We start from the raw sequence: 106,397 nt of genomic DNA, 5'->3' as shown, positions 1-106,397 counted from the left end.
AATTAACAGGTGTGCCTTGGAAAGAAATTCCACAAATGAACTTTTAACTTTTTAATGCGTTTGAGCCAATCAGTTGTATTGTGACAAGGTATGGGTGGTATACAGAAGCTAGCCCTATTTGGTAAAAGACCAAGTCCATATTATGGCAAGAACAGCTCAAATAAGCAAAGTGAAACGACAGTCCATCATTACTTTAAGGGATGAAGGTCAGTCAATCCAGAAAATGTGCAGTCACAAAAACCATCAAGCGCTATGATGAAAAGTGGCTCTCATGAGGACCGCCACAGGACAGGAAGACCCAGAGTTACCTCTGCTGCAGAGGATACGTTCATTACAGTTACCAGCCTCAGAAATTGCAGGCCGAATAAATGCTTCACAGAGTTCAAGTAACAGACACATCTCAACATCCAACTGTTCAGAGGAGACTTCATAGATAAATTGCTGCAAAGAAACCACTACTGAAGGACACCAATAAGAAGAAAATACTTGCTTGGGCCAAGAAACACAAGAAATGGACATTTGACCAGTGAAAATCTGTAATTTGGTCTGATGAGTCCAAATTTGAGATTTTTGGTTTGACCAAGAAGGAAAGTGATGGAGTGCTGCATCACATGACTTGGCCTCCACAATCACCTGACCTCAAACCAATTGAGATGGTTCGGGATGAGTTGGACCGAAGAGTGAAGGAAAAGCAGCCAACGAGTGCTCAGAATATGTGGGAACTCCAAGACTGTTGGACAATTATTCCAGGTGAAGCTGGTTGAGAGAATGCCAAGCGTGTGCAAAGCTGTCATCAAGGCAAAAGGTGGCTACTTTGAAGAATCTAAAATATGTATAACACTTTTGGTTACTACACAATTCCATATGTGTTATTTCATAGTTTTGATGTCTTCAATATTATTCTACAATGTAGAAAATAGTAAAAATAAAGAAACTCTTGAATGTGTAGGTGTGTCCAAACTTTTGTCTGGTACTGTATATTTTGTCTTTTTTCATAGCTCTGGCAAACATCTCATGAGAATAATCATTCTAAGCAATTACATTCATATTATATATGTAATCAATATCATTTTTGATTGAGAAGTAAATTGCACACACGAAAAAGAAGCGCGACCTAGATAACTTCTATAACTGATACTCCTAGACTGAGTCAAACTCAAAGCAGTATTTACCTGCTTATTTTTAGGTTCTAAATAAGGGCATTACCTTGGTTCATTTTTTGTGGCTCTAATGATATCTTAGGCCATACATACAGGTTTTTTAGTTACACATGGCCCCCAGAAAGAACTGTACTGCATCAAAATGTAATTCTAATAAACATCTGAGACAAAAAGTGAGTGCATGCACTCTTGGTCTCATCATCATACATTGTCCTATGAAAAGTAGACTACCTGCATTTCCCTTGGAAGACAAGTTGCCTCCTGGCATCCCTCATTCTCTTCCCTCCCATCCTTCCCTCTTCTCCACGGGGCTATTTTCTGCCAGCTTAGCCTGGGAGATGAGATGCGCTCTGACAAGCCCAGATGGGCAGCACTGGCGTATGGGGGTAAGTGACAGTGGCCTGCCCCCAGAGTGGAGGAGTGGCAGGGGGGAGCCGGGTGGCAGAGCATAGCAGAATGAATGTGCGTCCCAAATTGCACCCCTTTCTCTATAAAGTGAACTACTTTTGACCATAGGGCTCTGCTCAATAGTAGTGCACTATGTAGGAAATAGGGTGCCATTTCGGACTCAGCTTCTGAGTGAATGGCTGTAATGGAGGAAGAATGAGAAGAACTCTCACAGTGGCTATGAAGAACATTCAGCACTAGAAGTTTGGAGTTTGTCACCTTACCAAGTGTAAAAGCAAGCTGGAGAGACATAACATATAGTGTGACTATATGATTTGTGGGATGATGCTCATCATAAAAATTTTAGGACTCTTCTACTCCCTCCCCATGACGCGAAGCAGCAACCGAGCCTGATGTGATGGTAGCCGAAGTGGGGATACACCTTCTGGAAAGCCATTTATCCATGCAGACTTGGTGTCAGTCTAAATATAAAGGTGTCAGCTGCATTGTCTCTAATCAGCTGGTCACAAAGGACTAGCCTGGGTGTAGAAATATATATATTTTTTTGTTTGCTCAAGGTCCCACCAGTGAGCCTCACACAAGTCAAGCCACTCAATGTGCAAAATACGTTATTTAGGGAAGTCAGAAGTTGGCAGGTAGCAGCTACTGAACTGCTCATATAGGCCTGTGTGTCCGACTGCAGAGGGAATGGATGTGTCTTTCTTATTTGTATTCAGACGGGGTTAAACCAGTGGCTCTTTTTCCTCCAAAAGAGAGCAGTAACTCAGCAGTTGTTTTTTTTTATACTTGCAGAAATGCCCCAACGCTGAAACAAGGGGAGAAGGTTAATCTGCCGGCTTTTGAAGTCAGGGTTATGTCTCATTGACTATACACAAAAGGGAAAGCTACTCAAGGCTGCTTTGAACTCAAAATAATGCAGCTTTTCCATCTCTGTGATTTATCTTTGAACTGCTTAGTAAAGGCTTAAGGTGACTTTGGGGATTTAGCACACAACATAATGTAGTGCTGTAGTATACAATAAGTTTCCTCTGTGATATCACAATAATATCCTCATAGTAAACTCAAGGTTATTTTGACAAAATGTGCTGCTAACAAAATTCTATAGCAGAAGAAGAGCAATTAACACTTTGTGGCCTGGTTTGGTTAATGTGCAAACCATGTTCAGGACTTGATATTGAAAGCTTGAGTTGGTTTTCATTTCCACACCAGATATTTTCCCACAGCACACCTGAGAAGTTTCAAAAACATGCACGTTGACATGTTCATTTGCAGAACACCTGAGACCAGCCTGAAGAAGGTGCTGTAAATGATGCTATGGCAATGCACCTTTCATCATTACAGCAACATACCTGAGAGAGGATCCGTAAAGATTCTCTCATTATTATCACAGACAGTCTCCGACGAGTACATTTCCTCACAAAGTATTCATATCCCTTGACTTATTCCACATTTTGTTGTGTCAAAATTGATTAAATAGATTTTTTTTCTCACCCATCTACACACAATTCCCCATAGTGACAAAGTAAAAACATGTTTTAGAAATGTTTGAACATTTATTGGAAATTAAATACAGAAATATCTCATTCACTTAAGTATTCTCAGCACTGAGTCAATACTTATGTTAGAATCACCTTTGGCAGCGATTACAGCTGGGAGTCTTTCTGGGTAAGTCTCTAAGATCTTTACACACCTTTATTGTTCAATAGTTGCACATTATTATTTTAAAATTCTTCAAGCTCTGTCAAGTTGGTTGGTGATCATTGCTAGACAGCCATTTCCAAGTCTTGCCATAGATTTTCAAGACAATTTAAGTCAAAACTGTAACTAGGCCACTCAGGAACATTCAGTGTTGTCTTGGTAAGCAACTAGGTTATTGTCCTGCTAAAAGGTGAATTTGTCTCCCAGTGTCTGGTGGAAAGCAGACTGAACCATGTTTTCCTCTAGGATTTTGCCTGTCCTCAGCTCTATTCCATTTATTTTTATCCTAAAAAAACTTCCTAGTCCTTGCCAATGGCAAGCATACCCGTAACATGATGCAGCCACCACCATGCATGAAAATATAAAGAGTGGTACTCAGTGATTTGTTGTGTTGGATTTGCCCCAAACATGCTTTGTATTCAGGACATTAAGTTAATTTATTTGCCACAAACAGGACGCATGTTTAGGAATATTTTTCATTCTGTACAAGCTTCCTTTTTTTCATTCTGTCATTTAGGTTAGTATTGTGGAGTAACTACAATGTTGTTGATCCATCATCAGTTGTCTCTTATCACAGCCATTAAACTCTGTAACTATTTTAAAGTCACCATTGGTCTCATGGTGAAAACTCTGAGAGGTTTCCTTCTTCTCCGGCAACTGAGTTAGGAATGACGCATGTCTCTTTGTAGTGACTAGGTGTATTGATACACCATCCAAAGTTTAATTAATGACTTCCCCTTGCTCAAAGTGATATTCAATGTCTGCTTTTATATTTTTACCAATAGCTGCCCTTCTATGCGAATCATTTGAAAACCTCCCTGGTCTTTGTGGTTGAATCTGTGTTTGAAATCCACTGCTCGACTGAGGGACCTTACAGATAATTGTATGTGTGGGGTAAAGAGACCATGTTAAACACTATTATTGCTCAGAGTGAGTCCATGCAACTTATTATGTGACTTGTTTAAGCACCTTTTTATTCCTGAATTTATTTAGGCTTGCCATAATAAAAGGGATTGAATACTTACTGACTCAAGACATTTCAGCTTTCATTTGAATGAATTTGCAAACATTTCTAAAAACATTATTCCACTTTAATATTGTGGCCAGTGACACAACATATCAATTTAATCAATGTTGAATTCAGGCTGTAACACAAGAAAATGTGGGAAAAGTCAAGGGCTGTGAACTTTCTGAAGTCACTGTACCTGGAATAATAGAAAGGAATGAGTTTTTTCCTTTCCCTTTTCTTGTTGTCCTTTCCTTTCATTTGCTTTCCCTTTCCATTCCTTTCGTTCCCTCTGTTCCAGCCTGACCTTTTCCTTATCTCTCCATCCTCACCTCCAAGCCGAGGGAACAAGCCCAAAGACGTCATCATCAATACGACGTGGTGGTGTGCCGTTACTAAATACCCCAATGCGAAGAGAGAGAGTGGAGTCTGTAAGTGAGGTACAAAGCAAAGACCATTGGAAAAAACCAAGAGCCCGAAAATAGTATTCCACAAACAGGTAGAACATCACAAATGGATTCCAAGGGCAAAAAGTGATGAGTTTGCCAGTGCTACAAAAATGGGTTTAAAATGTTAATTGTTGGTCACGCTTTACATTGCATTGTTGGTATTACTGTTATTACTGTGTTTTTTTTTTATTTTCTTATTTTACCTTTATTTAACTAGGCAAGTCAGTTAAGAACAAATTCTTATTTTCAATGACGGCCTAGGAACAGTGGGATAACTGCCTGTTCGGGGGTTAGAACGACATATTTGTACCTTGTCAGCTCGGGGACATGAACTTGCAACCTTTCGGTTACTAGTCCAACGCTCTAACCACTAGGATTAGTGTGTACTTATTTACATAAATACAGTGAAAGAAGTATTGTATTCTATTTACTCATTGTTACAGTGTATTCACACAAAGAGGGTGTTAAGGCTTGGGTTGGTGTTAACGGTTAAGGGTTAGGGTTGTGGTTGAGGCCAGTGTTAGGGTTGGGGTTAGGGTTGTGGTTGAGACTAGGGTTAGTGTTGAACTGGGATGTGGACATGAAGCTAGGGTTAGGGTTGTGGTTGAGGATCGGTTTAGGGTTGAACTGGGATGTGGACATGAAGCTAGGGTTAGGGTTGTGGTTGAGGATCGGTTTAGGGTTGAACTGGGATGTGGACATGAAGCTAGGTTTAGGGTTGTGGTTGAGGATCGGTTTAGGGTTGAACTGGGATGTGGACATGAAGCTAAGGTTAGGGTTGTGGTTGAGGATCGGTTTAGGGTTGAACTGGGATGTGGACATGAAGCTAGGGTTAGGGTTGTGGTTGAGGATCGGTTTAGGGTTGAACTGGGATGTGGACATGAAGCTAGGGTTAGGGTTGTGGTTGAGGATCGGTTTAGGGTTGAACTGGGATGTGGACATGAAGCTAAGGTTAGGGTTGTGGTTGAGGATCGGTTTAGGGTTGAACTGGGATGTGGACATGAAGCTAGGGTTGTGGTTGAGCATCGGTTTAGGGTTGAACTGGGATGTGGACATGAAGCTGGGGTTATGGTTGTGGTTGAGGATCGGTTTAGGGTTGAACTGGGATGTGGACATGAAGCTAGGGTCAGGGTTGTGGTTGAGGCTGGGGTTAGTGTTGAACTGGGATGTGGACATGAAGCTAAGGTTAGGGTTGTGGTTGAGGATCGGTTTAGGGTTGAACTGGGATGTGGACATGAAGCTAGGGTTAGGGTTGAACTGGGATGTGGATGTGAAGCTAAGGTTAGGGTTGTGGTTGAGGATCGGTTTAGGGTTGAACTGGGATGTGGACATGAAGCTAGGGTTAGGGTTGTGGTTGAGGATCGGTTTAGGGTTGAACTGGGATGTAGACATGAAGCTAGGGTTAGGGTTGTGGTTGAGGATCGGTTTAGGGTTGAACTGGGATGTGGACATGAAGCTAGGGTTAGGGTTGTGGTTGAGGATCGGTTTAGGGTTGAACTGGGATGTGGACATGAAGCTAGGGTTAGGGTTGTGGTTGAGGATCGGTTTAGGGTTGAACTGGGATGTGGACATGAAGCTGGGGTTAGGGTTGTGGTTGAGGATCGGTTTAGGGTTGGACTGGGATGTGGACATGAAGCCTCAACCCTAACCTTATGTACAGTTTAGCAATACCTATCATGACCTAGGCCTAGATTAAATCCATAGCGCGAAATATCAGAGTAAAGCGTCATTGACATTTAAAGGCAATATTCCTGTGTTTGCGGAGACTGCATTCACGGTAAAAGCTGCATATCTCGGCTCAGTTGGAAATTACCTTTAAATGGCAACCACTACAACATCTAGCGTCTAGCCCTTAGCATTATGAGCTTTTGTTGCAAGGTGCCCCATAATATTATATTGTGCTCAGCTGACATAGTCCCAACACTCTTGGGAGCAGTCAGTGCAATTTAGTAACAGGAAACTAGCTCTGCCAGTGCACTGGTTAATATATCCTCCAAACGCTTCCAAACTGGCAAATCTAACGGAATTCATACTTTCCAGAGGGGAGAGGGAGTGAGCAGAATGAGAGTGTACTAGGTTGTGAAAATAACATTCTGTTCTCCAGTGTGAATTTCTGTCCTGTTGAATATCCTCTTTTTCCAGTTTCATTGGTCCATCAACTATTCATTTCAACCCCTTTCACCATTCCATGATATACTTTTGATCGTTGAGGTTTACAAAGCTGCATATCTTTACACATATTTTGCTTTAAGCCCTTTTCCATGTAGCCTATTAGGAATTGCCTCAAATGGTGATTTCATGTGAATATGGAAGTCTGCTTTTACTTGACAAAGTCCTAGACTGGTGTTTGGTGTGAGGTTATATTAGTTAGGATTCTCAGTTTTATGGCTTTGCTAAGTGTTGCTTTGCCTGGAAGAATTTATCTTGATGGGCCTGCCAGTCAGCAGACGCAATTACAAAGAGAACAAAGCCTTAGCTCTCTGAGAGATGTATAATTACCTCAAAGCATCTCTGTCTCTCGATCTCTCTCTTGATCTCTCTGTCTCTCAATCTCTGTCTCTCGATCTCTCTCTTGATCTCTCTGTCTCTCAATCTCTGTCTCTCAATCTCTCTCTCTCTCTCGATCTCTCTCGTTCTCTCTCTCTCTCTATCTTTCTGTGTAATCACAATATTTGTGTTTATGACAGTTGCTCCCCTAGTTATGATTAATTGAAAGGTTTCCATAAAAATAATTGCACGCTCAGGAAACACGTTGGAGACTTCTGTTGTGAGGACTAAGCTTGACTAAGCTTGAAACCACAGTGCATTCCATTTGGTTGGAGGCTGTGCCTTTATTTCTGTTATGTCTGATGGTGTGGTTTTTCTCCCCTAAAAGACTAAATGTTAGTTTTGGTAAATAGATCCACTAAAATGCAACTTTTGTGGAAAGGCTTATACATACCCATTGGCAAACAGATCATAGAAAAATAAGACATGACGGAGGAGAAAATAATAAAAGAGGACAATAAATAATGATTGCCAGTTGAAGATCAGAGATGAGAAGTGTTCATTGCTTTTTTTAAACCATTAAAATGTTGCTCTTATCTAAGGCCAAATGACAAAGTGGCCCAATGGCAGAGGATGAGTCAGGTTGAAGAGGGAGGGACAGGTGGCTCAGGGATATGTTTATCTGCAACGATTAACTTTAACATTTACATGCAAATTAACTGGTAAGTGGCAAGTCCTCTGAGCATCAACACTGAGTTAGCCCGCTGAGCTGAAGCCTAGGCATTAGCTCACGGGAGCTAATGCGAGTCCTCAAATCTCATGCAAGGTTAGTCATCAGGCAAGCATGGTTCTGGACCACTTCTTACACAAGCACTCTGCTAGGGTTTATTTGTGGTGCATTAACGTCTGTCAAGAAAATTTAAAAGCTGAAGATGACAGCAAATGTGTAAACATCCTTTTATTCATGTCTGGGTAGCAGTAATAAGAGCATGCAGGGAATGGACTACCAATTAAGGGAAGATTTCAGGGGGAACGCAGAGATTATAAAATGAGCTGAGCCTAAAGCTTTGCACTGTTGGAATAATCATGATTTATAGTAGAAGCACTGACAAAAATCCTTTCTGTACATTTACATCAAACTGACAAGAAAATAAGATAACACTCCTCTTATCGTGATTAATTGAAAAAGTGCACAACTTTATTTAACAACAAAAGACAGACTTTAGAGATCTAACGGTTATCATTCAGATTCAGGCGTTTCCTCTCATGGTGGAACGATATGGAATCAACGTGAATGTGATTTCAGGGAGCAACCTCAATCACTATTCCTCAATATCTGTGATCCAATTAAATCTTTCCACATGGATTGGGAGTATCACTGTCTGAAGCTTTGAATATTTTTTGGAGGAAGAGACTACTTAAATCTGTAGATATGAAGTAACTTCATGCACTCACTTCATGCATTTTTTTTTTAGCACATAGCATGCAAGAAAGTTGCCATAAATGTTTTACCAATGATCAGGTTAGCTCTTATAATAAGAGCACAACTGTGACTGACTGCTAAGCTATTGGACTGTAGATGGATACCACCATCCATGGGACGGTCCCGAATGGCACAAGCAAGGTAATTGCTCCAGGGGAACTGTTCAATGGTGACCCTGGCTGTGACCCCAATCCTTGCGGTGTCTCAGGGGGGAGTTGGGACATGCAAGAAACATATTTCCATGACACACCACCCACTGGACACAGACATCAATTCAAAGTCTATTCCACGTTGGTTCAACCTAATTTACTTGAAATGACGTGGAAACATTGATTCAACCAGTGTGTGCCCAGTGGGTTGTGTGTAACAGGACAAATATAAGCACCCTCAAAAATATTATTATTACAGTTTTTTCCAACTGCTTACACAGGTTTTCAAAACGGTCTCCTTTTTTTCAAATCTCTACACACAATTCCCAAAACTGCACACACAAAATGCAAAATGCCTCACATCTCCTTCAAAGTGTAACACTACATTCAAAATGCCATAAACACATGTCAGAATGAAGCATTTGCATCAAATGGCCAACACTGCTTTCATAATAGTACATTTTTGGATATACCATGTAAACACTGTTGTTCTAAATCTAAAACTCTTCGGTCTTTCATAGGCTTATATCTACATTTCAATACAATGTTCTACAGTGAAAGTAATCTGCTGTGAGGGGTAACAAGTACACTGTAAACACCAATGCAATGTAGAAACAGAAAATATTTATTCGGCCAAACATTACTGTTGTATTCAGTAGCATACAACAAAACCATAAACATATGTAAACCAAAAGTATATTCTTTAGAATAAACATCGAGGGAAGTATCTCCTAGCATGGCGTATCCAACCTTGGACAGAGGCAACCTCTATGTCCCCACATGCATCCTCCATTGCCTGGAGAAGCAGCATGCGGGCATAGGGTTGGCGATCATACACTTTCCAGCGCCAGGCTGAGAATAATTATTCTATGGGATTTAGAAAAGGTGAATATGGGGGTAGGTACAAAACTACAAATTGTGGATGGGTGGCAAACCAGTTTGGGACCAGAACAGCCCGGTGAAAACTAACATTGTCCCATAAAACCACAAATCTAGCAGGCTCCTGATCTGGATCAGGGTCAAGCATTGTGTAAATTGCTTCCAGAAAAGTGAGCATATGGCCGGTGTTGTACGGACCCAGTGTGGCATTGTGATGGAGAACCCATTTTGAGTGATGGCAGCACACATGGTTATATTACCCCATGCTGTCCAGGGACATTGGTAATTGCCCTCTGTCCTATTACATTTCTTCTGCGGCGCCTGGTTTTGGTGAGGTTGAAGCCAACCTCATCCACATAAATAAATTCATGGCAAATTACATGGGCATCCAGCTCCAATACTCTCTGTAACAGACAAAAGGATATACAGATGAGTAAATATGGTATGTCTGAAGCACTGGAAGTAGTGTTGCATACATACCTCTACAAAGTCATGTCGCATATTCTTGACTGTCAGAGTTTCTCTCAAATGGCACCTTGTAAAGTTGTTTCATCGTCACTCGGTGCCGTTGGAGGATGTGTTGTATGGTCGACAGGCTTACAGCATTGATGTTAAATATGGTGTCATTATTCAAGATAAGCTCTCTTATCTCGCGAATCCTAATTGCATTGTCGACCAAAACCATATTTATAGTTGCAGTCTCTTGTACATCTGTAAACAAGTGTCCTCGTCCTCCATGATGTCTTTGCCTTTCCACTCTAAAGAATTCAAACACAGTATGTGTTCAGCATAGGAACTGTAAACAATGTACAAAAAATTTTAGTACAGCATGATAACCAACCTCATTCATTCAATGCAGTGCAGTAAATGGATGGATGAGAGTTACAAATGTTTATGCAATACTATGCAGTCATACGTGTTTTACAGTACATTACTGTAATGCTAAAATAGTCATTAGATAGTTGCATACCTGTTCTCATTTCTGAAGGTTTGAATTATGGATGCCACTGTAAATCGACTCAAGTTGGGCTGGACTCTCAGTCCAGCCTCTCTCATGGTCAAACTGTGGTTGATCACATGATCAACAAGTGTTGCCCTAATCTCATCAGAGATGGCTCTCCTTCCTTCTCTTCTTTGCCCTCGTCCTCTTCTTCCTCTTCCTCTCCCTCCTACTCCTCTTTCTCTCTGTCCATTGTTGGCATCCATTGTTCAAAACAGGTATTCTGACCTTTGACCTATTTATAGGCCTATACTACAGTAAAGCAGTGATTGGTTAGTGATCAGTTAAGCTATTAGTGTTTGCACATGTGAGGAGTGTGTGTGTGACCTGGTGAATAAGTGTAGCATTTTGATTGGTTGTGTTTGGAAAAGGAAAGCAAGTCACTTCCTGTTAGATTTTTGTGTTTTAGGTAGAGAATTGTGTGTAGTGTTTTGAAAAAAGTGTTTTATGCAATTGACAAGTGAGTCAAAGGCTGAGAAATAGCTTATGGTTTTGGATATTTGGTGTGTAGTTTAGCACTTTGAGTGAGAGGTTTCAAAAATCGTGTGACATGAAAAGATTTTGTGTGTAAGCAGTTGAAAAAAACTGTAATATTATTATTGTAAATAGTGCCCTTGTTTTGACCAGGGCCCTGATCAAATGTAGTGCACTATGAAGGAAACACTTTAGTTACCCATTCAATTTCATCTCACAGAGAAAAGGCTGTCTTTAATTATCTTAATCAGATTTTTCTACAGCTGAGTTGGTTCAGTGGCTGGCTGTTCTATTGATAGTTTTCTATTTTTAATAGAATGGGTAGCATGGATAAAACGCTGTAATAGCCTCCAAAGTGAGAGAATATAGATTGAACACAATCAAAGAATGCAATTTGTGACTCATCTCTTTTAGAGACATTTTATAATTGTTTTTGTTTGCTCAGCCTCTTTGTACCTTACAAAGTAGTTTTCCATCTTATTGTGAGATTTTCTTCTCTGAAACAACCTGTATTCTGCATTGGCTATGTAACGATGACTATTCCCCTTGCAGTAACAAAGAAATGGATTGGCGATACACTACCACTCCACACACAGATGGTCAGTCTGTCATGATGAATAACATTGTCGCTGGGAGATGATTTTCCCCACGTGTAATGTTGAGTTTTAATAGCATGCTAGCCCTGACCTGTCTCCTGTTACTTCAATTATGCATGGAGAGTACTGTGCTGTGCTCCTCCCTTAAGAATGTGTAATGTGTGTTCAGTGGCGGTTCTAGCTTGTATGGCTCTCTGGGCTAATTTTTATTCAGACATTTGGAACAACACAAATAAATAATCCTAACATTTAAAACTATATAAATATACAAATATATGTACAAATAACACTAATAAATAACAAAAATAAGTAACAAAGACAAATAGAAACACATTTTTGTTGATATGGCACTCGAGCAGCAATACATCACCCAGCCCCCAACACTGTCAACCAAGAGTCAAGACTAAACCAATTCACCTTGGTGGTGTGCAGACTGGTTTTATATTACTCTTAATGATTTCACACAAACCAGAAAAAAATGCAACAATATGTCTGTGAAACTATATATTCACAGTATTATGAATGAATTGTGGTTTATTTGATATCATTTCGTAGTGTGACTGATTTTACTAATTGCATTAGTACTGTACAAAGTTGGTACTCTATTTGATAAATTCCCCCGCTCCCACTACCCCTGGCTTCCAGTGGTAGGGGGACCTCAGGAGACCTGAGGTCAACCTGCCCCTGCCCCTGCCCCCCTCCCCATCTCGTACTTCTGAGTGGGAGGCTCACAAACTAGAATCAGGGCGCCCACTCCGACAAGGTTAATTGACCCACAGTCCCACACCGTGACATGATATCATTGAAGTGACGTGCAAATGAGCGATAGAAAACAGATCGTGAAAATGTCACCATTCCTAATTTTTGGCTGCGGGCGCCCTGTGCCGCCCCCAGCAAGATGCCAACCTGTCGCCTATACCTAAATCCGCCACTGTGCGTGTTTGTCTGACATTGCGGGTTTGACAAGACACCAGACCAGAGAGTCTTTTACTCACAACACATCCACCATGATGAGAACTCACCCAGCTATGCATTAGAATAGTATGACTAAGTCCGTATCCTTAATGGCACCCTATTTCCTATGTAGGGCCTATAGGAAATTGGGTGCTATTTAGGACACAGCCCTGTTTAACATCTGTGTACTGCAGATTCTCAGGGTTAAGGTGCCAACCATTATCTGATCATAGGGAGATGCTGTATGAAGGATCTAATATTTTTTCTTCATCTTTTCTTTCCTGCCCTACCATCTCTACCATCTCTACCATCCCTACCATCTCTACCATCCCTACCATCTCTACCATCCCTACCATCTCTACCATCTCTACCATCCCTACCATCTCTACCATCCCTACCATCTCTACCATCTCTACCATCCCTACCATCTCTACCATCCCTACCATCTCTACCATCCCTACCATCCCTACCATCCCTACCATCTCTACCATCCCTACCATCTCTACCATCTCTACCATCCCTACCATCTCTACCATCCCTACCATCTCTACCATCTCTACCATCCCTACCATCTCTACCATCCCTACCATCTCTACCATCCCTACCATCTCTACCATCTCTACCATCCCTACCATCTCTACCATCCCTACCATCTCTACCATCCCTAACATCCCTACCATCCCTACCATCTCTACCATCCCTACCATCCCTACCACCCCTACCACCTCTACCATCTCTACCATCCCTACCATCTCTACCATCCCTACCATCCCTACCATCTCTACCATCCCTACCATCCCAACAGCATGGGTAAATAAATGAAAAACAAGAAGAAGTCATCTTAACAAATACAACTACAGTGCTAATAATAACCATATTTTAGCTAACATGGTGAGAAAAGATGGAAAGCCACTGAAGGAGCGAAGAAGATGCAGATGAAACACAATAGTTCAATATTTACAAAATGTAGACCGAACACTGTGTTTAAAAGAAAGCCCTAATGATCAAAAATGGCAACTAGGATATTAGTGGAGAAAGTGTGAAAAATAGAACAGTAGTTAAAGTGCTTTGATGTTGTGCCACATGGACTAGCAACACAGTGGATTAGAGTGATTTGAGGTATTAAAGCTGGAGATGAAACATGGCCTGTGTCCCAAATGGCACCTTATTCCCTATATAATGTATTATTTGTTGGTCTAAAGTAGTGCAATATAAAGGAAATAGGGGGTCATTTGGAATGCACAGGGATAAGAAGAACAGTACACTCCGTCCGTACGTCAATAACAGTCAATTGTATTCACTCAGTAGTACAGAATGAAACGTCATGTTCTTGAAATGCAGGAAAGGTTCGTTATTCATATAACATTGATAACATGATCACTTCTCAATCACTGTTGGGTACAGTAACTAAATGTGTGATTGTTGTGTGGCGCAAATATAATTGTTCATTCATAACAGTCAACAATATGAAAATATGAAAACATGTAAATCATACCATCTGTGCTTGACCCAGGGGAGAACGACTGCCCCCTCTCATTGAAGCCATGGAAGTCCAAGGCAGAAAACAGGATCTCCCATTATAGTGAATGGACAAATGTCAATCTTCATGGTCAATCTTTGTGTAAATAAAATAAAAATCTATGACAATTATGGTACTAATAATTGCTTCTATTACACCATATGTATGTCCTTAAACCGATTATTTTAAAATCACACACATAAGAAGTTATAAGGAAAATGTTGTAGCTAATGGCAGCCTGCAGTATCCCGGTCATCCTTCAACTTAAATTACTCAATGAGAGAGGCAGCACTAAACTTGTCTGCAACGTCCCTTCTTGGAGTATCTCAAACTGTGCATGTTATGTCTCCATTAATATCCATCTTAACCGACTTCATTTGGCTTCAGTTTGCCATTGAGTCTTCATAAAGGAATGAATGGCGTCACATGATCGATGGCTTAGTCCATTATATACCGTCATTGGCATAACTCCAAGGAAAAGCTTTATTGCGAAGAGATTTATCAACATATTCATACTTGCAGACACAAGTGAATTCCTGCCCAAACAAACTCGTTTTTTCCCTTCAAATCATATACAGTAAAGTGTACAAAGGATCAATTGTCAAGGAGCACAATTTGGTTTGGTAATTTTGCTTTTCAAAAGAGAGTTACAGGTACAAAAACAAAATAAAAGCATACAAAGATGACCCCGACCGATTCCCACCTCAGTCCCCATCAGATATGCGAGGGAAGCAGAGTTGGAGCTGAGCGTGCCCAATTTGACTGTAGCATGGAGTGAGATTCCCAAAGGCTGGAGCTTTGGCCTTCTCACCCGCTCCAAGTTTGATCCAGTAGCATTCCAGTAGCGCTCACTTCAGGAGCTGAGGGCAAACCCGGCCCAGCATGCATTTGTAGTCTACTTGTATGCTGCTATAGCCCCTTGCCTTAGCTACTGTCATAGAGTTTGCTTAATATTTTCATAAAGAAACAAATAAAACACACAGGTGCTAAATCAAGGTGACTTACAAGATGAGGACCAAGAGCAAAAGGGGGAGTGCGATGATTTAGTTTCCACAACTAAAGAAGAGAGTAGACTAGAGTGCAATTGAGATTCCACAATGATTCTTTAGTTGTGGACACTAAATCATCATTGTGCAATCTCAATCGCACTCCACACTGCCCTTTCCCAACTGGATAAAAGGAACACCTATGTGAGAATGCTGTTCATTGACTACAGCTCACCATTCAACACCATCGTGCCCACAAAGCTCATCACTAACCTAAGGACCCTGGGACTAAACACCCCCCTCTGCAACTGGATCCTGGACTTCCTGCCGCCCCTATGTGATAACGGTAGGCAACAACACATCTGCCATGCTGATCCTCAATATGGGGGCCCCTCAGGAGTGCAAGCTTAGTCCACTCCTGTACTCCCTGTTCACCCATAACTGTGTGGGCAAGCACGACTCCAACACCATCATTTAGTTGGCTGACAACACAACAGTGGTAGGCCGGATTAGCGACAACCACGAGACAGCCTATAGGGAGGTCAGAGACCGGGCAGAGTGGTGCCAGGATAACAAACTCTCCCTCAATGTGAACACGTCCCCGTGCTTCTACACCTGCATTGCTTGCTGTTTGGGGTTTTAGGCTGGGTTTCTGTACAGCACTTTGAGATATCAGCTGATGTAAGAAGGGCTATATAAATCCATTTGATTTGATCTGATTTGATTCACATCAACGGAGCTGACGTGGAGCCGGTCAAGAGTTGCATGTTCCTTGGTGTCCACATTGCCAACAAACTATCATGGTCCAAACACACCAAGCCAGTCATGAAGAGGGCACGACAACACCTTTTCCCCCTCAGGAGACTGAAAAGATCTGGCATGTGTCCCCAGATCCTCAAAATGTTCTACAGGTGCACCATCGAGAGCATTCTGACCTGTTGCATCACCGCCTGGTATGGCAACTGCTCAGCATCCAACTGTAAGGCGCTGCAGAGGGTAGTGAGTACGGCCCAGTACATCACTGGGGCCAAGCTTCCTGCCATCCAGGACCTATATACTAGGCGGTGTCAGAGGAAGGCCCAAAAAATTGCCGAAGACTCCAGTCACCCAAATTGTAGAAAGTGTGTCATTGTAGCAAAGTATTTATAAACTAAAGATCAGATCTCTTAAACATTTTTTTCATTTTCATTCTATTATCTATACAATAGGCCATATTTGATTTTGGCCCAATAGGCCTGGCATATTCCCACGTTCAAGGAGGTTTTGTTTTGATTAGGTTATTTTGCCTAAAAACCTTTAGAAAAATAAATACAAACTCTGCATCTCTGCATAGTCTGGCAAAGGTGGTCAAAAGGGTGATTAGCATCCCCAGTGGCTCTGCAAGTGTGGAGAGGATATTCTCCGATGTGGGCCCGGCTCTCCAGGCACCATCGCATGAGCCTGAAGCCCCAGAGTGGCCAAACTCATGTTTATAAAAATTAATTCTAAAAAATGAACTCAAAGGCACTGCTCCATGAGTGGGATTTCCAAACGCTCAACTCCCCTCACATGCTCTGGTCCCCATCCATCCACCCGCCCTTATCCTCTCTTCCCGGCTGGAAACCATGCTTCCCACCCCAACCCCCACCCAAAGAAAGCATGCTTCCAACCACTTCCCATCCCACCCAGTAAAACACCCCCAAAACTACCAGAGACCCCCCCTGTACCACCCCTTCCCCATGGGCCTGAATGCAAATAAAGTTACATTGGTTTGTATGTGTGGGGCATTAGCTGAGATTGTTCTTTACAGAATCAAGTATATTTGTCCAGGCCTCAATTGTTGCTTGACAATCATCATTCATTCTCGCCGGTGATAATTCTAGTGTTATAACTACTAATACCAGCAGCATACCACCCTGCATACCACTGCTGGCTTGCTTCTGAAGCTAAACAGGGTTGGTCCTGGTCAGTTCCTGGATGGGAGACCAGATGCTGCTGGAAGTGGTGTTGGAGGGCCAGTAGGAGGCACTCTTTCCTCTGGTCTAAAGAAATATCCCAATGCCCCAGGGCAGTGATTGGGGACACTGCCCTGTGTAGGGTGCCGTCTTTCGGATGGGACGTTAAACTGGTGTCCTGACTCTCTGAGGTCATTAAAGATCCCATAGCATGTATCGTAAGAGTAGGGGTATTAACACTGGTGTCCTGGCTAATTCCCAATCTGGCCCTCAAACCCTCACGGTCACCTAATAATCCCCAGTTTACAATTGGCTCATTCATCCCTCTCCCCTGTATCTATTCCCCAGGTCGTTGCTGCAAATGAGAATGTGTTCTCAGTCAACTTACCTGGTAAAATAAAGGAGAAATGAAAAAAAGTAACTGAATCCACTAGTTAAATGTGAAAGAGTGAGGTGGTTGCCATCTTAGAGCCAACTATTTTTCACAGCAGTGCTGCCTGCCAGCAGTAATCTTCTGGGATTGATTGAGAGACTCAAAGGACTATCATCGTTAAGTAACATAATAGATGGAAAGCATTGAATATTGTAACCTTGCCCCAGAAGCATTTAACTGCAGGGAACTCCCACATCACATGAAGGAATGTTCCTACCTAATTTAGGTGACACAGTGAATAGTTGGGAGATGGGGCAAATTGAATTGTAAAATGGTTACTTGGTGTTAAATACAGCCTGTGAACAAATTTAAAATGTATAAATTGATGGTTCGGATTATGGGATGCGAAGGTTATATATTCTGTTCCAGTTAAAGGGTTGTTAAGATTCAATTAGATCTGTGGACTAGACTGTTTTAATGACTAGCTCAGAATATGAGCTTTCCAAAAGTTGTCTATATATTATAAATAGTATTTTTGGGAGATTATTTATTTATAAATCCCATCATTGGCTGTTTCGGTAGTTGGGTTTCCCAAGAGACACCATAGGCCAGCATAGCTGACTGAAATTATAAATATTATAGAAAAAGAAGTTGCTTGGTAATGTGTATGTATCTCTCACATTTTGGAATGTTCTCAAACCACTACATCGATAAGGGTACGGTTTCCACATTTGGACCATTGTGGTAATGCAAAAGGGCATCCTCCAGATCGCAAGGCATTACTGAGGTCTCAACCTTTAAGTCTCTACTGAAGACTCATCTCTTCAGTGGGTCATATGATTGAGTGTAGTCTGGCCCAGGAGTGGGAGGGTGAACGGAAAGGCTCTGGAGCAACGAACTGCCCTTGCTGTCTCTGCCTGGCCGGTTCCCCTCTTTCCACTGGGATTCTCTGCCTCTAACCCTATTCAGGGGCTGAGTCACTGGCTTTACTGGGGCTCTCTCATGCCGTCCCTGGAGGGGGTGCGTCACCTGAGTGGGCTGAGTCACTGATGTGGTCATCCTGTCTGGGTTGGCGCCCCTCCCCCCCCCCCCCCCCTTGGGTTGTGCCGTGGCGGAGGTCTTTGTGGGCTATACTCAGCCTTGTCTCAGGATGGTAAGTTGGTGGTTGAAGATATCCCTCTAGTGTTGTGGGGGCTGTGCTTTGGCAAAGTGGGTGGGGTTATATCCTTCCTGTTAGGCCCTGTCCGGGGGTGTCCTCGGATGGGGCCACAGTGTCTCCTGACCCCTCCTGTCTCAGCCTCCAGTATTTATGCTGCAGTAGTTTATGTGTCGGGGGGCTAGGGTCAGTTTGTTATATCTGGAGTACTTCTCCTGTCCTATTCGGTGTCCTGTGTGAATCTAAGTGTGCGTTCTCAAATTCTCTCCTTCTCTCTTTCTCTCTCTCGGAGGACCTGAGCCCTAGGACCATGCCCCAGGACTACCTGACATGATGACTCCTTGCTGTCCCCAGTCCACCTGGCTGTGCTGCTGCTCCAGTTTCAACTGTTCTGCCTTATTATTATTCGACCATGCTGGTCATTTATGAACATTTGAACATCTTGGCCATGTTCTGTTATAATCTCCACCCGGCACAGCCAGAAGAGGACTGGCCACCCCACATAGCCTGGTTCCTCTCTAGGTTTCTTCCTAGGTTTTGGCCTTTCTAGGGAGTTTTTCCTAGCCACCGTGCTTCTACACCTGCATTGCTTGCTGTTTGGGGTTTTAGGCTGGGTTTATGTACAGCACTTTGAGATATCAGCTGATGTACGAAGGGCTATATAAATAAACTTGATTTGATTTGATTTTGAAGTCTGAGCATGCCATTTTGATTCCCAGTTACATTGGTTTTCAATTTTATGTCAAATAGAAATTGTGTGAACAATAACAGAACCAAAGCTTATTTTAAATTCTTTATTTATCCCTATACTCAGCCAGGGGGCAGAAGAATCATGTCTAAACCAATTAAGGATGGGGCGAAATGCTCAAGCCTGAAAATACAACATTTGACATTTTGAAACAGATAGTTCTCCTACGTCTTCCCTGTTTGTAAATGTATACATTTTATCCGGGATAGTTTACCTTGTCATATATCTTTTAAAGCCACACTATGAATTTTATCCCAATAGGCAGAAGAAGGAGCCATGGGAAGCATTGAACTATATGAATTCAGTTGTGCCAATATATTCATTTTAACAGTAGATCTTCTGCTGGTTAAAGCAACTGGGATATTATTACATCTACTGAGGTCACATTGAATTGATTTGAAGATTCTGTTAAAGTTTCTGGTAATGGTTTAATCTAAAGAAGGAAATATATATAGTCCCAAATATTTTAAATAGGAAATGATTGTGATTCCATAAGTAGAGAGGGAGTCCTCCATCAGGGCCTTGAGAGACAGTTGGGCTGATTTGGTTAGATTCATTTGAATTGGATCGCCTTGTTTGCTGCTTCTAGTGACTCTGAACGAAGCAGAACAGATAGCGCCTGTTATAACTACAGCTGAGGGATTGGCATATATTATTTGAACAATTGGAGCCAATTCCCATATTTTCCAAAACAGACCATAGATATTACAATTCTATTCGATCAAATGCTTTTTCTGTATCAAGAGATAATACAGCCCAAATAGCTGTTGTTTCTGATTAAGCATCTAAGATATGTATTAGTCGACAGAGATAAATAGTCGACAGAGATAAACACTTTTTAACAAACCCACTTTAGTCTGTGTGGATCAATTTGGGTAAATAAGTCTCGAGACGAGACAATAACATTTTGGAAAACAGTTTAATATCTGTGCTCATCAAAGATAGGGGGCGATAATGAGAACACTGGTGGCATCCTTTTTTTAAAAATAAAAGCTACATTTGTGCTGTGTTCACATCTCTCCTAAATGAACTCTTGTGAACACCTGTATTAATAATTTCGAGCAATAGTGGACCTAATTGATTCCAAAATGTTAAATAGACCTCAGGAGGTATATTGTCCCCTCCAGGTGATTTTCCTTTATCATGCTATCCATTGCCCTTTTGAGTTCATTGAGAGAGATTTGGGCTCCCAAATGGCTTCCCCTGTTAAGAGAAGAAGAGTTCTTAATTATTTTAGAAAGGCTCTATTCAATCAGATCCGCTTTAAGCGACATCCACAAAGCGGTTGTTTTTGATGGTGTCGGAGGTGGAACTGCATTGGAGCTGCCACATCCACAAGTGGCTCGTGGAATTATACCTAAAGCAAACCTTCTCATTTTCTGCACAAAGAAATCCCATGCAGACTTGTTTACAAGTTCAAACACTTGTAAAAAAAAAAAATTAAAAAAAGCTGAAATGTAATCCTCACCTCGATTAGGATGATAGAAATCTTCCTTATTTAGCTGAATGATTTTTCAATTTGAACATAATTATTTTTATATAGTCTACAAATTTTGAACTTCTAACTCAAGTGGTGCAGGTGTGCTTCGTGACAAAGATCGCAAGAGCAGCTGCTCATTGATTTATGCAGGTGTCTGCTATCCCCGGTTAAGGCTTGATCTGATTGAATCTAGTCCTTAGTCTGGTTTGGTGTAGATTTACAATCAGAAGTGAACAGTTATTTATAGAAGCAGGATAATCTTTGATTGATTAATTTGGGTTTTGATAGGTATTCCTCTGTTTCAGATTCAATAGTTGCTAAATCAGCTAATTGATCATTACTGCGTAGTTTGTTTGTCAGTAAACAACTAGGACAATTACCATGGAAGTAATGGTTGAGTCTTACTCGATGGATGGCTATTCTGCTCTCTGTCTTATCAATAAATACAATTCTGTCAACTTTGGAAAGAGTAATACCTACCTGGTCTGAAAAGAGTGTTTGTTTAGAACGCTCTAACACAGTTAGCAACATTTCCAATTCTGATATCTTCATTCAACCCAGATGCAAATTCAGTTGCATTATTTTTAATAAAACCTTTGGTGGTATCCCATAGAATCTGGGTGTCATTAACCAAATTTCTATTGATCATTATACATTTGTTTAGCTCTATTTCAAACTGATTACAGAACGTAGGATTGTGTAGTAATTTTGTAAGAATTCTTGTGTTTCTTTAAGGAGATTCTGAAATGTAAATTTATGCGCTTGGTAAGGCAAGCTCATATGTCGAATTTCTAGTTTCTTGATGGAAGAAAATAGAGGTACCTTCAGAAAGTATTCACACCCCTTGACTTCTTCCGCCTTCTGTTTGTGTTACAGCCTGAATTTAAAATGGATTAAATTGAGATTGTGTCACTGGCCTACACACAATACCCCATAATGTCAAAGTGGAATTATGTCTTTAGATTTTTTATTTTTTACAAATTAATTAAAAATGAAAATGAGCACAGTCTTATAAAAGGTTTGGTATTTTCTTATCAACAAGACTCCTGGATCCAGTTCAGAAGCTATTCATTGATCTAAAATCTTTCATTTTAAAATTACAGCTGAATGCTTATCTCATAAAACAGACATTACATCAATCGTTAAATCTGCTATTTTTTATTCGAAAATACAAAACTCACCTCATAAACAGGCAGCGAAGAAGACCGTGCAATTACAATAACATAATTTGCTTGCCTTGAGGGATGTTGACAAGATGTATGGATACAACATGGATGGGAACCACAACCAGCATAGAACAGGCATACTGTATCTGTGGCCCAAAGAGCACCCTATTCCCTATATAGTGCATTACCTTTGACCAGGGCCCGTAGGGTGTTATAGACAATGAAGGGCTGTGGTCATATGTAGTGCACTATATAGGGAATAGGGTGCCATTTGAGACACATCCTGTGTCTTTAGGCTGCCCGGAACCTTGAGGAGGCTTCCACGTCTGTCACAGGCACCCCCTGCCTGGATGAAATGAATGTACTGCTGGGTGCTTTCTGGGCCATTGGATTCACAGATCCCTGTTCAGTCTCAGTCTCTTGTCGTGGATGTGCTGCAGCAGAATCCTCCCTCTCTGCTCAACAGTGTGGATGAGAGGTTTCAGGCCACGTGCCCCCCCTCGGCTCTCCCAGAATTGCTTGTCCATATACAGGGAGCTCAGGAGCATGCTCTCCAAACAGCCAGACTGGAGAACTGATACAGCTCTCTCTGGAAACCTGCCAGGAAAATACAGTAAGACTGTCAAATCCAGACAAATACCAGACAAAGGATATCAAACCCAACTGACTGAGCATATTGTGATGATGTGGCCTATTTTAGTTTCATCTACCAACAGTTATACTTCCTCTCTGAAGAATTCAGAAAGAAATAACAACAATGCATAGCTAGAGTTATGAAGATCCGCCCACTCGCTTCACTGGATTTAGGAAACACACATTAAGGCTGTGTGATGTGGGGTTGATGTAGGGTTCAACTGAGCTTCTGTACACTAAGGTGCTTCCTAAATGGCACCCAATTCCCTATATAGTGCAATACTTTTGCCCGGAGTTCTGGCAGACTAAGCCTATTTCCATGATTCTGTCTGTCTTTGAATAGAGATTGGATTATAGATGTTTGTACTCACTCATCGATGCCCTCTACTAAGCGGAAGTTGAGGTTGTCATGGGGATGATTTGGCCTGCCTGCATTGTCTATAAACACCAGTCTGGTAGGCTCTACCTTCCTCACCTGTAGAAAAAAACATAGACAGACACAGTATAGTTTAGCATAAAGTATCATCAACACTAACTGTATCTCTTTGATAGATATTAATATAGTAATTATGAGATGAGATGAAGGCTCGGGAGACTAACTTTAAGCTAGATATGACTTTTTTACACCTCTCACTATATATCAAACTATAAATCAGTGACCAAAGTTTATTGGTCACATACACAGTTTGGCAGGTATTATACTGCACATCAAGAAGATAGACTAAGAATGATATGCACATCACAAGATACACTATATTACAGTGAGCTCGGTCAAGAATCCAGTATATAGATACAAAGTCAACTCCTAATCCTTTCTACAACAGCTGAAATAATAAAGCGTAATGTGCTTAATATAATTATATGTGTCTTTGTCAAGAGCAAGTACCAAGTATCAGCAATGAGTTCAGCAGGTTCAGTGGAAAGAGGGAGTCATTTTTCCACAGAGCAGTTGTAAAAGAATAGTGATCATCTTTGTCCAACATCGGAATTCTCTTTGTTAAGAAGAAAAGGTCTGGATAGTAGTAATAATATGAATAAATGTAGAGGTCTGTTTACATTGTCCAATTAGATTATTTAGACAAGCCTCCTCATAAACCTCCTTCAGGCTATTATTTTACATTATGTCCAAGTAAGTAAGTAAGCCTTGTCTGAGCCAGAATGGCCCATACATTATGTCCATATGATGTTTTCTTGGGTGTGATATGATAGTTACCAGGATGTGCACCAGCACTAGATCCTTTGAGTTCCTGCATTTGGTATGTAGCAGGTTCTCCACACATGGTTCTGCTGGGTCAGGCTGGAAACCGCAGCAGTACCGGTCCAGACGATCATTGACCTGCACGGGGGGATGGAAGAACATGGATTAGTTGGGATTGATCATCAACAATGACTTTTCCATAGAATTACTGTACATACAGAACTGTGATTTATCGCAGGGGTTCAAAATTGTTTTTGTTTTTACAATTCCTGATTGTATACCGATCTAAAACAACACATACATCTGTGATTCTTTAGGCTAGAAACAAGCGGTATAAAAACTCAAGGAAGATACAGCTCTAATGCACATGGGATTATATTTGATTGGTCTCTATGACATTCAGAAGCTGAGCTACAACCTTCTAAAGTTGAGGAGTGAAAAAAATTGGACTATGTGTTGTTTTAGACTTTGTTTGGGAAGTAATCTTATACAATCTGACTCTGTGGCTGTCAATTGATCTATTCACTTTCTGAAAAATAGAATGTGAATAATTTAATTGAGTGTTCATATAAATTATCATAATAAAACATATTTGATAACGGTTTAGACTTAATTTTCTTTATCCATTATTAGGATTATTATCATTAAAAAAACTAGAATTGCAGGAAATTAGCTTCAAAACAACACCATTTTCCTAGGTCCCGCAAATGAAACAAATTCATGTTTTACATGTGAAAAAGGGGGTCTGGTAAAAAAAGGTTGGGAGCTCCTGATTTATAGGATCTCTTCGGTCCTTTCTTTATAAAGAACTTCAGAACAGCTTTCCAAGAGGAAAATCAAGGGTGACTACAAGAAACAAGTAGAAAATGTATTTACTTTCTGAAATCATCAACCATAGCAAATAACTCTTACCGCTTGTTTGCTATGCAGTCATTGATCATTTTGTTGACAGAAATCCAAATGCATCCAAGTAAGGCCTAAGTGTTGGTAGAGATAGTGACAGTTACAGCTTAAGCCTTTGGCATGAGAGCAGGAGCGAGAGGGAGGTGAGAGCAGGAGCGAGATGGAGGTGAGAGGAGGAGTGGAATGGTGAGAGCAGGAGTGGGGGGGGGGGGGGTGAGAGGAGGAGTGTGGGGGGTGGGGGGGGTGGGGGGGGTAGGAGGTAGTTACTTGTGTGAGACAGACCCCTGCGGGAACTTTGACTACAGTAAAGAGGTGGATCAGTCATTATAGGTCAATCACCTGCAGTGAGGGCAAACCAGAGCAAGCTAGCGAAAGCAGTAAGACTGCTTCTTTTGCCACCTCATTTATTGCATTAAGTCCAATTCTATGAACAAGAATGCTATAGTAAAGCCAAACATTTAAGTGTACTTTAAATGTATATCTATTCTAACTTCAGGCTGACTTCTCTCCACTTCACCAACTTCAATAATCACTGTTTAGAGAAGGAAGCTCTTTTTTCAAAGTTAACACCCATCATTTTGCATTTGTTCATGCATGTACGTATTCACAGCAGTTGTTTTTTTTTGTTGCATATTCACACCAAAAAATCCCTAAATATAATGACACAACATCAATACCTGTGGTACCATTCTCTTCCTCATTATACCGCAGAATAAACCAACTATCAGGGGAGGAAGGGAGCAATGTCATCATTGTTGTTAAACTGAGAAGTGAAGGCATTGCCACACTCCTCTCTCTGAGTGTTACCAAGGTGAGATATGCCCCCAGGGCTGTCTGGGACTCTCTGTGGTAAAACTCACACCACACCATTTCGCTTCACTTCTTTAGCGCCTTCAGGAGTTCTCACATCCCTACTACATTTCACCCATACACTAGAATACACTCATTCGCGTAGGGACAGAGTACAAGAGTCTCCTGGATACAGTTCCAGTGTTGACATACAGTATCACACCATCACCAAGTCTCTGGGAAACAGGACATGCTATTAAGGTCTATATCACACACAATAACATCACAAGTAAAACAACAAGCCTACTCACAACTAATTCATAGCAATATATCAGGAGCCTTGTTAGCCTACAATGGAAATTCAAATCATCCAAGGCAATGACCAACAACAAGGACACTTGGCGCAAGGTCCTCTGTCTCCTCTGTACTCCCCAGGCGAAGTGCGTGTGTGACTGTGTGTCCTTCACACTGTTCCCCTTGCTAATTGGTGTTAGGTTCCACATCAGAGCCATTAGATGTGTTAAATGAGCAAGTGTTACAGGGTCCCAGTCAGCAATTCCACTGAATCAATACAGTCAATACAATGCTATTAACAGTTGGCCATGTTACAAGTATTGACTTCTGCAAAGAGACTACTCATGTATTATTCATACAGTGGCTCGCCGCATCCCAAATGGCACTCTATTCCCTATATAGTGCACTACTTTTGATCAGAGCCGGTCAGATCTAGTGCACTATTTAGGAAATAGGGTTCCATTTTGTATTCAGCCACTATTCTCTCCCCCCACAGTTCAGTTACCCATTCCATTCCATCTCACAGAGAAAAGGCCATCTTTAATTATCTTAATCAGATTTCTCTACAGCTGAGTTGGTTCAGTGGCTGGCTGTTCTATTGAATAGTTTTCTATTTTTAATAGAATGGGTAGCATGGATAAAACGCTGTAATAGCCTCCAAAGTGAGAGAATATAGATTGAACACAATCAAAGAACGCAATTTGTGACTAATCTCTTTTAGAGACATTTTCCAATAGTTTTTGTTTGCTCGGCCTCTTTTCCTTCTCATTGTGAGTTATTATTTTCTGAAACAATATGTATTCTGCCCCCAATCTGTATTGGCTATGTAACGATGACTGTTCACCCTGCAGTAACAAAGTAATGGATAGAAAATGTAAGCACCATGACATTTTTTCTAAATGCTTTGTTTACTATGTGGTGTCCTTCATCCCCATAATTTTTCTGCCAGTCATAGACCACCCTTTTCAAATAGCACCTAATACTAAGTCTCCATGGCCTTGTAGTTTTCACCCATCAGAGCACACCAGCACACTGTTTATTTCTTCTGGGGGGGTTTTCTAAACAAACAAATTGACTTTCTTTTGGCTATAGAGACAGATAGCGAGAGGAGCAGCTGCTATCACTTTCCTCTCAGTCCTTCCTAATGTGGACTTAGGCATCCGTGATTGCCGAGCATCACCATGGCAACCCTGACTTTGACTTCACACTGCCAGGGGCCAGACATTGGGTCTTTAGAGGCCTGATGAAGACCGAGACTGGTGTGTGTGTTTGTGTGTATCAAATATTGTACATTGTACTCTGTCTATACCATACGTACCAACTCTCTCTTACTTGCAAAAACATCATTGGGTTGTTGGCTTCATTGCCACCTCTCATTCCCTAACGGGAGCTTAGAAATTTCCAATGCAGAGTTAGACTGACATACTACTCCATTTAGAGTGGGACTGTGGCAGAGCTGGCTTTATCAATCCCATATTAATTACATCCTCTCAGGATGTCTCAGCTTTACACACACACACACACACACAAAATGATCCTCCATCTGGCTCTAAGGACCATGAGCCATCATTTCTTACACAATAAAGTTCTCCAACTTCATTATAAATCACTGGCAGATCATAAACGAGTTTGAAGCTAAATTAGAGACAAACATTGTGTTGATTTTTTATGGAACTGCGCTGATACATTAATCTACTGTAGTAGGGAGAATGATAATGTTCATTCATCTAGTAGGAAGAATGATAATGACTTATTATTTTGCATGGCTAGTAAGCTGACGGGATGCACTCACCATGAAAAAACATAATTATCTGATAATCAAGTACATTTATCGCTCCAGACAGAGAAAGTCACACTCTTTTCATTGGCAGGCATCTTTTAATCTAAGGCAGTTTAGTGAGTAGAGTTCTTCAGATGATAATCCAGTGCTCAAATAGGCTCATTATCAAGGACTGCCAGCCTACTATTAGACGAGGGTGGTGGATTTCATCCAGTGAGAATGTTCTTTAATATAAATGCAAAACAAGAGCTGAATCCCAAATGGCAAACTATTTCCTTTGTAGTGCACTACTTTTGACCAGGGCCCATAGCACCATGAGTTTTTCCAGTCTGCCTGACCTCATGAGTCCTTATCAACTGGGCCCTCCATAGTGACGTTAAGTGAATCACTAGCTAACTGTCAGTTTATACAGCGTACTGGAATAACAACTTTACAGAACTTACATCTCTCAAGGTGAGGTGAGATTTCAATCAGAACTCCAGTCTATGCATTATTTCCATAGGTTGTCTTCACATGGTGTGATTGAAAGGATATAGAACGCTATCAGTTTGGATGTGTACGTTTGAGTGGCACATCAGGATAAAAATGAGTTAAGGCTATGGATAAGGTTAGGGATACGGTTAGGAATTAAGATCGGGTTAGAATGCCTGACATTAGGAGCCATATAAAATCTAACAGTCACATATTCACTACCTATCAGTTTTTCTGATCTCTTTACTCTAGCCAATGTATCTCTTAAAAGTTCAAATCAATGCTATTAATAAGTTAAATAAAAGGGTTTAACAAGTGTGATTGGAGGATACAGCGTTATCAGTTGTTCTATACAGTGTACCTGTAGGAGGAAGTCAAAGAGTGCCAGGCGCCCCCACTCCGCATGGTGAACCCCCACACAGGGGGTCTCGTTGAGGGCCACACCGCTGCCACTGCCACACCTGGCCCTCAGCAGGCTCTGGTACTGGGGCCAGGTGAGAGGGAACGAGTTCTGGTCATTGTCATCATCAGCCAGGTGCTGGATGCCTGGGTCCCACCACACCACAGGTCTGGCTGCCCCTCTGGTGTATTTATAAGGCAGGATGTCACTGTGGAAGTCCCTGAGCACTGTGGGCAGACTCCTGTTCAAGCCGAGAACACGGTCTAAATGGAAAGCGAAGACTTCAAACCAGTCGTCTGGACGTTTGATCAGGGCACACAGACCCTGTTGGCAGTGCCCACTGTGGTCAGCCAATGGAGCCCCAAGAGAAGGGGGATGATGAGGGGCACCCAGCCCTACATGGAGGACCTGTCCGTGGGCTGGGACCCTGGCCTTACTGACAACCTCACTGCCCGAGAGGAACTCCATCTTGTGAATATCATCCTTGCTGAGCCATGGCACAGAGTCAGTGTCCTCAGTCCTTATTCTCCGCGTGTCAGTGTCTGGAAACTCCCTCTCTCCAGCTGACATCTTACACCAATGGCCACCCCCCTCACTCCCTTTCTCTGCCTCTGCTGCTGTTTCCGCTGTGGGCCGGGTCTCTTTACGCCACGAAGGCTGTCTGTCACGTTTCCTGAGTTGTCTGGGGACCTTTTTCACAGCCTGCTGCTTGGTTAAGTTCTTCCTCCCTGCCTTCCCTGCCTGCCCGGTGTGCCCCTGGTCCTGTCTCTGTTCATCTGGAGTACATTTGTGCTCAGAGTCAGACAGGCCGAGGTCTGCAGTAGAAGGGAGGCTATGGCTACGAGCTACAGTTTGAGGCACGGCTGGGTGGACGTTCTCTTGTCTGGGAAGAGATGGTGGTTGGGTGGAGAGCTCTGAACCACTGCAGTTGGTTAGATGGCTTCCATCATGCCTTATTAGCACAGCATTGACTGTCAATGGCGGGGTATCATGTTGTTTGTCTCTAATAGAACTTGGCGGAATCTCTTTCTTCTCTTTCCTTTTGGAGGCGATGCCCTTAGTTTTACCATTCTTCTTGTAGTTGCTGTGAGTTCTCTCACCTGTCATGCTAGCTGCTCTCCTATCCAGTTTGGGCTGGTCCTTCACCAGGTGATGCTTGGAGGACTCTTTGATTTTGTCACTCTGCTTCCAACCTCCACTGTGACCATTGAGGGGTAGAGGAAGATGGTGGTGGTGGTGAGGGGCCAATGTGGCCCTTTCCCTGGGTCTTGCCCTCGCTCTATACCCCCCAGCTCCAGCAGAGCTCAGGCCTCGTGAGGGCAGCCTGCGTGTCTCAGAGTGGGGGAAGGGGAGGGTGTTGATTACCACCACAGACAGGGTAAAGAGGAGGAGGAAGGCCCACACTGCCCACCTCTTGCAGCAGACCTTGGACCACATTCTTAAGGCCTGCATGCATGGGAAACAGGAAACAAAGAGAAAGTTAGGTCTGTAGTTGGGAGCAAACCACCAAAAAGCCATGATTATAATGGAGCAGAGCTATACATAAAATAGATTTACTCTCTAAATTGTATGGTCGCTGGTCGGCCACTTGAACTGAACAGCTCAGATTACAGTATGTGTTTACAGAAGAGGAAACTTAAATCTCTCAGAGGTTGAGAAATGCAAATATCAGTACACAGACTGAAGGACGAGGGTAAACAAAAAAATTAAACAACCTGTGTTTCAAAAAAATATATAGATTTGGTAAGTTATTCTGTTAAAACACTAAGGTGAGAGAGAAAGAGATTGAGAGTTGATCCACATGTATCTCGTTTACACTCAGACAAGTGTAAATAAAGCCTTTTTCCTCTGCTTATACTGTAGGAAAGTTACAGTTACTGAGCTGAGACAAATATTATGGCACACACATAGATATTGTAGCATTCCCTTCTGCACGCCAGACCATCCAGAATGTGCTGACAGATACTGCGTGCCAAATGGTATATAGTGGACTCCTTTTGACCAAGGCCCATAGGGTGCCATTTGGGACACAAACAGATTCTGGATGGCTTACTTCTACTACAGCCTCTGTGATGATGAATTACTTTTCTGTGGCATAGGCCTAAATACAAACCTGTCCTATTTCATAAAGTCTCCATCGCATATAGAGTATGTATGCCATAGAGATGAATCCATTCAGATGGATCTCTGTGGAATATGTTCTCAATGTTATTCAAACCTATGGTAAATCCAGAGGCAGTTATTTATCTGAATCACCTATCAATGAAAGGATTAGGCTATTGTATAGAGCTATAGAGGCTATGGTATAGAGCTATAGAGGCTATGGTATAGAGCTATAGAGGCTATGGTATAGAGCTATAGAGGCTATGGTACAGAGCTATAGAGGCTATGGTACAAAGCTATAGAGGCTATGGTATAGCGCTATAGAGGCTATGGTATAGCTATAGAGGCTATGGTACAGAGCTATAGAGGCTATGGTACAGAGCTATAGAGGCTATGGTATAGAGCTATAGAGACTATGGTATAGCTATAGAGCCTATGGTATAGCGCTATAGAGGCTATGGTATAGCTATAGAGGCTATGGTGTAGAGCTATAGAGGCTATGGTGTAGAGCTATAGAGCCATGACTACATGGAACTCTCTTCCACCTCAGTTAAACCAAGCAATAAAATCAGAAATAAAATCACCCAAAAAACAACACCTCATGGCACTACGCTGACTTTGAACACACACACACACACAAGCAACAACACATAATATATAATATAATATAGTATTGTAAATTTGTAATGTAATAATGGAGCAAAGTAAATGTATATGATGTTTTGAATGATGTAATGTTTCATTTCTGTTCGGACCCCAGGAAGAGTATCTGCTGCCTTGGCAACAGCTAATGGGGATCCTAATAAAATAATAAAGACTAAATATTATGGTTCCATTCAATCTTCACATACAGTTGAAGTCAGAGGTTTACATACACTTAGGTTGTAGTCATTAAAACTTGTTTTTCAACAACTCCACAAAGTCAATTTTGGTAAATTGGAGGTATACCTGTGGATGTATTTCAGGGCCTACCTTCAAACTGAGTGCCTCTTTGCTTGACATCATGGGAAAATGAAAATAAAAAATTGTAGACCTCCATAAGTCTGGTTCATCCTTGAGAGCAATTTCCAAACACCTGAAGGTACCACGTTCATCTGTACAAACAATAGTACGCAAGTATAAACACCATGGGACCACGCAGCCGCCATACCGCTCAGGAAGGAGACACGTTCTCCTAGAGATGAACATACTTTGGTGCGAAAAGTGCAAATCAATCCCAGAACAACAGCAAAGGACCTTGTGAAGATGCTGGAGGAAACAGGTACAAAAGTATCTATATCCACAGTAAAACGAGTCCTATATCGACACAACCTGAAAGGCCGCTCAGCAAGGAAGAAGCCACTGCTCCAAAACCGCCATTAAAAAATCCAGACTACGGTTTGCAACTGCACATGGGGACAAAAATCGTACTTTTTGGAGAAATGTCCTCTGGTCTGATGAAACAAAAATAGAACTGTTTGGCCATAATGACCATCGTTATGTTTGGAAGAAAAAGGGGGAGGCTTGCAAGCCAAAGAACACCATCCCAACCGTGAAGCCCGAGGGTCGCTGCATGTGCTTTGCTGCAGGAGGGACTGGTGCACTTCACAAAATAGATGGCATCATGAGGAGTATAATTATGTGGATATATTGAAGCAGCATCTCAAGACATCAGTCAGGAAGTTAAAGCTTGGTCGCAAATGGGTCTTCCAAATGTACAATGACCCCAAGCATACTTCCAAATTTGTGGAAGGACAACAAAGTCAAGGTATAGGAGTGGCCATCACAAAGCCCTGACCTCAATCCCATGGAACATTTGCTACCAAATACTAATTGAGTGTATGTAAACTTCTGACCCACTGGGAATGTGATGAAAGAAATAAAAGCTGAATAAATTATTATCTCTACTATTATGACATTTCACATTCTTAAAATAAAGTGGTGATCCTAACTGACCTAAGACAGGGAATTTTTACTAGGATTAAATGTCAGGAATTATTAAAAACTGAGTATAAATGTATTTGGCTAAGGTGTACGTAAACTTTCAACTGTACATACAGTATTATTATGAATATAACTTAGCTTCTTCCATGTTTTTGTTTCTAATCTTTTCTATTTTGTCTGAGTTACATTTAGATGAAAATTTTAATATTCTCCTCTTTAACCAAGCCACTCTCTGAGTGACAGCCAGAAACTGCCATCAAGGATCAGCTTTACTGGCCCACAATGCAACTCTACTGTTTATATAACCAATAGTAGGGGAAAGCAGTCATCTCTCAGAAAGACAACCTACATCAGCTGTCCCTCTGCCTGCCTCTCTCCTGTTCTCGCCTCCTCCCTCTCTCCTCTCTCCTCTCTTTCTCTCTGAGGGGATTCGACGGAAGGAATGTTTCAAACCCATGAGATATTTTCCCAGTCGGTGGCTGACGACAGTTTTACAGCTTTCACATACCCCACCTGTGAATGGATTTCCTTATGCTCTTCTGAAAGAATGTCATGCCAGTAGTTCTGACTGAGTCAGGGGTCCTGGTGGGCTTTTAGATGTCTGTGGAGATCCCTGTCTGAATAAGATCTACTACTTACCCAGCTGACTCATAGGACGCAAAAAAATCAACACCTAACCCCCAGGCATATGTGTAGATCTGAGATAGCTGGATAGGTAGAATATAGTATACCACCAGAATATGGTGGTAGCTCCATCTTGCCCTCTGATAGACCAGGTGAAATTCCCGCCAAATTGCTTGCACCTGTCCAATCCTCTCACATCTAAAGAAGTGTCCATAGGTTGTATCTCTATGGATTCAATTGCATAAGATATGTCCTGCACCTATACTGTACTGTAAATTGTAATAAACTCCTGAGCAGCAGAGATATTCTTTGGCGGTGGGTGGATGAAGCTTCACTATGCCACGGTCCAACACCCTCACTTCAGTGACGCACTGCACCAGCCTCCACCTGGCAAAGCCAGAAGACTCACTCACACTCGCTGATGAAACCTGCTCTCCAAGAACACATTATACATGTTCCAACATCCTGGAATTTTGTGGAAGTGACACAGCTGCACCCTGTCTTGAGCCTTTCCAAACCCTGCACAAAAGTAGTGCACTACATAGGGAATAGGGTGTCATTTGAGATGCACACAGGGTCTATTTTCTTGTGGGTTTTGTGCCACGGGCAGGTGAAGCTCAAAAGGCACCTTATTCCCTATTTAGTGCACTACAGCCCTGGTCAAAAGTATCGCACTATCTAAGGAATAGGTTGCCATTTGGGATGTAAGCCAAGTATCAGATCAGTTTGTTTTCCCAGTGGTTTGACCAACCGGCTCTAATTAGTGGTCAGGCATGTAGCACCTTGTGTGTCTGTGTGACTGTGTGTCTGTGCGACTGTTGTGTCTGTGTGTCTGTGCGACTGTTGTGTCTGTGTGCCTGTGTGTCTGTGCGACTGTTGTGTCTGTGTGCCTGTGTGCCTGTGCGACTGTGCGGCTGTTGTGTCTGTTGTGTCTGTGTGCCTGTGCGACTGTTGTGTCTGTGTGCCTGTGTGTCTGTGCGACTGTTGTGTCTGTGTGCCTGTGCGACTGTGTCAACATGAAGACATCTTGTTGATTTTTTGTGGCTTTAGCACTTCTCTATAGCAGACATGCACTTCAAGGGGGTATGATACACAGGTCAACACCAAACCACAGCACAGAAAAACAAGACAAATGCCTTGGTGTCACGTTTGATAGGAATTTTAATCATCACAAAAACAAAATAGTTTGAATTTGACACAAAGTTATTGTTGTATTGCATGGCTTCAGTTGAATGGTTTTCAACTCACATGCTATATGATCTGTTTCATGGCCACACAACACATCTTAGCACCTATGTAACACAAAGAACACTAGAAGAATACAGAAAGTATACAGTAGCTTAACTTTATTGAGTGGAGTCATCCTCGTCAATTACCTTTCTTGCAGTGATCTTTACCAATATTTGTTCAGCATTTGTCTGTGTTCCATGTCAGTCTAATGCCAGCTATGATAACTGCGAGGCTGGACTCCTATTAGGCTGTAGCCTCCCACTCGTTTCAGCAGGCCAGGTGTCTGATGCCGTTACCTTCTGGTCCATTCTTTTTACATCTCTTCTCCTTTAGTAGACGGAACGCTCGAGGACAGGTTTGCAGGAATGCTGAGACATGCAACAAATGCTTTACAGGATTCAAAGAAGATTAGGAGAAAACCTGCCTCATTATTTTCTGTGTTTAGCGGAGAGGGGGAGGAGGAGAAAGAGGAGAGGAAGGGTCGAAGAAAGAAAGGTGGAGGTAGGGATAGAGAGGGGGAGGAGGTGAAAGAGGAGAGGAAGGGTCGAAGAAAGAAAGGTGGAGGTGGGGATAGAGAGGGGGAGGAGGAGAAAGAGGAGAGGAAGGGTGGAAGAAAGAAAGGTGGAGGTAGGGATAGAGAGGGGGAGGAGGTGAAAGAGGAGAGGAAGGTTGGAAGAAAGAAAGGTGGAGGTAGGGATAGAGAGGGGGAGGAGGTGAAAGAGGAGAGGAAGGGTGGAAGAGAGAAAGGTGGAGGTAGGGATAGAGAGGGGGAGGAGGAGAAAGAGGAGAGGAAGGGTGGAAGAGAGAAAGGTGGAGGTAGGGATAGAGAGTGGGAGGGGAGAGAGAAAAAGAGGGAGAAAGGGCGAGGGTGAATACTGTCGACGAATAGCACTAATATTACACAGAGAATAGCATCTTAAAAGAGCTCCTGAAGTAGTCTTGTTCAGTGGGAGGAGAACAGACTGGCTTGGTGGTCAGGCTTTAGGGACTGTCACAGTCATACTCTGGAAAAGCACTGGGCTGCAGCTCTATTAGCATAACCACGTACACTAGCATGTGGAGGGAGGCTCTCTCTCTTTCCTGCTGATACGTTGCAGTTAATCACCCATTAAGAATGAAACTCCTGCATGACAGAACAAAGGAGTAAATTCTCTCGCCATTCTACCATGGCAGAACGGATACACTGTGACTACACACAGAATATTACTCAGTTAATGGGCATGTATGAATTGTATGTGTGAAATTGTGTAAAACTATATCTATTTGCATGAGTGCACATGTGTGTCTGTCTGTCTGTATGGGCCCAGGAGGTTTAGGGGGTATTGACATTTTCTAACATGAAATTAATTGCGTCTATGTTCATGTAGAGTATTATTGTGTGCATTAAATAGATGTTCTAGTCAGAGGGAAAATTTCTGTCTCACATGACCATTTAGCCCAGCGCTGAGGTAACTTTGAAAGAGAAAAATAAGCGAGAACCTCCCTTTCAATAAACCGCATACAACGAAAAGGTTAACAAAGAATGCAATAAATCCACAGACTGCTTTGTAAAACCACACAGAACATCACAACAAACAATTCTGCTGTAGTGTTGACTGGTGAGTGGTGAGGGAGAACAAAGTCCATCATCGGACAGTAATATGACATGATGGCATAGAAAAGGCAGCATGAGATCTCTCCACTGATATCAGACTGGGGAAGACCTTAATTGAATCAGTCACCACATCTCTGCTGCCTGAGAGATCACACTGACCGGAAGTGTCACGGAGGAAAACACAGCAAAACATTATGCAAGATGGCTATACTGAAAGGAAAGGAATAAACTGTGTGGTTGGTTGAACACAGATTCATGAGGGAGAGTGAGAGAGAGAGGAAGTGGTGTTTTGAAAGTGTACTAGAGTGGAAGTAGAAATACACATTACGCCCTAGGCTGGATTAAAGTAGTCTTACTGGCAACACACACACACACACACACAAACACTCTCTCTCGCTCTCTAGATTTATAGCAATGGTGAGTTCCAAGTGACCTTGACAATACCTGATGATGCATATTTCACTGCAACGACCCCATCCCATGGGAAAAGAAACCTGCTCGTCCCATAGACTCAAATGTAAACTGATGCTCATCATTCTCCTCCCCAGTCAGCATCAGCAATATCCTCCTTTCCACTGGTCTCTTACTATACCACAGAGAGCCATTCTCATAATGGGCTAGTCATAGGTCTATATTCTGCTTTATACCCCGGGACCTGGGAGAAAGAGTGGTGAGATAGGGGCCCAAACCGAACAACAGTGCTTTTATTGTCCTCTTTAACCGAGCCTCTCTCTGAGTGACAGCCAGGCTGATACAGGTGTCCTTCTTCGCTGCACACAGAGAGACCTTCAGTGTAATGACTTGATGATGTTAATCTACAAAGGGAACTCTGCAGGTGTGTGAGAGAAAGAGAGGACAGATAAGAGTGAGAGAGTGAAAGAGAGATGGGGAGATAGAGAGGGGAAGAGAAGTGGGGAAACCATCTGCTGCTTAGCCTGTCCTGTGAGCGCGTGTTTGTGTGTGTATGAGTGTGTGTGTGCCTGTGTGTATGGGTGCCTGTGTGTATACGTGTCTGTGTGCATGTGTGTGTGTGTGTGTGTGTGTGTGTGTGTGTGTGTGTGTGCCTGTGTGTATGCGTGTACATGATCAGCAACACCTCTTTGTTATGGCAGAGGCGTCAGTACTCAGTAAAGGAGTGTGACAACAGCCAATCTGCTGCAGTAAAGGATTCACTCAGTGTGAGACAGAAGAAGTCAGCCCAGTGCTGGTTATATCAAGTAAACACAGACACAAAAGAGACAAATAGAGACCACTACACATATTCTACACACACACACACACACACACACACACACACACACACACACACACACACACCCTCCCGAGCAGTGAGCAGAGCAGGGCCTGCCTGGAGAGATAGGTGGGGAGAGCTCTGAATCACTGTTAAGATCCTGTTATCACAGTAGTCAAGTCACCGAAGGTTTTCTGAATGACAGAGGAAAACATCCTTAAGTGTGACAGGCAAACTGTATGTGCAGTACTGTATGGATGGATGTGTGAGATACAGGAGAGTCATGATCCAAACATTCCCAAAGGCTATACTGCCACTGTGTCAAGAGGAGAATCTACAAGGTAAAGCCTACAAGACAAGAGGATCAGTGTAGCCTACAGTGAGGTCATCAGTCAGTTACTTGTCAAGATATACCCAAAGAACAATGGCAATTTGAGCAGGACACTTTTGTGCATTTATTTGCACTAAATGTAAAATATTTCAGTTATTCAAATGATGTATGAGAGCAGCATGTCCTAGTGTGATTTTGAATTACAAATTGATATCACCCACCTGCAGTATAAACTGCTTAAGGTCAATTGACTGTCCTGTGGCAGTGTGGCTAGCTGCTGATAACATTGTATTCTATGCATGTAAATGAATACTGACAACTGACTTCCCATGGGGCACACCGTTGATGCATTTAGCCGGCTGAATATATTTGTGATTTATTACACACGCACACACTCACACAGACACAGAGACGTTAATCAGGAGCCTTAATAGTAGTCAGTGAGGCGCTGCTCTTTGCAGCGCCCTTTATAGGCCCCGGGCCAGACCCTGCCTGCACGGCGATAAATAATGGGACCGACTTGAAAGCATGTTTGCCCTTTCAATTGTTGCAAGTTGAAATCATAATCTAAACCTTTCACAAAAAAAGCCTAGTCTAAACAATTTGATTTAATTGTCATGCTTCCACCAATCACGCATGTTAGTAAATTAAGGAATGATGCCTAGTGATATATGTTATAAACGCCAGGCCTTAGTTACAGCTATGAAAAACATGAATCCCCTGAGAAAGAATGTTCTAACCATATGGCTGCAGTGTGTGAGCACATTTAAGAAGGTCTGCTTTTAATCTGACACACCATGGCAAGAGAGGAACTTCAGAAGAAGGATGTTAGAAAGAAGGATTACATTTTTGGTGGAACATTGGCCCAGAATAAGCAACATTACATTCTTTCATCATCAGAATGCAAAAACACAAGACAAAAGCTTGATTTACCAAGCAAATTCACCGCTATTTGGTGATAGAAACCTCCTGCCAGACTTCTCCTCCCATCCCATCATCTCCTCTCCCCTCCAGCAAATTTATTTTCTATGTGGATTACTGAGATTATAAGCAATCTACAACCCGTCAGCGTTTTTCCTGGTCCCCAGTTGGACCAACCTGTTTTTTTCATCAATAAATACACTCTGGAAACCTTAGTATCACACACAGTCCTGCAGCCACATCACCGGACTAATCTAACCACCAACCTTTTACCAGGAGCCATTTTTCCCCTAATGCTCTCTGGGACTGGGAGATGTAAAGACGCTCCAAACCCATCAGGCCTCATAAAACAGGAGCTTGTAGTCAGATCTCAGAGCTGTTATGACATGTTCCTTACTTCCTAGTGAATATGCCAGCTCACGAGGTAGAATTCCTGCACAGTGCACACTGAAACCTATGAAAGTGTATATGTGTATAGGTTGCACTGATCACACACACACACACACACACACACACACACACACACACACACACACACACACACACACACACACACACACACACACACACACACACACACACACACACACACACACACACACACACACACAAAAAACAGATGAAAAGTGTGTGAATTACAAAAGTTCAGACGCCAGTGTTTGGATGGTAATTTTGCCTACTTCACGCAGTCCTACTAGAACATATAAAGAGATCCATAGGTAGGCCTACTGTAGAACCTGTTTAGGACTAATATGAAACTGTATTTGACTCCAGTCTTTTCATCACAATTCAATCATTTTAAGTACTTAACCTTATCTTTAGTCTATGGCATAAGGGAAACCTAATGTTAAGTGTTAAGAGGGCGTTGTTTTGCCCCCCTGAACTGCAGTAGTGTGGAGTCCTGTCCTCCTAACAGATTTACTTGGAAGCCAATATTACATGGGTCATTCATAATGCATTGAGACAAGCACTCCATCCTGTCTGAGACAGGAACCATGGGATTATTTGGACAGCTCTGCGTCGAGACCTACTGCCTGGAATATGCTATTTGACAACGGTTGGCCTTCCCTTTAAGTGCACAAAGTTACGGTGCTGCTTTCACTTTCAAAGCAAACCCAGGAACTGAAATCCCAGCTGAGAATACAACCATGGATGGACGGCACTCACACTGCCCTGTGTCTAACCAATATGCTGTGGGGTTTGAGTTTTTTTGTGTGCCTGAGCACAGCAGTGAATTCCAATGGGGCCCCTTGAATGACTTGAGGCAGACTTGAGGTTGAGGGTGTAGTCAGTGCATGCTTGTGTTTGAAGAGAAAAGATGCCTCTCTCTACCTCACTTGAGCTGGCTGAGCACAGAAACATTGCATGCAGATGGAGCTGATCACTATTCAAATACAGTCTAAGGTACCAAACACTTTTTTTGTTGTTGCCAGGAGTGAAGTAGTGCTCCTCAAAATATAAAAAGAACACAATAACTAACAAGTTGCAAAATCCATGACACAATATGCTTCATTTAAGGTCCAATAAATGAGAAGTTGGAGTTATTCTTGGATTCCACGGTGCTGTTCAAACCAGGGTCTCCTTTCTACATGTATGGAATCAATTAAGAAAATATGAGACTGCAGGGACTGGCTGGTGGAACTGTGAGACTTGATTCCTGATCACCCAGTTGAAAGAGTGTTTTGACTAAAACTTTTTCTGTAAATGGGTTTACTATCAACTTGAATATTTGTAAGGCATGAACATATACATTTTCTATCAGATGAATATCATACATTCTCATGCTTTCTCAACATGCAAGATAATCAGAATATTAACGTTTATTACTTCTAGTTCCTCCACTCATTCTACTGATACTTTTACCATAAGTAATGACACTTCACAAACGATCAGGAGTCAGTGCACAACAGACAGAATGGATAGTGGAAGTCAGCTCTTAATGCTAATGTGTCAAAATATGAACAATAACAAATGCTCTGAGCTGACCACTTTCTTGCTTATTTTCCTTCAGGCTAAATTGGATTACAATTCCGTATCACATGAAATAAAGGCACATAATCATTTCGGCGATAGTGTAGCCTACAGACAGAATTGATTTAGCTGTTTTAGCCAAACAGTTTGGAAGTTCGCTATTCTGCAACTTTATCGAGAACAGAATAAACATAATTGCAGCAAGAGTATGCAAATTCAGCACCTTCACGTGAATGCATAGCCAAAACAAAAGTTTGAAATTGTGCTATCGGGCAGCAAAAGGAGAATTCTGATTTAAGGAAACATGAACCACACTTACCATCGTTTTCCCCACCCGGGTGCATTCCACAAGGAACGTTTACAGCCTTTACTATAGTGCAAACACGTCCAGTGACACCATGTAGATATGGTTACACAAACTGTATTGAAGACTGGACAGCATTGGTTCTGAAGATGCAGCGTACATAAAGTCTCCAAGCCCCTCCACAATGCTTTTTCCATATACTATCACTTTTGAGCTATGTTTCATCTCCATCTACAGGCTACATTGCGGTTGTCATTATTGTAGGGTACCTTGGCATTAATAAAGGTAACAATACATCTCGCAAATCACAATACTTAAGCAGTCTCCAGTACGTTTCAGTGGCTTCAAACTTTTGTGGTAGCCTACTTCTCCAGAAGAAATCCCAACCTACAGTTTTGCTTTAGCGCAAAGTGGAGCAAAGGCATATCAAAAGCAGCCCTCACTCCCGAGGGACCCGTGCGTTTTGGAAAGTTTATTTCACAGTAAAAGTCCTCTTTCTGAGACTAGATGGGTATTTGGTAGACTCTAGAAATGCGCTTGAAAGCTGTCGGCCTGCCCGCGCAGCGCTTGCGTGGTCTAGCTGTCCATATATTGGAAACAGGCGCCTTGCAATTGCAGAGCACGTTTTTAAATGAGTCACGAAGCCTAATTTAAATAACAGACACGCACATAGCCTTGATGGATGAGAGCAATAAATGATAAGAACCAGACCCATAAAAACGAATTAATGTTGCTTTGTATCCACTTTGAAGTGTGCTTGAATTGTAAAGTACTAGGCTCACTATCCATCCACTGGCATTGGAGTCACAGGGGACAGATCTAACAGATACCCCTTACCAATTAGGTCTATAATCTTAACTAATAACACATAGAGATATTTTTTGGGACAAATATTAGGCCTAGTCTTGGACTAAAAAACATGCTCAATGGATAGACCTAATCTCCATTGAAAGTGATTTGTAGTCTAGCACTAGGCTTGATCTGTGTCTGGGAAACTGGCCCATATGGTTCTATCCTCTTCAGAGATGAAGAACAAACTGATACATTTCTCTGAAGATGAGGTGCTTTTTCAACCATGAACGGATTAAAACACAACAGACAAAGGATGTCAATTCTTGGCTCGCTAGTAAATCTTTATGGTCAAGGACTGCCCCCTTCTGGTAGCTACTGACCGAGAGCATATTGAATTGCAGTCAAAAAGGAAGAAAAAGGGAAGGGGGAAGTCCTTGGCCATAAAGATTGCAGAAAAAAAGGAAAATGCATCCCAATTCTCCACCGTTCTGAAGGGGAAAGTACAAGTGCATGCAATTGTGGAGAATCAGAACACATACCCAAAGGCTACAGCGGGAAGTAGGCTAGGTAAGGTAAAGAGGGAGGAAACCGATATAACTAGCTGGAGTCTGGAGATGATAACATCATAGGTGATGTTCAGTTTATTGTTAATATGGAACATTCAACCAACAAAAAAATGACTGTATGACAAAGATTTGCTGATATAGTACATCAGACGAGAAACATGCAAAATCTCGGAGGTAGATGATCACATAACCGATAATGCCATGCCATCCAGCAAAATATGTAATAAAGAGATTGTAGTCATTTCAGGTGTTTTCCATGCTACCTTCAACCTTCATTCAACCTCCTGATCTTCAGTACTGTATAGCCGATGACTTAGTGCACACGGCGATCATTTTTGCTCAGCAGTTCATTATGCAATTAATACTTCTCTTTTATTTTACTTTAAAGACCAATTGAGCATTTGAAGTCACTGAATATCTTAGAATTGTCTCATTCGTCTGTTTGGGATGAGCCTAAAGCAGCGAACAAGATCTTATAATGCATTACTGACCCTCAAGTGTATCTTCTCGCTGAAAACACTCAAACAAACACATGGAATAGAGATCCTTTAAACAGCTTAAGATACATTATTATGTTTTGTATAATTTCAGCCAGTGGTTTTGAAAGTACCCCTGCAATGAATATGATATATTACAAATTCCAATTTGTACAATATGTTATGCATTTGTAAGTGCTTAAAGAGGCAGTGCAGTCAAAACGTGATTTCCCGTTTTTCAGTATGAGGTCAAAACAACACTGTTCGGTTGGGAGGGAGTGTTTGGCCCACAGTATGACATCACAATCTCATCTGATTATTTTGATCAATGACCAGTCAACTTTTATTAGCATATGTATCCTCCTACTTTGAAGGTATAAGGTAGGCTCTAGTCTAGAGTCTAGATGATCCTATTTGCCAATCAGGGCTGTGTATGTAAATATATTTACATTTATATCAACACACCCACATGATCAGACTGAGCATTTCAATTGTAAAGGAAGCTCTAAATAAATAATAACAAATATATTTGGAGTTATTTTCATGAAATAAACACACACAGTGATTTATTAAACATATGACTTAAAAATCAAATGAATAAGACTCTATGTGGGCTTTAAGATCCTGTTAAATCTCTTTAACTGATGATGATAATATCTGGTGATAATACCTTGCACCTGTCAGTGTTCTATTGTTGCCTGCTGTAACTGTGTCTGGGAGGGACCAGAAGCACTTTCCTCCATCGGGTTTAACTAGGGCTGCTGTACATATTCTGTAACTTTCCCAAAATTACAAGGTTTTTTAGAAATCCTGGTTGGAGGATTCCATTTCCTCCTGATTCCAGGAATCTTCCAAAACAGATTTCTGGAAAAAACACATTTTGGGAAAGTTACTGTAACTCTAGGTTTAACTGTAATTTGAACACTCTGCCCTCTAGTGGGGGTCAGTAGCAGGCGCGCACAGCCTTGATGATCAGGAACATGACACTGACGATGGTGAGGGCGGTGAAGAGGAAGAGGAGGCCACCGAACACAGAGTTGGCCATGGGCAGACGCACCAGCTCGGCCTCAGCAGGGATCATGTTGGATGTATGTAGCATGTAGCCCAGACTCCAGCCTATATTTGTGTTATGTACCTGGAGGGGACAGAGAGACAGCGTGAGGAGAGGTAAGGTAGCCTTAAAATAGACTACTGACCACGAGCCCGTACACCTGTCGAACAGGGTTTCCCAGACTTTTTCACTCAGGTAATTTTACCCTCGTGCCCCCCTGCCGACCCCTCGGGGGCACACCACACAGTAGAGAATTGACAAAGACAGACAGACAGAATTGTTTGAAGACAGACAGACTCATTTGTAATAAACTGTCATAGCACCAATTTAAAAAGTTAACATTGGCCGTTGATTACATCACTTTTTTTGCATGGTGGGGTGGCAAACATTTTATTGATATCAAAATGGGATCACAGGCCAAAAATGTTTGGGAATCCCTGCTCTGCACCATAGCCCCTACACCAGAGGTGAACAAACGTTTGGGCTTGGTGGGCCAAAATATAATCTGAGTGGTGGGCCGCAGGCCAAACAAATAGACATGATCTATTTTGAAAAATAAAAGGTAAACAATAGTTTTTTAGGGTATTTAAACAATAACTTTTTAGTAAGCGCTCATAAAATCACACTTCAAACATTAATCAAATTGTAGCCATATAACTTGACACCGATCAACACATTCTTATGACCAGTATTAAAGATGAACGAAACAAAGTAACCGTTGTGGCACAGAAACTGCTACAGAGTTTATATGAAGCACCATTTTGGGGGCCCACCCACCTCGTGGGCAAAACATTTTAGTGCCCCCCCTCTCTTGGTAGTATTTTGTTTTTGTTTCTTGCAATGTTAAAGTCAATTCTGTGCAATTCTACTCATGTTTCCATAGGACGGTGAGAAAATGTTGCAGTTTCAAAGGTAATATCCTGAAATTCTACACATTTTGCCATGATTTTGTTTGTTTGTTGTTGTTGCAGTTTTAAAGTGAATTTCCTGCCATTCTACACATTTTGCCATGACTTATGCCATGTTCATATGTTTTCTGAGTGACTAACAAAATCAATGGGGCCCCCTAGAGGTCAGGGCTCGTGGGCACATGCCCTGCGTGCCAGGACTGTAATTTGGCAATGATTAATAGTAGAACTGTAGACTGCTAATGCACTACCAAATTTTGAAATTGCACCTTGAGTATTTTACTTTTCTAACTCTGACTAAGCCCCCCCCAAAAAAATATATATATTTTGGCGGGTCAAACCAAACGTTGGCCCACAGGCCCCAGTTTAGTCTTCCCTGCCCTACACCCTAGGTAATCTCGGGTTAGCCCAAAACTAAATTCTTTGGTCAGCTTCTCGATTAAGTTCTGGGTCCCATACAAAGAGATGAAAAGATGATAAAACAAGGACCAGAACCAGAAAGAGGAGCTCCACTCTCTCTTTTTGCATATTACGGGCAAGTCTATTGGCTGAATGTCCCCTCTGAATGTCCTCTCACCTTTTGAAATTCCAAAGATGCTAACACCTGCGATATCGTGATTTGTCCAAATAACCAGTGACAAAAAACCTGAGCACCTATTGCTGTTCGTTAGCCATCGGTGCCCATGTTTAAACATAGCATTTATGTTTATGTTGTCTGCCTACAAGAGATTACACCATAGGAGATGGACAAGACTGCATGAAGAAAGACAGACTCACTTAAAACAGACAGACTACTGACCCCTAACCCCTACACCAATGATATTCCAACTTTTTCAATCGGACTCCTTTTCTTCCACCTGAATTTCTGGGTGCCCCATTTTTTTTTTCATTAGAAATTATGGCGATCCCACTCTACCCCAAATCTAACGATACAACCTTAAAATCTGTACGTTTTGATTTTCACATCACCAAATAACCTTCAATTCATAAAATGTTCAGCTCTCTTATAAAATACATTTATTCAATAAAATTATAGGTTTCAAGTGATCTTTCTTAAAAAACGTTTGTATATTGTCCCATAAAATAGAATGTACTCTTAATTTTAAATGTGTCAACACCACCTTTGAATACCACTGTCCTCTATAACCTAGGGGACAGACAAAACAGAGTGAAGAGGGGATACCTACCTTGTCCAACTGAATATATTCAACTGAAATGTGTCTTTCGCATTTAACCCAACCCCTCTGAATCAGAGAGGTGTGGGGGCTGCCTTAATCAACATCCAGGTCTTTGGCGCATGGGGAACAATAGGTTAACTGCTTTGTTCAGGGGTACAACAACAGATTTCTACCTTGTCAGCTCAGGGATTCAATCCCAACACTCTAACCACTAGGCTACCTGCCATCCCTATAAAGACAGAGGTCCTTACAAATTAACCCCAGATGGTTCAGCACAACTGATCTGTTCTCCTTAGTTAAATACCTACAGTAGTCCCAGTAGTCATGGAATGCATTGCCTCTGTTTATTTAGTTGAAGAAGCTTAAACCCATCTTTGCAAAATCTCAAACGCTTCACTGCCACACCTATAAAACACTATCTCCTAAAAGATTTATGGGACGAACAGACTTAAAACAGGTCATTGCTCAATTCTAAATGGTCACCTAGCCTCTACATCCTAGGCACTACATTCAATCTGATAGGATTGGATGGATACAGTATAAAAATTATGTCAATATCTTCATATTACCTTCTGATTGGCTAGGTGGAAATATCTCCTTACTGCTTCCACCTATCCAATCCTCTCTGATCTACATGAGTGGCAGGAGAGTAGGCGCGAGTGGTCGATTTGGAGTTCAGAAATCCTGACCCTTTTCCCAATTCTGGCATCCTCTATCATATATTTTTTGCTACAAGCCCTCACAGTCTCACATCAGAATTAGAATCATCCATGTTTCTCAAACGTCAAATTTCGAAGTTATAGATGCTTACGCCCATCTGCCATCCCGTTCACAACACCCTAGCAAAACCTCAACCTAATTGAAAGTAACAGCCTCACTGTTGCCCCTAGTGGCCAGTTTCCACATCATCTCCCGACGTCCTCAGACATGGATGGACGTTGAATATTGACTTTTTTAACATCAATAGTCTATTGGAAAAGGCTGAAAGACAACAATGCATAACGAACATTACAAGTTAGAAGAATGTTTGCCGTTTATAAATAATTGAGGAAAACTATGCCCCCCAGGGGGAAAATGACTCAAAAATCTGTCTTCCCTTCCACTGAAGAAGTCATGTCTTTCAACCCCCTCTGATGATGGGACGAAGGGCATCAATTTCTCCTGACACTCAAAACACAAAGGACAGAGAGACAGTAGCTTGCTTGTTTGTAAGAATGAAAAACAGAGAATCATCATCTTGGGGGACAAATCCTCCATTTTTCATAATGTCAAACAAGCTACTGTAACCAGTCTGTATTGTGATTTGATTTTGAAAGAAATACTTCATATTACACTTCATTGAGTCTAACAGACTGAAAGACTTCAGCTGGAAGTTCCAGTCTGGACTTCCATCACAAGTTCCATTTCCTGGGGGCATAGGAAACGATTCTAACCGCTTCCTTGTCAAGATCTTGGCCTCTGTTAATTATAGTATACCCAACATTTATATTGGTTTCCAATGGAATGAGTCACTCTCTACTTGTTTGTTTCTCTTTTTGCAGTACAGTATATGACCATGAAAACATTCGTAACTACAAACTATGACAATTTTTGCACATTCATTTGGAAGCACGTGTTTGGATCCTCCAAGGTACCTGTACCTCCAAGGCTGTATTCTGCCACACTTACCTGTTTTTGGAAGTCAATGTGTTTCCAAGTATCTTTATTGAACTTGTAGCCATTTACAAGTAATGTCTGGACGTAATGTGCTGAATAGCAGTAGGACTTTCTGTATTTTTCAGCTATCCAGGCCTTTTTTAGCTTGAGCTAAAAAAAAGAAGAAAAACAAACAAACATTCCATTTGTCTATCCATTACATTTTCCATGTGTTGAGGCAATTCTCTAATAATTTCTTCTGATACATTTCTAATAATACATTGCAATAGCCTAGATAATGGTTGGGCAGCACCCCTGTCTTACAAACAATGCATCTGTTGTCTGTGTGTACAGTAGTTCCATTTAAAACACCACCCAGGAAAGGTCCTCATAAATTAACCTCAGATGGCACAGTACAGTTGACCTGTTGTCCACTTTTTTATATACCAACAGATCCCAATAGTCATGGAATGCATGGTCACCTTTTTCTCAGGTGGAGTAAGCTTACACCACATCCTTAAATAGAACATCTATTTACTCATATTTTACTTATATGCTTACCCCTATTTTAGCTAATGTCATGCTCTTCCCTTTCTCTGTCACAGCTATAAATGTGAAAATTGCTATACAGATGTAGGATCTTAATTTGATCACTCTTTCTTGCTGAGAAACTTGCAGTGTATTTTGTAGTGTATTCTAAAGTTTGTCATTTCCACTTTGACATTTCAGACTTAATAATTCACATTTCCTGATGCACACTGGCTCAAATTAAGATTCTACATCAGTAGCTGTCAGTGTAAAATGGCTCACAGTGGGCCAGTCCATGGAGCAGTGACCACTACCACCACCACCAACAACTACAACATGGACTCACGGTGGGCCAGTCCCAGGAGCAGAATTCCCAGGTAGAGGAGTTCCACTGGTCCAGTTGTGAAATGCCTTTCAGCTCGACAGCCTGAGCAGTGTAGAAGAACCCAGCATAGGCCTAAGGGAGGGAACATGGGTTAGGAGCTCAGACAGACACAATATTTATTAGATAACTGCAAAATATGCCACAGACAGACAGACAGACAGACAGACAGACAGACAGACAGACAGACAGACAGACAGACAGACAGACAGACAGGACAGACAGGACTGTCTGTCTGTCTGTCTGTCTGTACCAGAAAGTCCCCGGGTCCCACGGATGGTTGGTAGACTGCGTCAAAGGAACAGTTCTTTGTGCAGGTCAGGTCAAATATGGATTTCACCACGTCCCTACAGGCTCCGTTGTCTGATGACCCCTTCAGGGTGATCATCTGGTTGGGATCGTAGTCGGCAGGCGTCTCTATGCACTCAGTCCCAAAGATGGACTCAGCCGACACAGTCATGTTGTAACCAAGATTGAAGCAGGGGTTGGTCACATGTGTAGCGTTCTCAGAGTTCTGATCAGTGAGACAAAGAGAGGACAGTAAAAGTATTTACAGTATGTCACTTGAACATTCATGAAGAAGGAATCCAAATGATCAATAGCTGAGCTTGAACCTCTTTTCTACTGTAGTAATTACAGCGTTGCTAGGCTACACAGGTACAAGAACAACCATAAGTAAAGTGGGACCACTATTTACATTGTCTCCTCAAAATGGCTGTCTTCAGTTGTGCATGCATTATCTACAATCCTAGCAAAACAGACACTTTTGGACCAAGGTTGCAAAGCAAACAATATAGAAATGGACAGATCAATACGGTTAATACCATAATGCACTTTGCCTCATCTCCGAGAGACAGTAAAGTGTCAAGGTAATGAGGTGTCCTCAGATTTCTTAAGATTTGGCAATTAGATATTAATGGGTGTTATGGACTTAGACAGAAGGATTGCATTAATTACAAAAAAAGGCACTTAGCTAAGTATAAAAGCATCATCATCATCATCATCATCATCATGTTGACAATGCTGCCAGGAACGAATGTGAGGGATGACATGATAACAGATTCTGGGTTCAAATAGTATTTATTTTTCTTTACTGCTGGAATAGTCCCAAAACTCCAAACTCAGCCCATTTAGCACTCCAGGCATAACCAATCAGGTATTTGGAAGAAAACAAATACTATTTGAAGTAAACCCAGATTTCCTATACACAGTACCTTCACTAAAGCAGCGAGGACTCTCTTCTCAGCCTCGTTCTTCCCATAACACAGGAAGCTGTGAGTGTAGATGTTGTATTCGTAGCCATAGAGGGAGACCCGTACAATGTCTGTTCCCTGGGCGTTGGGATCTGGGAGGGTGAACGCTATCTGGGTGGACGCCCCTCCTAGATCCATGGAGCCCACCATCTTCCCTCCGGCAGGACGCACCCACATGTTCCATATGTTTCTCTTCAAACCAGAGGATAGATTGATGTTTGCAAATCAATGATGATCTTTATGAAAAACAATGATGAGAACTGTACTGTATTATGATAAATGCATTCTGATTAAAACCCTACACTGCTAGAATAAATGTTGCCATATTGAAGGGTTCAATGGCTCGCTTCGTACATGGTCCTCAAAAAGGTTCAATATAGAGCCGCAAAACAATCTTATTTTAAGCATTGTAGAAGCTAATGAACTTGTCTGTCGGCCCTGCATTGAAGACTAAAGTTGGTCAAATTATTTTTTATCAATAAAAAATATATACCCGTTCCATTTAAGGACAAAAAAGGACAGCTGCACCATACAGGTTGCAAAGTAGATGGGAAGAGATGTTTGATGTGCTGATTCCATAGCACATGGTTTATTCACTGATTTACAAAACAACGCCGGATTCAAAACTGGATTCAAAGAGCTTTTCAATTTAAATGATAATACAAAATTCTTGCAACCAATAGATTGTATTGGGGATACAACCGTCCCAACTCTGCAGATTTTGCTGTGAAGGGACAGAATCATTAGGTCACTTGTTTTGGTACTGCACATATGTAGCTTTTTTTTGGTCGCAGGTTCAGGAATAGCTGAAAAATCACCACATTTACCTAAAGCTAACTCTGCAGAAAGCACTGCTGGGTGACATGAAAAGCCATAGTCATTCGATCAATAATATAATAGATCTCTTATTAAAAATGCCCATCTTTAATTTACAACTAGAAACTATGAGAATAGAAAGGTTCAGAACGTTTGTGAAACATCACAGCACTGTTAAAGAATATATGGCAAATAGAAATCAAAACTGGATGATTTTCAGAAATAAATGGGAGGGGTTGAAGGTAGCTGAAGGGTAAAAAAATGTAGAAAATAAAAGATCACTGATGTAAACTGTACTGTGTCCATAAAATGTATATAATGTGTATAAGCTGGAAGTAGAAGCCTAAGTATTGTCGTCCATTAGTTATCTCCAATTAGGGGAGGGGTGGTAGGGTTACGGTCAAATAATAAAGAAATAAAATATATTTTAAAAATAAGAAACAAATATGTGGCAGATTGGAAATAATTGTCTGCATCATTTCCAATCCCCCATATATTTGTTTAAATATATTTCCCTTCAAAACCATCCAGTTTTGATGTCTACCTGCCATATAATTATTACACTGATATAACCAACAATCTATCTGCAATATTGATTTTGTGTTAAAATGTCCATTATTTCTTTATGTCTTTATTTTTGATCCCCATTAGCTGTTGCTGAAGCAGCAGTTCCTCTTCCTCGGATCCACATAACACATAAAACATGACATAATACAGAACAATAGACAAGAACAGCTCAAGGACAGAACTACACACAATCAACATAAGAACAATAGAACAAAAAAATTGTTCCTACATACATTTACCCACAATACTGACAGTGACCCACACATCAGTACATATACATACAGTATGCCTAAGAGTTATTTAGGTCATTCTAAAGTTATTGTAAAGGTTTTGAAGTTCATGTAAAATTGTAATGTACCTCCAGGAAGTTTCCCAGCAGGTAGTTGACGGTGATCCATCCGTACAGCCCTTCCTCTTTCCCTGACATGATGGAGGCGTTTTGGAAGTTAAACGGCAGGGATTGGAGGTAGTTCTGCAGGTTCTTTAAGATCTCATTGGATTTGGTTTCATTCTGTGAACTTGTAATCAAGAGAGAGATACATTTTGAGGTTGTAAATTATCTCCAGTCCAGTGGAGAATTTAGAGATCAATAATAGGTCTACAGTAGGTTGATTAAATATGGTGTAAAACCTATTAGTATTCTGTGTGTGGGATCAGTATGTGTGTGCGTGTGTGTGCATGCACACGTCTACTTCTGTATCTACCATGGATCCATTCCCAGAAGTGCAACAACAGAGATAGGTCAGCCAGATAGACTGTAAAGGACTCCATACCTAGAAGATTGGTGAGGTACGCTCACAATGGAGGAAGAGAAACCCACAACTCACTGTAGCAGTCTCATCCCAGCAGTTGCCCCAAGGTAGAGGACGGTTGAATTGTGTTGGTCTGCGGGGACGATTTTTGTGATGTTGTTCATACATTCTCGGATCGACGCCCAGGACTGTTGGTCCTGTGCATTGTCAACTAACATATCCGAGATACCAGGGCCTAGGGAATCAAATCAGACTGAGCTCAGAGTCATACAATACGTATTATCTAAATCACAAGCAAATTGTGCACTAGAAAGCTAGCAAGACTGCATCACTAGACAAAACTGGATTACGTTTATAGTGCTTTCAACCAGGTGCTTTAAGGGCAACTCCACCACTTTTCAACCTCATTTTCATTATCTCCAGCACAATACCAGTTTCAACATTTGTGAAAACGGTACAAGTTTTGTAGAAAAAAATAGAAAGTAAAAAATGTCTACCCGATGGCTTCATTAAAAGTGAAAAACTGTGATTTTCAAACACTATGAGATTTACGGTGACAGGGGGAGCAAGAAACTTAGGTTGCTGCTTCTGAGAATCACAGTTTTTAAAACTTTTAATAATACCCTGTGATGTCACAGAGAAGCATTATTTTAGGACTTTATGATCTTTTTAACCACATATCATAGAAACACGCTTTTTCACATATGTAGACACTGGCTGGTGCTGGAGATGATGAATATGAGGTTTAAAAGTGGCGGAATTGCCCTTAAACATATTATATAACAAGGACTGTGGCACACGGTACTGAAAGGCTGTATGTGGATAAGTGCATTTCACATGCAAGTCCTTTTCCAAAAAGTAATGTATTATGGCATCTTCATAAAAACGATGAGGACAAGGCCATCCCGAGTGGTGCAGTGGTCTAAGGCCTTTGCCTCCCGAGCCCACTGGGGAGTTGCAGCGATGAGACAAGATCGAAATTGGGGAGAAAAAGGGCATAAAGTACAATAAAAAAAAGGACAAGATTGTGACCTGAGTGAGAATGTCGGGTTCATCACATTACGATGCAGACTCACCAGTGACACTGTCTCTCATTATGAACATACAGACTCCGTTTTTAAATGTCAATTATTATACAACATTCTTGTCATCAACAGAATGTTATACAGCATACAGTATATGAGGCATACAACCATCTCAGCTCTGCAGGTTTTAGCTGCGAAGAGACAGAATCATTAGATCGTTTATTCTGGTTTTGCCCCCACGTAGCTTGTTGTGGTCACAGGTTCAGGAGTGGTTGAAAAATCACAACATTCATCTAAAATTAACCCTTTTCACAACATTCATCTAAAATGAACCCTAGTTATAATGGAAAACCCTATCATGTACACCGGATATGTCTCTGTACTATGTATCCACATTTAATGTGTTTATCCCCCAAAGATATGTATGTTTTTGTAATACTGAGCATGTATGTAAAATGTCTATTTCACAAAATAGCTGTGAATATAAAGTTACTTTAGTCCTCTGAAGAGGGTTGGGTCAATAAAAAAGATTTTAAAAACATGCAGACTCACCAGCGACCATGCATCTGAGTGTCTGGCTCACCACTCCAGTGTTATTTTGCTTCTCGGCTGGCCATTGATACAGATGCACAGTAGAGCGGGAGGAGCCTGAGTCAATTACTATGCCATACTGCACACAGAGGAGAGCAGGAAAATCACACTACATATTCAAGATGCTAGTTCATATACAGATGTTTTGTCTTAATTTGATCACTTTGTTGTCGCAGATAAGCCTTATGATTAATTCACCAAAAACCCACAGTTTTCTTTCTCTCACGCTCACTCGAACGCTAAAGCACCAGACAGAATAAATGTCCTACTACTGTAGGTCCTACTGCCTGCAACATTCAAATGTACAGAAATGTATCTGAAATGCAGCCGTACACAACTTTTATTCCATATAGCTTAATAACACAAGATAGACATTGATCTCCACTACGATATACAAGTGTGTCCGAAATGCAACCATAGGCTACACCTAAATTATAGCCTACTCTAGCCTATCAAAACTCATTTCCCGTTAGAAATGATCCTTTTTTATTTTTTGGAATAATCAAATCCTCCTGCTGCAGGATTACTTCACTCATAGAACGAAACAGGTCAAAGTCAATTGATACAGCTATAGTGGATCTGAACCTAAGGAGTGAAAACATACTTTTTACTGCTGTCCAAGAGGAGGAGGATTCTATTAGATGAAGAAATGATGCAGTGGCACACACACATAATCGTTGTATAATGAAAGGCAATAACGTATGTTATGGTAAACAACCACTATCCCCTAAAGTACAGTCCATCAAATACCTCACAATTATTGCACTCCGTTCCTGATTGGTTAGAAGCACAATGATTGCACTCCATTATGGTGTGATTATTACTTCCATAAAGCTGAGAACAGGGACGTAGGTAAATACAGAAGGTAAATACATGAAAAATGCAGCTACTCTGTAAACACAGGAAACACTCACTCAGGCAATGAAGACAAATCCATAGAAATGTTTTGCTCTGACCTCTAGAACTAGATTCTGGGTCAAGCTTGTCCTCACATCAGTCCAAAAGGACTGATTGTGTGTATTTTTTGTGTGTTTGTACTGACATATACTGATAGATGCAAACACATACGCACACTGCATGTTATTGTTTTTAAATGTATGTAAATTGTAAATGTCATGTGTCAGACCCCAGTAAGACTAGCTGTTGCCATTGGTGTTGGCTAATGGGTATTGTTTTAAATGTATGTAAATTGTAAATGTCATGTGTCAGACCCCAGTAAGACTAGCTGTCGCCATTGGTGTTGGCTAATGGGGATCCTAATAAAATAAAAAAAAGGCAGCAATAATGCATATTCCAGACTCAGACCTGAATTCAATAAGGCCAAGTATTTGCTATCTTGGAGTGTTTGGTTGAAAACAGGCCAAGTATTTGCTATCTTTGAGTGTTTGGTTGAAAACAGGCCAAGTATTTGCTATCTTTGAGTGTTTGGTTGAAAACAGGCCAAGTATTTGCTATCTTTGAGTGTTTGGTTGAAAACAGGCCAAGTATTTGCTATCTTTGAGTGTTTGGTTGAAAACAGGCCAAGTATTTGCTATCTTTGAGTGTTTGGTTGAAAACAGGCCAAGTATTTGCTATCTTTGAGTGTTTGGTTGAAAACAGGCCAAGTATTTGCTATCTTTGAGTGTTTGGTTGAAAACAGGCCAAGTATTTGCTATCTTTGAGTGTTTGGTTGAGCCTGTCCTGGAGTGGTAGATGGGCAGGTTTTGCACTTTTGTGGATTACTTCCATTAGTACCATTCCATTGTGTCAAGCAAGATTAAATAAAGCACTGCTACATTTTTTGGAAAGAAAACAAACACTATTTGAACCAACCTCAGAGTCTCAGTTCCTGCGGTGTTGAAGTTAGTTTTCCCTTCTCATATATAGACCTGGTGTGCTGACTAAAGGTGATTGGTTTCCATTTCACAGAGTTATTAAACGTTAGTCATCTTTTGATTAATAAGAAATCATGTATTAACCCTGTTACCCAAAGCTGTATCCAGTCAACTAGTCAAGTGTCGTCCTTCCTTTTGAATGTGTCCCACTCACAGCAAATGTTTCCCCAACGCGGACCTGCCTTGAATACACACCACCCTGGTCTTTATAACCTGCCTTGAATACACACCACCCTGGTCTTTATAACCTGCCTTGAATACACACCACCCTGGTCTTTATAACCTGCCTTGAATACACACCACCCTGGTCTTTATAACCTGCCTTGAATACACACCACCCTGGTCTTTATAACCTGCCTTGAATACACACCACCCTGGTCTTTATAACCTGCCTTGAATACACACCACCCTGGTCTTTATAATGCCATCTATGCTAACTGCCCCCATTCACTGTAGTTTGGCCTGACTCCTAAACAGGCTGTAGAGACCCAGTCTGATCTGTCACCTTCTGCTTGTCATGATTGTCTTGATGTCTGGGTCAATTCGAGGTAATACATTTACATTTGAGTCATTTAGCAGATGCTTTACACTGTCGATACAGCTATTTGAGCAGAGAAGGATCAGGAATGTGGTTGTTGTTTTTACCTTCAGACGTGACTCAAAGACACGCTTATGACCCTGGATCACGGATATTGTAATGATGACAGCCAGACTTGCCAGGAGAAAGAAGAAAGCTAGATATGTCCCAAACTTGCATGCCATTTCCTGTAGGGCAGAGGACAGCATTGTTTTAGCTGTTGACATTTGACATGTATCATGTTGTCCAGGTCTTACACAGACTGAACAAGCCCCAATGCAATAAGCAGGGCTGCTGAACCCTGTTCCTGGAGCGCAACCATCCTATAGGTTTCTGCACCAACCCTATAATCTAGCACACCTGATTCTAATAATAAGCTGGTTGATAAGCTAAATGCACTGTCTGTTTTTTGTTTTGTTTAGTTTTTTTTGAGAACGTGTGGTTATAAACGGTTATGACACAGTAATTACATGCTTGCAACTGCCGATAAATACAGCAATTATATCACTAGTATCTCTTTCTTCTGTGTGTCAGTGTCATCACCTGTTGTGTACATCCCAAATGGCACCCTATTCCCTACACAGTGCATTCCTTTTGACAAGAGCCCTATAGGCCCTAATCTAAATGAGTGCACTATACAGGGAGTAGGATGCCATTTGGGACTTAGGCATTGTGTCATCAGCTACAGGACTGTCAGTGGTCTAGTTTAGCCATAAAGTGACTGCTTCTGTTTATCTCTCTGAACAAGCACACTGGTCACAGTTGTCATTTGTGAGATGAAAGACTCTGTGGGAGCTATTTCCAGAGCTGAAGCCTTTCACAAACTCAGAGGTAATCCAATGTGTTTTACACCTTGTCAGGGATGTTTGATAATGTTCAATTAACAACAAGTCTGTTGTTCTTTCTTAAAAGAATACTGTAGGCCCCTCAAACTCAACGCTGGACCTCAAACAAGTTCCACTGTATTTTGTCATTGTTCCCTTCTGATCAGGGACTGATTTAGACCTGGGACGCCAGTTGCTTGCAATTCATGATCAGGTAGAACAGAAAACCGGCAGGCTCCGGAACTCGTTGAGTACCCCTGCTGTAGACCTTTTCTAATTGCATGGGGATCTGATAAGTAATGTAGTGGTAATATTGGCCACCCCCCCAAAAAACACTCAACTCTAAGTTTTTTCCTGCTGAAAGACATGAAGTTTCATGCAAGGTTACATTCTTAACCTTTTAATTCAGACCATCTTGGTAACCACTGGTGTAACTGCATCCTTATGCCAAGGATGACTACAAAGTAGTCAACAACAAATATATTGAGTATACACAAAATCGAGGTCACAAAGCATTAGGCCTACCTGTTTTGGAAGAGCTTACATAATATAATCACTGATTTGAATGAATTAAGATACAGAACACACATTCTTGTTTCAGTCACTTTACCTTCTTACATAGAGATAAGAATACACACCACCCTGGACTTTATAATGCCATCTATGCTAACTGCCCTCATTCACTGTAGATAGGCCTGGCTCTTAACAGGCTGTAGATACCCAGGGCTCTATTCAATCAGTATCGTAGTATTTCAGTGTTACAGCGCGATTGAAATTTAAAGGCAATGTTCCCACATTAGCAGAGACTGCATTCACGGTAAACACTGCATATGTCTTCTGTCTCTGAAATGACCATTACATTTCTATTGCGCAATCTGTAACGCTTCAGGGAACCAGACTGAGTAGAACACCCAGTCTGTCCCCTTCTGTTAGTTATGGTAGTTTTTGATGTCTGGGTAAATTAAAGGTAATACACTGTCAATACAAAATCAAGGACACAAAGCAAATACCTGCTTTGAAAGAGCTTACATAATCACTGATTTGAATGAATTCAGATACAGAACACGTTGTCAACTTCTTCCATGGAGACAATACAAACCACAGTGTATCAACTGTCCTGAGAAATGTGTATACTGAAGTAGAATGCATATCAATTCAGTAGGTTAACTAACCAATACTCTTTCAATGGGAACAGTGAGAATGCATTATACCGCTGCTTTCTATGTATCATGTTGCCTTCAGTGTCTGAGGGTGAGATGTTGACCTAACCCAACCTATCGGCACTGTGCCCCAAGCATCTTACTCTTCTCCGTCTCTACTGAGCAGTTTCCGCCCCAAGGCAAGGCACAATCTCAGCTATGTTTTCATTCACGACTTGCTACGGTTAAAGAGTTCCATGAGAACATGCACACCAAGACAGTGTTTCTTGCTGTGGTGCTTGGAATAAGGCAAAACCTGTCCTTCTGCACCTCTTTACCTAGTTAAACATGCATGTTCATTTTGTTAATCTCTTAAAGTTCAACATTTGCTTAGCTTAACATAGTATGTTTTGAAGCTGTATTCCTTCAAAGGAAAATAGAAAATTGTAATAAAGCGTATTGTTATTATTAATTGATCGTTATTACATTACCTTCACTGAATTACTCAAATGAATTGCAAAACACACAACAACAAAAAACAGATAGAAGGTTATAGGCTTAAATATGAAAGGTCAGAATGAGTAATCTCACACTGTATCTTACCCTGCTGATAACAATACATCCCCCCTGGTCTTTTTCTGAATGAATGAGGAGATCTGTTAGCTTACCTCAGAGTGAGTGTGGATCTTCCTTCGTCAGCTGGAAGCAGCAGAGCATAAGTAAGTGATCTGAAGAATACAGCTCCTCATTCCTCATTGATCAGCCTAACAAGAGGGAGGGGCCTCAAGCGCAGGCCAGCAACACCCAACAGAGGCCCCTCCCATCTGAGAAGACCAATATCAAGAAAGCGGTGGGATGTTTGTTGAACTTATATTAGGAGAAATAGACAATAGAGATAATCTATCACACAACAGCCTTTATTCAACTAGGTAAGTCACTGAGAACACATTCTCTTTTGCAATAACGACCAGAGTTAAATATTTACAGTTGATCGGCAGAGGACTTAATGCAAAGGTCTACGGAAAGCCCAGTGAAGAAAACAATGCATGGAGCATTAGTTAGGATTCGACCCAATACCGGGTGCACTGTAGAAAGTTTAGTTTTACCATCCGACACAGGTGAGGTGAATCAACCCAGCCTATTTAACATACAGTACAGTACACTCTAAAAATTTGTGGTGACTCGAGGAACCCTGGAGATCCTCTATGAACCCCTGGATATCCTCAAGGAACCATTGCTAGTCACTTGTTCATATTTGCACCTCTGGTTGGTTGATGGGTTCCTGTAACAAATGGTTCCTGGAGGAACCCTGGACTGGAGGCGTGGCTTAGTAGGATCGTGGCTTACAGATACATTTTTTGGTAAATTACATTCCTGTTCATCTGTTCTGTTGTTTTGTCATTGCATGTTGAGGTTGAACACTGACAGTTTTGTAGATTCATTGAGGCCTACTAGGATGTATGAATTCGTCAAGAGCTTATGCAAATCCTTAAATTGGAATAATTACCATTTTAAGACAATATGTAATCAGCAACCTTATTAATATTATATTGGAATATGTATCATGTATAAATATTCAAGGACATAGACATTTGCCGTGTACAAGCTTAACATGATGAACAGGAATGGCATTTACTCTAACGGGTGGCCAAAAGTAACTACCTGAAAGCTATGCCTCCAATCTTCTGATAGGCTACTGCCTCTACAATATATTATTAAAAAGGTTCAACATTTAATCTCTCCCAACACAAAAAGCTTGCGGTTTGTACTTTTACACAGAGAAGACCCTTCTCAGAGTGGTTCCTCATGGAACCTTTTTGACCTGGAAAGGTTCCACTGGTGTGGCAATTTTTTAACTACAAACATTTCTTCCAGGCACCTTTACTGTTAAGAGTGTAGAGTAGAATCAATGCTGTAATATCCTGATAGAGAAAGTAAAGCAAACAGATAGGCCACTGTGTATGAGCTGCTAGCTAGCTAACTTTACTGTGGAGATAAGTGAATTAAATATCATCAGCTAGCTAACTTCCTATTAGCTAGCTAACTTGATGTTCTTAGAATTGTAAGGTAAAACCACAAGCCACAAATGCAATGTAGAAGAGGGTGAAAGGACTGCAGCTCCAGCTGTCAGAAAAGGGAGAGAGTAGGCTACTGGATAGGCAGGTCATTTTCTGAGAGGACACTGTGAAAGGATTCTCCAGTTCCAGTCCTTAGTAAGGGAAACTATTAGGACAGAGAGATAATAGCAATATAATATTCAGTGCCCGTCTAATTTTTGTATAATGAAGCCTGTTTCTTTGTGATGTTTTCTGTCCTCAGATACGGAGAGCTACAGTATGAAAGCCTGTCTTCAGATGAAGAGGTCCCAATGAATGTCCCAAGAGACTAAGGCCATATCCTTGTTTACCGGGTTATATGTATACCTACACTCTTAGAAAAAAGGGGTTCCTAAAGGGTTCTTCGGCTGTCCCCATAGTAGAACCCTTTTGGGTTCCATGTATAACCTTCTGTGGAAATGGTTCTACATTGAACCCAAAAGGGTTCTACCTGGAACCAAAAAGGGTTCTTCAAAGGGTTCTCCTATGGGGACAGAGGAGGAACCCTTTTAGGTTCTAGATAGCAACTTTTATTCTAAGATTGTATGTTACCAAATGCTATATACAGTTAAAAGTGACACAATGTATAACCCTATTACAACTGGAGCAGGCCAACCCTACTCCAGGATGTCTGCTGGGTGTGCAGGCTTCTGTTCCAGCCCAGCACTAACACACCTGATTCAACTTATGGAACCTAATGGGTTGATAATCAAGTGTTCTATTGCTGAGCTGGAATAGAAGTCTGCTCACCCAGGAGATCAGGGATCAGTGGAGCAAGGTTGGCCAACGCTGGTATATACTTTCTTTTGTTCACCTGAAATCTTCTCAAGAGGGCCTTGATTAACAGACTTGGGTGTGTTTCAGGGTTGGATCAAAGCAGGAGTAGCGCTCCTGATGGAGGGTTGACCACGTGTTTTATACAGTAGCCTAACTAACAGTGCAGTTATATTACTTTGTGATGGGGTTAAGTGCCTTGCTCAAGGGAACAATGGCAGGATATGATGCATGAATTCAGAGAGCAGCCTCGCATTGTTAAAGGGAAACTTAATTGTTCATTTTCATATTCATCATATCCACCACCACCAGAACATAAACATATGTCAAAATGGTGCATTTCTATGTTTTGTAGTTAAAATGATAGAGGAAGACGTCTTCCAAAAACATAATCGGTGTGCATTGTGTGATTTTGACCAATTGTGAGTAGGCATTGCCTACTAATTGCCTACTAATTGTCTACTAATTGGTTGATGATGTCAGTGGAAACACTTATCTTTCTCTAGCTTTTTTGCTACAAAACATAGAAATGTTTTTTTTTCCATCTGATTTTAATGACATTATGTCAATAGGTTTTATTGGTTTAAACTCATTTTTATTGTTTCAGTTACCACTGGACAAGTAGTTAGCCAAAATGTACCATAGGACCATATCGTCCTAGTCAAAAAATACCAGTGGTATACAGCTACCACACAGTTTACCATTACCACAAACATTACCACATAATGCGGCACCAACAAATTACCACACAAAAACCACCGGATTTGTAATGAGAGCAGCTGGGCTGCCTCCCAGTCATGCTATTGCTAACATGCCTGTGCAAGGCTTGAGTTTCTTCCTTGTTTGGTTGATGGACAGGGTATTTCAAGTTTCTTATTTTTTTCTACTCTATTCTCATTTGAAAATGTAAAAAAAACAGTTGCAACTGTCTACAGTCCTTTTGTCCAGTATTTTGGCACCTTAACACCACTCCAGCCGGATGGTCTCTTTACAGTAACCATTCTAACCATTCTAACCAAAGTGAAAGATACATTTATGAGCAGCATGAACATGCCTCACCATGGGGCTGTCAGAGGCGACAGTTAACTAATCTGTCACTCAAATATGTTTGGCATGCTTCACACACACTTACGCCCCCCCCCCCCACACACACACACACACACAGAAACATTTGAAAACATGCTCACATACATGCACACACCTCCACACACACACGCATGGAAACAGTTGAACATGCACCTAACAGTGTACTTGTAAGCAAACCGAGAAGCTTTGCTGCGTTATGATGTGGGGCTTATCTTCTGGGAAATGCACAGACCACATGAGAAAGGACCTGTCATTAGGGAGGCTGCATATGCTGCTGTTGTCTGCTGTACAGATAAATGGACAAATAAACCTCAAACAGCACTCAGAAGGGCAGGCTGGACAGGCTTCCTTTGATAGCCTACAGTAACAATATGCAGTGTCGAAAGTATCACACAAAGACAGCTAACTAGACTACTGCTGCCTGCATTGAAATCCACTAGACTCGTGTGCGGTCCAAGGCTGAGTACAATACAAAGCAAGGGGCGATAATCAAACTGAATTTGATTTGTGATTCATCATGCAGAGAGATTTACTGGGGTATTTTTAGCTACTGGGAGTGTGATCTGACACCCATTTGTCTGAGGAAAGCGGAAAGGCAGCCCCTTACAATTAGATTTAGGAGGAAGATGCAGGAAAGCTAGCAAGGCTCCACTATCTCCCATACTGACTGAATATTTCTGTCTTCATAGCTCTGCACACAAACAATAGCACCTGCGAACATCAGTCTTTTAGATTGTGAACTTTACTTCAGTTAGCAACGCAAATTGATGGAGTGTGTGTGTGTGCTCATCTTTCACTGTGACAGTAAAGACATTTTTTGCAGTTGTTTTATCATAATTATTCAAAATGTTAACCCAAACTGAAGCGTCGTCTTGCCTCAAGAGGAGTTACGCGGTTGTCTTACAATTTTAATACAAGCTCTACCAACAGAAAAGGCCTGCAGTAAACAATGCGACTTTGCGCACTGAAATGCAACGTACATTGCAACAATATCTATTGAGAACATCTGTGATTTACCTTTTGGAACACATCTGTTTTGATCGCATTGCAACTACAAAATGCTCCATGCATTGTTTTCGTAACAGGGCTTTCCGTTGACCTTTTTATTCAAATTCTTCTATCTCAGTTCATCGGCATCAACCTCGCTACATTTAACACTGCGTTACAACATCTGAAATCCACAGAGGAATAGACCCAAAAATGAATGACATTGAACTCAATGTGCTCAGAGTGCACTAAACTCCTCATTCGGAGAAGACACTAGCGTGAATAGTATGTGGTCTTGCTTGTGGCCTGATCAATTAGAACAGAAAGCTCTTTGGATCCTCGGTTGGTTGACTGTCAGGAGCCACAAAAGAAAACAGAAGGATAAGCTAATCAAAGAGGATCATTAGAGAAGAGACAGATCATATATGGTCTCTCTGCGGCCGGCAGCACTAGGAATCAACTATCAATGAATTATGAGACTACTGCCATTAAAATGGCCTCTAACAAACTGAGTTAATTCAGTCTAGAACAACATTTAAGGTGTCAAATTAGTCTTTCTGAAAAATGCTATTTTCTCATAATGACGTTATGAGATATTGAAACAGTGGAACACTATACAATACCAGGCTATGGGACAGAATTGCTGAATTCAAATCTATCTAAGTTATGTTACCTTACCAACATTGTAGCCTACTAACACTTGAAAAGTATGTAATGATGTAAGGCAAATGCGACTGTTAGATACATCTCTGCCGTGTGTACATTATTTGTGTCTCCCAATACAAAGACAGTATTATTAGAGGAGCATTGGATAGCCAGCAGTTCAATGTATCACAAGAAAAGGGCACTGTATATTCCATAAAATACCCAACTACTCAGAAATGTGGAATGACTCAGAAAATACAGTCTGTTTGGAGTAGGCCCACATTCCATCCATGATATCCACCAGATATGGGTTCAAATAATATTTTTTATATTTCATATACTTTGACAGTTTGCTTGAGGCTGCCTGGAGTGCCAGATAGGAGATGTTTGCGAAATCAGGACTATTCCATTGATTTGAATGATTCCATTGCGCCAGGCATGATCAGTCGAACACAGTATAAGTATTTTAAAGATTTCAAATACTATTTGAACCTAGGTCTGATATCCACTAGACATCTACCCCCATTTGAACCGTTTTCTCCTGTTAAATACAATCAAGTCATCTGAAAGTATGTTGCTAATGTCCCCCATGTGTAGATGATTTAAAAACCTGGGGGAGAAGCCTGTTTGATGCTAACAGGTTTAATATTTTATTACATGTTATGATAATTATTTATACAAGTTCATTATTCTTGTTATTACAGCATCATAATGCAGTATACCTTTCAGCCTTACTTCTAATATATTACTGAAGCAGCTTCGTCTTAAAGGATGTTACATAATACAATAGGCAATAGGCTTTGCATGTAAAGTTGTGAAATACTAACCTTCATTAGGATTAAATGACTGGGGCACTGTGCTAATCTCATTTCACTGTGGTAGTACAGCAATCAAAGCACAGTTCAACACAAGCATTACACGCAAGCTCTGAAACAGGATACGCTGGTTCTCCGATATAGCTATGACTGTAAATTAGATTTGCTTCTTATGACTTGCAGTGATTTCCCATTCGGGTCTGTGACAATGTCGAAACATTATCTATCTAGTCTACTACCAATTAATAATGTCTAATAGGGAAATGGCCACGATGGATTACAGGGACAATTGGGATTGGGAACAGTTTTTAATACAACTTTGTGGATGCTGGAAGGCTGTGTGTAACTTACATCTGCATCTATCACTTGCAGTTTAGCTTCCTGCGCACAACATGGGCTTTCTGTTTCACTAAGGGCGGAGGTCATAAACCTGGCAGTGTGGTGCCAGGACAATAAACTCTCTCTTAACGTCATTAAGACCAAGGAGCTGATCATAGACTACATTAAAGAGCTTCCTGACTGGTTGCATCTCCGTCTGGTATGGCAACTGCACCACCCTCAACCGAAAGGCAGAGGGTGGTGCGGACGGCCCAAAGCATCAGTGTGGGCGAGCTCCCAGCCATCCAGGACTTACAGTACATGCCAGGCGGTGTCTGAGAAAGGCCCGATAAATTGCAAAAGACTCCAGTCAACCGAGACATGGACTATTCTCCATGCTCCCGTCTGGCAGGCGGTAACAGTGCATCAAGGCTCCTAAACAGCTTCTATCCCCAGGTCATAAGACTGTTAAATGGCTAAGAATTACTGCTCTCCCTCTCACACAGACTATCCACACTGACTCTCTGCCCATCCACAGGTCTCTACCCACTCAAACACACACCTTCACTGTCACTCCTACTCACATGCGCACACACACACATATACCCTCACAGATAACTGACACACTCTTTTCACCTCCTTACACCTACGTGGTTTCTGAAATTATTATTGATTAGATTTTTTACCAGCATTACACTGCCGTTCTTTGATTATTGATTGCCATTACCATGTATCTATTTATCCTGCTACTAGTCAGCATTACTCCTGTTCACAAGTACAGTGCCTTCAGACCCCTTGACTTTTTCCACATTTTGTTAGGTTACAGCCTTATTCTAAAATTTATTAAATAATTTCCCCCCTCAATCTACACACAATACCCCATAATGACAAAGCAAAATCAGCTTGAATTAATTTTCAAATTTATATATATTAAAAAAAACTGAAATATCACATTTACATGAGTATTCAGAACCTTTACTCAGTACTTTGTTGAAGCACCTTTGGCAACGTTTACAGCATTGAGTCTTCTTGGGTATGATGCTATAAGCTTGGCACACCTGCATTTGAGGAGTTTATCCCATTCTTCTCTGCAGATCCTCTCAAGCTCTGTCAGGTTGGATGGGGAGCATTGTTACACAGCTATCTTCAGGTCTCTCCAGGGATGTTAGATCGGGTTCAAGTCCGAGCTCTGGCTAGGACACTCAAGGACATTCAGAGACTTGTCCCGAAGCAACTCCTGCGTTGTCTTGGCTGTGTGCTTAGAGTCGTTGTCCAGTTGAAGGTGAACCTTCGCCTCAGTCTGAGGTCCTGAGCACTCTGAAACTGGTTTTCATCAAGGATCTCTCTGTACTTTACTCCGTTCATCTTTGCCTCGATCCTGACTAGTCTCCTAGTCACTGCCACTGAAAAACACCTTCACAGCATGATGCTGCCACCACCATTCTTCTCCATAGGTATGGTGCCAGGTTTCCTCCAGACGTAATGCTTGGCATTCAAGCCAAAGAGTTCAATCTTGGTTTCGTCAGACCAGAGAATCTTGTTTCTCATGGTCTGAGAGTCTTTAGGTGCCTTTTGTCAAACTCCAAGCGGGCTGTCATGTGCCTTTTACTGAGGAGTGGCTTCCGTCTGGCCAATCTACCATAAGGTCTGATTGGTGGAGAGCTGCAGAGATGGTTGCCCTTCTGGAAGGGTCTCCCATCTCCAAAGAGGAACTCTGGAGCTCTGTCAGAGCAACCATCGGGTTCTTGGTCACCTCCCCAACCAAGGTCCTTCTCCCCTGAATGCTCAGTTTGGCCAGGCGGCCAGCTCTAGGAAGAGCCTTGGTTGTTCCAAATTTCTTCCATTTAAGAATGAAGGTGGGGACATTCAATGCTGCAGAAATGTTTTGGTACCCTTCCCCAGATCTGTGCCTCAACACAATCTTGAGCTATACGGACAATTCCGTCGACCTCATGGCTTGGTATTTGCTCTGACATGCAGTGTCAACTGTGACCTTATAAAGAAAGGTGTGTGTCTTTCCAAGTCATGTCCAATCAATTAAATGTACCACAGGTGGACTCTAATCAAGTTGTAGAAACATCTCAAGGATGATCAATGGAAACAGGATGCAACTGGATGCAACATAGCAAAGGGTCTGAATACTTGTGTAAATAAGGTATTTCTGTTTTATTTATTTTTTATACATTTGCAACATTTTCAAAAAACAGTTTTCTCTTTGTCATTTTGGGGTATTGTGTGTAGATTGCTGAGAAAATGTGTTTATTTAATACATTTAAGAATAAGGCTATAACTTCAAGGGGTCTGAATACTCTATATTATCATTAGTATACTATCATAAGTATTTCTATACTCCTACTACCAGTCACTTTTTATGTATAAACCCACCTCAACAACTCCAGTACCCCTGCACATTGAATAAGGTACTGGCACTTGTTTGTGACAGATCCCAGAGCTGCTTTTCAATACAGACCAGATCTGGTTGTTGGGCTCCCCTGGTGGGCCTGTTTGGAACCTGGGTGTACATCCCAAATTACACCCATTCCCTATTTAGTGCAATACTATATAGGGAATATGGTGCCAATACGGATGCAGAATTGGTATGTTAGGCTTTTTAGCTGAACGTTTTACCAAAGATTTTTATAACTAAACCAAGATAGACCACCACCTGTCGTTTTCAAAGGGAACAAATTAGTCATAGTGGGCCGAACAAGTAAGGAGGTAGGCAGAGCCGAGCACGAGCTAGTGAGATCCTATTGGCGCGTTCTCCGCATGCATCTGCATATTTCCGGATCGTCTCCTCTGTGAAGTGCGCTTGTGCAATAACTAAATTCAACCTTTGCATTCCTTCTAAACAATTTAGTCCACTCTGTCCATAACACATTCTAGTTTTGAGAACAGAAAACTGTATTGAAATCAAATTATTATTCAATGAGAAAATGTGCAGAATGTTGCCCAAAATTAATCTCGTTCCATCTTCTCCCACGGCCGGCCAGTGGGCTTCCTCTCACTATTATATTCCGTAGTGAGTGGAAACGCCAAGCAGATGCTTCACATTTATACATCCGGTGAATTGCCGGTCTCATTGTTCCATCTGTGGTTTTACTGCTCCAACCGTCGCTGGACTAGGACAATGCTGCCATCTAGTGGTTTGCCAGGGCATCGCACCAAAACTCCTAAATATTGTATTTGAAATGGTGTGATTTTGATAGTGCTGATTTAGTTTAAAATAGGCTAATCATACATAATCATTGGTGGGTACCAATGGACCTTTCCAATCCAATGTGAAAGTATGACATACTCAAATACACATCGCAAACACATTTATTTTGTTGTGTAAAGAGGACAGTACAATGATGCCACAAGGCAGATAAGTAGCAGGAAGCCACAAAGCATATAAAAGAATACAGCTATGCTTAAGGTTTTCCTCCTTCAAAAAACATAGGATTGCACTACCACCTTATCGCCAGGTAAGAGATGATCAAGTTAACAATACAATTTCCCCCCAGTGTGAGACTGAAGCAGTCAGCCCACTGCTGGTTATATCAAGTAAACACAGACACAAAAGAGACAAAAAGACACCACTACACATATTCTACACACACACACACCCCTCCATCCCTCATTCAAAAGGCACACTTGACTTGTGAATCAAACCAGGGACAGGGATATTTTATCTCTTGATTACTTAGTTCATTTATTTTGAGTGACTCCATGACATGCTGGGAATCACAGCTTAAAGGTCTAATCTAATTCAACTGGTTTGTTTATCCAACAGCCCAACAGAAACATCATATGATGTGCATACAGTAGAGTACACATTTGAAACACATTCATATTACCTTCTTAAGGAGAGACCCTCTCAAGTCAATTCCTCCTTGGCTCACTGCTACTGCTGAGGGCATTAAGTGAAGCTAGGTACATATTGTTTTTGTGTCTCTTCAAATCAACTGAGACATTAACTGTTGTCTGTATATTTTATTCATGCAGGGCAAAAGCTTACAGTAAGTGTTTTAACTGATGCTCCCATAAGAGCTCTTATTTGTCTCATGGGTTATTATGCTGTTCAGGACAAAACTGCTTATGAAACAGGGTTGGGGTCAATTCCTTTTCTATTCAGTCGATTAGGGAGTTAAACATTTTTGCTCAATGTTTCTCTATGAGAACATTTTGGAATTAGAATTTTAGTTTACTTTCAGAATTGACTGAATTGAAACGGGAATGGCCACAACTCTGATATAAGCTACCTGTTTATCTGGTATAAGATACCTGTGTCTCTGGTATAAGATACCTGTGTCTCTGGTATAAGATACCTGTGTCTCTTGTATTAGATACCTGATTTTCTGGTATAAGATATCTGTTTTTCTGGTATAAGATACATGTGTCTCTGGTATAAGATACCTGTGTCTCTTGTATAAGATACCTGTGTCTCTTGTATAAGATACCTGTGTCTCTTGTATAAGATACCTGTGTCTCTTGTATAAGATACCTGTGTCTCTTGTATAAGATACCTGTGTCTCTGGTATAAGATACCTGTTTCTCTCTTTGGCAAAATCTCAACATGCTGTTAATTTTTTTGGCTTCATGAAAACAGTGAACAGCTCACACCTTGTGGGATACTAACTGTTTCTATCTCTACTTACTGTATAATGGTGCCAAACCATACAATGTTTTCTGACTCTTAAATGTTTTGAATTGTGAACATGTATAATGTGCAATCTTGTTTTAGGGACCTACACTATCCCAATGTTTTAATCAATATGCCCCTAAGGAGATAAATAATATTGTACTGAATTGAATACCTCTACTAATCACTCCACTAGAGCAGGTAAACACAGCTGAGTGACCAGAGCCTGGATAAACCTCAGGCAGGATAAAGCCCCACATACTAAGTCCTTGCCTGTATTTTTAGCATGCTGGCCTTTCTCTAAAGTGATTTGGATGAACAGTTGGTTGAGAAGGGACAGGGCAGGGTAGGTGAGGGTGAGGGTGGAGAGGGGTTGTAGGAGCAGGTGGGGCATACACAGAGCCCTGAGGGGGGTGGTGCCCGTCTCTAGCCTGGCCTCTCTCATTTAGCATACTGGTGTGGAGTCAAAGCAGAACTCAGTCAGTCTGGTTTTACATAGAACACATGCTTGAGTATTGTCAGTAAACCCTACACTACAGTAACATATCAGGCAAAACCTTAACATCTGGATATGATTTGCTTCACTCACATACGCACCTTTAATTTATTCACACTCACCAACACAAATTCACTGATTCACATACAACCACACATATAAATACACACATGGGATGAGACAGCAAAGAGAAAGGGCTGCAGTTACAGTATGCTGATGATGTAAACACAGTGAGATCACAGGAGGTTGGTGCCACCTCAATTAGGGAGGATGGGCTCGTGTTAATGACTGGAGCGGAATCGGTGGAATGGTATCAAACACATGGTTTGATGTCATTCCAGTCGCTCCGTTTCAGCCATTATTATGAGCCGTCCTCCCCTCAGCAGCCTCCATTGAGTGAGATCCAGGCCTGTATTCATATAGCATCTCAGAGTAGGAGTGCTGAACTAGGATCACTTTAGCCTTTTACTTCACAAGAAATAAGACAACATGGAAACTCCTACTCTGAGACACTTTTTGAATACCAGCCATGGTCAGGTGGGGTTAGGGCCCTTATTCATCATGCATCTCAGAGTAGGAGTGCTGATCTAAGATCCACTTCTAGGATCAATTTAGTATTTAATATTTTAATGAATGGACAGGGGACCTGATCCTAGACCTGCACTCTTACTCTGAAATACTTGATACTTACAGCTCCTGGTCCAACCCAGCCTGTCTAGTCAATGTGGATGGTCAGTGGGGCAGCTCCTGCATGACCTCTTCGGCCAGCTGTGTGATGAGTCGCCAGGCCTCGCGGATGTGACGTGACTCGGTGGTGCGGGCGCAGACAGCGAAGCGCAGCACAAACTGACCAGACAGCTGGCACGGCACCAGATGGATCTTCCTGCCATTGTTGATCCTCTTCAGCAAGGTCTCGTTCACCTCGTTGGAGCCCTTATAGGAGGAAAGGTAAGATAGTTTGCCTCCCAAATAGCACCCTATTCCCTATATAGTGCACCCTATTACCTATATATCCCATTGGGCTCTGGTAAAAAAAAGTAGTGCAGTATATAGGGAACAGTGTGCCATTTAGGATGTAACAATAGTCAAATACTTTTTAAAAACTTAAATAAAATGTATGCCGGCAATGTGAACTAAAACTATACCATAGACCTAACGATAAATTATTTTAGTCTATTCCAGTCCAAAGATAGTTTCCGAACGTTTATGAACGTTTGATGATCATGTCCTGAACTAACATTCACAGTTGGCTGAATTGTCTTACCTTTAGTCTAAAGCAGACCAGCCCCAAGACGACGTCTGCACTGATCTCAAAGCGCTGGTCAGCTCGAACCAGGCTCTCAAACTCTTTGGCCAACTCCACATGCTGTGAAGGCAGAGAGACAGTCATTCATTCATACTCAGACAGCCTTCCACTGAAGTCTGAGGTGCTGCTTATGGAAATGCGTTAAGGTGAACTTCTTGATATGGACACTAGGTGGCACCCTAGTAACTTAATTTGAATTCATTATTTTTCCTATAGGGTGGTGTCCTTACAGCAGCTAGCTAGCTGGCTGTTGTAATATACCTTCAGCAAATGCTGAAACCATAAATTGTAGCTACATTGTCTTTCATGTTAATTTACCCTCGAGAAAGGCTCCATTCTCAATCAAAGGGTTAATGTGATGACACCTGTTAGACATGTGAAAATACTAGAAGAACATTAAAGCACATAGCCCTATCCATACAACTCCCTGAATCGAACAGAAAATGCATTGTTGTTTAGTATGCCCATGGAACCAGATATATCTCAGTCTTAGTACGGAAATGAAAAGCACAAGCTCTCTGACAATGAATCTAGTCATAGAAAGGTCAGTATTAGCCCAAAGGCTGGCAGATGGTGACTGTCCAAAGATGATCTACAGTATGCAGCCGGCTATATATTTGTATCCCCGTGGACCGGTTAGTACATAAAACAATCTCCATTCAGGTTGCAAAGGCATCGATTTCCTTTTTAACTTGATTTAGTGGCGACAAAATGGTGGCTAATGCTACTTCCTAACATTGCGTACAGCGTTCAGACCAATGGTAAACAACAGTAGGCTGCAACCTGATTGGCTGAACGCGATTCACAACATCCGGGAATTGCAAATAGCCACTAGCATGGTGGTGGAAAATGGTGTTTCATAAAGTAAGTATGCTTATATCCCCCGTTTTTTTTTATGCCTTCTCAACATTATATCAAGTTAAGAAGCAAATCGATGCCTTTGCAGCCTGAATGGAGAATGTTTTATGTACGAACCAGTCCACAGGGGATACGAATGTATAGCCGGTTGAATAGATTCCCTTTGGACGATAAAATTAAACAACTCAATATCGCCATCTGCCGGCCTTTGGGCTAGGTCAGTATGTACTTTGATGTTTGTACAAAGACGCCCGGAAAACTGAAGAAAATAACCATGAAATAGTCGTCAAACTGCCCAACCTTCCTTGGAGGGAAACCTCCAAGCTAAATACCATGTCCTATTTCAGCTCACCCTGTTCAAACTCTTATTCACCACAGGATCAAACATGTCATTCATTCACTAATCTGTGTGTGGCATTGCATGCTTAATGAGAACCAAAACGTGCATCATTGCATGTAATCACAATTACACAGTAGTACATCATGATGTACAGTATTTGTAACCAAAGTCTGAGTGAGAACAGCCAGGACAGGGCTATTAGTAATAACTCCAATGCCAACTCAGTCATTAATGAGGCCAAAACCCTGGTCCTAACTGTGATTATTAGCTGACCACTCCACTTCCTCATTCCCAGCCAGTAGGTCACCACCACTATGAGGTTTAATGGTCCGTGTGTGTCCACTATAATTCATTTACTGTTTGTATGTCTATTCAGAAACTGCATGCTGCTGTACCAAGAGGACAGCAAAAGCCCCATACAGAGACATTTCTATGTAATCTGACCTACAGTAGTCAATGGTCAACTTGTTGAATAGCACTGTTTTGTAAAAAAGACAACTGTAGCCTACATATGATTGATTACAAACATGCTTTACTGGAGTTGTTCTATCTAATATAGACAGTAGATGAATGCAGTATGCCTCAGTGTATGGCTGGAGGCCTTATGTGTTGCTGCTGCTGCTGTTGCTTCATTTACTGATAGAACTAGATAGACACAGACCAGGCTGATTTGATTGACAGAGGAAGGGAAGGGAACCAAAGCTGTTTCTCTGCTTTGCTGTTACCTTACGGATGTAGTCCTGAAGGCCTTTGAGCCCATACATCCGGAACACAAACCACATCTTGAGAGAGCGGAACCTTCGGCCCAGTGGAATCTGCCAGTGCTGTGAGGTAGTTTGAGGTAGAGGGGGAGATAGGGTGAGGCAGAGGGGGATAAGTGGGTTAGGGTTAGTGGAGCAAACAGAACTAACTCCTCTGATATGACATCCAGCGTCACTCTTACACATAGACAGAATATATAACCATTCAGCTTACCCTGTAATCTGTGACCAGCCCTGTAAATAAACAGATGAGTAATTATACTATTAGCAATTCACAGCCAACATTTTAATTCACTGTAGTCCATCACTTATAGTGTGTGTCTATACCATAGTTATTAGCATATTATGGAATGTTGGTACCATCGCTGAGCTTTATACAAAATCATATCTCTCTCTCTCTCTCTCTCTCTCTCTCTCTCTCTCTCTCTCTCTCTCTCTCTCTCTCTCTCTCTCTCTCTCTCTCTCTCTCTCTCTCTCTCTCTCTCTCTCTCTCTCTCTCTCTCTCTCTCTCTCTCTCTCTCTCTCTCTCTCTCTCTCTCTCTCTCTCTCTCTCTCTCTCTCTCTCTCTCTCTCTCTCTCTCTCTCTCTCTCTCTCTCTCTCTCTCTCTCTCTCTCTCTCTCTAATTAAATTCAAGGGCTTTATTGGCATGGAAAACAGATTTTAACATTGCCAGATCAAGTCTCTATCTCTCGCTCTCTCTCTCTCTCATTGCCTCCACATACAGTAGAAAAGCCCTGTTGCAGTGGCAATAACCTGTAATTTCATTGAGCTGGAGCTGGGGGAGCAGTGGCCTTACTGTGAGCAGCCTCCCTCTGTGAGGAGAGATTGGCCAGTCTTTTGTCTTTCTGTCAGTCCAATTAAGGAGGAGGCTTCAGGCACAGCTGCAGCCTGCCAGAGGCAGACTCTTGTGCTGTGCAACTGCGTCCCAAATGGCATCGTATTCCCTACATAGTGCACTACTTTGACCAGGGCCCATAGAGTCCTATGGGCCCTGGTCAAAGTAGTGCAATATCTAAGGAATAGGGTTCCAATTGGGACACAGACTACATCTGCATCTAAGATGGGTGACACTCTGTCACTGGCTAACACTGGCAGGCAGCGATGCAACAGGACCATTAGTGGACTATTACAGTGCAAATGTTTTGTTGGGAGGACGTGAGGGACATCGGTAATTGAATTGGATTGTTTTAGAGTGACATATTGTGTAAGGTGTGTTATTAGGAGAGCGTTTGGACGCTTTTATTGTATTAGCTCTCTAACACAAGCACACACAAACATACAGTGCAACTACAGTACATGAACACATGCACACACACACACACACATGTTTGTACACACACACACGTTTGCACACACACACACTCGAGCATATGCACACACGTTTCCACGCGTACACACACACACACACTTCCTAGCCATATAAAACATGGGGCTATGGTGGTGAGTATTAGTTCATCCACCTTGGGTTTATTAGCAAGCCTAAAGCCAGCAGGATTGTGAGGTGAGTAAGCCGACAGACCCTCAGATCCATGATGCGATGTACTGGGCTCTCACACTAACACCATTCACATCCCATTACATTACAGGGACTCCAGACATCATCTGCACTTGATCAAATTAAACCACTATACTGTAAATAGGCTGATGAGACTATTGCTAGATTTACCACATTTAAACCTAATAGATTGGGAATAACACAAAAAAGTGATGTCAATACAGACTATTGTCAGTGTAAAAATATCTACCTGACTCTTGATGATCATGTTTCAGGTATAGAGGATCCATCTTGAAGGCCCCAATGAGATCAGATCTTTTCCTCACCCTATGGACAGACACTGAAACACTTAAACTCTGTTACCCTCTTAGAGCTCCCACAGAAAACAGAAGGGAAGGCTAAAGGGCAAGGCTTTTTAAGAAAAGCACAGAAAACTACTCCCCCACATACAGAAGCTGTTCAGTGCTACATTAAGTCTTACAAAAGACACACATTACTGAAGTAATTTATCATCTCTATTTTAGTGACGTATATTCTCTTTTTGTTAACTTATATTGAACAATAAAGTTGTATTGTATTGTAAAGTGACAATGGTCTAATGGAACACCCTACAGTGGATGACACTGCAGCAGGCAGTGAAAAATACACTATAGCGTCATAAAAAAAGAAGCAGACAGCTATTTCTGAGCAGACTATACAAGTCTCTCCTTACATAAGTCATTTCCTTTGTGAACTGACTTTGTTAACTGACAACTCACTGGGGATGGAGGAGGGCATTGAGCGTTCTATCAACAAGAAATGTTGGGGTTGTTTGTGGGGTGATGAGAGAGAGGGCAGATGGGATGCCTATTCCCACCCACTCTGTTTAAAGAATGCTTTAGGTGTCTAGATAGTACTTCTGGAGGTGACTTTGTTATGACGGCCCATTGTAGAGTAGTGTAGTCAATAGCCACAATAGCAACAGTGTAACTAAGGACGGGGAGAATAGTACAGCCTTAGATTTTAGGTTATAGACACATATACAGTTGCACAGTGTCGTGCTGAGCTCACAAGGAAGTTTAGATTTGAATCAATATTAAAAACCATGTTGAAGCTGCTCCCCTCTCCCCATAGAACAGAAAAGATGGAAAAAATGTTGGGAAAAAAATATATATCTATATTATACAAATAAAGATTTTACTTAAGGAAGTTGTATGTTTTTATTTAAATGACCAACAGGGAATTTTACAGACTGTCCCCCCTGTCAGATAAAACAACCTGTTCATTAATAAAACAACGTTTCTAGAAAGGCTGACTGTCAATCACTTGATAACTTACCACATTGTAGAGCAGTCAAAGTTGACTAACAACCATTTGTGTGGGTTGAAATTGAATGAGTCTGCAAACTGAAAGAGATAAGAGTCAGCCATTCAAATCAGCTGATTTCGATGCAAATGTACAGGTCACCCTCATAATACACAAGCCATTTTTTTTCCATTTAACTGTAGGAAAACAGTAGTCTTATAACATATTTGACTTGTCAAAGCCCCTTGTTGCCATCGCTAGGTTTGCACTGACTGCAGCTGGCTTACCACCACAACAGATAACATATTTCACTAGGATGGCTCCAAAGATATGGCGTACGCAGCATATCTAACACCTAGGCAACCTTTATTTGAAATGCTAAATAGAGCATCTTGCACAATAACTCTATTGTCACCACCTTGATTCCTCAAAGAGAGAAATCTCCAGTCTCATCTATTTGCTCTCTATCGCTGATTTTCTAATATCCTTCCCATCTGCCTTCACAGACGCAATAAAAGCAGGCAGCAATAGGAGACAATATCAATCAGAGGGGCTCGTGCCCAGTTGTTACCATGCTGACAGATGCAGGAGCCTGCCTATCACTCATATCCTAGCAACCAGCCTCAGCTGCAGAGGGAGCCGGTGTGCCTGACTGCCTGTCATTCAGGTGTGTGTGTGTGTGTGTGTGTGTGCGCGTGTGTGTGTGTGCCCGCCTCCTCTACTACATCCCTGCCCCCCCCCCCACCCCCAACCCAAACATTGTTTGAACTTGTGTCGCTAATAAACAGTGATATTTCTTGGACGAGGAGAGCAGCAGGGTTTTATCTAAAGGTCTGATGATGCCTGAGGAAATTACTTTAGCCTTATCTGTGCTCTCAGTGTGTCTCTCCACTCGGCTTCGCTCGGCTGGAGAGACGCATGCTGTTCAAAAGGCCAACGGATGCTCTTCTAATTTCCTACCAATTTTTGGGCATATTACTCATTCTAGCACACTTCCCTCTTGACAGTCAAATTAAGTTATTATCAAACACAAATTATAATGGGTGTAAATACAAGTATGTTCACTGACAATTTAACTGGAAGTGTGTGTGTGTGTGTGTGTATTTGTGTCTGGTTTCTAACCTCAATGCCGTTCAACAGGGGTCTGAATTCAGGACAAATAAAGGAACTCCCAGCATATGCAGCATCAATGTGCATCCAGATTTTCTCTGCATTACCTGAGACAAAAACACAAATGTGTAGAACCAGTAGTACAGAAACATACAAAGCTGGTACTGAGACATGGCTGTACAGTAGATTCCTATGTCTTTATCAGTCTACAACCACATGTCGGTGCTAATAGACAGCCTTTAGGAGTATGTTAATAATGCTTTGAGAATCATACTTACATATGGGCCCAAGTTCAGTAATGTGATCAAATGCACATGAGGGAGTGGTCCCAAGAGTAGCACAGAACTAAATGAAAGAACACAAATCAACAACTCATAAAGTAACATCTTCATGACAACAATGAGTGAGATGTACTGTATTATGATGGTCTAACAAAGGGCTCTAGCATAACTGAAAATATGCCATAATACATGAACGATATGATAATCATACCTGTAATTTCCTCCTCCAAAGATAGCCATAGAAAGAGATTTGTCCATTCAGATAAACACTGTGATTAGGACATCTTTGTCCGTTGGGAGACAGACTAGGCCAGTATAGTAATCATTTACAGATACTGATCTCCTGGCGTTTATCATGGGTTAACAAGATCCAGTTTCATTTGGTTTGGCAGAGGAGGCGATTACAATTAACAGTTCATGCTATTTAGGCCTCAGGGCATGGTACACACAAACAGTAGTAGACGGGGAGAGGAAGATGAACGGTGAATTACATCTTTCTCCCAACTGTTGCCACTGTGAGTCTATGTGTGGGTTCTAGGGCTGTTGTTTCAGTATGCATGTTCTTTCTGGAAATATACAGTACATTACATTATATTCATAAGAGTGTGTTTGTGGACTGTATTGGACTATTGGTTATTTCTGATTGACTATTGACTATTGACTATTGTTTGGACAGTTGATTGTGGCATTTTCTTTATAATAAGGGGAAAATGAATGTGTCCATTCTAAGTGGCAATCTGCCGCCTCAAAGCTTGTCCACGTAAATGGACATGTGTTCTGTTCTCACATAGAAGGGGATGAGTGTGTTCTGTTCTTACAAACAGTGCCTTGCAAAACAATTCACCCCCTTGGCGTTTTTCCTATTTTGTAGCATTACAACCTGTAATTTAAATTTATTTTTTATTTGGTTTTCACACAAAATAGTCAAAATTGGTGAAGTGAAAATAAAAATAAAAACTTGTTTCCAAAAATTCAAAAAAAAAACTAAATGGAAAAGTGGTGTGTTCATATGTATTCACCCCCTTTGCTATGAAGCCCCGAAATAAGATCTGGTGCAACCAATTACCTTCAGAAGTCACATAATTAGTTAAATAAAGTCCACCTGTGTGCAATCTAAGTGTCACATGATCTGTCACATGATCTCAGTATATATACACACCTGTTCTGAAAGTCTAAGTAAGGGGCGCCACCAAGCAAACGGCACTATGAAGACCAAGAAGCTCTCCAAACAGGTCAGGGACAAGCTTGCAGAGAAGTACAGATCAGGGTTGGGTTACAAAAAAAATATCTGAAACTTTTAACATCCCACAGAGCACCATTATGTTTTTCCATCGGCAGGGACTGGGAAAATGGTCAGAATTGAAGGAATGATGGATGGCGCTAAATACAGGGAAATTCTTGAGGGAAACCTGTTTCAGGCTTTCCGAGATTTGAGACTGGGACGAAGGTTCACCTACCAGCAGGATAATGACCCTAAGCATACTGCTAAAGCAACACTCAAGTGGTTTAATGGGAAACATTTAAATGTCTTGGAATGGCCTAGTCGAAGCCCAGACTTCAATCCAATTGAGAATCTGTGGTATGACTTAAAGATTGCTGTACACCAGCGGAACCCATCCAACTTGAAGGAGCTGGAGCAGTTTTGCCTTGAAGAATGGGCAAAACTCCCAGTGGCTAGATGTGCCAAGCTTATAGAGACATATCCCAAGAGTCTTGCAGCTGTAAAAGGTGGCTCTACATAGTATTGACTTTGTGGGGGTGAATAGTTATGCACGCTCAAGTTCTGTTTTTTTGGTCTTATTTCTTGTTTGTTTCACAATAAAAAAAAATGTTGCATCTTCAAAGTGCATGTTGTGTAAATCAAAATGATATACAAACCCCCTAAAAATACATTTAAGACCCCTTTTTTTCAATTTTCACCTAAATGACATACCCAAATCTAACTGCCTGTAGCTCAGGCCCTGAAGCAAGGATATTTAAAAAATAATTTAAAAATTAGCTTTATTTAACTAGGCAAGTCAGTTAAGAACAAATTCTTATTTTCAATGACGGCCTAGGTTAACTGCCTGTTCAGGGGCAGAACGACAGCTTTGTACCTTGTCAGCTCAGGTATTTGAACTTGCAACCTTCCGGTTACTAGTCCAACGCTCTAACCACTAGGCTACCCTGCCGCCCCATATTATGCATATTATTGGTACCGTTTGTGGAAATGTGAATTGAATGTAGGAGAATGGTAGAAGAAAATACAAAGAAAAGAAACAAAGAAAAAAAATAACTTTTTCTACCACCATCTTTGAAATGCAAGAGAAAAGTCATAATTCTAGCCATCACTCTGGTTGTAATTCCGATGGTGTACACAAGTTAGCAGCAGCGTATGTGCAAAATTTCAGACGGATAACTTGAAGAATGAGCGAACTACATGACATTTAGTGTGAAGTCCCCAGGTACATTTGGGAAAATCACGAAGGAGACATTCGCATTCATATTCCATTTTTCAGCAAGAATATCACCAAATCTGTATATTTGGACTTTGATTTAGCTTTTGAAGTATTAGTATCCATATTATAAGTTCAACATTTGCAAAACAACCAGTTTTCATAACTTCATAACTCTGAATATCCTTATAATTTTTTGTCCAAAATGAAAAGGCATGCTGTCGTACAAGGTTAGTAGCTACATTTTACAACATATACATGGATACTCCCGTAAAGCCCAGCTCATTGGCTATCTATCTAACTTTGTTTGACCCTGGTTGGTGCTTATTTGACAAAGATACAGTCGTTCAAGTGATGGCCGCCCACGTCATCGGCGTGCCAAGAAGGCATCGCTCTCTGACCAAATATGGTGTCCTACTACACCCCTAATGAAATAGTGAAGTCTTGTTACCTTCTAGGATCTCTGCGGAATAGATACAAACAGGATTTGACTCGTTGAAACAATGTTTAGGGTGAGATTTTCACAAATTCCTTTCTTTGCAAATTGAACGAGTGGAAATACAAAATCGATTGCGCATGCTATATGGACCTTTTTAGAATATGAAAAAGGAATTTATCTAACAAAACAACACTTCATGTTATCTCTGGGACCATTTGGATGATAAATCAGAGCACGATTTCAGAATGTAAGTACACATTTCACCTTCAGAGATGAATTTATCAAACCTATCACGGTGAAAAATATATTTTGTTGTTTGAGGAGTGCTCCTAACAATAGCATGGCATTTTTTTCAAAGTAATAGCTACTGTAAATTGGACAGTGCCGTTATATTAACAATAATTTAAGCTTTCAGCCGATATAAGACATTTGTTGTTTCTCTACAATCTGCGATCTTGACATAACGCGCTGCATGATTTACAACTGTCCCATTGACGGGAACGCTGATTGAGTTTGAGCTTAAATTAATTGTATTTTTACATGGACAGTGCACATTAATCAACGTTTCAGTAAAAGTGCCGGTTTTAGCCAGCAGGCTATTTTTCAACCGCAGTCCCTGGGCAGGTTATTAAAAACAATTACAATATAGACAATCATTGAGCAGTGAGCACACAGAGCAACATAGGACAAGCAAGACGTAGCATACAGACAGAGCAACATAGAACAAAAAGCCGCAAGACTAAATTCATAAAAGCAACAAAGTGTTTCCACACCTCACAAGCTACAGACAACAGATAACCTGGAAAGCGGCAATACACAGCTAGGGATTATGTTCACAAATCTGATTGACCTTTAGCCATGTCTTCATGCATTTTGTGAAAGTGTGATATGTGGTGCAGTTATGTGTGTCTGATGGCAGTGTATTCCAGACATTGGAAGCTCTCACAGAGAAAGCGGATTTACTAAAGGTGCTTTTCCTTAAGGGAAAATACAGTCACCTCTCATGGCAGACCTTGTGGATCTGCTGCCATATGTTTGGGTTTTCTGTTTAACAAAAATACTGAGTGGAGAGGGAGCCAGGCCATTTAGGATCTTGAATACAAGACATGCGTCGGTGTATTGCACAAGATTTTCCCAACTCAGGAGCTCATGCTTTCTGAGGATGTAACAGTGATGATGGCTATTGGGCTTCCTATCAAGCACTTTGAGAGCCTGTTTGTAGACAGACTGAATATGTTTTAATGTTGTACAGCAAGCTTGGGCCCAACTAGTCAAGCAGTATGTTAAGTGGGGGAGTATCATAGATTTGAAGTACAATTTTGCTACCTCTGTAGTCAAACAATTTCGTATAAATCGGATTTGCTAGTTGGAATTTGGTTATTTGAATGACCTTTTTCACATGCTTTTTAATAGAGAGGTTGGAATCAAGTATGATGCCAAGGTACTTAAAATTAGATACCACCTGGAGCTTCTCCCCTGACACATAGACATCTGGCTCAGTAGCATCTGTTGCCCTCTTTGTGAAGAACATGCAAACAGTTTTTTCACATTGAGATGCAAACACGAGTCACTGAGCCACTTTGTAACCTGGACCATTACAGTAGTGAGTTCTTGTTCAGCTTGTTGTTTGCTCTTTGTTGTTTGCTCATTTGAACTTCAGACCCCGTACAGACAGAAGGCAGATCATTAATGTACAGGCTGAACAGGAGGAGCCCTAGTATTGACCCTTGGGGCACGCCCACATCATAGCCAAGAGTGGGCGACAGCTCATTGCTCCCTCTGACACACTGAGTTCTGCCTTCAAGGTATGATTTCATCCATCTCAAGGATCCTTAAGAAGTTTTAAATTTAAGGCAGCAAAATAGGAAATATGCCAAGGGGATGAATACTTTTGCAAGCCACTGTACTGTAGAAGGGGATGAGTGTGTTCTGTTCTTACGTAGAAGGGGATGAGTCCTGCAGCCTTGTCTTCCTGTATCATTCTCCGGAGGGTCTCTCCCTGGACAGCGTACTTGTCTGACTGCTCCGTTGGAATCTTCTTCATCCTCACTCCGGCAATCATACCTGCTCGTTCCACCGAGCAGTGAGCCTGTTCAAACAGCGTAGAGTAGAGTTAACACAGGTGACTTCAAGATGGCCAACTATGTCACAACCCAAAAAGAGTAGATGATATACATGTAGATCACTTCAAGAAATTGTACAACGTCAAACCAAATAGAGCTCCTAAGATAGCCAACAACATCACAAAGAGAAATAATGATTTTGGTGACTTAAAGACAGCCAACATCGTCACGGCAACCAGATTTAAGCAAGATCCTGATAATAGGTTATTTTACAGTATTCTAAATGATCATTCTATCTCGGCATATAGTACTCTACATTTGGCCAAAGATGAAATAATGTTTGTAGTCCGTCCATCATGTAAGATGTTAAAGTACCAGTTGTACTGTGTGACATCACAGGCTATTTTCCTCTTCCCCATAAAGGCCAGTGTTGTCCTAGGGGCAGAGCAATAATCTAATCCCATCCTGCTCAGGTCAACAGAGCAGAGCTAGCATGACTGTGCTGCCTGACAAACAGACCCATATCACAAGAAAGGCTTACCAAGAAAAACTTACAAAATGACTAATTCAAGGCAGAAAGGAGTTGGAGAAAGCTACAAAAAAGGCAGAGATGTATTTATTTTAGCTCACTTTAATTCATTGTACAGGATGTAAAAAGGGGATGTCTCCCTCAGAGTGACCTGACCATTGCACTGACCATTTATAGCCCAGTGGCCCATTGAAACAAAAGAATATAGGGGTCTCCCGAGTGGGGCAGCAGTCTAAGGCACTGCGCCATTTGGAGGTTTCGGCCGGTGGGGCTTTACTTGGCTCATCACGCTTTAGTGACTCCTTGTGGCAGGCCAGGTGCCTGCGGGCTGACTCCGGTCACCAGTTCAACGGTGTTTCTTCTGACACATTGGTGTGGCTGGCTTCCAGGTTAAGCTGGCGGGTGTTAAGGAGCGCGGTTAGGCGAGTCATGATTCGGAGGACACATGACTCCACCATCGCCTCTCGCAAGCCCATTGGGGAGTTGCAGCGATAAGACAAGATCGAATATTGGGGTGAAAAAGGGGGTAAAAAATATATATACAAAAAATAAATAATAATAATAAACACAATATAAAACAATTATGATGATAATATATGTCAAGGTAAATGGCAAATTATAGCACCAAATAATACTAATAATAATGTGCATTTGAGCATGTACAGTATGTGACATTTGTAGTGCTACAATTAATGAAGCTTTGATTAACAAGACATTATTTATCTTATCATTTGTATTATTTTGTACTAGAATTTGCCATTTACCTTGAATCATATTATCATTATTATTATTTGCCATTGTTGAGTCTCAATGGGCCACTAGGCTATACATAAATGCAATGGTCAGGTCACTGAAGGAGACGTCATCGTCTGGGCTCTGGCTGGGCCACTCAAGGACATTCAAAAACTTGTCATGAAGCCACTCCTCCGTTGGGAGTTGTTGTCCTGTTGGAAGGTGAACCTTCGCCCCAGTCTGAGGTCCTGAGCGCTTTGGAGCAGGTTTTCATCAAGGATCTCTCTGTACTTTGCTCTGTAAATCTTTCCCTCAATCCAGACTAGTCTCCCAATCCCTGCCATTGAAAAACATTCCCACAGCATTTTGCTGCCACCACCATGCTTCACTGTAGGGATGGTATTGGCCAGGTGATGAGCAGTGCCTGGTTTCCTCCAAACTTGACGCTTGGCATTCAGACCAAAGGTGAATTCAAAGAGTTCAATCTTGGTTTCATCAGACCAGAGAATCTTGTTTCTCATGGTCTGAGAGTCTTTAGGTGTTTTTTGGCAAACTCCAAGCGGGCTGTCTTTTGCCTTTTACTGAGGAGTGGCTTCCGTCTGGCCACTCTACCATAAAGGCCTGATTGGTGGAGTGCTGCAGAGATGGTTGTCCTTCTGGAAGGTTCTCCCATCTCCACAGAGGAACTCTGGAGCTCTGTCAGAGTGACCATCGGGTTCTTGGTCACCTCCCTGACCTAGGTCCTTCTCCCCTGATTGCTCAGGTGGCCAGCTCAAGGAAGAGTCTTGGTGGTTCCAAACTTCTTACATTTAAGAATTATCGAGGCCACAGTGTTCTTCGGGATTTTCAATGCTGCAGACATTTTTTGGTACCCATCCCCAGATGTGTGCCGCTACACAATCCTGTCTCGGAGCTCTACAGACAATTAATTCGACCCCATGGCTAGGTTTTTGCTCTGACATGCACTGTCAACTGTTGGACTTTATATAGACAGGTGCCTTTCCAAATCATGTCCAATCAATTGAATTTACCACAGGTGAATTCCAATCAAGCTGTAGAAACCTCTCAACCTCTCAATTTAAAGTCTCATAGCAAAGGATCTGAATACTTATGTAAATAAGTTAAAAAATGTATATATATATATACATACATTTGCAAACATTTCTAAAAAGCTGTTTTTGCGTTGTCATTATGGGTTATTATGTGTAGATTGATGAGGGAAACATTTTATTTAATCAATTTTAGAACAAGGCTTTACGTAACAAAATGTGGAAAAAGTGAGGGGGTCTGAATACTTTCCTAATGCAGTGTATATCATATTTTAAACAATAGATAAAGAGGAACTAATACCCAAAATTATAACGATAAAAAGCAAACATTTGTTTATTATTTTGTGAATGATTCCCTCTTTATCTATTGGTTAATTACACACCTGCATTACGGTGGGTCTGATTGGGTTAAAGTGCTCTAAAGTAATCATCCAGTTTTGTGGCCTGACCTGTTCAGGGTAAGAGTAGGATTAATAAGAGCAAGAGTAGAAACCTGACCTGGTCGGAAGAGTAGGCCACCAGTTTGGAGGTAATGCCAGTCTCTGGACGCTGTGGGTCACTGGCCAGGATCATTCTGACCGCCCTGGAGCGGGCAGCTAGGAGAGCCACCAGAGTCGCCTCACTGGCCGTACCCTTCAGAAAGACAGAGGAAAGTAAGTGGGGTGACTTTCAATGACTTCAGTCAAACCAGTAGGCCTTGCAACATGTACCTCATCTGGTGTCATAGGGAGGGTCAAGACAAACTGTCTTGGGAAGTCTGGTTAGATCAGATACCCAGTGCAAAATGTTCTATAAAACACGTACTTTACATGTAAAATCTGCTCCATACAAACCTGATGGTTTTCAAAGAACTCTTGTTCTTTGCTGAGGCTATTCATATGCACAGCCACTAAGCATCATCAATGCCTATTGAGTCAGCTTGTTGTGTTGTTAGAATATCCTTTGATCCTATCTGCTAGCCTGCCTGTTAACAATAATGTCCACACCTTAATGACTGAAAATAACTGATATGTCTCAGACACCCACAAGTCATTTGTTCAACTATTATTTAGGAAATTGTATGCGACACAACAAATGTTCAGATTGCAAATATCGAGCATGACTCCTGAACTAATGGAAATATCAAGTTAGATCACGTAAATCAATCCATCCTGAGTTTTACAATGGTGTGAAGTGGCGCTCTGGCTGTGGTTTCAGGAAGGAGGCGGCCGATAAGTTGGCATGGTGTAAAACGGATGAGGGTGTTTAGTCGATTAACAGGGAGTAAATAATAAAGCCGTCAAAAATATAACCTAAACCAGACCTCAATCATGCCTGCATGGGTCTCCCGAGTGGCGCAGCAGTCTAAGACATTTCATCTCAGTAAAAGAGGCATCACTACAGTCCCTGGTTTGAATCCAGGCTGTATCACATCCGGCTGTGATTGGGAGTCCGGCGCGCACAATTCGGCCAGGGTAGGTCGAACCTAGTCGAACATTGTAAATAAGAATTTGTTCTTAACTGACTTGCCTAGTTAAATAAAGGTTGCATACTGACCTTAACCCTGTCTAGTAGATGAATGACAGATATTAAATAGGATACCAATCATTAATCAACATGTTTCATAAAAAGGGCCTACATGAACATAGGCTCCAAATCATTATGACCATCTTCAGGTAAAGCATTTGACATTACATACTGTAATTAGGCTATACACTTTTAAATAATATTGTAGAACCATGCCTAAAGCATTAAAAACCCAGGATACATATTTCTCTCCCCAATGGTATTTAGCAACATTGCATTACCCAACACCACAAGATAATTGGCACTCCCGAACGCAGCTTCAGACCCCCAACCTGAGCATGGTCAAAAGGAACAAACAATTCACCTCTTCAAATTCAAGGATTAAAGTAATCGTCCAATGGAAATGTCCCTTTTAAAAGTTCAGATTCTGCTAACTTATACCCAAAATGTTGTTGACTCATCCTATACTTGTATTTGTGGCCAAAGCAGAAATTGGAGGAAAAAACTCCACACCGCACACACACCTTAGGGGCCCCCGTGTTGATGATCAGCGTGGCAGATGTGTTGTTACCTAACCTTACCACCTGGGGGAAGCCCGTCAGGAAGTCCAGGATCCAGTTGCAAAGGGAGGTGTTTAGTCCCATGGTCCTTAGCACAGTGATGAGCTTTGAGGGCACGCTGTGTTGAACACTGAGCTGTAGTCAATGAATAGCATTCTCATATTGGGCATTCCTTTTTTCCATGTGGAAAAGGGCAGTGTTAAGTGCAATATAAGATCTGTGGATCTGTTGGTGCGGTATGCAAATTGCATTGGGTCTAGGGTTTCTGGGATAATGGCCAGCCTTTCAAAGCACTTCATGGCTACAGACATGAGTGCTACAGGTCAATAGTCATTTGAGCAGGTTACCTTGGTGTTCTTGGACACAGAGACTATGGTGGTCTGCTTGAAACATGTAGGTATTACAGACTCGGTTAGGGACAGGTTGAAAATGTCAGTGAAGACACTTGCCAGATGGTCAGCGCATGCTCAGAGTGCACATCCTGGTTATCCGTCTGGCACTGTGGCCTTGTAAATGTTGACCTGTTTAAAGGTCTTACTCACATTGGCTCCGCAGAGTGTGGTCACATAGTCATCTGGAACAGTTGGTGCTCTCATGCATGCTTCAGTGTTGCTTTTCCCTCGAAGCGTACATAGATGTCATTAAGCGAGTTATGAGAGTTATGGTCAGATTTGCCAAATGGAGGGCGAGGGAGAGCTTTGTACTTGTCTCTGTGTGTGGAGTAAAGGTGGTCTAGAGTTTTTTTCCTGGCTGGCACATCTAACATGCTGGTAGAAATTAGGTAAAACGGATTTAAGATTCCACACATTAAATTCCCCGGCTACTAGGAGCGCCGCCTCTGGATGAACATTTTCTTGTTTGCATATGGCCTTATACAGCTCATTGAGTGCAGTCTTAGTGGCAGCATCGGTTTGTGGTGGTAAATAGACAGCTACAAAAAAATATAGATGAAACCTCTTTTGGTAAATACTGTGGTCTACTGCTTATCATGAGATACTCTACCTCAGACGAGCAAAACCTTGAGACTTCCTTAATATTATATTTAGTGCACCGGCTGTTATTGACATATAAACACAGACCGCCAGCCCCTGTCTTACTGGAGGCAGCTGTTCTATCTTGTCGATGCACGGAAAACCCAGCCAGCTGTATGTTATCCATGTCGTCGTTCAGCCACGACTCAGTGAAACATAAGATATTACAGTTTTTACAGCACTCCATTCGCATTAATATTTTTAATGACTAGCATACACCCACACCCTTCTGTTGTTGGGGTACACCGCCCATACCCTTCCAACACCTAAAAACAGCTTTCTAACATACTTCATTAAACATTTTTGGAAGGAAAACTATTTCACTCATATTGTAATTAATTATAGGTCATATTACATATACATTTGGAAACACTGTACCATCATATTGGTTAATTTGCATCAATTCCATTAAGTAGAAATTGCAAACATTAACAAAACATGTGCACTTTGTAATGATAACTTTAATCAACAAATAGCATGATTAGAGATATAAAGAGCTAATATTAGCGGAGCAAACAAACAAATGCTAAAAACCAATGATGACTGTGTCCAACTAGAGGCTTTACTGATACCTGTGTAGCCTGAGCCTTGTTAGAGTAAGTCTAGAACACACATGTGCATACCATAGCCAGGATAGATTGGGTTTCTTTCCATTCTTTTCCTTTGTCAGTAATGAACAGGTCCGTCAGATAGTTGGGGAGGTTTCACATCATTAACTATACAAGCTATACAGAATAATGGCACTAGATATACTGCTCACCCAGGACCAGGTCCTAATCCCCGACACTGGGAAGAGAAAAAGACTGCAATATAGAGGCCAGGGTGCGGGTGCCCTGACAAAACTATGGTGGAGAGTAAATAAACCGTCTCTACCCTCTACCCGCAAATGTACAATCAATGGAGAAGAAACTAGCTCAGTTCGAGACTATGGTGTATGTTTCTTGGTTAACAACAGGTGATGCACGATCTCTAATATTAAGGAAGTGTCAAGGTTCTGCTCGCCTGAGTTAGAATACCTCATGATAAGCTGTAGACCATACTATTTACCAAGATAGTTTTCATCTATATTTTTCGTAGCAGTGAGGACAGACGCTGGGATACGAAAAGCAAGTACAGGTAGTGAACATTTAATAAATAACCAACATAAAACAAACAAGGACAGTGTCTGGACAGGGGAAACATAACAATAATGCTGACAAGGGTATCAAACTGAGGAGCAGACAGATGTTGGAGGGGCAATCAACAAAGTAATGGAGTACAGGTGAGTCCAAAGAAGCGCTGATGCACGTAACGATGGTGACAGGTGTGTGTAATGACAGGCAGCCTGGCACCCTCGAGCCCCAGGGAGGGGGAGCGGGAGCAGGCATGACAGGACCCACCACCCGGCGTCCCACCTGGGGGAGCCTGACGGGCCGGCCGAGACATGGGAGCCAGACAAGCCGGTTGAGGCATGGGAGCCCGATGAGCCGGCTGAGGCGTGTGAGCCCGATGAGCCGGCTGAAGCATAGGAGCCCGAAGAGCCGACTGAGACATGATGTGGGGTGTGAGAGCCTGCCGAGCCAACCGAGGCAAGGAAACGTCTTGAGCCAGACAACGTGTGGAAGACTGACCAGCCAGCTGAGGCACCACCGGATCATTTGGCAGCGGCACCCGGACCCGATGTCACCAACCAAAAACGACAACAAAAAACTCCCTGATGCTTCCAATATTGGTGTCAGCATTCACTAAGACCGCACTCAACAAGCTGTTTAGGGCCATTAGCAAACAAGAAAATGCTCATCCAGAGGCGCCAGCTCTTAGTGGCCGGTGATTTTTATGCAGAAAAATTCAAATTCATCTTACCTAATTTCTACCAGCATGTCACCTGTGCAATTAGAGGGGAAACAACTCCAGATCACCTTTGCTCCACACACAGAGACACATACAAAGCTCTCCCTCACCCTCCATTTGGCAAGTCTGACCACCATTTTATTCTCCTGATTCCTGCTTCCAAGCAAAAACTCAAACAGGAAATACCAGTGAAGCGCTCAATATGGAAGTGGACCGATGTGTTATGGTGCGTGAATGAGGACCCAAAAGCGAATTAACAAACAGAGTACTTTAATGACGAACATACGTGGGCTCAGATGGACAGGTAGATTCCGACAGGACAGGACAAGGTTGCAGCACACACGATGATAGTCTGGTTCAGGCATGAGACACACAAACAAACAAACAAGAATCCGACAAGGACAGGAGCAGAAACAGAGAGAGATATAGGGACCTAATCAGAGGGAAAAAGGGAACAGGTGGGGAACGGGGTGAATGGGTAATTAGGAGGAGACAAGGCACAGCTGGGGAAAAGAGGGGGAGAAAAGGTAACATAACAACGACCAGCAGAGGGAGACAGGGTGAAGGGAAAGGACAGAGACAAGACAACATGACAGTACATGACAGTACCCCCCCACTCACCGAGCGCCTCCTGGCGCACTCGAGGAGGAAGCCTGGCGGCAACGGAGGAAATCATCGATCAGCGCACGGTCCAGCACGTCCCGAGAGGGAACCCAACTCCTCTCCTCAGGACCGTACCCCTCCCAATCTACTAGGTACTGATGACCACGGCCCCGAGGACGCATGTCCAAAATCCTACGGACCCTGTAGATGGGTGCGCCCTCGACAAGGATGGGGGGGGGGGGGGGGAAGACGAGCGGGGGCGCGAAGAACGGGCTTGACACAGGAGACATGGAAGACCGGGTGGACGCGACGAAGATATCGCGGCAGAAGAAGTCGCACTGCGACAGGGTTAATGATTTGAGAAATACGGAACGGACCAATGAACCGCGGGGTCAACTTGCGAGAAGCGGTCTTAAGGGGAAGGTTCTGAGTGGAGAGCCAAACTCTCTGACCGCGACAGTATCTAGGACTCTTAGTTCTACGCTTATTAGCAGCTCTCACAGTCTGCGCCCTATAACGGCAAAGTGCAGACCTGACCCTCTTCCAGGTGCGCTCGCAACGTTGGACAAAAGCCTGAGCGGAGGGGACGCTGGACTCGGCGAACTGAGATGAGAACAGCGGAGGCTGGTACCCGAGGCTACTCTGAAAAGGAGATAGCCCTGTCGCAGACGAAGGAAGCGAGTTGTGGGCGTATTCTGCCCAGGGGAGCTGTTCTGACCAAGACGCAGGGTTGCGAAAAGAAAGACTGCGTAAGATGCGACCAATAGTCTGATTGGCCCGTTCTGCTTGACCGTTAGACTGGGGGTGAAAGCCGGAAGAGAGACTGACGGAAGCCCCAATCAAACGGCAAAACTCCCTCCAAAATTGAGACGTGAATTGCGGACCTCTGTCCGAAACGACGTCTGACGGAAGGCCATGAATTCTGAAAACATTCTCGATGATGATTTGTGCCGTCTCTTTAGCAGAAGGAAGCTTAGCAAGGGGAATAAAATGAGCCGCCTTAGAGAACCTGTCGACAACCGTAAGAATAACAGTCTTCCCCGCTGACGAAGGCAGTCCGGTGACAAAATCTAAGGCGATGTGAGACCACGGTCGAGAGGGAATGGGAAGCGGCCTGAGACGGCCGGCAGGAGGGGAGTTACCGGACTTAGTCTGCGCGCAGACCGAACAAGCAGCCACGAAACGACGCGTGTCATGCTCCCGGGTGGGCCACCAAAAACGCTGGCGAATGGAAGCAAGCGTACCCCGAACGCCAGGGTGGCCGGCTAACTTGGCAGAGTGAGCCCACTGAAGAACGGCCAGACGAGTAGGAACGGGAACGAAAAGAAGGTTCCTAGGACAAGCGCGCGGCGACGGAGTGTGAGTGAGCGCTTGCTTTACCTGCCTCTCAATTCCCCAGACAGTCAACCCGACAACACGCCCCTCAGGGAGAATCCCCTCGGGGTCAGTGGAGGCTACTGAAGAACTGAAGAGACGAGATAAAGCATCAGGCTTGGTGTTCTTAGAGCCCGGACGATAAGAAATCACGAACTCGAAACGAGCGAAAAACAGCGCCCAACGCGCCTGACGCGCATTAAGTCGTTTGGCAGAACGGATGTACTCAAGGTTCCTATGGTCAGTCCAAACGACAAAAGGAACGGTCGCCCCCTCCAACCACTGTCGCCATTCGCCTAGGGCTAACCGGATGGCGAGCAGTTCGCGGTTTCCCACATCATAGTTACGTTCCGACGGGGACAGGCGATGAGAAAAATACGCGCATGGGTGGACCTTGTCGTCAGAGAGGGAGCGCTGAGAAAGAATGGCTCCCACGCCCACCTCTGACGCGTCAACCTCGACAACGAACTGTCTAGAGACGTCAGGTGTAACAAGGATAGGAGCGGATGTAAAACGATTCTTGAGGAGATCAAAAGCTCCCTGGGCGGAAACGGACCACTTAAAGCACGTCTTGACAGAAGTAAGGGCTGTGAGAGGAGCTGCCACCTGACCGAAATTACGGATGAAACGACGATAGAAGTTCGCGAAGCCGAGAAAGCGCTGCAGCTCGACGCGTGACTTAGGAGCGGGCCAATCAATGACAGCTTGGACCTTAGCGGGATCCATCTTAATGCCTTCAGCGGAAATAACAGAACCGAGAAATGTGACGGAGGAGGCATGAAAAGTGCACTTCTCAGCCTTCACAAAAAGACAATTCTCTAAAAGGCGCTGGAGGACACGTCGAACGTGCTGAAGATGAATCTGGAGTGACGGTGAAAAAATCAGGATATCGTCAAGGTAAACGAAAACAAAGATGTTCAGCATGTCTCTCAGGACATCATTGACTAATGCCTGAAAGACAGCTGGAGCGTTAGCGAGGCCGATAGGAAGAACCCGGTATTCAAAGTGCCCTAACGGAGTGTTAAACGCCGTCTTCCACTCGTCCCCCTCCCTGATGCGCACGAGATGGTAAGCGTTACGAAGGTCCAACTTAGTGAAAAACCTGGCTCCCTGCAGGATCTCGAAGGCTGAAGACATAAGAGGAAGCGGATAACGATTCTTAACTGTTATGTCATTCAGCCCTCGATAATCTATGCAGGGGCGCAGAGACCCGTCCTTCTTCTTGACAAAAAAAAAAAAAAAAAAAAAAAAAAAAAAAAAACCCGCTCCGGCGGGAGAGGAGGAGGGGACTATGGTACCGGCGTCAAGAGCTACAGACAAATAATCCTCGAGAGCCTTACGTTCGGGAGCCGACAGAGAGTATAGTCTACCCCGGGGGGGAGTGGTTCCCGGAAGGAGATCAATACTACAATCATACGACCGGTGTGGAGGAAGAGAGGTGGCCCTGGACCGACTGAACACCGTGCGCAGATCGTGATATTCCTCCGGCACCCCTGTCAAATCACCAGGCTCCTCCTGTGAAGAAGAGACAGAGGAAACAGGAGGGATAGCAGACATTAAACATTTCACATGACAAGAGACGTTCCAGGAGAGGATAGAATTACTAGACCAATTAATGGAAGGATTATGACAAACTAGCCAGGGATGGCCCAAAACAACAGGTGTAAAAGGTGAACGAAAAATCAAAAAAGAAATGGTTTCGCTATGATTACCAGAAACAGTGAGGGTTAAAGGTAGCGTCTCACGCTGAATCCTGGGGAGAGGACTACCATCCAGGGCGAACAAGGCCGTGGACTCCCTTAACTGTCTGAGAGGAATGTCATGTTCCCGAGCCCAGGTCTCGTCCATAAAACAGCCCTCCGCCCCAGAGTCTATTAAGGCACTGCAGGAAGCTGACGAACCGGTCCAGCGTAGATGGACCGACAAGGTAGTGCAGGATCTTGAAGGAGAGACAGGAGTAGTAGCGCTCACCAGTAGCCCTCCGCTTACTGATGAGCTCTGGCTTTTACTGGACATGAAGTGACAAAATGACCAGCAGAACCGCAATAGAGACAGAGGCGGTTGGTGATTCTCCGTTCCCTCTCCTTAGTCGAGATGCGGATACCTCCCAGCTGCATAGGCTCATCTCCCGAGCCGGCAGAGGAAGATGGTAGTGATGCGGAGAGGGGGGCAACGGAGAACGCGAGCTCCTTTCCACGAGCTCGGTGACGAAGATCAACCCGTCGCTCAATGCGAATAGCGAGTTCAATCAAGGAATCCACGCTGGAAGGAACCTCCCGGGAGAGAATCTCATCCTTTACCTCTGCGCGGAGACCCTCCAGAAGACGAGCGAGCAAAGCCGGCTCGTTCCAGCCACTGGAGGCAGCAAGAGTGCGAAACTCAATAGAGTAGTCTGTTATGGATCGATTGCCTTGACATAGGGAAGACAGGGCCCTGGAAGCCTCCTCCCCAAAAACAGATCGATCAAAAACCCGTATCATCTCCTCCTTAAAGTCCTGATACTGGTTAGTACACTCAGCCCTTGCCTCCCAGATTGCCGTGCCCCACTCACGAGCCCGTCCAGTAAGGAGAGATATGACGTAGGCGACACGAGCAGTGCTCCTGGCGTAAGTGTTGGGCTGGAGAGAAAACACAATATCACACTGGGTGAGGAACGAGCGGCATTCAGTGGGCTCCCCAGAGTAACACGGCGGGTTATTGATTCTGGGCTCCGGAGATTCGAAAGCCCTGGAAGTGGCCGGTGGATCGAGGCGGAGATGGTGAACCTGTTCTGTGAGGTTGGAGACTTGGGTGGCCAGGGTCTCAACGGCATGTCGAGCAGCAGACAATTCCTGCTCGTGTCTGCCTAGCATCGCTCCCTGGATCTCGACGGCTGAGTGGAGAGGATCCGAAGTCGCTGGGTCCATTCAAGGTCGGATTCTTCTGTTATGGTGCGTGAATGAGGACCCAAAAGCGAATTAACAAACAGAGTACTTTAATGACGAACATACGTGGGCTCAGATGGACAGGTAGATTCCGACAGGACAGGACAAGGTTGCAGCACACACGATGATAGTCTGGTTCAGGCATGAGACACACAAACAAACAAACAAGAATCCGACAAGGACAGGAGCAGAAACAGAGAGAGATATAGGGACCTAATCAGAGGGAAAAAGGGAACAGGTGGGGAACGGGGTGAATGGGTAATTAGGAGGAGACAAGGCACAGCTGGGGAAAAGAGGGGGAGAAAAGGTAACATAACAACGACCAGCAGAGGGAGACAGGGTGAAGGGAAAGGACAGAGACAAGACAACATGACAGTACATGACACGATGAAGCAGATGCTATGCTACAGGACTGTTGTGCTAGCACCGACTGGAATATGTTCCAGGACTCATCCGATGGCATTGAGGAGTTTACCACATCAATCACCGGCATCATTAATAAGTGCATTGACAAAAATGTTTCCAAAGTGACGGTACGTACAGTGGGGAGAACAAGTATTTGATACACTGCCGATTTTGCAGGTTTTTTCCTACTTACAAAGCATGTAGAGGTCTGTAATTCTTATCATAGGTACACTTCAACTGTGAGAGACGGAATCTAATACAAAAGAGGTCAGAGAACCACACTCAATGTCAGCAAGACAAAGGAGCTGATCGTGGACTACAGGAAACGCCCCCATTCACATCGACAGGGCTGTAGTAGAGCGGGTCGAGAGCTTCAAGTTCCTCGGTGTCCACATCCCTAAGCATCTATCATGGTTCAAACACCAACACAGTCGTGACGAGAAAGTTGAAAAGATTTATCATGGATCCTTATTTTTTTTTATATAGCTACACCATTGAGAGCATCTTGACTGGCTGCATCACTGCTTGGTATGGCCACTGCTTGGCATCCGACCACAAGACGCTACAGAGGGTAGTGCGTATGGCCCAGTACTTGTGCCGAGCTCCCTGCCATCCAAGACCTCTATACCAGTTGGTGTCAGAGGAAGGCCCTAAAAATTGTCAAAGACTCCAGCCACCCAAGTTATAGACTGTTCTCTCTGCTACCGCATGGCAAGCGGTACCGATGCCTGAAACCAACAGGACCCTGAACAGATTCTACCCCCAAGCTATAAATAGTTATTTAAATAGTTAACAAAATAACTACCCGAACTATCTGCATTGACCCTTTTTGCACTAACTTTTGCTGCTACTGTTTACTATCTGTCACTTTATTCCTAAATATACATATTTTATTTAATTACCTTGCATCCCTGCACATTAACTCACTACTGGTACTCATTGTACAGTATATAGCCAACTTATCGTTTCTCATTGTTGTCAACGGAATTTCATATATGTGTACATTAATTAAAATCACTCAGTCTATTGATAAGAATTTGTAAGATTCTTATTTGCATAAAATAGACAGAGACCAGTCTTATTGTCACCTTCTGACCTTAGTTCCTTTGTTTTTGTCTGTGTTTTAGTATGGTCAGGGCGTAAGTTGGGGTGGGCAGTCTGTTTGTTTTTCTATGTTGGTTTTTGAGTTCGGCCTAGTATGGTTCTCAATCAGAGGCAGCTGTCAATTGTTGTCCCTGATTGAGAATCATACTTAGGTAGCCTGGGTTTCAGATTTGGTTTGTGGGTGTTTGTTTCCGTGTGAGTGTTTGTTGCCACACGGTACTGTTTCGGTTTCGTTCGTTTCACGTTTATTGTTTTGTAGTGTTCCGTTTATGTCTTTAAATAAACGTTATGGACGCTTATCCACGCTGAGCTTTGGTCCGATCCTTCTTCCACCTCTGAATGCCGTTACACTTATCAAAATGAGATAATAGTATTTATTCTCGGAGCGCGCTCCCATTGAACCACGAACAACAGTTTATATCCAAAATATGACGTCATAGGTTATAAAATATAATTCCTCCTATCGACCAGGACAAAGCAGGTTCAAAAGTTTATTCCAACCTCCTAGCGCACACACACATCAATATTAACTTCTGAAGTCTCACCATTATCTATCACTATTCAGCAGACAGTTCCAGATAACAAAAACCTAGGGAATGCTCTTGCTGCCTTATCTAAACGCCCCAGAGTTTATAGTTGAGTCGGTTCAACCATAGGTTAACGATCCTTTTTGCTTACTCAAAACCCACAACCCATTCCTCCCCAACCTAGATGGAATGGTGTTTATTATGTTTCATTACTCTTTGTTCATGCTACATAATCCCTTCCTTATGAACTAACAATATTAATCAGATATTGTAAAACAGGGTAGAGTTTAATTAGTTATAGTTCTATTTAAATGTAGATATAGTTTAGTCATTATTCATAAAATTCCTATCAATTGTGTATCTGTTATTACTTTTATTTTATTTTTCAATTATTTATCTATTTTCTTTCTCTCTGCATTGTTGGGAATGACCCGTAGGTAAGCATTTTACTGTTAGTTCACACATGTTGTTTACGAAGCATGTGACGAATACAATTTGATATGATTTGACAGTATTATAATTTCACTCCCAATCATAAACACAAATCTCACTCATTAGCTTCTGTTTTAATAAAACTGCTCCTAAATGCATCTCATACTCTTTCAAATGCTCCTCGCAACATGGTGCATCATGTGAGATGGCAACTTGTCACAGCTCTCATTAGGCTGGCAACAAGTGAGGAGGCCTATTTGTTGCCATAGTGAAGTGCACTTAAAACCCCAGCCATAAACAAAACACCCCTAGGATGAGCCATGCTCCTTGATTGCTTCAATAGAGGGCCAGCCTCTCTCTCTCTGCAGTATCCACAACAATAAATGAACGCTGAACGCTTCACCACACGAAATAAGTACACACACACACACACAAGCCCATCTTTGGCTGACATATTAAAAAGGCAATTTCCTGCTGTTTATTTGGTGCTGTGAGGTGAAAAATAACAAAAAAATATATGACAGACAAATTGCTGGCAGCAACAGAATCGAGAGCAGTCAATTGCTTTCCCTATTTTCCTAACATCTGCATTGTTTTTAAAGGCAAAGTGGCAGGGACTGTAAATATGGTATTGACCCTGTGAATGCCATATGTTCTGTACTTGGCTGTCCTTACTTTGAATCTGACTATGACAAACATCCCATTTAATTGAGTAATTAATGTATTTGAAAGTACGCGTTGAAATGCAGGAATACAACTGTGTAAATAAAACCAATGCATTGTCTAACCCCAAAAAATGGTGGGTAGTTTTACCATACCTGGATGACGCCTCCTCCTTGTCCGTGTGTCCCGGCGATGAAGTCCTCTGGCAGCTTGAGCATCTTCCCCAGCCAGTCCATCATGACTGTCTCCAGCTCTGTACACGCCGGACTGGCAGCCTACAGTAACATGGGGTTAGAGACAGGGTCAACACACAGATCTGTACACGCCGGACTGGCAGCCTACAGTAACATGGGGTTAGAGACAGGGTCAACACACAGATCTGTACATGCAGGGCTGGCAGCCTACAGTAACATGGGGTTAGAGACAGGGTCAACACACAGATCTGAAAATGCAGGGCTGGCAGCCTACAGTAACATGGGGTTAGAGACAGGGTCAACACACAGATCTGTACATGCAGGGCTGGCAGCCTACAGTAACATGGGGTTAGAAACAGGGTCAACACACAGCTCTGTACAAGCCTGGAATGGCAGCCTGCAGTACGTGGACTGTGGAGTTACCACACCATTTGGACATGATGAGCGAAAAATGCTAATATCGGTCCATTGAATTGAATGGGATTTATGCCACAAATGCTAAAAAATTATATTTGGAAACAGTGCCATGGAATCTAAACCAAAGCATGGATTGCTGTCATACCTTTTTGTAATTTGGGTGAACTATCCCTTTAATGTCTTAAAATGGTGATACTGTTCAAATCACATTCAAAAGAAAGAGAGAGGATGACAGAAAAAGATGACAAGGTCATACATACCCAGGAGAATCCGATGCAACCAATAGCTCCAGACAGCATGTCTGCCAGCATGGCCGGGAAGGAGTTAGCCGTGGGGAAGTAGGCATAGAAGTACGGGCTGTGCCAGTGGGTCACCTTAACACAGGTAGCCTAGAGGTTAGGGGCCGGTTCAAATCCCAGATGTAACCTGACGGAGAAAATCTAACAGGATGTGTGCTGGCACTCAGAGGTTTGCTGGTATCAAAATCCTGCTAAATAACATATCTTGCCATGGTGCCACTGAGCCCTTGAGCAAGGCACTTAACCCTTAAACTGTTCTAGCCCTCAAGTAAGGCAGTTAAACTGTTCCAGGCTGAATTCCCATCTTGTGCCTGTGTGGGGCACCAAGCTAGAGGCTGCCAGTGTCCCTGTCTGTCTCCCTTACATGCTTTTCCCACGGTGAGTCATTCATTAGACTAACTGGGCTTATTCCACACTGTTAAAAGCAGAGGTGGTAGAGGAAAAAAAGATGATAATGATTGATAATGGAATAACGGCTTTCATGCTACAGCTAAGGAAAGAGTTTGGGTTGGGAGTCGGGGGCAGATAGATTGAAACGGGTTTGTTTCTCTGGCAGTGAGATTATTGTTGTGAGGTTAATCATTCATTTAAAGTCTTTGAACTTTGCCACGTGAAAGGCCACAGAATGCGTGGCATTTTCCAACCACTTGTAAAAAACAACTATATGGTAATACGTGTCATATACAGTTAATGTGAGCTTAAATTAACTGATTGCGCAGTACAGACAACAAAGGACAATGGAACACCTTGTCTCGTTAGCAAAACGTTCAACACTGAAGCTCCTTACTGTACACCTTCTGAATGATCCCTAAACCACTGTCAACAGACCCAGACCAAAATATTTAATTCCATATGCACCACCTATTCATAAGGAAGTATGCATAAGAGATTCACAACACCTTTATGAAACCTGTCATAATGAGTATTGCAGTATGATTAATAACAACAATTATAACACATGTATTCAATATAATGAATAACCTCTTGAAATAGATCTTTATTTATCCATTGTACAGTGGAAATGTGTATTCTTACTGCCTTGGAAGAGGTTGGGAGCAGCACAGGGTTAGAGGTTAGTGACTGGGTGCATTGACTGTTGTGCATGTTCTTGTGATCGTTCAATGTGGCCCGGATGCCACTGGGTAAACAGCTCATTGATATCATCAATATTATAATATTTAATTATGAACTTTTCACTGATGAAATCTGAGAGAAAGCAGATCTCCAATAACAGAGTACCTGACCTAGAGCAAGTTATAAAGGCCTTATGTATGCCACCTTCAAGCAAAGTATTACCATCATGTTACAGCTGTAATCACCCTTCAATCAATAGTCACCTTCTCTATAATAATATAATAATCTAAGCCGCCTACCCCAGGCATGATGACCCTCTCAATGTCTTTGACCACGTCCTCGTAGGTGTCGGGCTCCTCAGGGGCCTCCTCAGGGATGAGGGACCGCAGGTACCCAGGCTCCACGTCGGGGTACACCGGCCTTTGCTCTATATTCTCCAGGTAATCTGCTATCAGGTCTACCATCTCCTTCCCTCTCCTCCGGAACTCTGCAGCGTCCATTGTACAACTGGAACAGACAAATGTCCCACTTTATTGTCCCAACCTTTAGTAACAGTCCCATACACTTAATCCCCGAGTACATGCACGTGTGCTCGCACACACACACGCACACACGCACACACACAATTTAGCATTAAGGGAAAGCCAGCCATATTGTGGACATCGACACCTTGCTTTCTGGACAAACTAAACTTATTTGCCCTGGCCTCCCGGGTGGCGCAGTGGTTAAGGGTGCTGTACTGCAGCGCCAGCTGTGCCATCAGAGTTCCTGGGTTCGCGCCCAGGCTCTGTCGTAACCGGCCGCGACCGGGAGGTCCGTGGGGCGAAGCACAATTGGCCTAGCATCGCCCGGGTTAGGGAGGGCTTGGTCGGTAGGGGTGTCATCGCGCACCAGCGACTCCTGTGGCGGGCTGGGCGCAGTGTGCGCTAACCAAGGTGGCCAGGTGCACGGTGTTTCCTCCGGCGCATTGGTGCGGCTGGCTTCCGGGTTGGATGCGTGCTGTGTTAAGAAGCAGTGCGGCTTGGTTGGGTTGTGGAGGACGCATGACTTTCAACCTTCGTCTCTCCCGAGCCCGTACGGGAGTTGTAGCGATGAGACAAGATAGTAGCTACTACAACAATTGGATACCACGAAATTGGGGAGAAAAAAAAAAAAAAAAAAACGTATTTGCCCTGCTGCGAGGAAAACAACACTGAGCTGACGTGGGCCCCTGCCACTCACGAGGACTGTGTGCTCCGATCTACGTGGCTAAACGTAAGACATTCGCGCACCAGCGACTCCTGTGGCGGGCTGGGCGCAGTGTGCGCTAACCAAGGTGGCCAGGTGCACGGTGTTTCCTCCGGCGCATTGGTGCGGCTGGCTTCCGGGTTGGATGCGTGCTGTGTTAAGAAGCAGTGCGGCTTGGTTGGGTTGTGGAGGACGCATGACTTTCAACCTTCGTCTCTCCCGAGCCCGTACGGGAGTTGTAGCGATGAGACAAGATAGTAGCTACTACAACAATTGGATACCACGAAATTGGGGAGAAAAAAAAAAAAAAAAAAACGTATTTGCCCTGCTGCGAGGAAAACAACACTGAGCTGACGTGGGCCCCTGCCACTCACGAGGACTGTGTGCTCCGATCTACGTGGCTAAACGTAAGACATTTAAGCGCTTTAACCCTCGCAGGGCTGCCTGCCCAGACGGCACCCCAAGCCATGTCCTCAAAGCATGTGCAGACCAGCTGGTTGAAGTGTTTACAGACATATTCAATCTCAGGTAGTCTGTTGTCCCCACTTGCTTCAAGATGTCCACCATTGTTACTGTACCCAAGAAAGCTTAACTGAACTCAATGACTATCGCCCCATAGCACTCACTTCTGTAATCATTAAAGTGCTTTGAAAGGCTAGTTAAGGACTATAACACCTCCATCTTACCTGACAACCTAGACCCCCCTACAATTTGCATACAGACCCGCTACAATTTGCATGCTGTTCATCAACTATAGCTTGGCTTTCAACACCGTAATGCCCTCCAAGCCCATCACTAAGCTCAGGGACCTGGATCTGAACCCATTCCTGTAGAAATTGGGACCTGGACTTCCTGATGGGCCAACCCTAGGTGGTGAAGGTAGGCTACAACACCTCCGCCACGTTGATCCTCAACATGTGGGCCCCACAGGGGTGTGCGCCCAGCCCCCTCATGTCCTCCCTGTTCACCCAAGCACGTCTCCAACTCAGTTTGCTGACTACATAACAGTGGTAGACCTGATTAGCAACAACAGCAAGACAGTCAACAGGGAGGAGGTGAGTGCCTTGGCAGACTGGTGCTAGGAAATAACCTCTCCCTTAACGTAAAAAAAAACAAGGATCTGATCGTGGACTTAAGCGACAGCAAAGATAGCAATCCCCCATCCACATCTAGAGCGAGGGTCAAAAGCTTAAAGTTTCTCTGTGTGCACATTGCTGAGGACCTGAAATGGTCCCTTCACATGACATCCGGCCACCAAGACCCTCACAAACTTCTACAGATGCACCATCGAGAGCATCCTGTCAGGCTGTATTTGCACCGTCTGCAATCTCAGGGCTCTCCAGAGGGTGGTGCGGTCAGCCCAACACACCATCGGGAGCACACTGCCTGCCCTACAGGTCATCTACAGCACCCGGTGTCACAGAAAAAACAGAATGGGCATCAACACTGTCACATGACCCGAGTGGATGGATGAGTGAGGTCAAATGACCTGACCTTGATCTCATTCCAGGAAGTCTTCATCCAAGTCTTCATCCAGTCAGAGGCAGTGTCAAGTATCCATTTCAAATGAGCATCACAGCATCAAACCTAAATACTTCTTTAGTAATTCATCTTCAAAGGGTACAAGTTTATTTTTATTTTTTATTTCACCTTTATTTAACCAGGTAGGCAAGTTGAGAACAAGTTCTCATTTACAATTGCGACCTGGCCAAGATAAAGCAAAGCAGTTCGACACATACAACGACACAGAGTTACACATGGAGTAAAACAAGCATACAGTCAATAATACAGTAGAAACAAGTCTATATACGATGTGAGCAAATGAGGTGAGATAAGGGAGGTAAAGGCAAAAAAAAGGCCATGGTGGCAAAGTAAATACAATATATCAAGTAAAACACTGGAATGGTAGATTTGCAGTGGAAGAATATGCAAAGTAGAAATAAAAAATAATGGGGTGCAAAGGAGCAAAATAAATAAATAAATAAATAAAATAAAACAAATACAGTAGGGAAAGAGGTAGTTGTTTGGGCTAAATTATAGGTGGGCTATGTACAGGTGCAGTAATCTGTGAGCTGCTCTGACAGCTGGTGCTTAAAGCTAGTGAGGGAGATAAGTGTTTCCAGTTTCAGAGATTTTTGAAGATCGTTCCAGTCATTGGCAGCAGAGTACTGGAAGGAGAGGCGGCCAAAGAAAGAATTGGTTTTGTGGGTGACCAGAGAGATATACCTGCTGGAGTGCGTGCCACAGGTGGGTGATGCTATGGTGACCAGCGAGCTGAGAAAAGGGGGGACTTTACCTAGCAGGGTCTTGTAGATGACATGGAGCCAGTGGGTTTGGCGACGAGTATGAAGCGAGGGCCAGCCAACGAGAGCGTACAGGTCGCAATGGTGGTTAGTATATGGGGCTTTGGTGACAAAACAGATGGCACTGTGATAGACTGCATCCAATTTGTTGAGTAGGGTATTGGAGGCTATTTTGTAAATGACATCGCCGAAGTCGAGGATTGGTAGGATGGTCAGTTTTACAAGGGTACGTTTGGCTGAAGGATGCTTTGTAGCAAAATAGGAAGCCAATTCTAGATTTAACTTTGGATTGGAGATGTTTGATGTGGGTCTGGAAGGAGAGTTTACAGTCTAACCAGACACCTAGGTATTTGTAGTTGTCCACGTATTCTAAGTCAGAGCCGTCCAGAGTAGTGATGTTGAACAGGCGGGCATGTGCAGGCAGCGATCGGTTGAAGAGCATGCATTTAGTTTTACTTGTATTTAAGAGCAATTGGAGGCCACGGAAGGAGAGTTGTATGGTATTGAAGCTTGCCTGGAGGTTAGTTAACACAGTGTCCAAAGAAGGGCCAGAAGTACACAGAATGGTGTCGTCTGCGTAGAGGTGCATAGAGGTGGATCAGAGACTCACCAGCAGCAAGAGCGACATCATTCATGTATACAGAGAAGAGAGTCGGTCCAAGAATTGAACCCTGTGGCACCCCCATAGAGACTGCCAGAGGTCCGGACAGCAGACCCTCCGATTTGACAGACTGAACTCTATCAGAGAAGTAGTTGGTGAACCAGGCGAGGCAATCATTTGAGAAACCAAGGCTGTCGAGTCTGCCGATGAGGATGTGGTGATTGACAGAGTCGAAAGCCTTGGCCAGATCAATGAATACGGCTGCAAAGTAATGTTTCTTATCGATGGCGGTTAAGATATCGTTTAGGCCCTTGAGCGTGACTGAGGTGCACCCATGACCAGCTCTGAAACCAGATTGCATAGCAGAGAAGGTATGGTGAGATTCGAAATGGTCGGTAATCTGTTTGTTGGCTTGGCTTTTGAAGACCTTAGAAAGGCAGGGTAGGATAGATATAGGTCTGTAGCAGTTTGTGTCAAGAGTGTCTCCCCCTTTGAAGAGGGGGATGACCGCAGCTGCTTTCCAATCTCTGGGAATCTCAGACGACACGAAAGAGAGGGTGAACAGGCTAGTAATAGGGGTGGCAACAATTTCGGCAGATAATTTTAGAAAGAAAGGGTCCAGATTGTCTAGCCCGGCTGATTTTCTCTTTCAGAACATCAGCTGACTGGATTTGGGAGAAGGAGAAATGTGGAAGTAAACCTAAGCAATGTTTATTTAGTGCAGCACACATTGCCAAGAAGATCATCAAGGACCTCAGCCACCCGAGCCACGGCTTGTTGACCCCACTACCATTTTTTAAAATACATTGTTTACATTTTAGTCATTTAGCAGATGCTCTTATCCAAAGGCGACTTATTGTAGTAACTACAGCTATTTTTCGTACTGGTCCTTCATCTACAAGGCAGACACAATACAGGGGAATCAAAGCTAGGACCAAGAGACTGCCCAGTAGCCTACTTTACCCCTTGTCACTGTCACTAGCCGGCTACCACCGGGTACTCTACCCTGCACCTTAGGGAATGCTGCCCTATGTACATAGTAATTGAATGCTGATCACTTTAATAAAGTTTACATAGTATTTATATATAAACTGCATTAAATGTTTTATATATTTAATTTTTTATTATTGTGTGCTTGTTTGACATTTACTGTATTGATTGATAGGAACTAGGAACATAAGCATTTCGCTGCACCCGCTAAACTGTGCACGCGACCAATACAATTTGATTTGAACACAGGAGCAGCATGACAAATACTACAGACCTATATTGTGAGTTGATGTAGTGATCAGATAGATAACATAGTGAGGCTAATACAGGACAGAGAGGTGTTCTGCCCCTGACTGACACTGCTACTGATAGTCCCCTGTAATCCGCACTAATGCAGGTGTGTGTGTGTGTGTGTGTGTGTGTGTGTGTGTGTCCCACTAAATCTACTGCTCTATTTGATTGCTTAACAGAAAATTCCATTAGTGGTGATTAACCTAATCACCGTGCTGGTACACTTCTGGCTCTTTATGCCCTATCCAGACTCCAAAATGTACATCTCTAAACTAACATTCAGCAAGTGGTTTAGTGCAGGATTTCCCATGCAGCACCACGGAAACAAAGTGTCTAAAAGAGGCTTCTAATCTGTTTCCGTGGTGGCCTAATCTGAAATGTATGATAAATAACCCATGCAGGCTAAAAATGTAAGGTATGTAAGCAAGTTTCTTGCAGTGTTTACATATTGAAGATTTATCAAAATGGGGAACGACAGCCTACAAAATTCAATACATAAAGCTAACTGTAATAGAACAAACGCTCTGATTCAAATGACACAGATCAGAGGGAATTTCAAGAGCAATAGAGAAGCAAGAGAGAAAAAAACACAAAAGCAATTGCACTATAGTCTATCAAGCTGTTACGAAACACCACAGTACATCTACAGAAGCGTATCATTCTGAATGCCACCCATGCATGCAACACTCAACAGAGACATATGAACATTGCCATCTTCTCTTAGAACAAAAGTGCTATCTAGAACCTAAAAGGGTTCTTCAGCTGTCCCCATAGGAGAACACTTTGAATAACTATTTTTGGTTCCAGGTAGAACCCTTTTTGTTCCAGTTAGAACCCTTTACTGAGAAGGTTCTACATGGAACACAAAAGAGTTTTACCTGGAACCAGAAATGGTTCTCCTATGGGGACAGCCGAAGAACCCTTTTGGAATTTGTAAGATAATTTGTAAGTGTGTGTACAACCCAACATAGTCATTCAGGTGTTGTTGTTTCTATCAATCCTCTCTGCCAGAGCTGTACATATCAAGTTAAGGAGTGCTGATATAGGAACAGTTTTGACCTTTGGACCATAATGACAAAGATTATATATACACCGGAAGGACCTGATCCTGGACCAGCACTCTTACTAAGATACTGTACATACAGCCCCCGGTGTGCATATATTCTGCAGCCCAGTAGAGACCTGCAGTCCTGAAAAACCATAAGAGTATTAGAGCAGTGGGTGGGTAGATGGTGGGTGGTAGTAGGTGGTTGGCAGTGGGTGTACTCACGTTGTCGGGCACAGTCGTGGTCGGGTCCTCCTCTCCTTCAGTCTTCATACACAGCAGCAGTGTGCAGTGGTGTACAGCAGGAGCGGCGAGCACAGCTCTTTTATCTGCCCAGTGGCCCCCCTCAGCCAGCCAATGGGAGTGTGGCTCCTGGCCAAGGCAGTGTGCACAGGCAGGAAGGGCTGATTCACAAGGAGTTAATGAGATCCTACTAATTTTCCACACAGCCTGATCGACACAAAGGCTTAGTACACACCTGTTGCACGGCACTATTATAACTACTATTGTTAATTGATATTACTGTTAGTATTACCACTTATCAATTAAGCCTCATAATCTTGGGTTTTGGAAAGCAGTTAACTGACAAGCATAATTTCAACCAATGGGGTATAACTGTTTATTACATACTTATAAACCATTTATAAACTACTAATTTAACATTTACAAACTACTTATAAACCCTGTTATGACTCATTTTAAGTATACTGTTTCGGTTGATATTTGATATAGTT

The 106,397-nt window shown here is 42.4% G+C and overlaps 3 protein-coding genes across 4 annotated transcripts; all 3 read right to left on the bottom strand.

Moving 5' to 3' along the window:
- Nucleotides 1-22,076: 22,076 nt before the first annotated feature.
- LOC110485990 lies at nucleotides 22,077-41,324 on the bottom strand. Its single transcript, XM_021557264.2, has 5 exons — nucleotides 40,821-41,324; nucleotides 28,535-30,019; nucleotides 23,952-24,074; nucleotides 23,110-23,213; nucleotides 22,077-22,702 (listed from the first exon to the last, which is right to left on the bottom strand). The coding sequence occupies exons 1-5, from the start codon at nucleotides 40,821-40,823 to the stop codon at nucleotides 22,498-22,500; spliced, it is 1,920 nt and encodes a 639-aa protein (XP_021412939.2). The 5' UTR covers nucleotides 40,824-41,324; the 3' UTR covers nucleotides 22,077-22,497.
- Nucleotides 41,325-42,210: 886 nt separating this feature from the next.
- On the bottom strand, nucleotides 42,211-58,491 carry LOC110485980 (ectonucleoside triphosphate diphosphohydrolase 3). Of its 2 annotated transcripts, none has more exons than XM_021557254.2 (10): nucleotides 58,408-58,491; nucleotides 55,845-55,964; nucleotides 53,287-53,404; nucleotides 51,785-51,944; nucleotides 51,316-51,475; nucleotides 49,536-49,766; nucleotides 48,575-48,835; nucleotides 48,286-48,396; nucleotides 47,445-47,582; nucleotides 42,211-43,774 (listed from the first exon to the last, which is right to left on the bottom strand). In XM_021557254.2, the coding sequence occupies exons 2-10, from the start codon at nucleotides 55,959-55,961 to the stop codon at nucleotides 43,583-43,585; spliced, it is 1,488 nt and encodes a 495-aa protein (XP_021412929.1). In that variant the 5' UTR covers nucleotides 55,962-55,964; nucleotides 58,408-58,491; the 3' UTR covers nucleotides 42,211-43,582. The 2 variants fall into 2 exon arrangements, with proteins under 2 accessions (XP_021412929.1, XP_036800374.1); XM_036944479.1 differs by lacking the exon at nucleotides 58,408-58,491 and adding an exon at nucleotides 58,343-58,398.
- Nucleotides 58,492-67,765: 9,274 nt separating this feature from the next.
- LOC110485968 (aromatic-L-amino-acid decarboxylase) lies at nucleotides 67,766-106,010 on the bottom strand. The gene is made up of 14 exons (XM_021557241.2): nucleotides 105,889-106,010; nucleotides 99,506-99,713; nucleotides 98,094-98,207; nucleotides 97,378-97,497; nucleotides 84,762-84,896; nucleotides 81,830-81,979; nucleotides 77,014-77,080; nucleotides 76,748-76,842; nucleotides 75,659-75,726; nucleotides 74,592-74,668; nucleotides 73,060-73,079; nucleotides 72,810-72,908; nucleotides 70,845-70,946; nucleotides 67,766-70,513 (listed from the first exon to the last, which is right to left on the bottom strand). The coding sequence occupies exons 2-14, from the start codon at nucleotides 99,704-99,706 to the stop codon at nucleotides 70,313-70,315; spliced, it is 1,449 nt and encodes a 482-aa protein (XP_021412916.1). The 5' UTR covers nucleotides 99,707-99,713; nucleotides 105,889-106,010; the 3' UTR covers nucleotides 67,766-70,312.
- Nucleotides 106,011-106,397: the final 387 nt, after the last annotated feature.

This window comes from Oncorhynchus mykiss, chromosome 2 (assembly GCF_013265735.2).
Source record: "Oncorhynchus mykiss isolate Arlee chromosome 2, USDA_OmykA_1.1, whole genome shotgun sequence".
Classification (NCBI taxonomy): domain Eukaryota; kingdom Metazoa; phylum Chordata; class Actinopteri; order Salmoniformes; family Salmonidae; genus Oncorhynchus; species Oncorhynchus mykiss.
Note: the sequence above shows the minus strand (reverse complement) of the source record. Positions and strands in the feature narration are given on the sequence as shown.

What these genes read in the sequence shown, in the direction of transcription:
- LOC110485980 (XM_021557254.2), bottom strand. Translation starts at nt 55,961, where the DNA reads ATGGCATGCAAGTTTGGGACATATCTAGCTTTCTTCTTTCTCCTGGCA. An exon ending in TGCTGGGAAACTTCCTGGAG is followed by an intron (nt 49,767 to 51,315) that starts GTACATTACAAT and finishes TCTGGTTTGAAG; the next exon opens with AGAAACATATGGAACATGTG. An exon ending in TCCTCGCTGCTTTAGTGAAG is followed by an intron (nt 48,836 to 49,535) that starts GTACTGTGTATA and finishes CTCACTGATCAG; the next exon opens with AACTCTGAGAACGCTACACA.
- LOC110485968 (XM_021557241.2), bottom strand. Translation starts at nt 99,706, where the DNA reads ATGGACGCTGCAGAGTTCCGGAGGAGAGGGAAGGAGATGGTAGACCTG. An exon ending in AAGGAGGAGGCGTCATCCAG is followed by an intron (nt 84,897 to 97,377) that starts GTATGGTAAAAC and finishes GTCTTTCTGAAG; the next exon opens with GGTACGGCCAGTGAGGCGAC. An exon ending in GGCTGGTCACAGATTACAGG is followed by an intron (nt 72,909 to 73,059) that starts GTAAGCTGAATG and finishes ACTACCTCACAG; the next exon opens with CACTGGCAGATTCCACTGGG.
- LOC110485990 (XM_021557264.2), bottom strand. An exon ending in TCTTTGACTTCCTCCTACAG is followed by an intron (nt 24,075 to 28,534) that starts GTACACTGTATA and finishes CCCCCCGTGCAG; the next exon opens with GTCAATGATCGTCTGGACCG. An exon ending in TTAGTAGAGGGCATCGATGA is followed by an intron (nt 22,703 to 23,109) that starts GTGAGTACAAAC and finishes TTTTCCTGGCAG; the next exon opens with GTTTCCAGAGAGAGCTGTAT.